This window comes from Oncorhynchus tshawytscha, linkage group LG04, assembly GCF_018296145.1.
Source record: "Oncorhynchus tshawytscha isolate Ot180627B linkage group LG04, Otsh_v2.0, whole genome shotgun sequence".
Classification (NCBI taxonomy): Eukaryota; Metazoa; Chordata; class Actinopteri; order Salmoniformes; family Salmonidae; genus Oncorhynchus; species Oncorhynchus tshawytscha.
In genome coordinates, this window is record NC_056432.1 from 73591796 (window position 1) to 73711795 (window position 120000).

At 42.7% G+C, this 120000-nt stretch overlaps 2 protein-coding genes across 3 annotated transcripts; both read left to right on the forward strand.

Annotated features, from left to right (window-relative positions):
* Positions 1-20855: 20855 nt before the first annotated feature.
* On the forward strand, positions 20856-55729 carry mmp2 (matrix metallopeptidase 2). The gene is made up of 13 exons (XM_042321208.1): positions 20856-21226; positions 21669-21895; positions 22742-22890; positions 23455-23583; positions 23815-23988; positions 25048-25221; positions 32141-32314; positions 33145-33300; positions 33523-33649; positions 43598-43734; positions 52766-52925; positions 53318-53427; positions 54697-55729. Exons 1-13 carry the CDS (start codon positions 21071-21073, stop codon positions 54801-54803), a joined length of 1980 nt encoding a protein of 659 aa, XP_042177142.1. The 5' UTR covers positions 20856-21070; the 3' UTR covers positions 54804-55729.
* A 1296-nt stretch (positions 55730-57025) lies between these two features.
* Positions 57026-71144, forward strand: LOC121846390 (lysophosphatidylcholine acyltransferase 2-like). 2 transcript variants are annotated; one of them, XM_042321210.1, is made up of 13 exons: positions 57026-57321; positions 57797-57939; positions 62293-62393; positions 63572-63684; positions 64451-64511; positions 65790-65883; positions 66172-66226; positions 66443-66525; positions 66622-66747; positions 67006-67159; positions 67576-67674; positions 67975-68116; positions 69637-71144. In XM_042321210.1, the coding sequence occupies exons 1-13, from the start codon at positions 57211-57213 to the stop codon at positions 69810-69812; spliced, it is 1458 nt and encodes a 485-aa protein (XP_042177144.1). In that variant the 5' UTR covers positions 57026-57210; the 3' UTR covers positions 69813-71144. The 2 variants fall into 2 exon arrangements, with proteins under 2 accessions (XP_042177144.1, XP_042177143.1); XM_042321209.1 differs by having other exon boundaries at positions 62309-62526.
* The last annotated feature ends 48856 nt before the right edge of the window (positions 71145-120000 follow it).

The following is a 120000-nucleotide window of genomic DNA, read 5'->3' on the forward strand; positions in this document are numbered from 1 at the left end:
ATGACGTACTGTAGACTAGATCAATATGGCATATAGGTGTGCCATTGCAAACAATAGCTAATCAAAACAATCTTGGAATTTGATTGAACTTATCTTGAACTTCATAGAGTTAAATTTGATCATTTATGTTGATGATATTCATTGCACTCAATTTTATTTGAATGAATGTAAGAGTCACAAATCGACATTCTGATAAGTCAAGATTCTGAACTTGTCTCTCTCATGCTCGTAGGAGGAACAGTCAAGATCCAGCAGGCCATCTTATCTCACCTGCCACATGTGACCCCAACACAATGCACATCTGGAGAAAGAACCTCCTTACAGTGTCACTACTCAACCTATGTTAAGATGCCAGAGGAAAATATGAGGACAGGTTTTGTTATTGAAGATGGTTGGGTATCTAGGTCTGTGTGTATTAGTGTATATGTGTGGGTGTGTGTGTGTGTGTGTGTTTGTGTGCGTGCGTGTGTGTGTGTAAGGATTAACCAGAGATCAGGAGTGTGTGTGTGTGAGTGGTGTGGGCATTAGCCACAGTATGGGTCTCTATAGGGGCCAGTCGCAGCCCCCCTGCACCCCCCCTGTGTCTGTTACCCCTGTGTCCTGTCCAGTGGCGAGGTGATTACCTCCGTGTGAAAAGGCCAGACTGAATTACCGGAGAGGTGGCTCAACGTGGCGTGCGTATCTCTGGAATTAAGCCATGCGTGACGTGACTGCACTCCCCTTTAAAACATGCAAGAGAGAGCTAGAGCCAGCGGGATCTCAAGGCGGCTTTGGAAATCGGTGAAAAGAATCAATTACTGTAAATACATCAGGAGCAGCCATGCATGAAACACATGACATATCTTAGCATTTCAGCCAGCCTGGGCCTCCTGGACTACCATCACGGGGGCTATTGCTATCTATCGTGTGATTGTGGAGGTGGTAGATGTGGAGGGTATCCATATTCTAAACTAATATCCCTAATATATAGGCAAGTGTATGTCATTAAATTACACTTTTTACGATGAATTGTCACTCCCCTTTTGTTGAACAACTAATATCAAAGAGTGTCAGATGAGATGTCTTGTATCTGGCACCAAATAGCACATTAGTTGTATGGTGGATCTTTTCAGGCTGTTTTTCAATCATAGGAGTAAAATGTTTGCCCCCCTTTTCAACACAAACCCATCTTTCTGAGAAATGGAAGTCGTTGAATGAGCCAATCACATTTTTCTTCTTGTAAAAAAAAAAAATCATGGTTTGCTTAACAATTTATGAGGTCATACAATGTTTGTATTAATAACATTGTTTAGTTTATTTTGTTTACAACAATATTTTGATGCCTGAACAATAGATTATAATTTGTCATTGATGCACTATAGTCTCAAAATGTATTCAAAAGACACAACATAACATTACTGAGCATAGGATTCAGTTGTCTTCTGAATACATTTCAGAACATTAGAGCCTAAAAAACATTAAGGAAAGAGCAAATGTTGTCATCTTTTAGCCTACCCCAAATCTCCCCAATATTGCCTGAATATAGCTGTTCAGTACATCACATAACCTGCCGTGACCCCAATCAGCCCAAAAGCCTTTCTTTAGCTTTATATCAAGAGTAACATCCCTAATCTGATGTCCACCAAAATAACACATCACAATAACATCATCCCATAACATCATCCCACCGCCTCTGCCTAAATCTTTTTCCCATGTTGCTCCTGAGTGGACAAGCAATGTTTATTACTGTCAAACAAGGCAGGGACAAGGTTTAGGATCCCCCTGTAGACACGGTCTGAAGACCAAACCACTGGTTTCACATCCATTCCCAATGTCTACACGCTGTAAACCCACGCTGGTATCAGACGGAAACCTTTGTTAACACTTGTTTACAGGTGGTTTCTCTTGATTAGATAGCTGGTCAAAATATTGATCGTTACACATTTTGGACATTGTCTGCATGTATACAGGGGACAGCAACCCTGAAAGTGGAGACGAGGATAGGATTCTCTCTCTGGATGGAAGAGAGGGAAGGGAACAGGCCCTGTCTAATACTGTATGTGCCCACAGAATTATGCCACCAAATACACACACACACACACACACACACACACACACACACACGCACACAGGCCTCTGTGTTCTCACTCCTCTGTTCAGTTTGAGGGGCATTAGCTGATCGTTCATTATTAGCTCCAGTCTGTCAAATGAAACAATGAATGGACTGCTCAGAATTGATGACTATATAGAAGTGCATATGAGCAAAAAGCCTTCCATTTAGTGCCCTACCTCTCTGTATAAGAGGTGACAGCCATGATGGATTTGACACTATACACCAGATTTATCTTGGAAATTGAATAATTACCCAGTGGATGCATGGCTGGTGGTCTGCATTTATACTGATAGCTAACAGGACACCCGCCCACCCCCCATGCTACAGCCAGGATATGCATAAAAGGGAGATGGGGGGTCAGATGGTGGGACGATGGTGATGGTTAAATCCCAAAGGCCTTATAGCAGTGCATTGGAAATCTTCACTAACTATGGGAAAATAGATTTTCCTGGTTCAAGGTTAAGACACTAGTCTAATGTTATGCAAAGTGGCACTCTGACTATGTCACCTCCATCGGGGATAAAGAAGCTCATAGCAAGGTGACCCCAGAGCACCTAATGGTGACTAATACACCTGTAGAGAGAAACCAGGGGTTACCAGGTGCCAGCCCATTTACACCCAGACCAACACGAGTTTACATCATGGATCAATAGGGGAAATTACACATCCCTCCACCTTTCTTCTTTGTCCCATTCCTTCAAACTCTAGTGAGGAAACACATCCGGGTAATGTCGAAATAATGTTGATGTTCTAATCGACTCCCTAGGTTTTACATAGTGAAGTCGATACATCAACGTAGAGCCATGTAAATGCTCCACTGTTTCAATAGAATGATTTTCCATTACAAGTTATCAGTTGAGTTGTTCTGCTCTGTCTGGAAACAGAACAAACAGCTCTACTATGCACTGAGCCTTTATAATTGACTGTGTGTTTCCCAGACATCAAAACAATCAGAATGTGTCGGCTTTGGGCCGCTCTGTCTCTCTCTCTTCATCATATCAGCCTAACTTCAGATAGGCGTTGTTTTCTCTCTCTTCTCTTCTCTTCCTCTCCCTCTCTCTCCTCAGGGATGCAATCCTTCAGTGGTGTCATGGAGGGTGTTTTGTAAAACACAAAGGAGAATCATCTCCTCTCTCAGAGGTATATTTTATTTTACAGGTATCAGTCATCCTGCTGTCAATCCTGCCCAACAGATTTCACACACCACTGCCACCTCTGCTCCGCAGTCGCACCTCACACTCACACTCACACACACACACACACACACACACACACACACACACACACACACACACACACACACACACTCACACACATACACACACACACACACACACACACACACACACACACACACACACACACACTTTGCATCTCACCTCCACTTCCTGATTGCATTTATATATACACCCGCCAGTCTGTTCCACAGTGGACTGACTGCATCCAATTCCACAGCAACTCAAACATTTCATGCAAGTACATGCACAGGCCATCAGAGGAAGGAAACCATCAACTAATAAACAGTAGGAAGCCATTTGAGGATGGTGGGGCTGTGGGATTGTGGAAGTGTGGTTGTTGTTCCAGCTCGCAAGACTACAGATCCACTCACATATCTGTAAGCAATTATTAGTTACTGTGTTGTGATGTGAAGCAGCACTGTGGATGAACTCACTCCACTACAGTGACGAAACAAGAGAGAGGGAGGGAATGAGAGGTATAACACTGAGTAATGCAAACAGTATGAGTGTAATCACACCTCGAAGAATGCCACTCCATGGTTAAACTAATTTCAGTCATTAGCTTCACTAATTCTTCATACATTTATGTTACCATTTGACTGGCAGTTGTTCAAAGATACATGAAAAAGCACAAATCCACCTTGCCTCCGGGAGACATGTTTGACAGATAGTACCCAACCAAATGATAGTCTCAAGACTGATGGAAAGAGGTTTCAACCACACGCCTGAACTGAACCCATCTGCCTGGTTGATGATGATTCCCATTCATTCCTGTTCTAGTGATACGGGTGCTGTGTCAGTGTCTTTGATCAGCTGGATGGAGACAATAGTAGCTGTCCCCAGCCTGTGGTACTGGGTTTACCTGCTGCTAAGCCAGGTATCACAGCCTGCTGGGGGACGACATAGCACCTTAAAGCAGCTTTAGCCCACCTCCCCTGGATCGGCATTCAGCTGACATGATTCATGTGGGCCGGGACGTGGATTGGAGAGAGTCCCTACTGTGGAGGAACGTCGTCTTTCATGTCTCTGAGGAGTGTTTATGAGGATATGGGACGTGAGGACGGTGTTCCATTCCTTTAAGCACTGATACTGAAACGACCTCAGGCTGGGTTAAGGCTTGATCCCTTCTCTGACGAGGAGGAGAAATCTACCTCTGGATGAATCCCCTTGTAGTACAGTTAATTCCCATAAGAACATGGCGCGTGAGGAAGCCTCATCTTGGTAAAAGAAAGGAATATGAGAGCAGATGAATATTACGAACAGTAATATTCCTGGCAGCAGCATCTGCATGCACCAGGGATTACAGGGCTCCCGGGTGATTACCGGCGGGGGAAGAGGGGTTACAAGTCCACACAACTTTTCATCTTCGTCCAGGGCATAGAGCACACACACATAGACATACAGACACACATGCACGCACGCATGCACACGCACACACACACGCACACACATTATATGCTCAGTATAGCAATGACATGACATACTTCCGTTACTGGATCACAGTACACAAATAGTCTTGACACAGGGTGGAACACAGTAGATACACTGTGTATCTACTGTCTGCTGATTGCATGTTCTAGCGATGTTATATGTTCCCATGATGAATAGGCCTAAAGTTGTTAGAGCACATTTTGTATGGATAGCAGACTGCATTAGCAGTAAATAAACAATGCAGTGTGTGAGCTTGCATCCAACAATAATCTAGCTAACTACATTAAAACATGATGTTTACATTTACATTCAGCACATTAATTTATATATTGTTTCTGTATTCTCCTGTAAGTGTGAGCACAGGAACTTTCAAAGGTACAAGGGTTAGCAAAGCCAAACTCCCATAGGACAGAGTGAGTGGAGCCCCTCAGGGCTGTGTGTCCGGCCCACTGATGATGTGGCGATCAGGTTCCAGTGAGGCTGAGGCCTGTGTGGTGTGTGAGGGGCCTGCCAGGGCCAGTCTGAGCCCCAGTTCTCTGTAAGCTCTCTTTATCCCCCTGCCATCGGGCAGGCAGACGCCGGCCACGCGTGCAAAGCAAGCCCAGGAAATCACAGCCAGGAGATGTCTTACGACCGATAGGACTCAGCAATTTCCTTGGCACCTTTCGCGTGAGGAATAACACACAAGTCTAGTCTGTGACCAATAAGCAGGCCTAATGAAGGCCAGGCGGGGGCAGACTAGGGGGCGACGCAGGGCTCAAACAGGCCTCTCATGTCTGAGAGGATCCTGAGGAAACTACCCTGACATTCTACTCTAGCTGCTGGCTGTAGTGTGAAAGAAAAGAAACAACACTGTTTCCATTTAGAGACTAAAGCCAAGAATCACAGGGTAGACATATTTGCTGGGAAAAAACAGTGGGACGTTTCCCGTCTTCAGACTCAACTGTTGGCTTTGTAGTATGCCGCGGGGTCCCTGGATTTTGGACCAGAGGAAGGAAGGAGAGGGGGTGCAGGGCGACACTGCTGTGCTCCCCCATGTGGCGTCTAAACGTGTGTCTGCACCTCCTAATCTGGAGGTTCAAAGAAACCTCTGACAGAAGGGGGTACCAACCTACCAGCGGATCTCTCCTCAGCTGCCAGCTGACTGCTTCCGATACTCACCCACCAGTCATCAATTAGGAACCTGACGGCCACCATCCATCCACACACACACACACACACACACACTACACGACTGACGGACCTAGCGTGTGGAAAATACATACCTTTACTGAAGCTGGAAATCTGATATAGAAGGCTATACACTGGGGCCCACTCACAGAGCTATAGCGGGAACAGACTTTCTACTTTGACATGTACAGTACTACTTTCACATGTTAGACCTACACTCAGCTACTTTTTTGCAGATGTGAAAACATATTGCAACAAAGTGTGACTGTTATAAGAATCAATGATTGATCACAGGATATATTGCAAAGAGAAAAACACATTTGTTAGTTAATACTTGAAAAAACAGAAGAGGAGAGGCTATACAATCATGCAGAAGCAGTTGGAAATGAATACGTTTCTCATTCTGCATACATTTCCAAAGGTAGCAATGAAGTGCAGTAATGTTCCATGAGAGGAACTCACATGAATAAAAATCATTCCGCTCTTTCATTTTTATTTTCTAATTCAACCAGTCTTAACGCACGACACATTCCCCCACAAAGGCACTAAACGCTCTGTTGAAGAATGTGATTGGAAGGCGGGTGGGCCAGGCCATTGGTGTAATGGTCGCCTAGGTGATTATACCCCACAAATTGCTCTATGCTATTAGAATAAGATTTCATGCAGATGGTGACAATGTGCTCCGTCTCTGAAATTAAAGGGCAGCAGTAATCTTAACGCCCCTCTCCTAAATATAATTTAAAGCGTTGTAGCGAGGAAACATCCCAATTCATAATCCCTGAAATATATCATTATTGGGATAATGCGAGTGGATGAATTACTTTGCATACACTAGCCGTCTGGAAGGCTGACCCTGGCTGGCAACAATTCCATACGACACTTCTCCAGAGCCATTTGAATTCATTTTCATTTTCCTGCAATGGCTGTCCTAATCAGCATGCCTTATTGTGACAGAGAGTTCATTGTTGGCTGTTCAGATTGCCTGGGCACTATAAGAGCCAATGGATGCTGTTCAGATCGCTGGGCCTGGGCACTAGAGGAGCCAATGGATGCTGTTCAGATCGCTGGGCCTGGGAGTTAGTGGAGCCTATGGGTGCTATTCAGATCGCTGGGCCTGGGAGTTAGGGGAGCCTATGGGTGCTGTTCAGATCGCTGGGCCTGGGAGTTGGGAGTTAGGGAGGGGGCCTATGGGTGCTGTTCAGATCGCTGGGCCTGGGAGTTAGAGGAGCCTATGGGTGCTGTTCAGATCGGGGCCTGGGAGTTAGAGGAGCCTATGGGTGCTGTTCAGATCGCTGGGCCTGGGAGTTAGAGGAGCCTATGGGTGCTGTTCAGATCGCTGGGCCTGGGAGTTAGAGGAGCCTATGGGTGCTGTTCAGATCGCTGGGCCTGGGAGTTAGAACTTTCCTGTAATGCAGGAAATGTCAAACGTGTAGTGTATTTCAGGTTTATAAAGGCTTCTGAAGGTTGTAATTTCCACTTTAAAATTTCAGTCTTGATATTCCCTTACCAAAAAATGTATCAACCCTTCCAAAAATGTTCATTAAATACAATCCACATAATAATTCATATTTCCTGTTGCTGCAGGATTATTTTCCTGCTATAGCAAACTGGCTCAAATGAAGACCCAACATGGGCACTTTACTGTATGTTGTAACACACCAGACAGAAAGTAGGGTACTAGTAAAGGTTGACAGGATGAGGAACTGGGGGATTATAGTCTGAATAGCATCCCATCTGTAACCCAAACCAAACATAAGGTCAAAATAATCATCTGCCTGTATCTAAATCCTCACTCATAACCTAATTGTGACAGGAACATGCGACCCATGGGGCCAGAGAATCACTGCTTTACGGAGACTGACATCTATGGGTTCCAGGCAGTTTTACAGGACTTTTAAAACACAGATGGGAACTGCAGATAGGTGACATAAATGCATAAACAGGCCTGGTGCCGTAAATCAATACAGGCTTCTATTTGCATCACTTTGATCATGTTAAGGCAGAAGCAGGAGATTAAGAAACACAAGCTCTGCCTGACAGGCCGATCGTTTACATTAACATTAACACCAGTAGCAATCTGTCTGTACCTCCATCTACACGTCCTGTCTAACACTAGGGGAGATGCCTTAGGGAAGACCAGACAAGTGTAGAACATCAGTGAATTGCAGAGTGCAAATGTACTGTAAGACTGCGGACATAGAGTAACAAACTGTACTGTACCTGCAGTAGTGTTGTTTGCTGTTAGGTGAGTGTGCACATTGTGCACAACCTGTGTCAAGTAAACCTCAAATCATACATAACCTGACCTGACCAATTTCATCATCTAGTCGTCTTGATTAGTACTATTATCAAACAGGTTATACATTTAACCAGAGAAAAGAGATCAGAATTAATACTTCCATTTCCTGGGAAATAATCAGGGTATTGTAGAATTTGGGTCAACAGAGGGGCAATGTAGAATGGTGACCTCTGCACTTTCCTCTCTCAAACCCAAAAGGCCTCAATATCCCCCCTCTCTCAGACCCCTCCTCACCCCTCCCTTCCCCATTCTCACCCCCTCCCTGTAATCCTTTCAAGGATTGGTCCTCTTAAATGATTAAGCACTCTGATCTGAGGAAACAGACTGCAATTTCATACGTCAGTGATATTCACAATGCTGTAGGAAATTTCAGGGCATATTGTCCACCCCCACCCATTCACCGTTGTTCAAAACACACACACACACACAACGGATGCACACTACACACACACACACACACACACACACACACAACGGATGCACACGTCACAGACACACACACAAACATAAACACACACCGCGTAATCACCAAAGCGTGTCTAACAATGTTGTTGGTGAGGGAAATCACTGTCCCTGATATATTACAGAGATATAAAAAATGATGTGTAGGATTACATCCTGATACCAGCTCTTACTTCCTCCTATTGGTATAATAAAAACACCTGCCTCCAGTCCTGACCCAATAGGATCAGAGGATTCATCTTGGTAAGACTAAATACATACAGATGGTCAGACAGGAGAAATTAGAAAAATATGCAATATGAATACATTTGCCTTGCGTAATATGAAATATGATTCATCTATGGGAGAGATTACAGCCTGATGTATTGGTGTACTTAGCAAAGAGACAAAGTTAATTTCTTTATAGGCCAAATGTTCCTGCCAAGACCTGGGAATAATAATGATTCTTCTGGGAATATCATATAAATGACAGTTAGGCCGTCTATCCGGGTTGCATATTAATGCTGCTGGGGTTAGCACAGAGCACTGATTCATTTCATTCCCTGTCACATTCCCATATTAAAGATAAAATACACTGTCTAACATGTGACTGCCTGGGTTGTGCCTTTAGTTATTTTACATAGAAATAAAATGTTCATACCCCAACTAAGAAACATGCACTGAAAAATAGAGGATAACAAACTTGCTACACAAACTTAATACACAAACCCTCTACACAACCTATCTTTATTATATAGATATAGAGTTCTTTCTTGACATCCTTATATTTGGGTATCTCAACACCAGTGGGGGCTGCTGAGGGGAGGACGGCTCATAATAATGGATGGAACGGAGCCAATGGAAAGGCATCAAGCCATGTGTTTGATACCATTTCACCAATCCCTCTCCAGCCATTACCACGAGCCCGTCCTCCCAATTAATGTGCTACCAACCTCCTGTGCTTAACACAAGGCTCTGATCCCAGTGCTTTACAAACCCTCAAACACACAAACCTGTCACCCATCAGACACAACTTCTGCTGTTACCTGGAGAGAGAGAGAGGGGTGATACAGTAATCTAGAGCAACACCACCTCCGCTCCCCAATGGCCTGTGGGCCTCCACTTCCTGACACAGGTCTTTTCCAATATCCTGTAAACTAACATCCCTGGCGGGCGGGCGAAGAAAGGAGAGAGAGGTGGCGTGCCATCCGGTGCTTAGTTAGAGAGGGGGCCTACGGGCCACAGACTGGCAGCCTATATACAACAGGACCCAGATCCTAGATCACAGGCTGCAGAAATAGGAGGAGGCATGGGCTTCCATGACCAGAACACTGGCTCATACATGGAACCACCTCCGGGCCGCCGCCTGCTAACACGCATCACAACACAATGCTGTTTTCATAACCTACCATGCAGGCCAGGCCAGGGTAGAGTCTCTGTGGTGACAACATACAGTAGCATGCCTCTGCAGTCTGAAGAGCTGCATGATGAGTATGTCTTCATATCTGGATCAAAAAAGCCACTAGTTTAAGGCTATGTCACTAAAAGTGAATCAGTGATATAAGGTGGTGCAGTGGTCTAAGGCACTGCACCTCAGTGCAAGAGGTATCACTGCAGTGCCTGGTTTGAATCCAGGCTGCATCACATCCAGCTGTGATTGGGAGTCCCATAGGGTGGCGCAAGGTCCAGTGTCATCGAGGTGGCGTCAGTAAATAAGGTTCTTAACTGACTTGCCTAGTAAAATACATTTAAAAAAAAATAAGTATTTCATGGAAATACAACCAGCTATCAAAGTCAATCTTAAATGAATCAGTCCTATCAGTGGTTTGAGAGGTTCCAGGTCAATGCATCACATCCAGCTGTGATTGGGAGTCCCAGCAGTTGTCTTATACTGTATGCTACACAGACAAGTTATATTTGCATGATTTAGCATAATTAATTCATCATTACCGTTTTGTTTCATTCTGTGGCAGACCAATATCATTGTTGAAATAAGATATCTTTTGTTCTCAAAACTCTGACTTGCCTAGTTAAATAAAGGTAAAATAAATAAATAAACATGAATAGAACACAGAAATTAGTTAATAGAAAAGCACAAACATTAAAAATGTCCAGCACAGGTGACTTCTTTAACAGTGTGTGATTCTGAGAGGGGCTTGAAAACAGCTGCACAATAACTGGGGTCTGTGGACAGTGTGGGCCAAAGAGGATACTGATATAGCCAGTCTGATGTGTTTCTTGGGAAGGCTATAAAGGTTACATACATGGTGGAAAAGCAACGGTAATCCAACTCCCCTGGACTAACAAGGGTAACACGGGGTCAAAGTGAAATAAATAAATGACAGGTTTATTGAATCATGCTTCCTCACTTTCAGAGGTGATACTCTGGGTGTTATTGACAGGGAATAGGAAATTCACTTCTGTCTGGAATTTGTGACAGAGGGTACGAAACCATAACAATGCCATATTGAGCTTTAAAGCTATTATGTTTTTCCAGGAAGCCGGACCAATAAGGTGACTGAGGGACATTTGTTTGAACCAGTTCTGATTGTGAGAGAGATTTAAGTTTAAAATAAAACATGTCAAAACATGTTAAAACTCATATCGAGGCCAGCTGTTGAAATGTGCTGTTTGATGTAAAGCGGTTAATACACATCAAATCAAATCAAATTCTGTCTGCTCTGTATGCAAGCCCAAAGCAGATTAAACCTGCTTACCTGGGTGTATTACACATTCTCTGAATTAAGAGCCGAGCCTGAGGGACAAGCTGCTGGAGACCTCACAGTAGACTAGAGAGAGGCAGACCGGCTATACTCAATGATGAGGTCATTTCAGCCACTAAGCACACACAGACACACACAGTGTCACACACATCACATTCACAGCACAATCACACATACACACACTGTGTCGCACACAGTGTCACACACACACACGTCATACTCCCAAAAAACACACAAAAAACAACACATTATTAAGACGACAGACTAGGGTTGGAATACATTAGTGCCAGCCAGGTGATGATACGAGCCCCCTGGAAAGAAGGAGAGAAGGGAGAATGGATTAGAGAGACGCTCCACCACCTCATGTTCAAAGAGGGATTTGTGTTCTCCTAGCCTGGGCCTTGGCATCTGCTCTCCCTCTCCCCAGAGACAAGGTAATGGGGCCTGGGAACATGTCCTTCTAAAGTGCCTATACATACCCTCCATTAAGAGTCAGTCATCAGGTAGTTACTATTCTACCATCATTTTCTTTTCTCATGAGATTTACTATAGGTCAAACCTAACAACTGGAGCGCATTTACTAAAATATGGAATCTCACATGTGTTCTTCTATCACAAAGCACTTATGACATATGTCAATCTTTTGAAGAAGGAAGGAAGCTAAATTACTAGCTTGGGATCAGAAATAGGACTCTGGAAAATACATTATAGCTCTTTAAAACAAAACGTGATATGCTCTTTAAATCATACACAAGCCATGGGTAAAGAAATTAAGACCATTGATTGACTACATGTAATTAATTTCTACTCATCATGCTAATTTCCTTAACAAACAGTAATCACTAGAAACACAATTGTCCCTGTCCCCACCTGACATGTACAAACAACACCAGGAGCTAGTCTGCAGCAGAGCTCTTAGAACTGTCAGACTGAATGCTTTCACTCACTTACATCATATTTCATTCACATCCCTCACCATCGGTGCAGGTACATCCAAACCTGAACATGACTTATCAAGGCTATTCATTTTCTTCTGTGACGGCCGAATCAGAACAACCACTGACAAAGTAATCCCCTACTGTCAGCCTGCCAGCTTGTGCATAGCAAGCAGGAGAGTGAGGCTTTCATTCCATAAATACCACTTTGAATATTTTACAATTACTAAAAGCAATTCAAGGTAACCATTCATATTTCATTTCCATGTCTGGGTATGTACCTCTCTGGGATATCTTTTGAGAGTAATTTGTCTTAGACGTGAAAAGGGCATCAATATTTGAATTTCTCTAAAACATATACATACAGGCCCAACGGTGCCATCATTACCTAGTGGTGCTGATTCTTTTACAAACTGATTGTTTAGCTGTCTTCTATTGAGATGACAAAATGATATATGTACTACTTCACATTAAAAACTCTGATGCCTAATCTAAATCCCTGTTGTCTGACAGTCATGGAGGTTAAGGAAGAAAACAAATAAATGAGAGAGAGAGAGAGAGAGAGAGAGAGAGAGAGAGAGAGAGAGAGAGAGAGAGAGAGAGAGAGATAAAGCCCAAAGACTGGGTTCTGATGCCTTGCTCTCTCTTGGTAATTTCTATGATGTGTATTTGCGAGGCCCCACCAAATCAAATCAAATCAAATTTTATTTGTCACATACACATGGTTAGCAGATGTTAATGCGAGTGTAGCGAAATGCTTCAGAGGGGAGCAGCAGGAGCATGAGGATCTCCGCCTTGTAGTGACGCAGGGCCGGGGTCGGCCCCATGTCCTATAAACACAATTCAAATCATTTAAATGCTGCACTCATCAAAGCAACCTATTCCTCCCTCATCTCCATAGAGATTCACTGCTGATCTAAGCTCCAATTGCATCTCGGAGCGCCGCCACCGCTGCTAACCTTTGCAACTGCCCAAAATGTTTTACATTGTTTAAATACAGCTGCTGACCTATTATTGAGATGGAGAGGAGCCACGGGAGACGAGACGCAAGTCTCTTCCTCTCAGCGCTATAATGGAATGCGTTATTGCATCAGTGTTTACACTGCAACACTAAAAGAGAAACAGAATGGAGGGGAAAAGCATTAAATAAAACAATTCTGTTCATGTTGTTCTCTGGGCCAGGCTCTCAGATTTCACATAACACATCAGTCAGTCAAAACTGAGCGAGTAAAGCTGTGATTCATTGCATTTCAACTAACTTTGGTAGTTTGCAAGCATCCAAGAGGAGCAGACCTGGGTTCAAATACTATTTGAAATATTTCAAACAAGTGAAATATTAATAAAAGTGTATTATATAAAAGTGCCAGATGGGAAGGGTTTACACTTTTGAGACTATTCTATTGGTTTATTACGACAGGCAAGTTCTACTAAATGTTTTTAAATAATATTTGAACCCAGGTGTGGAGAGGAGCAGTGACACAGTGACACAGTGACACAATATGGAACAATAATGACCCAGTAGTGCTGAAGTGTCTTAGCGTGCTTATAAATTAAATATGTCCAAGATAATGGATGTATGTTCTATAATTCATCATCACAATGTTTCAAACTGAGTGATATAATATGTATCATACTATTCGCTAACACAGTGCTTAGCCAAATTATCTTACCTAAAATAAATTAATTGGTCAGGGGGAAGATGTTGGGTTTTGTTTACTCAGCAACCATTGCTTAATCATTTCAAACAACCAATCCTACCAGACTGATTATCAACCTCTCTGCATCAGTCTTAATTGCTCTCAACATAACAACTACGATTCCATTCCACCACATCGACTCGAATACTAAGGCATGCAAGGAGGGACATGGCTTTTCCAGTTCCAGTCTGTTTCAAAGCTGTGTGTGCCACTCCATCCTCCTAAGTTCTACTACTACCAGAACCTCTCTACAACTTTGAGTGAGAGGAGAGGGTGGAAGTGTATGTAGAGGAACTGTGACTTTTACCAGGTTGGACATTTAGAGAATCATGAAGAGGTTTGGTGATTCATCAGGCTTCTAAGAAGAGCCAGAGGACCAAAGGAAGGGGTGTGTGTGTGTGTGTGTGTGTGTGTCTTCTGTTGGACTGGGGTCAATCAGTAGTACTTGAGCAGACCAAGGACCACTGGAGAGGCTTGATACAGTAGAAGAAACTCTTAATGTCCAGTCTGTCCCATTCCCATCCCTTGTCACATCCAGTGATTTATATACAGTGCCGTGCAAGAGTATTCACCCCCTTGGCATTTTTCCTATTTTGTTGCATTACAACCTGTAATTTAAATATATTTTTTTATTTGGATTTCATGTAATGGACATAAATAGTCCAAATGTGTGAAGTGAAATGAAAAAAACGTACTTGTTCAAAAAAAGTCTAAAAAAGAAAAAAGGGAAAAGTGGTGTGTGCATATATGTTCACCCCTTTACTATGAAGCCCCTAAATAAGATCTGGTGCAACCAATTACCTTCAGAAGTCACAGAATTAGTTCAATAAAGTCCATCTGTGTGCAATCTAAGTGTCACATGTTCTCAGTATACATACACCTGTTCTGAAAGGCCCCAGAGTCTGCAACACCACTAAGCAAGGGGCACCACCAAGCAAGCGGCACCATGAAGACCAAGTAGCTCTCCAAACAGGTCAGGGACAAAGTTGTGGTGAAGTACAGATCAGGGTTGGGTTATAAAAAAAATCTGAACCTTTGAACATCCCACGGAGCACCATTAAATCTATTATTATAAAATATAAAGAATATGGCACCACAACAAAACTGCCAAGAGAGGCCCGCCCACCAAAACTCACGGACCAGGCAAGGAGGGCATTAATCAGTGAGGCAACAAAGAGACCAAAGATAATCCTGAAGGCGCTGCAAAGCGCCCAAAATATAACTTGTTGGTAAAAACTCAACTTGTCGTGTTTGGAGGAAAAAGAATGCTGAGTTGCATCCAAAGAACACCATAACTACTGTGAAGCATGGGGGTGGAAACATCATGCTTTGGGGCTGTTTTTCTGCAAAGGAACCAGGACGACTGTAAAGGAATATAAAGGAAAGAATGAATGGGGCCATGTATCGTGAGATTTTGAGTGAAAACCTCCTTCCATCAGCAAGGGCATTGAAGATGAAACGTGGCTGGGTCTTTCAGCATGACAATGATCCCAAACACACCGCCCGGGCAACAAAGGAGTGGCTTCATAAGAAGCATTTCAAGGTCCTGGAATGGCCTAGCTAGTCTCCAGATCTCAACCCCATAGAAAATCTTTGGAGGGAGTTGAAAGTCTGTGTTGCCCAACAACAGCCCCAAAACATCACTGCTCTAGAGGAGATCTGCATGGAAGAATGGGCCAAAATACCAGCAACAGTGTGTGAAAACCTTGTGAAGACTTACAGAAAACGTTTGACCTCTGTCATTGCCAACAAAGGGTATATAACAAAGTATTGAGAAACTTTTGTTATTGACCAAATACTTATTTTCCACCATAATTTGCAAATAAATTCATTAAAAATCCTACAATGTGATTTTCTGGAGAAAAGAAATGCTCATTTTGTCTGTCATAGTTGAAGTGTACCTATGATGAAAATTACAGGCCTCTCATCTTTAAGTGGGAGAACTTGCACAATTGGTGGCTGACTAAATAATTTTTGCCCCATTTTTTGCCCCACTTTTAGCCCAACTGTATATACTAGGCTGTAATTCACCTAAGTCCTAGACTGTTCTCTCTGCTACCGCACGGCAAGCTGTACCGAAACACCAAGTCTAGGTCCAAAAGGCTTCTTAGAAGGTTCACACCCAAGCCATAAAATTGCTGAACAATAAATCACATGGCCACCCGGACTATTTACATTGACACTTCCCGTTTTACACTGCTACTACTCGCTGTTTATCTATGCATGGTCACTTTACCCCTACCTACTTGTACAATTTACCTTTACTAAGCTGTAACCCTGTATATAGCCTTGTTATTTATATTTGTCTTACTTACTTTCATTTAATTTTGTACTTTAGGTTTTTTTGTAAATATTTTCTTAACACTATTTCTTGAACTGCATTGTTGGTTAATGGCTTGTAAGTAAGCATTTCATGGTAAGGTGTTGTATTTGGCACATGTGACAAATACAATTTGATTTGAGTAAGCATATTGCACACAAACTGAACATCTTCCCTATGTAAAACAAACTGTCTGTTAGCCATTAAATCAAATATATGTGGGATGTTTATGATTATGTTTAGGCCCTGTGCTATGTATGAAGTTATATACTGTAAATTATAGAAGTACTATACGGCATATTCTATTAGAATCAGGTTTGTTTCCCTTTAAAAGTCAACCATCAGGACGACATAAAATACAAAGGAGGAGATCAACACATGCAGACATTTGTATTCAAAACAAGAAGAACACACACACACACACACACACACACACACACACGCACACGCACACACACACACACACGCACACGCACACGCACACACACACACACACACACGCGCACACACACACACACGGACACGCACACACACACACACACACACACACACACACACACACACACACACACACACACACACACACACACACACACACACACACACACACACACACACACACACACACACGGACGGAGGAGCGAGAACTTGAGTCGCTGCCTTCAATCTAAAGGAGCTGTGGCAGTAAACAGAGAATAAAAGAAACAATTTACATGCAAATCAAAGTTTATCATCTCAATCTCTTTATGCCCGTATCCCCCGCAAATGTGCATTCATATGCACAAAGGCATTCACTTAGCTGTTACCCAAGTTTACACGCCTCAGCATTTTCTATTTGGAAAAGGCAGGGTGCATGTACATTTAATGGGCATCCCTCTCTATTTGTCAGAGCTGTGAGAAATCTGTGAGTGAGTGTGTGTGTGTGTGTGTGTGTGTGTGTGTGTGTGTGTGTGTGTGTGTGTGTGTGTGTGTGTGTGTGTGTGTGTGTGTGTGTGTGTGTGTGTGTGTGTGTGTGTGTGTGTGTGTGTGTGTGTGCAGTGAGTGAGTGAGTGTGTGTGTGTGTGTGTTTGTGTGTGTGAGTGAGTGAGTGAGTCCCACTCCCTGCGTGTCAGTCTGTGCAGATGGCTGCATGTATCAGTGCATGAAATGAAGCCCTGCTCTGCAGTGACAGGCCCAGGATATTGTAGGCAAATGGATGTTACATTTACTCTGCTTCAGCCACAAACAGGCCTATGCTATGAAAAATTAACTGTACTCTTGGCTAAAAGCACAGGAAATTGGTTTATGAGATAAGCCACAGAAATCCTATTTGCTAGCTACAGTATATCCGTCTGTCTGTCTGTCAGATCTCTGGGTAAAGTCCTTTGGCTTCCTCTATTAAGGAGTCAGTCCACAGTCATACTGTCAGGGGTAATCCACGGTGATAGGAGAAACAAAGAGATGTCAAATGGAGTTAGGCTCAGGATCTCTAACTGATATCCTAAGCCTAGCATTGCTCTATGTGAGCTACTGATGAGAAAGAGATGCATGGCTTTGTTCAGCCACTAGAGGGAAATGATACAAATCCACAGCCCTTTCATGATGAAGCTGCCTCACCACAATCCTTCACATCAAGCTGCCTCATCAAACAGGACAGGCTCCTGCTACTATGAGCTGCTCTGGCTTGTGGAAGGCTACTTACTATATATCTGTTCTAGAGTATAACAACAGTTCATGGATATGATGTTAAAGGGACTGCATTCAGCTTGATGATATGGGCCAAGCCTGCCATTGGTTCAATACAACACAATGTACAGTAGCATACTGTATGGAAACAGAGGTAGCAAACATGAGTCAAGAAACACCTATGTCTTTAAACAAAACACATTTCTAAGTGAGATAATGACAGCTAGCCAAAGTCTATGTTGCTTTGTGTGGTGCCCAATTAATTAGTTCCCCATGATTTTCCTGACTTCACTTCTTTCAGTACATAATGTATTTACACCGCATGGCCACCAGATGTCAGCCTTTCACCTCATATTGCATCACTCTGAGAGTTTAGAGATGGAGCATAATCTGGCCCAGACTGAGAGGACCTCCATGTATGCAATGTTGAATGAGTTACATTTTATGACTTTCTTTGGTGGTTACCTTGGTCTACTACAATTTAAATAAATACAATAAATACAAATACAATTTAAGTAAAGTCCTAATGAAAGGAAAAGATCAAAGCAGAAGCTGCTCAATGTCTGTTGTTGAGCCATTCAACACATTCAACAAACCACCATTATGTTGTATAGGCTGCTATACTCTACCAACCCTGTCATACTGAGCAGCCTATGAACATAGGCCTATTATTGGGCCAATGGGTCCTAGTCCCATCTTCATTAGAATTCAACTGAAATTGGGTTTGTGGGTCAGATTGCGATTTTTGGGAGGACAAAATTGACCAATACCGATATATCTGCCAATTACAGCAGGAAATTAAAAAGTGCCGTTGTTCCACACTGAGTTCTCTTAAATTGCCATCCCAAAGCGCTATTGTCCAAGAAATTAGTTTAAAATGTTGATTTCTTACACAGTGACAATAATGACACATCATGAGAATGATAAGCATGAGACTAACATTTTTTGAATATCGGTTATCGGTGGGATTGTCACACGATGTTGATATATCAGCTCTAATCTCCATGACACCCCTAGAGATGATGTAATGTCACCATCGTGGTTGAATTATGAAATTGCCTTCGTTTTGCCATAGACTACTTATTTTCCAAGATGATCATCATTTTGGAATAGAAAGACAGTCCCACAAGATCAGCACAGAGGCTGTGTGAAGAGATTAAGGGATGATTTACTTTGCATCCATTGGTTGGCATTGGCACCACTGTTCACCATTGGCACCACTGTTCACCATTGGCACCACTGTTCACCATCGGAGTCCGAACAGCAAACGGTCCAATAGCAAACTCTCAGAAGCTGGGAAAAAAATACCACAATAAAGTGCATTCCATGACAAGTTCACATGGAACTAGTGCTTGATATAGCTGGTGATTGATGTAGCCTAGTCCATGAGAGCAACATTACTATTCTTATCATGATTTGGAGCTATACATAATTTTTTTAGTTAACATAACATTTTTTTTTAAATAGTATTTTGGGTTATGGTAAGATATAGTATTAGGAGACGGTCTAAATTCCTAAGGTACATTCTTAGAAAAAGGGTTCCAAAAGAGTTCTTCAGCTGACCCATAGGATAACCCTTTTTTTCAGGTAGGACCCTTTTTGGTTCCATGTAGAACTCTCTCTGGAAAGAGTTTTACATGGAACTCAAAAGGGTTCTACCTGGAACCAAAAAGGGTTCTTCAAAGGGTCCTGCTATGGGGACAGCCGAATAACTATTTTTCTTTCAAGATAGCATCGTTTCTTCTATGAATGAAGTAGTAAGCCACACCTAGGTCTGGGATACTAAATGTACTGTTCCTTGCAGCAACAGGTGTCAGGGAAACATTTTTGCTAACGCCTTTTGTAGGCATTTTGCTAACATAATCAGAAACGTCTTAAGAGGGGCGCTGTCCACCTTGTAGCCAGGACAGAACAGGTGAACTCTCAACTTCAGGGCCTGGTTAGAGAGCAACTTTGCTGAACTCATGTTCCATCTTTTTCAGTGGTTTTAACATTTTGTTAAATGTAACTATTTCTAGCATATTAGGCTACACACGTTACCATTTCGTTGTCACTGTTAAAGTGGTTGTTTTGATTCCTTGCCGCAACATTTGTCTCTTTCCTTAATTCATGTCATTATCTGGTGTTTGGTCCTCTGAGTGGATGAATGCGGTGTATAGGAGCTCATAAACATTTTCTAACACTTCCGCGTCGAACACACCGACATAGTCATTGCATTTTGGTACACCAGAATAAAGTTCATCTCCAATGAAAGCTGCGTTTGCCTTGCAGCGTGTTGGATTTATTGAACATATGCGGTCAAACTATATGTACTGGCTTCTACTGAACTATTTTGCGCATGCTAGCCGGTGTATTTGAAACCCTGTCGAACACACCTACAGTGTCATGGCATTTTGGTACACCAGAATTACATTAATTTCCAATTAAACACTGCGTTTAGCTTGCATTTTGCTGCAATCCCTGTCGGTGTGATCGAAGCGTCACAAGACATTCCCTGTAGTCCCGCGGCCGATGGCCTCTGTTCGCCCGTAGCCTAGAAAGGCGCGCTCTTTTTCCGCGTTGAGTTATTTTTATGCTATGACATAGACCTTGGTTACAACTGTGTTCATTGCAATTTATGCTGAATTTTCCCTATCTGTTTGGTTTCATTGTTAAAATATCTACTATTTATGCTGGATTCGTGCCATCATTGTACCCGCTTCAATGTATGCCTGAATACAACATTGTAGGCCTAGCCTACAATGCAAAGAAAACAGACCACAGAAGGGAGGCTAGGAAATACGCAGTAAACTCGTAATTGGAACAGGTATCCGGTTACATTTCTCCAACGTTCCACGATTTGGGGAGACTGCGCAGTCTGTAGCCTACACTTCCCGTGGAAAGCAGCATACAAAATTGCATGTGTAAGCACAACTGAGTTAGCAGACCTGGGTTGCAGTGCAGAATGTCCCGTTGAGGAGAAGATAAAGCAACAGAAGAGGCAAGAGGACATCCAACCCAGAAACGTTCTGTTTTTGTCCATCCTGATTACATACACAGCGATTCTCCACCGGGGAAAGATGGGGTGCCAGACGGCATTTAGCCCCCGACACCTTGTCCTCAAAGTGTTTTTGGTACAGTTAATCGCCTTTCTCCAGAAAACCTCTGCAGCCCCCTCGCCCATTATCAAGTTCCCAGGAGACGATAGTCCAAAAACAGACAAAGAAGTGGCTCTGGTAAGTGTTCCTTAAACAACTTTTCATAGTAGGAATGTAATGTGACTTTTTCTTCAAACTACTTTATCGGTTATTTTCAATAAATTCAGGAATAGCCAACTTAAATGCCATTCTACCATTTGTGAGTTACTTTAAAATGACAAATCATTCATGAAACTCATAATGTTTTGGCTTCAGATCTGATAGTTGGATACCCACCCACTGGGTGGTTGAATCAACACTGTTTCCACTCATTTCAATGAAATTACATTAAACCAAGTGGAACAGACATTGAACTGACATCTGTGCCCAGTGGGGATGTTTCATTGTGTAATGCACACAAATGTTCATGTATTCATTGATACAGTATGTCTACATGGATGAATGCACTATATAGAGTAGGAAAGGCATCAGAATAGATCCTATATCAACTCATAGGCTTGTCTTGTATTCTCTTCTGCAGCACTATCTGAACAAGTTCTATGGCTGCCCACAAGACAGATGTAATCTCATGGTGCTGAAAGACACCCTGAAGAAGATGCAGAAGTTCTTCTCTCTGCAAGAGACGGGCGAGATCGACCCCAAGACAGTGGAGATCATGAAGAAGCCCCGCTGTGGAGTTCCTGATGTTGCCCAATACAACTTCTTCCACAGGAAACCCAAGTGGCAGGAAAACGCCATCACCTACAGGTCAGTGGTCAAAACATGTTCCTTTGGCCCAAATAGTGTTTTGGTATAGGGAGTTGTGCAATAGGCTTTGAACCCCAATGTGCAGTAGGGTTGTACTCTATATAACTCCCTATGTCGCTGTGCAATGTGCTGACTGCTGAACTAAGGAAATGACTAAGGAAATGACTCCTCCAGCCCCTGTAGTTTGTTTTGGGGAGATGAAAACCTCAACTATGTGCTGCCCACTAACCCAACCACAATCTGCTAACTCCAAGATTCTTGTACAATGTGTGCTTGTTTGATATGTTTTATTTGAGGTTAAGAAGAGAGTAAAGTTCTGTTGTTTACATCAGCCCTTTCTGTGTCCTCATGACCACTCAGACTCGCTGTATGTACCATGGAGAAAAACAAAGATGGGGAGGAGTTAACCAAAACAACAAGAGACAGAGCGTTATCCTGCTCAGACAGGCTCACATAGCAGGGGTTAGTTTGCTGGACTCTCTCATGGAGCATTCTAACCACATGAGTCATCGGCAAGGCCTGAAGAATGATGGACTTTATGTCCAAAAGGGGAGTTTAGGAAAGCTCTGATCTATTGCTTTTGTCCTGTAAATAGAAGAGAGATGGGTGTACAAGCTTTTGTCTTCTGCATTTTGACATAGGTGAATCTCATGTTTGAGGGTTTTATATGCTGACGTTGGTCCCTCTTCTGCTTGTAGTACATGTATTTCCTCAAGCATACCTAGTCAATCACACAGTAATGTTCCATTATGTAAGATGTATCATGCAGCACATCTTCAGCCAGGGATGAGCTGTTTAATGAGTCTCCTCCTCAGTTTCTTCTCCTCTCTGTGTTCCACCTCTCAGGATTCTAGGCCACTCTCCTGACCTGGACGAGGAGACTATTGATGACGCCTTCTTAAGGGCCTTCAAAGTCTGGAGTGACGTCACCCCACTCAAGTTCACCCGCCTCATGGATGGAGAGGCTGACATCATGATTAACTTTGGCCGCAACGGTACGGTATTACAGAACAGTTTTGACTTTTATATTCTGCTGAATGTACTGTATGGAACGTCAGCAATGCCAGATGATGAGTAGCCTAGTTAAACCAGACTTAATTCTGCTCTCACCTTCGTTCAGACTAGTTTAACCAGGCTACTCATCATCCGGCTATTGCGCAAAAGGGTGGAAGTGGCTGGGAACTAGATTAGATGATGGGTGCTCAGTGCTGCTAAACGTATAGTGTAGTACCGTAGGCCTGCCTATGTGTGAGTTACTAGTTGCTCTTTCTCTGGGTTCCCTGTGTCTCACATAAAGTCAATATTCTCGTGGCGAGGCCAGACATCAAGTAAGAACATATGGAGGTCACTGTCTGTGGTCAAAACAAGCCCAGAATGACATGTTTTCATTACATGTCTTCATGGCACCATCCCATACGTGATCTACACTGTTGAAGTCTAACACTAGCTACTTCAGAAACAGTTCTATTCTGAGTTGAATCCATCCAGTAAGGCTGTAATTGTATACTGATCTGTGCCTTGAGTCCTTTTGTTTTAGCCTTTGTTATGTGAATCCACAGAGCATGGTGATGGCTACCCCTTCGATGGTAAAGATGGTCTGCTGGCTCATGCCTTTGCTCCTGGACCAGGCACCGGAGGAGACTCCCACTTTGATGACGACGAGCAGTGGACCCTGGGAGAAGGACAAGGTACTGGAGACTGTACTGTCTGAGTTGTAAATACGAGTTCATCCTGATCTAATATATAAACCTACTTGTTTTTCACTTATTTATTCATGGCACACATTTTTAAAGCAATCTGCGGTTAACATTTCACAAAAGAAATGGAGATAGCTGAACCACACGGTATCTGAAACAGCTCTGTTTGAGCTCTTTGGATCATCACCTCTCCCCTCACCCCCATCCCCCTCCTCTCCACAGTTGTGAAGGTGAAGTTTGGTAATGCAGAGGGGGAGTTCTGTAAGTTCCCCTTCATGTTTATGGGGAAGGAGTACAACAGCTGTACCAATCAGGGCCGTGATGATGGATTCCTCTGGTGCTCCACCACATACAACTTTGACGACGACGGCAAATACGGTTTCTGTCCCCATGAGTGTGAGTAGGAGCCAACATGGCTGTGTTTTTCTTTTTCCTCTAAAGACTTCCTGGGTTTCTGTCCCCATGAGTGTGAGTAGGAGCCAACATGGCTGTGTTTTTCTTTTTCCTCTAAAGACTTCCTGGGTTTCTGTCCCCATGAGTGTGAGTAGGAGCCAACATGGCTGTTCTTTTTCCTCTAAAGACTTCCTGGGTTTCTGTCCCCATGAGTGTGAGTAGGAGCCAACATGGCTGTTCTTTTTCCTCTAAAGACTTCCTGGGTTTCTGTCCCCATGAGTGTGAGTAGGAGCCAACATGGCTGTTCTTTTTCCTCTAAAGACTTCCTGTGAATGTATTGTACAAAACAGTTATAGTGTGCATTTTGATATCTACATGGACTGTATAAAGTTAAGAGTGTTGCATTCAGCACTCCCTCAAGGAACGTCTATTGTGGTGTGTTAGCTATAGTTTCTGACGAGGAGTTGGCCAGGAGTTACTCCAGATGAGAGGTTTGTGATTAGTTAGAAGAAGCTGTGTTGCTGTTGGACTGGGACCAAGTGGGTGGGAGTACATTCTGGGAAACTAGTGTTGTTGTCTGGGTCATAAAATACTCCCACTTCTCTGTGTTGCTGGGCAAGATTCATGAAGCTTTTCATCAATCCTTTTGTCTGCCTGTTTGTGCTGCTGTCCATGGTACTGACTTTAGGGTATAGACTCACCATAAATGAGCACAAAGACACATTGATACATATAGGCTTACAGTCGACTCATATGAGACCAACAGTCTTTTGAAACGTCCTAACTGGTTATCCTTTGATCTTGAGAAAATGGCGTACTCAGTGAAGTCTTGTGAAACATTTCTGTTGTTAGTTTTATATACTGTAGCAATAAACATTTTAGTCTGGACAGAGTGGATGTCTAACACCCTGACAAACAATGATTTTGCGGTTCAGTTAGCTTAAGATTGAGTCTGTGAAATCACTCAAACTCAGGCTCAACGTAACTGCCATGGCATTTGATTAAATTATGGAAACCTACTGTAAACTGTATAGATAATTCCTTCAACTTCCTGTGTTACAGTGCTGTTCACCCTGGGTGGAAACGCGGACGGAGCTCCCTGTAAGTTCCCCTTCACGTTCCAAGGGGAGAACTATGATGGTTGCACCACTCAGGGGCGTGACGACGGCTACCGCTGGTGTGCTACGACTGAGAACTATGACAATGACAAGTCCTACGGGTTCTGCCCTGAAACAGGTGGGTTCCCAGTTCATACTGCCAAAGCCCAAAGGTGTCTCTCCTTCCCTATAGCATACAAGCCTCATCAGCTGTGTTAACCCAAACAGCTAAGGACACTGATGCATCCAACAGACCTAACTGTTGCATGGAAACCATAATCTGAGGATTATATTGAAATATGTGTGTGCTTTCGATTATACTTGAGCCAGGTTGTGTGTGTGTGCTAGCGTATGTTAGTGGTGTGCGGGTCAGCTGTTTCTTCACCTGCCCACTATTGCTATTAACCCATCCCCAACCGCCCGACTATATGTGATAGTGAAAATCTGAGGCCCTCACCCATCCCTAACCCGTGAATGTAGAAAATGTGCTATAGGCTACAGTCAAAGACGGCAGAACAATCTTTTGACGGGAACAGGATATTTTTTTTGCCTGATTTAGATATGTGTCTGCTTATAATTTACAACATTTTGATGGGCTATTTGTTAGCCAACTTGTCTATAATTAGATACACGTAGCTGTCATTATACAGTGCACACATTTTGTAACATTACAGCCTTATTCAAAAACAAAATATATGTATATATATATATATATTATTTACCCCATAATGACAAAGTGAAAAAAGGTTTTTAGAATTTTGTGCAAATGTATTAAAAATACAAATCTGAAATACCTTATTTACGTACACTACCATTCAAAAGTTTGGGGTCATTTCATACATGAAATGAGTTGCAAAATTAATAGGAAATATAGTCAAGATGTTAACGAGGTTAAAAATAATGATTTTTAATTTAAATAATAATTGTTTCCTTCAAACATTGCTTTCGTCAAAGAATCCTCCATTTGCAGCAATTACAGCCTTGCAGACCTTTGGCATTCTAGTTGTCAATTTGTTGAGGTAATCTGAAGAGATTTCACCCCATGCTTCCTGAAGCACCTCCCACAAGTTGGATTGGCTTGATGGGCACTTCTTACTGTCAAGCTGCTCCCACAACAGCTCAATAGGGTTGAGATCCGGTGACTGTGCTGGCCACTCCATTATAGACATAATACCAGCTGACTGCTTCTTCCCTAAATAGTTTGTGCATAGTTTGGAGCTATGCTTTGGGTCATTGTCCTGTTGTAGGAGGAAATTGGCTCCAATTAAGAGCTGTCCACAGGGTAGGGCATTGCAAAATGATTAGCCTTCCTTCTTCAAGATCCCTTTTACCCTGTACAAATCTCCCACTTCACCACCACCAAAGCACCCCCAGACCATCACATTGCCTCCACCGTACTTGACAGATGGTGCCAAGCACTCCTCCAGCATCTTTTCATTTTTTCTGCGTCTCACGAATGTTCTTCTTTGTGATCCGAACACCTCAAACTTAGATTTGTCTGTCCATAACACTTTTTCTAAATCTTCCTCTGTCCAGTGTCTGTGTTCTTTTACCCATCTTAATCTTTTCTTTTTATTGGCCAGTCTGAGATATGTTTTTTTCTTTGCAACTCGGAGTCACCTCTTCACTGTTGACATTGAGACTGGTGTTTTGCAGGTACTATTTAATAAAGCTGCCAGTTAAGGACTTGTGAGGCATCTGTTTCTCAAACTAGACACTCAAATGTACTTGTCCTCTTGCTCAGTTGTGCACCGGGGCCTCTCTCTCCTCTTTGTATTCTGGTTAGGGCCAGTTTGCGCTGTTCTGTGAAGGGAGTAATACACAGCATTGTACGAGATCTTCAGTTTATTGCCAGTTTCTGAATAGCATTCATTTCTCAGAACAAGAATAGACTGACGAGTTTCAGAAGTAAGGTCTTTGTTTCTGGGAATTTTGAGCCTGTAATCGAACCCACAAATGCTTGGGAGTAAAACAGTTTTTACCCCCAAGCCATAAGATTCCTGAACAGGTAACCAAATGGCTACCCGGACTATTTGAAATCTGTGCCTCCCCCAAACCCCTATTTTACGCTGCTGCTACTCTCTGTTTATCATACAGTGCCTTGCGAAAGTATTCGGCCCCCTTGAACTTTGTGACCTTTTGCCACATTTCAGGCTTCAAACATAAAGATATAAAACTGTATTTTTTTGTGAAGAATCAACAACAAGTGGGACACAATCATGAAGTGGAACGACATTTATTTGATATTTCAAACTTTTTTAACAAATCAAAAACTGAAAAATTGGGCATGCAAAATTATTCAGCCCCTTTACTTTCAGTGCAGCAAACTCTCTCCAGAAGTTCAGTGAGGATCTCTGAATGATCCAATGTTGACCTAAATGACTAATGATGATAAATACAATCCACCTGTGTGTAATCAAGTCTCCGTATAAATGCACCTGCACTGTGATAGTCTCAGAGGTCCGTTAAAAGCGCAGAGAGCATCATGAAGAACAAGGAACACACCAGGCAGGTCCGAGATACTGTTGTGAAGAAGTTTAAAGCCGGATTTGGATACAAAAAGATTTCCCAAGCTTTAAACATCCCAAGGAGCACTGTGCAAGCGATAATATTGAAATGGAAGGAGTATCAGACCACTGCAAATCTACCAAGACCTGGCCGTCCCTCTAAACTTTCAGCTCATACAAGGAGAAGACTGATCAGAGATGCAGCCAAGAGGCCCATGATCACTCTGGATGAACTGCAGATATCTACAGCTGAGGTGGGAGACTCTGTCCATAGGACAACAATCAGTCGTATATTGCACAAATCTGGCCTTTATGGAAGAGTGGCAAGAAGAAAGCCATTTCTTAAAGATATCCATAAAAAGTGTTGTTTAAAGTTTGCCACACGCCACCTGGGAGACACACCAAACATGTGGAAGAAGATGCTCTGGTCAGATGAAACCAAAATTGAACTTTTTGGCAGTAATGCAAAACGTTATGTTTGGCGTAAAAGCAACACAGCTCATCACCCTGAACACACCATCCCCACTGTCAAACATGGTGGTGGCAGCATCATGGTTTGGGCCTGCTTTTCTTCAGCAGGGAAAGGGAAGATGGTTAAAATTGATGGGAAGATGGATGGAGCCAAATACAGGACCATTCTGGAAGAAAACCTGATGGAGTCTGCAAAAGACCTGAGACTGGGACGGAGATTTGTCTTCCAACAAGACAATGATCCAAAACATAAAGCAAAATCTACAATGGAATGGTTCAAAAATAAACATATCCAGGTGTTAGAATGGCCAAGTCAAAGTCGGGACCTGAATCCAATCGAGAATCTGTGGAAAGAACTGAAAACTGCTGTTCACAAATGCTCTCCATCCAACCTCACTGAGCTCGAGCTGTTTTGCAAGGAGGAATGGGAAAAATTTCAGTCTCTCGATGTGCAAAACTGATAGAGACATACCCCAAGCGACTTACAGCTGTAATCGCAGCAAAAGGTGGCGCTACAAAGTATTAACTTAAGGGGGCTGAATAATTTTGCACGCCCAATTTTTCAGTTTTTGATTTGTTAAAGTTTGAAATATCCAATAAATGTCATTCCACTTCATGATTGTGTCCCACTTGTTGTTGATTCTTCACAAAAAAATACAGTTTTATATCTTTATGTTTGAAGCCTGAAATGTGGCAAAAGGTCGCAAAGTTCAAGGGGGCCGAATACTTTCGCAAGGCACTGTATATGCATAGTCACTTTAACTATACATTCATGTACATACTACCTTAATTGGCCCGACCAACCAGTGCCCCCGCACATTGGCTAACCGGGCTATCTGCATTGTGTCCCGCCACCCCCAAACCGCCAACCCCTCTTTTACACTACTGCTACTCTCTGTTTATCATATATATATATATATAGTCACTTTAACCATATCTACATGTACATACTACCTCAATCGTCCCGACTAACCGGTGTCTGTATGTAGCCTCGCTACTGTATATGGCCTCGCGACTGTTATTTTTCACTGTCTTATTACTGTTGTTTTATTTCTTTACCTACCTATTGTTCACCTAATACCTTTTTTGTACTGTTGGTTAGAGCCTGTAATTAAGCATTTCACTGTAAGGTCTACTACACTTGTTGTAGACCTGACAAATAAACTTTGATTTGATGCTCCAGATACTCAACTAGTCTAAAGAAGGCCAGTTTTATTGATTCTTTAATCAGAACAACAGTTTTCAGCTGTGCTAACATAATTGCAAAAGGGTTTTCTAATGATCAGTTAGCCTTTTAAAATGATAAACTTGGATTAGCTCATTTCCAGCTACATTAGTCATTTACATGTCAACAATGTCTACACTGTATTTCTGACCAATTTGATGTTATTTTAATGGACAAAAAATGTTATTTTCTTTCAAAAACAAGGACATTTCTAAGTGACCCCAAACTTTTGAACGGTTGAAATTGAGTTTAGGTGCATCCTGTTTCAATTGACCATCCTTGAGATGTTTCTACAACTTTATTGGAGTCTACCTGTGGTAAATTCAGTTGATTGGACATTATTTGGAAAGGCACACACCTGTCTATATAACGTCCCACAGTTGACAGTACATGTCAGAGCAAAAACCAAGCCAAGAGGTAAAAGGAATTGCAAGAAATGCTTAATTCTGCAGGAGTTATTTTTAAGGCTATGTGAGAGGTTATAGACCTACAGTCAGTGTCCAGATTTCAGTTTCCATTAACCAACCTGAACAGTAGGCTACAGTTCCCTTGACATGCCATAGGCCATTTGAAGTCCCGTCTTGTGGCTGTGGAATTTGTGTACCACCTCACAATCATCACACATAACATAGCCGGTACTGCTATAATCCTCTTTTACCACTTCACCAAATATTTTCTGAACATGACTTTTCTGGCCCTCCCTCATATTTGTTTTCAGTTCTCCTTTCGCAGCTTTTGTCTTATTGAATTCAACTTCGACAATGTCCTTTTTGTCTCTGTGTATTGACGCAAACTTTTTCTGCCCATTAAGAAAAGCATTATTTGGCTTTGTGCCCATTCCCAAAAGCATTATTTGGCTTTCTGTCCATTCCCAAAAGCATTATTTGGCTTTCTGTCCATTCCCAAAAGCATTATTTGGCTTTGTGCCCATTCCCAAAAGCATTATTTGGCTTTCTGTCCATTCCCAAAAGCATTATTTGGCTTTGTTCCCATTCCCAAAAGCATTATTTGGCTTTCTGTCCATTCCCAAAAGCATTATTTGGCTTTCTGTCCATTCCCAAAAGCATTATTTGGCTTTCTGTCCATTCCCAAAAGCATTATTTGGCTTTCTGTCCATTCCCAAAAGCATTATTTGGCTTTCTGCCCATTCCCAAAAGCATTATTTGGCTTTCTGCCCATTCCCAAAAGCATTATTTGGCTTTCTGCTCATTCCCAAAAGCATTATTTGGCTTTCATTCCCAAAAGCATTATTTGGCTTTCTATTTCCCAAAAGCATTATTTGGCTTTCTGTCCATTCCAAAAGCATTCTTTGTTCCATTCCCAAAAGCATTATTTGGCTTTCTGTCCATTCCCAAAAGCATTATTTGGCTTTCTGCCCATTCCCAAAAGCATTATTTGGCTTTCTGCCATTCCCAAAAGCATTATTTGGCTTTCCCAAAAGCATTATTTGGCTTTCCCATTCCCAAAAGCATTATTTGGCTTTCTGCTCTTCCCATTATTTGGCTTTCTGTCCATTCCCAAAGCATTATTTGGCTTTCTGTCCATTCCATTCAAAAGCATTATTTGGCTTTCTGTCCATTCCCAAAAGCATTATTTGGCTTTCTGTCCATTCCCAAAAGCATTATTTGGCTTTCTGTCCATTCCCAAAAGCATTATTTGGCTTTCTGCTCATTCCCAAAAGCATTATTTGGCTTTCTGCTCATTCCCAAAAGCATTATTTGGCTTTCTGCCCATTCCCAAAAGCATTATTTGGCTTTCTGTCCATTCCCAAATGCATTATTTGGCTTTCTGCCCATTCCCAAAAGCATTATTTGGCTTTCGTCCATTCCCAAAAGCATTATTTGGCTTTCTGTCCATTCCCAAAAGCATTATTTGGCTTTCTGTCCATTCCCAAAAGCATTATTTGGCTTTCTGTCCATTCCCAAAAGCATTATTTGGTGATTGGCGGTGTAGGCTTTTTGGCACACGTACAGTTAAGCCCTGAAGTTTAGGCTCATGCACTAATACCAGATAGCCTAAAATAATCAAAGAAAAACCTCAGTGTAACCTATATATATATATATTGCACAAGAATTATACATTTATGGATTTTTTAAGGTATTGTTTCTCTTTATTCAAACCACCCGCCTACCCACCCACCCTTCAGCCACACAATATTTAATGACCCTAAACCCATCCTCCCAGGACTGCAGGTTATGAGTCAACCTGCGCATCACTAGTGTGGGTGCTTGCATTTATTAGTCAAGGTGTGCTGTGCTGATGCCATGTATTGGTGTAGGAGAATGTTATAATGTTCCAGACGTATGGTTTCCAATCTTGCAGAAGCTAGTCTCCTGAATGACTGTAAAAGTATTTTACTGAGTGGCTGCTGGCGGGGGTTATTTTCCATTGTGTCAGTGGGGCTGGTTCAGGGGTTTGGGGTAGAGTCGGGAGAGTGGGATATCGGGAGGGAGAGAGGGGGTGGTTTAAGGCTGAGGTTTTCATCTGGTTCTAATTGGTTGGGAATGCTGGTGTGCAGTGTAGCCTTGTGTGTAAGAAGCACTGAATAAGAAACAGCCTGCTTAAAAAACTACACAGGCCCAGTATTGTGCTGTACCAACCCAGATCCCAGATATAATATTATCATGCAGGAAAAGAAAAGCCCCTTTTTGGAGAGTGGTATTTGTTTTTGTTTTGGATATACCGTAGATACAAAATACATATGATGTCAATGTCATTACAGTCATGGTAGTTTCTCAAGCAAATCCATTTAGCAATTCAACCCAAATCAAGTTGATAATTTTAGCACGACCTCATCGGCACATTAACAAAAGTCCATTAGGTCCTGAAATATGTGTGTTTGTTCACCCATGCAGCCATGTCCACCGTTGGAGGAAACTCTGAGGGTTCCCCCTGTGTGTTCCCCTTCACGTTCCTTGGAGACACTTATGACAGTTGCACCGCCTCTGGACGTAGCGACGGTAAGATGTGGTGCGCCTCCACCAAGAGCTACGACGACGACCGCAAGTGGGGCTTCTGTCCTGATCAAGGTAAATATGTCATCGATGACCTTTGACATTATGCTTGTTTGTAGGTGGTTTTAGCAGTTTAGTGGACAATGACAATTCATGTTTATTTGAATCATTTGTATTATTATTCTGTTTTATTCATTATTTTATTCAGTCATTGTCTATGCAGAATGAAGGGAAAGTGGCCAACAGGAATTTCCCAACATGGAAACTATTTTCATTCATCTGAATATAACTTGACTTGTTATGCTTTTAATATATATTTTTTTAACCTTTATTTAACTAGGCAAGTCAGTTAAGAATGATGGCCTAGGAACAGTGGGTTAACTGCCTGTTCAGGGGTAGAATGACAGATTTGTACCTTGTCAGCTCAGGGATTTGAACTTGCAACCTTCTAATGCTTTAACCACTAGGCTACCCTGCCGCCCCAATATATGTGTTGCTGTATCTCTCACTCCTATTGGTGTTGTCCAGGCTACAGTCTGTTCCTGGTTGCTTTAACCACTAGGCTACCCTGCCGCCCCAATATATGTGTTGCTGTATCTCTCACTCCTATTGGTGTTGTCCAGGCTACAGTCTGTTCCTGGTTGCTTTAACCACTAGGCTACCCTGCCGCCCCAATATATGTGTTGCTGTATCTCTCACTCCTATTGGTGTTGTCCAGGCTACAGTCTGTTCCTGGTTGCTTTAACCACTGGTGCCCTGCCGCCCCCAATATATGTGTTGCTGTATCTCCACCCTATTGGTGTTGTCCAGGCTACAGTCTGTTCCTGGTTGCTTTAACCACTAGGCTACCCTGCCGCCCCAATATATGTGTTGCTGTATCTCTCACTCCTATTGGTGTTGTCCAGGCTACAGTCTGTTCCTGGTTGCGGCCCATGAGTTTGGCCACGCCCTGGGCTTGGAACACTCCCAGGACCCTGGTGCTCTGATGGCCCCCATGTATACCTTCACCAAGAACTTTAGACTGTCCAACGACGACATCAAGGGCATCCAGGAGCTATATGGTCAGTTTAAAATTCTTATGTACGGTTTATGGCTTATGAATGTGTTATGAAGTCATTATGTAGGTACCTTATAAAATAACGTGTAACCATGACTTCACCCGCTGTTCATAACCAGAGTACTTTGGTGAATGTCCTGCAGGTAACAAATGTATTTCTCCTTGTTGAAGGATATCAATCTCATCTACTCAATGCTCACCATGTTGCCTCTCCTTTTCCTCTCAGGTACTGGTACAGACAAGCCCGTGCCTCCCACCCAGGGCCCAGTCACTCCTATGGACATCTGCAATGAACCTGTGGTGTTTGATGCTGTGGCCCAGATCAGAGGAGAGACCTTCTTCTTCAAGGACAGGTAAATGATTTACTGGGGATTCTACAGTATTACTTCTGATCGCCAATGGTTAGAGCAACATTTGACCTTTAGGTAATCCACTTTTGTTTGGTCTTCTCAAAAAGCATGTTGCCAATCTGACCACTGATCTGTCTAAACAGGCAGAAAGAAACAGGCAGAAAGAACATTTAACCTGAAGACTCTTATTTTAGACTCTGTGGTTAGAGTCATTGGAGCAGACCAGTCCACAAGTTAGACCTAACAATCCACAACTAAATCATTTCACCACAAACAATGGGTAGTTTAATAGGGGCTTTTTTTGGTCTCACAATGCATTCTTTTCTCTTGGCAATCAGGTGTTTTCTTTGAATGAAGGGGGTGGTGTTCTCTGTTTGTCTGAGCTCTAATGCTTATCCCATGCTGTGAAAAGTATAAAGTTATGAAAGAACTGGTAATAATAACCACTCTCACAATCCTGTATCAACTATGGTAAACCAAAATGGCTGCCTGTTATTAAGATTGTAAACCATTGCCTACTGTACAGTACAGGGTACAGACTTCAACTGGGATTGTCCTATGTAAGTGTAGAAAAGAAGAAAAGGAATAGGCTTTCTGTATCTCTCCATCTTACATTATCTGTTGTGGTTCATTCTCAGCTTTCCATGACTCAGTGTACTTTCCCTTTGAAACATGAACTCTTCACCACAACAGATTAATCCTGTCTGGGACAAATTATGTTCGGAACACTTTCAACCCAAACAATAAGCTATTGCATGCCATCCAAATGACAAAATGTTGACTGAAAAGCAGGTTTAGATTAGGATTCATTGGACATTTATATGTTCCTTCTCAGACTTTGCTGCCACATCTTTTAGCCTTCAAGGTTTTAAGGTGAGCTTTACTATATAGCTGTCATTGCTGACTTGGAACGGTGTCCAAAGCAAACAAGTAGACTTTTTGGACTCAAAAGACTGCAGTCATTCGGCCTGCCTGGCTTTGCCCCCTGCACACCCTGGGTCTGGGGCTGGAGGGAAACCACCCTCAAATCTAGCTTACAAATACTGCTTTAGTTCATAGAATCCTGCTTTAGTTCATAGAATCCTGCTTTAGTTCATGGAATCCTGCTTTAGTTCATAGAATCCTGCTTTAGTTCAAGGAATCCTGCTTTAGTTAAGCGTTAAGTCTTTACTCGCTGTGGTTCACCATGCATTAACGCTGTTCAGGGAACAGGGACAAACATCATGCTGAAGGCTGTTCTGTGGACTATAAACTACTGTATAAACAGTGTCGTGTTTGACTTCACTTTTGTTTGGCAACATGCTTTTTGAGAAGATCAATCTGACCACTGATCTGTCTACAGGAAACAGGCAGAAATAACATATAACATGAAGACTCTTATTTTAGATTCCGTGGTTAGTCATTGGAGCAGACCAGTCCATGTGTCAAAGTAATATTAACTGTTAAAGGAGGGAGGACTGCCAATTAAAACCGGAGTATGGTTTTAATAGTAGAATTTCTCTCAATAGTTAGTTTAGAAATGATTTGACTATGCCTGTAAGTCATATCTTTGATTGGGTTAGTTTGGTTATTTTTTTAGGTATATCATCTGTTGTCTGCTGCTCAAACATCCTAGAGAATCCAAATCCACAAGATATCCAGCCACCATGATAAAAGCTGGCAGAATACCTATACAGTGATGTGTTGTGGCCAAGACACTGGACCTGGGGATTCCAGGAGAGATTCTCCATTTCCTCATCAGCAAGATCATTGTCTCATTCAAAATGATTTGCGGTGTTCTAGTTCCATGATATCATTAACAATGACACATATTCAATGATAGCTATTATTATGGGATGTATCTCTCAGATGGAGGGAAATGCCATTACGGAGGGAGTTACGGCTGAAGGATCTTAATTTGAGCCCGTTTGCTACAGTAGGGAAATAATCCTGAAGCAAAAGGAAATGTGAATATTTATGTGGATCATAATTCATGGAATTTTTTTGTGGGGGTTGATACATTTGAAGTTTGTCAAATTCGAGTCTGAAATGTTAAAGTGGAAATTACAAACTTTAGAAGCCTTTTTAAAACTTGAATAACCTGCTGTGCAGGACAATTCTCATCAACAAAAGAGTGGTCAAATTAAGATCCGACATCTCTATGGAGGAGTTACAATACCAAACCCATAGATGCAAGATATCTGGACTCAGAGGGCCAGTTAGGCTGTATCTCAGGTTTCAGTGGTGGGATGACTTTGGTCCCTAGTTATTCATTGTTGGCTCTAGGTCACCAGATGGTTTAGCTATCAGAGCCATGGAGCAGAGGAGTGAGAAGAGATGGAACAGAGACCTCGAGTGTGAGGAGAGATTCAATATAGAGAGAGAGTAGGGAGATATTCAATATAGAGACAAAGAGTGAGGAGAGATTCAATATAGAGTCTGGAGTCTGGAGGGCAGTCACCAGTCTAGTGGGCCAATGTAATGTCTGGAGGGCAGTCACCAGTCTAGTGGGCCAATGTAATGTCTGGAGGGCAGTCACCAGTCTAGTGGGCCAATGTAATGTCTGGAGGGCATTCACCAGTCTAGTGGGCCAATGTAATGTCTGGAGTCTGGAGGGCAGTCACCAGTCTAGTGTGTCAATGTAATGTCTGGAGGGCAGTCACCAGTCTAGTGGGCCAATGTAATGTCTGGAGGGCAGTCACCAGTCTAGTGGGCCAATGTAATGTCTGGAGGGCAGTCACCAGTCTAGTGGGCCAATGTAATGTCTGGAGGGCAGTCACCAGTCTAGTGGGCCAATGTAATGTCTGGAGTCTGGAGGGCAGTCACCATTCTAGTGGGTCAATGTAATGTCTGGAGGGCAGTCACCATTCTAGTGGGTCAATGTAATGTCTGGAGGGCAGTCACCAGTCTAGTGGGTCAATGTAATGTCTGGAGGGCAGTCACCAGTCTAGTGGGTCAATGTAATGTCTGGAGGGCAGTCACCAGTCTAGTGGGCCAATGTAATGTCTGGAGGGCAGTCACCAGTCTAGTGGGCCAATGTAATGTCTGGAGGGCAGTCACCAGTCTAGTGTGTCAATGTAATGTCTGGAGGGCAGTCACAAGTCTAGTGGGTCAATGTCTGGAGGGCAGTCACCATTCTAGTGTGTCAATGTAATGTCTGGAGGGCAGTCACCAGTCTAGTGGGCCAATGTAATGTCTGGAGGGCAGTCACCATTCTAGTGTGTCAATGTAATGTCTGGAGGGCAGTCACCAGTCTAGTGGGCCAATGTAATGTCTGGAGGGCAGTCACCAGTCTAGTGGGCCAATGTAATGTCTGGAGGGCAGTCACCAGTCTAGTGGGTCAATGTAATGTCTGGAGTCTGGCAGTCACCAGTCTAGTGGGCCAATGTAATGTCTGGAGGGCAGTCACCAGTCTAGTGGGCCAATGTAATGTTTGGAGGGCAGTCACCAGTCTAGTGGGCCAATGTAATGTCTGGAGTGCAGTCACCAGTCTAGTGGGCCAATGTAATGTTTGGAGGGCAGTCACCAGTCTAGTGGGCCAATGTAATGTCTGGAGGGCTACTAGACTGGACACAGTGCTTCAGTTTAAAAGTGTTGTCACCCAGCTAACACTTTTGAGAGCAGATCCCTCTGTTGTAGGTATAATCCTCTCTCTAATCTCTCTGGTGTGGGTAGAATCCTCTCTCTAATCTCTCTGGTGTAGGTAGAATCCTCTCTCTAATCTCTCTGGTGTAGGTAGAATCCTCTCTAATATCTCTGGTGTAGGTAGAATCCTCTCTAATATCTCTGGTGTAGGTAGAATCTCTCTCTCTAATATCTCTGGTGTGGGTAGAATCCTCTCTCTAATATCTCTGGTGTGGGTAGAATCCTCTCTAATATCTCTGGTGTGGGTAGAATCCTCTCTCTAATCTCTCTGGTGTAGGTAGAATCCTCTCTCTAATATCTCTGGTGTAGGTAGAATCCTCTCTCTAATCTCTCTGGTGTAGGTAGAATCCTCTCTCTAATCTCTCTGGTGTAGGTAGAATCCTCTCTCTAATATCTCTGGTGTGGGTAGAATCCTCTCTCTAATATCTCTGGTGTAGGTAGAATCCTCTCTCTAATCTCTGGTGTAGGTAGAATCCTCTCTAATCTCTGGTGTAGGTAAAATCCTCTCTAATCTCTCTGGTGTAGGTAGAATCCTCTAATCTCTCTGGTGTAGGTAGAATCCTCTCTAATATCTCTGGTGTGGGTAGAATCCTCTCTCTAATATATCTGGTGTGGGTAGAATCCTCTCTAATATCTCTGGTGTAGGTAGAATCATCTCTCTAATGTCTCTGGTGTCTCTGTAGAATCTCTGGTCTCTAATATCTCTGGTGTGGGTAGAATCCTCTCTCCTCTGGTGTAGGTAGAATAATCTCTCTGGTGTAGGTAGAATCCTCTCTCTCTGGTGTAATCTCTCTGGTGTAGGTAGAATCCTCTCTCTAATCTCTCTGGTGTAGGTAGAATCCTCTCTAATCTCTCTGGTGTAGGTAGAATCCTCTCTAATCTCTCTGGTGTAGGTAGAATCCTCTCTCTAATCTCTCTGGTGTGGGTAGAATCCTCTCTCTAATCTCTCTGGTGTAGGTAGAATCCTCTCTCTAATCTCTCTGGTGTAGGTAGAATCCTCTCTAATATCTCTGGTGTAGGTAGAATCCTCTCTAATATCTCTGGTGTAGGTAGAATACTCTCTAATATCTCTGGTGTAGGTAGAATACTCTCTAATCTCTGTGGTGTAGCTAGAATCCTCTCTAATCTCACTGGTGTAGGTAGAATCCTCTCTAATATCTCTGGTGTAGGTAGAATCCTCTCTAATCTCTCTGGTGTGGGTAGAATCCTCTCTCTCTGGTGTAGGTAGATCCTCTCTCTGGTGTAGGTAGAATCCTCTCTAATCTCTCTGGTGTAGGTAGAATCCTCTCTAATCTCTCTGGTGTAGGTAGAATCCTCTCTCTAATCTCTCTGGTGTAGGTAGAATCCTCTCTCTAATATCTCTGGTGTAGGTAGAATCCTCTCTAATCTCTCTGGTGTAGGTAGAATCCTCTCTAATATCTCTGGTGTAGGTAGAATCCTCTCTCTAATCTCTCTGGTGTAGGTAGAATCCTCTCTCTAATCTCTCTGGTGTAGGTAGAATCCTCTCTCTAATCTCTCTGGTGTAGGTAGAATCCTCTCTGGTGTATATTCTCTCTCTCTGGTGTAGGTAGAATCCTCTCTCTCTGGTGTAGGTAGAAATCTCTCTGGTGTAGGTAGAATCCTCTCTCTAATATCTCTGGTGTAGGTAGAATCCTCTCTATATTCTCTCTGGTGTGGGTAGAATCCTCTCTAATCTCTCTGGTGTAGGTAGAATCCTCTCTCTAATCTCTCTGGTGTGGGTAGAATCCTCTCTCTAATATCTCTGGTGTGGGTAGAATCCTCTCTCTAATCTCTCTGGTGTAGGTAGAATCCTCTCTCTAATATCTCTGGTGTAGGTAGAATCCTCTCTCTAATCTCTCTGGTGTAGGTAGAATCCTCTCTAATATCTCTGGTGTAGGTAGAATCCTCTCTAATATCTCTGGTGTAGGTAGAATCCTCTCTCTAATCTCTCTGGTGTAGGTAGAATCCTCTCTCTAATCTCTCTGGTGTAGGTAGAATCCTCTCTCTAATCTCTCTGGTGTAGGTAGAATCCTCTCTAATCTCTCTGGTGTAGGTAGAATCCTCTCTCTAATCTCTCTGGTGTAGGTAGAATCCTCTCTCTAATATCTCTGGTGTAGGTAGAATCCTCTCTCTAATCTCTCTGGTGTAGGTAGAATAGAATCTCTGGTGTAGGTAGAATCTCTCTAATCTCTCTGGTGTAGGTAGAATCCTCTCTCTAATCTCTCTGGTGTAGGTAGAATCCTCTCTCTAATCTCTCTGGTGTAGGTAGAATCCTCTCTCTAATCTCTCTGGTGTAGGTAGAATCCTCTCTCTAATATCTCTGGTGTAGGTAGAATCCTCTCTAATATCTCTGGTGTAGGTAGAATCCTCTCTGGTGTAGGTAGAATCCTCTCTCTCTAATCTCTCTGGTGTAGGTAGAATCCTCTCTAATCTCTCTGGTGTAGGTAGAATCCTCTCTCTAATCTCTCTGGTGTAGGTAGAATCCTCTCTCTCTGGTGTAATCCTCTCTGGTGTGTAGGTAGAATCCTCTCTCTAATCTCTCTGGTGTAGGTAGAATCCTCTCTCTAATCTCTCTGGTGTAGGTAGAATCCTCTCTCTAATCTCTCTGGTGTAGGTAGAATCCTCTCTCTAATATCTCTGGTGTAGGTAGAATCCTCTCTCTAATCTCTCTGGTGTAGGTAGAATCCTCTCTAATCTCTCTGGTGTAGGTAGAATCCTCTCTCTAATCTCTCTGGTGTAGGTAGAATCCTCTCTAATCTCTGGTGTAGGTAGAATCCTCTCTAATATCTCTGGTGTAGGTAGAATCCTCTCTCTAATCTCTCTGGTGTAGGTGTAGGTAGAATCCTCTCTAATCTCTCTGGTGTAGGTAGAATCCTCTCTCTAATATCTCTGGTGTAGGTAGAATAGGTGTAGGTAGAATCCTCTCTCTAATATCTCTGGTGTAGGTAGAATCCTCTCTATCTCTGGTGTAGGTAGAATCTCTGGTGTGGTAGAATCTCTAATATCTCTGGTGTAGGTAGAATCCTCTCTCTGGTGTGGGTAATCTCTCTGGTGTAGGTAGAATCCTCTGGTGTAGGTAGAATCTCTAATATCTCTGGTGTAGGTAGAATCCTCTCTAATATCTCTGGTGTGGGTAGAATCCTCTCTCTAATATCTCTGGTGTAGGTAGAATCCTCTCTCTAATATCTCTGGTGTAGGTAGAATACTCTCTAATATCTCTGGTGTGGGTAGAATCCTCTCTCTAATATCTCTGGTGTGGGTAGAATCCTCTCTCTAATCTCTCTGGTGTAGGTAGAATCCTCTCTCTAATATCTCTGGTGTAATATCTCTCTCAGCATGTAGATGGAAAGCAGATCTGGACATGAAGGATGAGTAAGACATGCTGGTGGTCTAACTTCACTGTGTTCTCAGCACCTTATTTACAGTCAATGGCTCAGCACAGGGCTGGGTGGGAAGTCTGCAGAATAATCCACTGAACTGAACCCACTGTTCACTGTCACTGTTCACTGGCCTAGTGATTTAAAACATATATTTAACCTTTATTTAACTAGGCAAATCAGTTAAGAACAAATGTTTATTTACAATGACGGCCTACACTGGCCAAACCCAGACGACGCTGGGGCAATTGTGCACCGCCCTACGGAACTCCCAATCATGGCAGGTTTGGCCGGTGATGAGGTGGACCTGTATGGGATCGAGACACTGAACACAGAAAGCCCTGCTAGCCAGGTTTCTCTAACCTCTCTGGCTGCATCTTATGCAGGAAGTGTATTACATATGCATCCAGAATGTGACAAGAATGAGTGAAATTATGAAATCACTGTGACCCAGATATACAATTTCCTGTTATCTCACAATCAGAGGTGGACATGAATTGTCTTCCTATCTGATTTAGGGTCATGTTGGCTTGTTTTGTAGGACTAATTCAACATACCTCAACCTTGAATAGATTGCTATAGCAGATCATCATATGACTACTTTGTCCATATCTGCATAGCATTTTATAACCATTAACAGGCTTTATCTATTTGAGAAATATATGTCTCTTTGAAAAATAGGTCAATGGAAAAGACTTGGGGAGCTGCTGCTGTTGTTGCTCATGCAGCTGCCTGTTGGAAATCTGTGCAAGATGGGTCTTGTTCCCCTGGCTTCTATAAACCCCGGTCCTAACGAGAACCAGATGCTGAATGAATCAGGCTATTGTGGCTTCACTGCCTGGGCTGCTGAAACTCTCCCTCTCTCTCTTTCCCCCTTACTTTCCCCTCTCACATCTCTTACTGTACTTCACTTTCCCCTCTCCCCTCTCTCTTTCCCCCTTCCCTTCCCTCCTCTCCTCTCTCTTTCCCCTCTCCCCTCTCTCTTTCCCTCTTCCCTCCTCTCCCCTCTCTCTTTCCCTCTTTCCCCTCTCCCCTCTCTCTTTCCCTCTTCCCTCCTCTCCCCCTCTCTCTTTCCCTCTCCCCTCTCTCTTTCCCTCTTCCCTCTCTTCTCTCTCTTTCCCCTCTCCCCTCTCTCTTTCCCTCTTCCCTCCTCTCCCTCTCTCTTTCCCTCTTTCCCCTCTCCCCTCTTTCCCCCTTCTCTCCTCTCTCTTTCCCCTCTCCTCTCTCTCTTTCCCTCTTCCCTCCTCCCCCATCTCTCTTTCCCTCTTCCCTCCTCCCCCTCTCTCTTTCCCTCTTTCCCCTCTCTCTTTCCCCCTCCTCTCCTCTCTCCCCTCTCTCTTTCCCTCTTCCCTCCTTTCCCTCTCTCTTTCCCTCTTTCCCCTCTCTCTTTCCCTCTTTCCCCTCTCTCTTTCCCTCTTTCCCCTCTCCCTCTCTCTTTCCCTCTTTCCCCTCTCCCCTCTCTCTTTCCCCTCTCCCTCTCTCTTTCCCTCTTCCCTCCTCTCCCATCTCTCTTTCCCTCTTCCCTCCTCTCCCCTCTCTCTTTCTCTCTTTCCCCTCTCCCCTCTCTTTCCCCCTTCCCTCCTCTCCTCTCTCTCCCCTCTCTCTTTCCCTCTCTCCCCTCTCTCTTTCCCTCTCCCCCTCGCTCTTTCCCCTCCCCTCCCCTCTCTCTTTCCCCCTTCCCTCCTCTCCTCTCTCTCCCCTCTCTCTTTCCCCTCCCCCTCTCTCTTTCCCTCTTTCCCCTCTCTCTTTCCCCCTCCTCCCTCTTCTCCTCCTCTCTCTCTCCCTCTCTCTCTTCTCCCCTCCCCTCTCTCTTTCCCTCCTCTCCCATCTCTCTTTCCCCCTTCCCTCCTCTCCTCTTTCCCTCCTCTCCCCTCTCTTTCCCCCTTCCCCTCTCTCTCCTCTCTCTTTCCTCTCTCCCCCCTCTCTCTTTTCCCCCTTCCCTCCTCTCTCTCTTTCCCCTCTTCCCTCTTCTTTCCTCTCTCTTTCCCTCTTCCCTCCCTCTTTTCCTCTTCCCTCCTCTCCTCTCTCTTTCCCCTCTCTCTTTCTCCCTCTCCCTCTCTCTCTTTTTCCCCTCTCCCTTTCTCTCTCTTTCCCCTTCCCCTCCTCTCTTCTCTCTTTCCCTCTTTCCCTCTTTTTTTCCCTCTTCCCTCTTTTCCTCTCTCCTCTCTTCCCTCCTCTCCTCTTTCTTTCCCCTCTCCTCTCTCCTTCCCCTCTCCCCTCTCTCTTTCCCTCTTCCCTCCTCTCCCCTCTCTTTTCCCTCTCTCTTTCCCTCTTCCCTCCTCTCCTCTCTCTTTCCCTCTCTCTTTCCCTCTTCCCTCCTCTCCTCTCCCCCTCTCTTTCCCCCTCTCCTCTCTCTTTTCCTCTTCCCTCCTCTCTCTTTCCCCTTCCCCTCCCTCCCCTCTCTTTCCCCTTTCCCTCCCCTCTCTTTCCCCTCTCTCTTTCCCTCCTCTCCCCTCTCTTTCCCCTTTCCCTCCTCTCTCTTTCCCCTCTCTTTTCCCTCTCTCTTTCCCTCTTCCCTCCCTCCCTCCCTTTCCCCTCCTCTCCTCCCTCTTTCCCCTCCTCTCCTCTCTCTTTCCCCTCTCCCCTTTCTCTTTCCCTCTTCCCTCCTCTCTCCTCTCTCTTTCCCCTCTCCCCTCTCTCTTTTCTCTTCCCTCCTCTCCCTCTCTCTTTCCCCTCTCCCCTCTCTCTTTCCCTCTTCCCTCTCTCTCCCTCTCTTTCCCCTCTCTCCCTCTCTTTCCCTCTTCCCTCTCTCTCCCTCTCCCCTCTCTTTCCCCTCTCCGCTCTCTCTTTCCCTCTTCCCTCCTCTCCCTCTCTCTTTCCCCTCTCTCCCCTCTCCTACTCTCCCTTCAACTGCCCCCCCTTTTCTCCCCTCCCTCCTCTCCTCTACTCTCTGCACCCTCTTACATGATTTGAACCAGTAGGTAACTCCTCTCTCTGCTCTCTCTATCAGGTTCATATTCAGGTCAACCAACTTCCGGGGCAAGCCTTCAGGTCCCATGCTGGTAGCCACCTACTGGCCTGAGCTCCCAGTCACCATCGACGCTGCCTATGAGAACCCACTGGAGGAGAAGACTGTGTTCTTTGCAGGTAATGTATGTATGGGAGACTGAGTTGTGTCATCCACCGTTAAGATACAGTGCTTTGGGAAAGTATTCAGACCCCTTGACTTTTTCCACATTTTGTAATGTTACAACTTTATTCCAAAATTGCTTCTTTTTTTTAAACACACAATATCACAATAATGACAAAGCAAAAACAGGTTTTTAGATTTTTGGGGGAAATTTATTAAAAATAAAAAACAGAAATACCTTATTTACATAAGTATTCAGACCCTTTCTATGATACTCTAAATTAAGCTCAGGTGCATCCTGTTTATATTGATCATCTTTGAGATGTTTCTACAACTTGATTGAAGTCCACCTGTGGTAAATTCAATTGATTGAAAAACATGAGCTGGCGCACACCCAGAAAAAATATTTTGCGTGGAGGTGCTGACTAACGGCGAATAAACTATAAAAATACTCCCAAGAATTTATTGGGTAAATCACCAATGTTTCGGCATCACTGTGCCGTTTCGGACATGATTTGGAAAGGCACAAACCTGTCTATATAAGGTCCCACAGTGGACAGTGCATGTCAGAGCAAAAACCAAGCCATGATGTCGAAGGAATTGTCCATAGAGCTCCAAGACAGGATTGTGTCGAGGCACAGATCTGATGAAGGGTACCAAAAAAATTCTGCATTATTGCAGGTCCCCAAGAACACAGTGGCCTCCATAATTCTTAAATGGAAGAAGTTTGGAACCACCAAGACTCTTCCTAGAGCTGGCCGCCTGGCCAAACTGAGCAATCGGGGGAGAAGGGCCTTGGTCAGGGAGGTGACTAGAGCTTTTAGAGTTCCTCTGTGGAGATGGGAGAACCTTCCAGAAGGACAACCATCTCTGCAGCACTCCACCAATCAGGCCTTTATGGTAGAGTTGCCAGACGGAAGTCACTCCTCAGTAAAAGCCACATGATACCCTGCTTGGAGTGTGCCAAAAGGCACCTAATGACTCTCAGATCATGAGAAACAAGACCTCAGACTGGGGCGAAGGTACCCCTTCAAACAGTACAACGACCCTTAGCACACAGCCAAGACAACGAAGGAGTGGCTTCAGGACAACTCTCTTAATGTCCCCTTTTTACTTTGTCATTATGGGGTATTGTGTGTAGATTGTTGAGGAAAAAACACAATTAATCCATAATCCATTTTAGAATAAGGCTGTAACATAACAAAATGTATAAAAAGTCAAGGGGTCTGAATACTTTCCGAATGCACTGTACATGCATACATGCATGCATGCATACATACATACATACATACATACATACATACATGTATTGTCTAGGGGTTTTGTATGTCTAGGATTTTGTAGGTCTAGGGGTTTTTGTAATTCTATGTTGGCCTGATATGGTTCCCAATCAGAGACAGCTGTTTATCGTTGTCTCTGATTGGGGATCATATTTAGGTAGCCATTTCCCTTTGGTGTTTGTGGGATCTTGTCTATGTGTAGTTGCCTGTCAGCACTCGTTTGTATAGCTTCACGTTTTGTTTTGTTATTTTGTTAGTTTGTTCAGTGTTCATTCTTTAAATAAATAAGAATGTACGCATGACACGCTACACCTTGGTCCGATCCTTATAACGAACGTGACAGAAGATCCCACCACAAAAATACCAAGCAGCGTGTTCAAGAGGAATGGACATCCTGGGCCCGGGAGAAAGAGGAGTGAAGGACATCCTGGACCTGGGAGGAGGTAATGGCAGGGGACAAGACCCTGCCATGGAAGCAGGTGGAGATAGCGCAGGAGGAACGGCGACGATACGAGGGGACACGGCTAGCATGGAAGCCCGAGAGGCAGCTCCAAAACATTTGGGAGGAGGCACACAAGGAGATTGGCAGAGTCAGGGGTTAGACCTGAGCCAACTCTTCGTGCTTACCGTGGGGAGCGTGTGACTGGGCAGACACCATGTTACGCGCACGATGTCTCCAGTTCGCATTCATAGCCCGGTGTGCTCTATTCCAGCTCCTCGCATTTGCCGGGCGGATGGTGCCATCCAGGACGGATGGTGCCGGCTCAGCGCTCCTGGTCTCCAGTATACCTCCTTGGACCAGGATATCCTGCGCCGGCTCTGCGCACTGTGTCTCCGGTGCGTCTGCACAGCCCAGTGCGTCCTGTGCCAGCGCCCCGCACTTGCCGGGCTCAAGTGAGCATCCAGCCAGGACGCATTGTGCCAGCTCTACGCTCCAGATCTCCAGTGCGCCTCCACAGTCCAGTACGTCCTGTGCCTGCTCCCTGCACTCGCCCTGAGGTGCGTGTCACCAGCCCGGTACCACCTGTACCGGTCCCACGCACCAGGCCTCCAGTGCGCCTCCAGAGTCCAGTACGTCCTGTGCCTGCTCCCCGCACTCGCCCTGAGATGCATGTCTTCATCCTGGTACCACCAGTGCCGGCACCACGCATCAGGTCTCCAGTGCGGCTCCACAGTCCAGAGCTTCCGGCGACAGTTCCTAGTCCGGAGCTTCCGGCGACAGTTCCCAGTCCGGAGCTTCCGGCGACAGTTCCCAGTCCGGAGCTTCCGGCGACAGTTCCCAGTCCGGAGCTTCCGGCGACAGTTCCCAGTCCGGAGCTTCCGGCGACTGTTCCCAGTCCGGAGCTTCCGGCGACAGTTCCCAGTCCGGAGCTTCCGACTGTTCCCAGTCCGGGGCTTCCGGCGACTGTTCCCAGTCCGGGCTTCCGGCGACTGTTCCCAGTCCGGGGCTTCCGGCGACTGTTCCCAGTCCGGAGCTTCCGGCGACTGTTCCCAGTCCGGGCTTCCGGCGACTGTTCCCAGTCCGGAGCTTCCGGCGACTGTTCCCAGTCCGGGGCTTCTGTTCCCAGTCCGGGGCTTCCGGCGACTGTTCCCAGTCCGGGGCTTCCGGCCCCAGTCCGGGGCTTCCGGCGACTGTTCCCAGTCCGGGGCTTCCGGCGACTGTTCCCAGTCCGGGGCCTCCGGCGACTGTTCCCAGTCCGGGGCCTCCGGCGACTGTTCCCAGTCCGGGGCCTCCGGCGACTGTTCCCAGTCCGGGGCCTCCGGCGACTGTTCCCAGTCCGGGGCCTCCGGCGACTGTTCCCAGTCCGGGGCCTCCGGCGACTGTTCCCAGTCCGGGGCCTCCGGCGACTGTTCCCAGTCCGGGGCCTCCGGCGACTGTTCCCAGTCCGGGGCCTCCGGCGACTGTTCCCAGTCCGGGGCCTCCGGCGACTGTTCCCAGTCCGGGGCCTCCGGCGACTGTTCCGCAGTCCGGGGCCTCCGGCGACTGTTCCGCAGTCCGGGGCCTCCGGCAATGATCCACGGTCCGGTTCTACAAAGGCAGAGGGATCAGCATAAAGAGGGGTGGCTACGTCCAGAAACAGAACCGCCACCGAGGGTAGATGCCCACCCGGCCCTCCCGTATAGGTTCAGGTTTGCGGCCGGGAGTCCGCACCTTTGGGGGGGGGGGGTGTATTGTCATGCCCTGACCTGAGATATCTCTGTTTTCTTTTATATTTTGGTTAGGTCAGGGTATGACTAGGGTGGGTACGCTAGTTTTGTATTGTCTAGGGTTTTTGTATGTCTAGGGTTTTGTAGGTCTAGGGGTTTTTGTAATTCTATGTTGGCCCGATATGGTTCCCAATCAGAGACAGCTGTTTATCGTTGTCTCTGATTGGGGATCATATTTAGGTAGCCATTTCCCTTTGGTGTTTGTGGGATCTTGTCTATGTGTAGTTGCCTGTCAGCACTCGTTTGTATAGCTTCACGTTTTGTTTTGTTATTTTGTTAGTTTGTTCAGTGTTCATTCTTTAAATAAATAAGAATGTATGCATGCCACGCTACACCTTGGTCCGATCCTTATAACGAACGTGACAATAAAGAATATAAATATGTCTGGATTTGATTAGAGCTTTGATCAGCATGAAGATTAAAACCTGATGCTACCTGAGCCTGACGAGCCATATATTAAATACATTTAATGAGCCCTACATTAACCACATTTAATGAACCCAAACCCAAAAACACCCAAATAGTTGTAGCTAGCAATATGCTCTCTTTGGTAGATAAATGAAACTATCTCCCGTAGGCTAGTCTTTTTGAGTGTGAACAGTATTACTGTACTATATTGTATTATACTGTATTATATGGGCTGGAATTACACACATCATTCAAACCATGATAAAGCAGAATAGAACATGCAATTCTGAAGCAGCACATGTGGCCTACAAAGTTACAATTATAGCCTAGAAATGTGATTTTAATTTTGGAATTTGTACAATTAGTAGGCTGACGCTTCATTTCTTCCTCGCTTTCAACAGTTAAATTAAATAAGTGTTGTCCTTATCTTCATCACTCTAATGACATCCTTGAGTAATAGGACCAGGATTAGATGTTTGTTGTCCTTATCTTCATCACTCTAAAGACATCCTTGAATAATATAGGATCAGGATTAGGATCAGGATTAGATGTTTTGTTGTCCTTATCTTCATCACTCTAAAGACATCCTTGAATAATATAGGACCAGGGTTAGATGTTTTGTTGTCCTTATCTTCATCACTCTAAAGACATCCTTGAATAATATAGGACCAGGGTTAGATGTTTTGTTGTCCTTATCTTCATCACTCTAATGACATCATTGAATAATATAGGACCAGGGTTAGATGTTTTGTTGTCCTTATCTTCATCACTCTAAAGACATCATTGAGTAATATAGGACCAGAATTAGATGTTTTGTTGTCCTTATCTTCATCACTCTAAAGACATCGTTGAGTAATATAGGACCAGGATTAGATGCAGAAGGCTTTCACTTATCTTCACGAAGATTGAATGGTTATGGGTCTTTTTTTATTTTTTTATTTTACCTTTATTTAACCAGATAGGCAAGTTGAGAACAAGTTCTCATTTACAATTGCGACCTGGCCAAGATAAAGCAAAGCAGTTCGACAGATACAACGACACAGAGTTACACATGGATTAAAACAAACGTACAGTCAATAATACAGTATAAACAAGTCTATATACAATGTGAGCAAATGAGGTGAGATAAGGGAGGTAAAGGCAAAAAAAAGGCCATGGTGGCAAAGTAAATACAATATAGCAAGTAAAACACTGGAATGGTAGTTTTGCAATGGGAGAATGTGCAAAGTAGAAATAAAAAATAATGGGGTGCAAAGGAGCAAAATAAATGAATTAATTAAATACAGTTGGGAAAGAGGTAGTTGTTTGGGCTAAATTATAGGTGGGCTATGTACAGGTGCAGTAATCTGTGAGCTGCTCTGACAGTTGGTGCTTAAAGCTAGTGAGGGAGATGAGTGTTTCCAGTTTCAGAGATTTTTGTAGTTCGTTCCAGTCATTGGCAGCAGAGAACTGGAAGGAGAGGCGGCCAAAGAAAGAATTGGTTTTGGGGGTGACTAGAGAGATATACCTGCTGGAGCGTGTGCTACAGGTGGGAGATGCTATGGTGACCAGCGAGCTGAGATAAGGGGGGACTTTACCTAGCAGGGTCTTGTAGATGACATGGAGCCAGTGGGTTTGGCGATGAGTATGAAGCGAGGGCCAGCCATCGAGAGCGTACAGGTCGCAATGGTGGGTAGTATATGGGGCTTTGGTGACAAAACGGATTGCACTGTGATAGACTGCATCCAATTTGTTGAGTAGGGTATTGGAGGCTATTTTGTAAATGACATCGCCAAAGTCGAGGATTGGTAGGATGGTCAGTTTTACAAGGGTATGTTTGGCAGCATGAGTGAAGGATGCTTTGTTGCGAAATAGGAAGCCAATTCTAGATTTAACTTTGGATTGGAGATGTTTGATATGGGTCTGGAAGGAGAGTTTACAGTCTAACCAGACACCTAAGTATTTGTAGTTGTCCACGTATTCTAAGTCAGAGCCGTCCAGAGTAGTGATGTTGGACAGGCGGGTAGGTGCAGGTAGCGATCGGTTGAAGAGCATGCATTTAGTTTTACTTGTATTTAAGAACAATTGGCGGCCACGGAAGGAGAGTTGTATGGCATTGAAGCTTGCCTGGAGGGTTGTTAACACAGTGTCCAAAGAAGGGCCGGAAATATACAGAATGGTGTCGTCTGCGTAGAGGTGGATCAGAGACTCACCAGCAGCAAGAGCGACCTCATTGATGTACACAGAGAAGAGAGTCGGTCCAAGAATTGAACCCTGTGGCACCCCCATAGAGACTGCCAGAGGTCCGGACAGCAGACCCTCCGATTTGACACACTGAACTCTATCAGAGAAGTAGTCTGGATAAATAACTGTTATAACCTACCACCATCGTGAGTTCACTCTTCTTTCAAACTACCTGTGAGTTCTATTGGCTGCTGTATTTAACATTCAGCAAAAAAAAGAGCTTGCGTCCCTCTTCGAATAGTCTACTGGTAATAATTGTCTATTGTCCAGCAAGCTATTCTAGTCTGGCTTTTCCTGCATGGGACTCCAAGAGCTAAGGGGCGTTTTTTAAGGAGGCCAGGGGAGCAGAGGTGCTTGGGTATTGCACAAGAGACAGAGGCTATAAGTTATAAGCTTATTATGCATAACCCATCATTAATTGGCTAAATATAAGGTTAATACCTCATTGAATGTATTACCTGATAGCGGTAGGCAAGGACATCTATATATTGGGCTGTATATCAATCTAGAACAGGATGATCTATTTTGAATGGAGTTGATGGAGAGAGAGAAAGACTGCGATTTGGGCACTGATTTAAAGCAACGACAGGCTGTTGTAAAACTCTGCAGCTGCAATACAAAACATGTTCTATCTTTACAGTTAAAACAAGGCGACCCCTGGAAGCCAGATGGAGATGGGTAAATTAGAGTTGCATTCAGTCTTTCTATTACTGAGCATAGACTATGCTGTAGCAAATGTAGACCCACCTGTCACAAGAAGAAAAGTTACCATGATGAGATGATAGGTCTATATGCACAGTGAACTACGCTCCATACTGAGATGGGCTGTCTGTCCCCACTCTGAGATGGGCTGTCTGTCCCCACTCTGAGATGGGCTGTCTGTCCCCACTCTGAGATGGGCTGTCTGTCCCCACTCTGAGATGGGCTGTCTGTCCCCACCCTGAGATGGGCTGTCTGTCCCCACCCTGAGATGGGCTGTCTGTCCCCACCCTGAGATGGGCTGTCTGTCCCCACCCTGAGATGGGCTGTCTGTCCCCACCCTGAGATGGGCTGTCTGTCCCCACCCTGAGATGGGCTGTCTGTCCCCACCCTGAGATGGGCTGTCTGTCCCCACCCTGAGCGTTGATTCATCATGCAGAGGCCGTAGAAATGTAAGATTTAGAAATTGCAAATAATTTAACAATTCCATTTCACGCCATGCTGTTCATATAAATCATTTATTATAATTTACCGGTTTCTCACAGTTACTGTATTTATCCCGGGAAAGGGGAGTGGTAAATCTCGGTAACCGGTTTCTCACAGTTATTGTATTTATCCCGGGAAAGGGGAGTGGTAAATCTCGGTAACTGGTTTCTCACAGTTACTGTATTTAACCCGGGAAAGGGGAGTGGTAAATCTCAGTAACCGGTTTCTCACAGTTACTGTATTTATCCAGAGAAAGGGGAGTGGTAAATCTCAGTAACCGGTTTCTCACAGTTACTGTATTTATCCTGAGAAAGGGGAGTGGTAAATCTCAGTAACCGGTTTCTCACAGTTACTGTATTTATCCTGGGAAAGGGGAGTGGTAAATCTCGGTAACCGGTTTCTCACAGTTACTGTATTTATCCTGGGAAAGGGGAGTGGTAAATCTCGGTAACCGGTTTCTCACAGTTACTGTATTTATCCTGGGAAAGGGGAGTGGTAAATCTCGGTAACCGGTTTCTCACAGTTACTGTATTTATCCTGGGAAAGGGAGTGGTAAATCTCAGTAACCGGTTTCTCACAGTTACTGTATTTATCCTGGGAAAGGGAGTGGTAAATCTCAGTAACCGGTTTCTCACAGTTACTGTATTTATCCTGGGAAAGGGGAGTGGTAAATCTCGTAACCGGTTTCTCACAGTTACTGTATTTATCCTGGGAAAGGGGAGTGGTAAATCTCGGTAACCGGTTTCTCACAGTTACTGTATTTATCCTGGGAAAGGGGAGTGGTAAATCTCAGTAACCGGTTTCTCACAGTTACTGTATTTATCCTGGGAAAGGGGAGTGGTAAATCTCGGTAACCGGTTTCTCACAGTTACTGTATTTATCCTGGGAAAGGGGAGTGGTAAATCTCAGTAACTGGTTTCTCACAGTTACTGTATTTATCCTGGGAAAGGGGAGTGGTAAATCTCGGTAACCGGTTTCCCGCCATTCAACCCTAATACATACATACAGTTTTTTTGGTATGTATGAATGGGATAGTATGTAGATGAGTTGTCATTGATGTTGATACCCAGGAGAACAATCCAGGATTGCACACTTGCATATATGCATTTCATTTTTGTGCTTATTGACTTGATAAGAAAAACACACAATGACATTTTCATGGCTGTTTCCTCTCTCTATCACCGTTAAACGGCTGTGACAATTTCCAGTCAATAACATCCTATTTCTAAGAAGTTCACCATTAGGAGAATCATAAGTGTGTCTTTTAGTATTTCAGTCAAGTATACTGCTAGTATGTGTTTTGGACATTAGTACTGTAAGTAGTTATTAGTGGTTTATAATACATGCCATGCATTGTAGAAGCATGCCCTTCTCCTTTAGAAAAGCTCCATGAAAAGACCATGAAATCAGAGCCCTTCCAAAACATTGTGTCTCTATTTAAGAAGATGAATGCTTGGCCTTGTAGAACAGAACCATTTATTTTCCATCCAGCCCTTCAATTGTAAAGCTATGAGTCACATTTCCTCAATCATTTATCCAGTCCTCCCTAACCACAAGATATGATCAAATGTTAGCCTGGCCCCAGATCTGTTTGTACTGTCTTGCCAACTCCTATGATCATTGTCTCTCTGTGGCTAATGATAAGGTAAGAGTTTAGAGAAACTCTATCCTCACAAACCCTTCCCTGTGAGCATCTTGACCTGTGCTCATTTGCCATCTCTCCCCTCCTCTCTCTCTCATATAGGCAATGAGATGTGGATCTTCAATGCAGACCAGATAGAGAAAGGCTACCCCAAGAGGATCTCCTCTATAGGCCTGCCCACAGACCTGAAAGGCATTGACGCAGCCTTCTCCTTTGGAAAGAGCCAGAAGACCTACCTGTTCGCTGGAGACCAGTTCTGGAGGTGAGTCACCACAACACAACCCCTACCAAAGCCTGTGTCTGATCCACTCAGGATTGTAACGATGACATCGCTATAGAATTAGAATTACTTTAAAATCTAATTCTATTGACGTTACTGTGTGTTGATGTGTTGGTGTGCTGCTGTGCTGAGCCATGTCTGCTTTTAATTAGAGACCTTAGCTTCCAATGGACTGTTAAAACAGCTCACTCTGCTCTTACCTAATACAGGGATAATGTAAGATACTGTTGCTGTATGTACTTAACTCTTGCATGACTGCTGTGATTTGTCAACCAAAACGGCCCAATTTTCTCGTACCTAACAGACTAACATAGTATCATGTACTCATGACTAAACATTGATATCATGGCCTCTGTGTTATCATGCCCCTCCAGGTACAATGAAGCCAAGAAAAAGATGGACCCTGGCTTCCCCAAGCTCATCGCTGACTCCTGGAACGGAATCCCAGACGGCATTGACTCTGCCTTTAGTCTGAATGGCATCGGTAAGCATAGTAGAATACGATACTGTATAATAGATACTTTATTGAACATCACTTAGAGTGACATCACCACACACACAGAGCAGGGGGTAGAGAGGTAGAGAGAGGAGGGAGGGGTATAGAGAGAGAGACCCACTGGACACAGACGTCAATTCAATGTCTATTCCACTTTGGTTCAATGTAATTTCATTGAACTCATGTGGAAACAATGTTGCTTCAACCAGTGTGTGCCCATTGGGATTTCTACTGAAGAGAGAAATAGAGAGAGAAAGAGATGTCAACTGGAAGAGAGAGAGGTAGCTGGGGCCTGTGTGAACATGGAGGGAGCACTGCTTCCTGCTTCAGTCTGAGCTGTACTGACACACCATTGGCTGCAGGCTTACATTCCTGGTAGTTAGAACCCAACCTGACGCCGCCAGTCCTCTCATTATGAACTGGCACTTGGCCTTAAAGCTGGAATCCTTAGTGGTGAAACTGCCACGTCTGTTTAGATATTACAACAACAAAGACGTTACTTAAAACAACCAAAATTGTTTTATCCCCCCCCATCATTGCATGCCCGATAGGCAGGAGGAGAGAGAGCAAGGAGAGGGAGTAGAGGCAGGAGGAGAGAGAGTAGAGGCAGGAGGAGAGAGAGTAGAGGCAGGAGGAGAGAGAGTAGAGGCAGGAGGAGAGAGAGTAGAGGCAGGAGGAGAGAGAGTAGAGGCAGGAGGAGAGAGAGAGAGGAAGGACTGAGTAGAGGCAAGAGGAAAGCGAGAAAGCAAGGAGAGAGAGCAGAGGCAGGAGGAGAAAGTAGAGAGAGGAGGAAGTAGAGAGCAAGCAGCGAGAGTAGTATAACACAGGAGGTAAATCTTAAGTCTATGGCAGTTAACCGTGTTTTTTTTATACCCTTGCTTCTGACACACTTATACTATACATCACACACCGCGCTTCCCAACTAAGAAACAGTGTTTGATAAAGCCAGCCTGTGCTGCTTCACAGAGGTACCTCTGTCTTCATTCTAATTAGCCTGAGCTCCTCCACTGCTGATTCCTGATTGGGTGTTTTTACTGAGGAGACGAGTGACATCATCATGTCCTCTTCCTCTGGCTGAGATGATAGTGTGTTACTAAGTTATAAGCTTCTAGGGGACATATTTTACATTAGCTCAAATTTCCCTTCTAGTGTGTAAGGCCTTGTGGCTTGCTCAAGGTGAAATTAGATGTATATTTGATGCACTGAATGTGATGATTTTGATGTACCTTGTCTCTCATCATAATGTTTGTTTTCCAGATTACACCTACTTCTTCAAAGGTGCCCACTACTTCAAAATGGATGACAGTAGCCTGAAGATCGTCAAACTGGGCGAGATTACAAAGGACTGGCTGGGTTGTCACTAAGCAACAGTGAGAAGCATAGACGTTGGCTAAGCTCTCAGCGGACTGATTCCCCCATCCCTATCCAACCAGCCTATCCTGCACCCTAGCCTAGAAACTAAAGACACCCTCTAACACACCGTGGGACCATCTACACAGGCTGAACGTAGGCATCAGGATTTTGTATTATATTACTGTGTGATATTATCAGTTTCTATGTTATGATGATGCAGATTTACTTTGATCTCTCTACCCCCTTGTTTGTTATTAGAAACTCAGACATCCGGTATGTCCACACTACATAGAGACAGGCAGTGTTGTACTGGAAGATATTCTCCTATATAAATGGAGCTTCACCTGAGCAGTATTGCATCATCTGGAGAATGAATGCTGTCTATATTTACTGCTATGTCTGCAATCTAGAGACTACATGATACCGCAATAGAATGAGAAATAGTCAATAGCAATTTCAGTGTTGTGGAATACATTTGAAAATATGAATTTGCACAATATGTCTGGACAGATAATGGTGCTTATAGAAAATGTTTATTTGCATGATCCTATATTTGATATGCAGTTTTTCTACATTCTGTTCAGACTATTTTCAGAAGTAAGTACTTATAGACACACCTTATTCTTTAAATAGGGCTAGCACTTTGTATTAGACTATACAGGGGTACTGCACAAATATGGAGACCAAATTCTCCATTTTGTAGGATCTGTCTATTGTTTCACTGATGGTACAGGGAGATGAAAGGCACGGACTGCCTAGAGACTGTATCTGGTTTGTTGTTGCATGATGGAGTCATGACAAGAGAAGTACCACAGAAGTATTGTGTAATAATCTTTTTGTTTTGTTGTTTTGATACTAGTCATTTTGTTTTGATTCGTATGCTTTTTTATAATGTGTCATTCTCTGTCTGTAAAATAATAAAGATGGATGGTCAATATATATATATGTGTGTGTGTGTGTATGTGTGTGTGTGTGTGTGTGTGTGTGTGTGTGTGTGTGTTAGAGAGAGAAAAAAACGCCCTTAACGTTTCTTACTAGATAGGACTATGCCTTTCTGTAGCCTACTAGCACACAATTTGTAATCAGTAAATTAATAGTTTATAAATAGGTGTAGTTCTAAAACGTTTTTTCTCAAGTACACTTCATACTGTACATTTGTATTCAGGTCCTTGTTGAGCCGTTCTGAGGGCCCTTACATACAGTACCTCTGTGGTCAATGTAAATGCCATATTTGACTAACAGGTGACATCTTGTGGATGGATGAAGGTCTGAAAAACGCTTCGTTGTGGTTTTTATTATGGAGCAGAGCACATCATCACGCCAGCCATAGTATGCCTTTGCACTTGAGATATGACTTAGTTCATTTCATACAAATGAACACAACAATTTGACCCCAATTGCTAAGCTGTGAAACGAAACCTCAATGACTATTCTTATTCTTCTATGGGTATTTCTGTGTTTTCTTTTCTTTAGGCCCTATATCTAGTCTATTGAATGCCACCCTGATGTACATTAACTAATCTTGTAAAGTTGCTTCAAAATTATACATTTTGTAATTCAACATGAATATTTGACTTGTTCACTGTGTTTATTTCAGCCAATCAATTTCAATTTAAGGGGCTTTATTGGCATGGTGTGCAAATAGTTAAAGTACAAAAGGGAAAATAAATTAACATAAATATAGGTTTATTTACAGTGGTGTTTGTTCTTCACTGGTTGCCCTTTTCTTGTGGCAACAGGTCACACATCTTGCTGTTGTGATTGCACACTGTGGTATTTCACCCAATAGATATGAGAGTTTATCAAAATTGGATTTGTTTTTAAATTCTTTGTGGATCTGTGTAATCTGAGGGAAATATGTCTCTCTAATATGGTCATACATTGGGCAGGAGGTTAGGAAGTGCAGCTCAGTTTCCACCTCATTTTGTGTGCAGTGTGCACATAGCCAGTCTTCTCTTGAGAGCCATGTCTGCCTACGGCGGCCTTTCTCAATAGCAAGGCTATGCTAACTGAGTCTGTACAGCATACATATTCAAATATTTTAGGTCAGTCAAAGTGGTCAGGTATTCTGCCACGGTGTACTCTGTTTAGGGTCAAATAGCATGCTAGTTTGCGCTGGTTTTTTTGTAAATTCTTTCCAATGTGTCAAGTAATTAAATGTGTGTTTTCACCCCACCACTGCTCACCAAGGCAAAAGGTTACAATCCCACGTAAACCCAGTGCAGTAGGTGGGGCCTAAAAGTAATCGGAGGCAGAGTGCCAGATTACTCTTGTCCTTGCTCTACGGTTGTTGTGAACGATGTTATCGCAACATTCGGAGAGCGAACAGAATTCGCAAGATTCGAATCGAGGAAGTGGGGTGATTGCAGAACTACTGTGCAATTCTAAAGCTTATTGACCGCGACCCGAGCGAGAAAAATGACTCCCCGGAGAGTGTTCGCGTTACCCAGGCAGCAATCCCTGTTTCTTCCGGCCGTCCTTAATCCTTTTGTGCAGGAGGTGAAATTGGCCAAGGCTGACATTATCAAAGTGAGTATAAAATGTTAAATAAATCGATTAACTCATTAATTTATCCGTCACAGAACTGGGGTTGTTATTCAAACGTAAACAGTTGAGCGCAGCGGGGTGGTTGTCCTCTATATCTCCTCGGCTGTGTGTGTGTCTGGTGGTGCGTGACTATAGCATACAGTACAGGTACATAGCTAATCTAAGCCTATGAAATCCTGACAATCCTTTTGTAATGCCTTGTTATTGTGTAACACAAACAATGGAGGCATTTATGTACCCTCTAGAAATTCCTCCAACCATGTGAATTTCTAGAATGAAAAGTCTAAAACATGCGTATCCCTTGGTCAATGGTTGTATCGTTGCGCATTATATATGTTGGTTAGGAAATGTGTGTTTTAAAATGCCTCTTTAAAGTCCTTTCAGTGGCATGAAGTCAGTAACCTTAACACGTTGTAAAAAAAAAATGGTGTGTGGTTTTTTTTCTCTCTCTATGCAGTGTGTATTCCGGGGAATCTTCCTGGTACCTATCCGTGCTATCTTCCTGACTCTGGTTCTCATGGTAACATGGCCTGTTGCTGTCATAACAACATTCTTGCACCCTCTCAAAGGAGCAGTGACACCCATGACCGGATGGAGACGGTAAATATACTGCAAAACACCATCCTGTGCCACTACTGGTCTGTATGTATAACTATATTTCAACTATGCTTCCACTATGAGTACTTTAGTCATTAGTTCCAGAGGATGTACAGAGCATTGTTGTTTATGACTTAAGTAGTTAGGCCTATGGGCAGTTCCATGGTAACAGAGTTTTGAGAAAGGAAAGAAGATGAGCTAGCTGGTGTTTTGGACAATACAGACAAATATCTAATGAAGACAGCTTCAGCTACACAGAACGAGCTGATGTAGGCTACATTCCTTAACAGCTTGACAGTTGAGGATGAACAAGAATTAAACTAGTGTGGAATTACATAGTTGTTACTCCTCCCTCCTTCCTGCGTTTCTCAATCCCACAGCTCTTGATGCGTAGAGGTATTTCCACATTAACAGAACTGCACAAACAGCACAAACCATCATTCTTTTACCAAATGTTGCATGTGCACTGTGTGTTTTTGGAACATTTTCTGTGGAAATTGTTCAAAGTAGTCATTGTGCATATAGTTGTATGGTTTGTTTAAAGTGAAAAGATGTAAATGTTTGGGCGACGGACCAAATTCACATAGAAATATGAGTTATAGATCGATCATTCTGCTTGAAAGCAAGTATAGGAATTGGTAGATCTGTGCACTATTTCTATGCTTTCCGTCAAGTTTTGTTTCAAACAGCTGAAAAAAATATTATTTTGATTATGGAAACTATATGTCACAGGGGTTTTGATGGTACAATGATTCTCTACACTATACTAGCTTATTTTGTCATATAAACTGAAATTAGGCTAACTATTAGAGTTTTAGCAACCAGGAAATTGCGTAGAGATTCCTGCATAGTGCAACTTTAACTTTGCAGTTATTGTTCTTGTTTGACCTAGATTTTAAAGTGAAAAATCTGTCTCAGCATCACTCTGTTACCATGGAATTGCCCCTATACATCAAGAGCTGTGGGATTTTCACACATTGAGAAATGCAGGAAGGACAAAGGAGTAACAACTATGCAATTTCACACTAGTTCTTGTTCATCCTCACCTAAAAATGAACTGTCAAGCTGTTAAAACCTCTTAAGGATCCACCACTTTTTTCCAATTGTCGCCTAAACTGACATACCCAAATCTAACTGCCTGTAGCTCAGGACCTGAAGCAAGGATATGCATATTATTGATACCATTTGAAAGGAAACACTTTGAAGTTTGTAGAAATGTGAAATTAATGTAGGAGAATATAACACATTCAATATGGTAAAAGATAATACAAAGGGAAAAAACAAGCGTTTTTTTGTACCATCATCTTTCAAATGCAAGAGAAAGGCCATAATATACTGTTTTGTACAAAGCCGTGTATGTACAAAGTTTTGGATTGATCCATTAAATATCACCATAATTTGCAAATAAATTCATTAAAAATCCTACAATGTGATTTTCTGGATTTTTTTTCCTCATTTTGTCTGTTATAGTTGTAGTGTACCTATGATGAAAATTACAGGCCTCTCATCTTTTTAAGTGGGAGAACTTGCACAATTGGTGGCTGACCTAAATACTTTTTTGCCCCACTGTATATTAACAAGAATTTAAGCTTTGAAACCTTAAATGCTAATCACCTCATGCTAATCACATTAACCGTCCTGTGGGGGATACCGATCCTGTAGAGGTTTTAAGGAATGTTGCCTACATCAGCCCTTTCTGTGTATTTATGTAACCTTTATTTAACAAATCAAGTCAGCTAAGAGCAAATTGTTCTTTAAAATGATGGCCTACCAAGAGGCAAAATGCTTCTTGCAGGGACAGGGGCTGGGATAATAAAAAAAAGAAAGTAGGACAAAACACATCAAGACAAGAGAGACACCACAACACTACATAAAGAGAGACCTAAGACAACAACACAGCATGGCCGCGACTCATGACAACGCAGCATGGTAGTAATTAGAGGTCGACTGATTAATGGCTGATTAATTAGAGCCGATTTCACCCCAAAAAAAATGGACGCCGATTTGGCCGATTTAAAAATATATATATATTTTTACACCTTTATTTAACTAGGCAAGTCAGTTAAGAACACATTCTTATTTTCAATGACGGCCTAGGAACGGTGGTTTAACTGCCTTGTTCAGGGGTAGAACAACAGATTTTTACCTTGTCAGCTTGGGGATTCGTTTTTGCAACCTTCCAGTTACTAGTCCAACGCTCGAACCACCTACCTTACATTGCACTCCACGAGGAGCCTGCGTGGCAGGCTGACTACCTGTTACGCGAGGGCAGCAAGAAGCCAAGGTAAGTTGCTAGCTAGCATTAAACTTATAAAAAACAATCAATCTTTACATAATCACTAGTTAACTACACATGGTTGATGATATTACTAGTTTATCTAGCGTGTCCTGCGTTGCATATAATCGATGCGGTGCCCATTAATTTCTCATCGAATCACAGCCTACTTCGCCAAACAGGTGATGATTTAGCACTGTCGTTGCACCAAACCTAACCATAAATATCAATGCCTTTCTTTAAAATCAATACACAAGTATATATGTTTTAACCTGCATATTTAGTTAAGATTGCCTGCTAACATGAATTTCTCATAATTAGGGGAAATTGTGTCACTTCTCTTGCGTTCCGTGCAAGCAGTCTGGGCCGCCTGGCTCATTGCGAACTGTGTGAAGTCCATTTATTCCTAACAAAGACCGTAATTCATTTGCCAGGATTGTACATAATTATGACATAACATTGAAGGTTTTACAATGTAACAGCAATATTTAAACTTAGGGATGCCACCCGTTAGATACAATACGTAACGGTTCTGTATTTCACTGAAATAATAAACGTTTTGTTTTCGAAATTAGTTTCCGGATTCGACCATATTAATGACCAAAGACTCGTATTTCTGTGTGTTATTATGTTATAATTAAGTCTATGATTTGATAGAGCAGTCTGACTGAGCGATGGTAGGCAGCAGCAGGCTCGTAAGCATTCATTCAAACAGCACTTTCGTGCGTTTTGCCAGCAGCTCTTCGCAATGCTTCAAGCATTGAACTGTTTATGACTTCAAGCCTATCAACTCCCGCCCGAGATTAGGCTGGCGTAACCGATGTGAAATGGCCAGCTAGTTAGCGGGGTGCGCGCTAATAGCGTTTCAATCGGTGACGTCACTCGCTCTGAGACTTGGAGTAGTTGTACCCCTTTTCTTTTGTGGAGCGATGGGTAACCATGCTTCGAGGGTGGCTGTTGTCGATGTGTTCCTGGTTCGAGCCCAGGTAGGGGCGAGAAGAGGGACGGAAGCTATACTGTAACAGTGGCAATACTAAAGTGCCTATAAGAACATCTAATAGTCAAAGGTATATGAAATGCAAATGGTATAGAGAGAAATAGTCCGATAATTCCTATAATAACTACAACCTAAAACTTCTTACCTGGGAATATTGAAGACTCATGTTAAAAGGAACCACCAGCTTTCATATGTTCTCATGTTCTGAGCAAGGAACTTAAACGTTAGCTTTTTTACATGGCACATATTGCACTTTTACTTTCTTCTCCAACACTTTGTTTTTGCATTTTTTAAACCAAATTGAACATGTTGCATTATTTATTTGAGGCTAAATTGATTTTATTGATGTATCATATTAAGTTAAAATAAGTGTTCATTCAGTATTGTTGTAATTGTCATTATTACAAATAAATAAATAAAATTGGCTGATTAATCAGTATCGGCCTTTTTTGGTTCTCCAATAATCGGTATCGGCGTTGAAAAATCATAATCGGTCGACCTCTAATAGTAACACAACATAACAACAACCTGATAGCGACACAACATGGCAGCAACACGACCTGGTAGCAGCACAAATGTGGCACGAACATTATTAGGCGCATAAAACAGCACAAAGGGCAAAAAGGTGGAGACAACAATACATGATGCAAAGCAGCCACAAGTGTCAGTAAGTGTAAATGATTGAGTCTTTGAATGCAGAGATGGAGATAAAACTGTCCAGTTTGTGTGTAGCTGAAGCAGTCTTCATTAGATCTTGTCTGTATCGAACGAAACACTATCTACCTCTTCTTCTTTATTTCCTCAGAATTGAGGGGGTCATAGAGATATGAGGCCTGATGCAACACATGATAAATAAACCAAATGTGTTCTTCTGTGACTCAAAAGCAGCCCACTTCCCTCTCTCTTTGATTGTATGTGTTGATATGACCACTGCTACATGCAGCTGCTGGTTGTTTATCGCTCGTGTTCAGGTCTGTTTTATTTGATAGTTGATAACGCTAACTAGCTGATGAACATGGAGCACCAACTTAGTACAGTACTACTGACCATCTAAAGGCTAAGTTGAGGTCCTGACAACACACAGATCTCTGGTTCCCCAGGTTCATGTGTCGGCATGTGATGGCGTTCCTGGGGAGGTCCTACTACTTCTTCATGGGCTTCAGGGTGGTGGTGAAGGGCCAGCAGGTGAGCAGTACAGAGGCCCCCATTCTGGCTGTGGCCCCACACTCCACCTTCTTTGATGGCATTGTGTGCATCGTAGCAGGCCTGCCCTCCACTGTGTCCCGCACTGAGAACCTCGCCACTCCTATATTTGGCAGTGAGTGTTGTTTCTGTCTGGGGTTTTTTAGTAGAGGGTTAGGGTTTTTTAGTAGAGGGTTAGGGTTAGGGTTTTTTAGTAGAGGGTTAGGGTTAGGGTTTTTTTTTTAGAGTGTGTGTTTGTGAGTCAGTGTGTGTGGGTCTGTCAATGATAAGTGTGGGTATTTATGCTGATTCTGTTTGCATATTTAATATCCGTTAGTGTTTATCTGATGTGTGTGTTTCCTCTCCAGGGTTTGTGCGGTGCCTCCAGCCTGTAATGGTGTGCGTTAGTGCTGAGCGATTAACTGACATTTTTAACAACTAATTGACCAACAGCGGTTCAATTATTTCATTTCCATTTAGTTCGTTTTTTTTCTTCCTGTGAGCTCAATGCGTACATTCTCGTACATTCTCTGGAGATAAATCAGATCCAGCCTGAAGTGTGTGATGTAGTAGGGGGTTGTAGTTTCCAACAGGCCAATATTATGTGTAGTTTAGTGCATAAAACGTGGTAATTAACTACAATGACCATAATCTATTTGGGCATCTGCTTGTCCGGTCTGTGTTTCTTTTACGCCTGCAATGGAAGACAGAAGAATGCGAGATCGTGAGGTGATATAGAGAGCATATGTTGCTTCTCTAACTAAAAATACATGATCTTAGTGATTGATAGTTGGTATTCAGCAGTCATAAAGAATGTCTTATTTACTTTGAGGAACTACAAAATAGTCGTTTTGTCAGACAGCATAGGTATAGAGATGAGATGATGACTTGGAATGAAATAATGAATCCATCAAATTAAACAAATGTAATATACACAGCAACTGAAATATTTTATTAAAGAAAAGTGATGTGAATAAATGATGGTTAATAAGTGATAAGCAGTAATGGACAGTCACTACCATCATGGGACTTTTATTAATTGTTTTATTCTGTGTTACAGCATTCAACCCACATAATGCATAGTGCATTTCATCTTTAAAAAAATAATTGTAATCGAAACACTAAAAAACTCTAATTGCTCAGCACTCGTGTGTGAGTTTATCTTTCCTTTCTCCATCCAGGGTTTGTGCGGTGTCTCCAGCCGGTGCTGGTCTCCAGACAAGACCCAGACTCCCGTAAGAACACCATTATGGAGATAGACAGCAGAGCCAAGTCTGGAGGCAGCTGGCCACAGGTCTGTCGCAGGCACACACACACACACAGTTTTGAATAACTAACCTTGTGGGGACACACAATTCAGTCCCATTCAAAATCCTATTTTCCCTAACCCTCAACCTAATTCTAACCCTAACACTAATTCTGACCTTAACCCTAAACCCCCCATAAATACCATTTGATCTTGTGGGGACTAACAAAAATGTCCCTAGTTGGTCAATTTATTTTCTTAATTTACTATTCATGTGGGGACTTCTGTTCCCCACAAGTATAGTTAGACACATCCACAAACACACAGCCAGTATTTTTTTTAAATCATAATTGATCATGTCTTGTCTAGCTTGTAGTCTGACAAGGAGTTTGGGAATGAAACATCACGCCTTTTCACACCAAGTATTTGCCTTGTAAACTTCCTCTCGCCTGACATATCCTTCAAACACAATTGCTGTTCCTTCTTCTTTGTGACAGAAAGTCTACTTCATTCAGCATAGAATGAAACACTGGAATAGATCCATCTACATTGTCAGTGGTGGTAGCCTAGTGGTTAGAGCATTGGGCCAGTAACCGAAAGGTTGATGGAGCGAATCCCCGAGCTGACAAGGTAAAAATCTGTCGTTCTGCCACTGAGCAAGGCAGTTTAACCCACTGTTCCCTGGGCACCGATGATGTGGATGCCAATAAAGGCAGCCCCCTGCACCTCTCTGATTCAGAGGGGTTAGGTTAAATGCAGAAGACACATTTCAGTTGTACAACTGAAAATAAACATTTAGTTATTTATGTTCCAGATCCTGGTCTTCCCTGAGGGGACTTGTACAAATCGCTCATGTCTCATCACTTTCAAACAAGGTAGGTTGAACTTCACTACCATGTTTGTTTTTAAATAGGAGTAGAAACACCTTTGTATGGATCCAAGGTATCAATATTATACCAAACAGTGTACTGTTGATAGGGTATGAAAATCATGTGGGACCCTACAATGTCCATGTTGTATTCCCACTTAACAGGCTGGTTGTCATTTGTTTATAGTGGAGACAGACCGTCTGCTGGCAGAGACACACAGTACTATCCACACTATAGTGGTGTCATTTACTTAATGCAAATTCACTTGTAAATTAATGGCAGAGATAGGGCCATCATACGGTTGCAGAATGGTGTTCGTTTAGCTTCTTTCTGGGGTGCTTGTGTTACCGGTGTGAAATGACTAGCTAGTTAGCTGTGCACGCCAGTAGAGTTTCAATCACTGACGTCACCCACTCTGAGACCTTAAAGTAGTTGTTTCCATTGCTCTGCAAGGGCTGTGGCTTTTGTGGAGCGATGGGTAACGATGCTTCGAGGGTGACTGTTGTCGACGTGTGCAGAGGGTTCCTGGTTCAAGCCCAGGCTGGGGTGAGGAGCGGGACGGAAGTAACACTGTTACAATTATTTTGACACAACACCTCTTCATTTACTCCCAGTATGCTACATGTTATGTGCCTCATTGTGTGGTCAGTCACCTGATGCACACACAATGGGCTTCTCCAGAGTGAAGGGGCCTGAGTGAATCCATTACTTCCTGAAACAGTAGCCATAGCGAAATGGAATAGATTGCACAATGAGATAATGAACTTCAGAAGGAAATTACTGACTGATTATCTCCACTCAATACCAAGAACTAGGCTATTAGGATCTGAGTGAATTATACAGTAGCCATTTCTATGGTTCAATCCTAAAGCTGTAAACCTGAGAATGCATCTAATAATCAATGCAAATAACAGCATATAAGACCATCAATTACACTCTATGGCATGTTACAGTTTTTGCATAGACATTTGCATCTAACTGAATTACTTTGTTCTACTACAGTGCCAATAGCCAAACCAACTTACCTAATACTAGTGGCTTCCTTACAGTACTGATTGATATATTGATCAGGGTTAGATGAATCCAGCTTCAGGTCTTGTTATTGGTTGGACGTGTACTGTGGGTAAATGAGTTGTCATCGGCTACACTCTGTCCAATTAGTAGGCTGTCTGTGCTCCTGTGTTTGCACATATAGGTCATGTGTGTGTGTGTGCTCATTAAGTTAGAATAGTAGTCAGTGCTGGAGGTCAGTAGGGTCTCACTCTGTCCCTCTCTCCCCGTCAGGTGCCTTCATCCCTGGGGTCCCGGTGCAGCCTGTGGTCATGCGATATCCCAACAGACTGGACACTGTGACTTGGACTTGGCAAGGCTTCAGCTCGTAAGTCTGCAGTGCACTCAGTGGATTACAATCATCAGTGTTGCCTCAACGCTTCGACACTACATTTCCCCTGTTGTTTTCTGTACCGTGTCTCACATTGCAACTATGTTCCTGTGACTTCTCCTCATGGGCCATAGTTAGGCCTCAAACTCTGGGAATAGAGATTTTCACTGTTGAGCGATGAATTGTTTTTCAGTTTAGTGGGCTTACATTTCAATCTTGTTGTATGGGATTACCGTTATGCCCTTTGAATAGAGGTGATGATGATTTGTGGTGATGTTCTTTCAGGAGAACCCTGCTGCTTCTCACTCTGTCTCAGCTCTACACCAATGTAGAGATAGAGGTTAGTATTAACACAGTACACAGGAATACTTACTTAGAAAGCCAAGAGATCATGACTTCATAACACATTCATTAACAGTACCTATGGGTTATGTATGGTTTATAAAGGTGTTATGTATGGCTTATGAATGTGTTATAAAGACCTTATCTAGGTAGCCCTCTAGTTAGCCTGTACTTCCTGGTTAGTCCCTGTTTTGACCTTTGCCCTCTCCTCCAGTTTCTTCCTCCAGTTACCCCTACTGAGGAGGAAAAGAAAAGACCTGTGCTGTTCGCCAGGACAGTACGAAATGTTATGGCCCAGTAAGTGTGTGTGTGAATGGTATTACAGCATTTAATAATAGCTTCCTTATGTATATTCTTACCCATCTCTTCAATGCTATCCCTATGTGTGTGCAGGGCCCTGGGTGTGCCAGTGACGGACCACACATATGAGGACTGTAGACTGATGAGCTCGGCTGGGGAGCTCACCCTGCCAATGGAGGCTGGTCTAGTGGAGTTCACTAAGATCAGCCAAAAACTTGAGTAAGACTGGCTCCTCTACCGCTCTAATACTGTGCTATTGCCACTGTGGCAACACACTATGTTCTGTTATGTACTGTTGTGTCACCCACTGGCAAGCTCCACACTGAAGTAACACTGCCTTAGACAATACTGCTTTATTTGGCCAACTGCTACATCGGCAATTGGTAATAGTTGGACACACACAGACCTACACCCTCTTCCGCCCGTGAGTAAGTCCTTGTGTCCTGCCCTCCTCCTTTCCTCCCCGGTCCCCCTCAGCCTGAAGTGGGACAACGTGAAGAAGGAGCTGGAGGGCTTTGCAGCTGTGGCCTGCTCCTGTAAAGGACGCCGCATCAGCATCCAGGAGTTCGCCAGCTTCCTCAAGCTTCCCATCAGCCCCGCCCTGCAGGAGCTGTTTGCTCTATTTGACAGGGTGAGGCAGTCACATCTAGTTCGGTTCAATCTCTCTTCTAGGCTTTCCTAGGTTGTGTTGGACTGGTGCAAGCTTCGCTGGAGGAAGTCTGCACCATATTTCTTGCAACATTCCTCTGAAATCCACAAAGGGAAGTGTATGACTACACTATTCTTTCGAAGCGTAGAGAATCAGACCACAGCCATTCTGTCTGTTCTCTCCAACCTGTGACTGGATGGGCTAAGTAACCGAGGATTTAGTATGCTGTCCCCCACTGCTTTGTTCATAGAGAGGGTAAACAAACTGTCTGAAGAAATAAAGGAACCATTGTTCATCTTGGAAAAACATACTGTATTTGTATTGTATTGTCGTCCCCCGAATGCAATGTGTAGTCTGGCTTTGTTAACTGATACTTATCTGTCACTCTGTCTCTCTAGGATGGAGATGGCACCATTGACTTCAGAGAGTATGTCATCGGTGTAACCATCTTATGTCGGCCAGCTAACACCGAAGAGGTCCTCCGCACAGCTTTCCAGGTTCGGCCAATAAAAACCCTGCTTGTTGCGAATGTTACTGTGTCACATTTAGCTGTCCAACACATGACATTGGGGCCTAGGTATGTAGCTGACACAGACTGTGTCTGTGAGGTCTACCCATGGTTTGGAAGCAATAGACAAGCACTCAGTGGCTATGATAAAGTTAAATACGTGTGTGTGGTTGTCTAAGGGGAACATGAAGTAGGTTTGAAAGCCACATGGTCATAAAAGCAATCTCGATTTCAATTAGCAATCCTATGTGTTGTCATTACTTAACTAATTGTCTCCCTCTCCTCTCAGCTGTTTGACACTGACGAGGACCAAAGAATCACTCATGAAGAGTTCTCCTCCATGCTTCGCTCTGCTCTAGGCGTGTGTGACATCAACGTCTCCAAACTCTTTAAGGAGATAGATACAGACAGCTCTGAATTCATCACTTTCTGTAAGTAGACCCTTGTGAAGGTCAAAGGTTATCTGAAGTGGAGGACTCCAGATTGAACTAAAGGAAGCTGACTGCTTGCCTTGACGGAACACCATAGAAAAGGCCGGGTTGAGCCTTGGATCTCACCATTCTAGAAATATAGAAAGAGAAATACTATATGGATTTGAAAGTGGGATATTAATATTTGTATAGTTTTTGTTATCCTTTAGTTTTAATATCCATAGGAAATTAACATAACTTTCACCTAAAGTATCCCATTTTAAACAACAACTTTGTGGAATTTTAGTTGAATTTTTATGATGGAACAAATCAAATCAAAGTTTGTCACGTGCGCCGAATACAACAGGTGTGGACCTTACAGTGAAATGCTTACTTACAGGCTCTAACCAATGGTGCGGGGAAAAAAGTGTGTGTGTGTGTGTGTGTGTGTGTGTGTGTGTGTAGGTAAGTAAAGAAATAAAACAACAGTAAAAAGACATTTGAAAAAAAGAGTAGCAAGGCTCTATACAGACACCTGTTAGTCAGGCTGATTGAGGTAGTATGTGCATGTAGGTATCGTTAAAGTGCCTATGCATATATGATGAACAGAGAGTAGCAGAAGTGTAAAAAGAGGGGTTGGCGGGTGGTGGGACACAATGCAGATAGCCCAGTTGGCCAATGTGCGGGAGCACTGGTTGGTCGGGCCAATTTAGGTAGTATGTACATGAATGTATAGTTAAAGTGACTATGCATATAAGATAAACAGAGAGTAGCAGCAGCGTAAAAGAGGGGTTGGGGAGGCACACAATTCAAATAGTCCGGGTAACCATTTGGTTACCTGTTCAAGAGTCTTATGGCTTGGGGGTAAAAACTGTTGAGAATCTTTTTTGTCCTAGACTTGGCACTCCGGTACCGCTTGCCATGCGGTAGTAGAGAGAACAGTCTATGACTGGGGTGGCTGGGGTCTTTGACCATTTTTAGGGCCTTCCTCTGACACCGCCTGGTGTAGAGGTCCTGGATGGCAGGCAGCTTTGCCCCAGTGATGTACTGGGCCGTACGCACTACCCTCTGAAGTGCCTTGCGGTCGGAGGCGGAGCAATTGCCGTACCAGGCAGTGATGCAACCGGTCAGTATGCTCTCGATGTTGCAGCTGTAGAACCTTTTGAGGATAGGTTGTTATTCTGGCACCACCTGGCCAGGTCTCTGACCTCCTCCCTATAGGCTGTCTCGTCGTTGTCGGTGATCAGGCCTACCACTGTTGTGTCGTCAGCAAACTTAATGATGGTGTTGGAGTCGTGCCTGGCCAAGCAGTCGTGGGTAAACAGGGAGTACAGGAGGGGACTGAGCACGCACCTCTGAGGAGCTCCAGTGTTGAGGATCAGCGTGGCAGATGTAGCTTCTTTAGTCACTGACAATTTGAATATAGTTCTGATTTGATCCTCTCTGAAACTGAATTCCAGGTATTGTGAGCATTGATAATATACCAGATATACTACTGTAAGTTTTGATTTGACCCTCTGTCTCTCCATTTCCCTCTCCAGCCAAGTTCCAGGCGTTTGTCCTGAACCACCCAGAGTATGCCAAGCTGTTCACCACCTATCTGGAGCTCCAGCGGTACCAGGCCCTCCAGGGGGTGGAGTCAGAACTCTCCTCCACCAATCACGTCTCCTCTGAGGACAACCAGGAAGAGAGCATCTCTGACAAGAAGGACGACTAAGTCTGAGGCAGAGACTGTCGATGTGTTTGAGAGCATTACCATACATTTTGTTCAGTAGCTGATCACGGACTGAGCAAACTGACCGATCTACTGTTAATTATACAGTTATTTAAGATCCAAGGTGATTTGTTGATCAGTAAGTCTGCAGTTGCCGACTGCAATGTTGTCGATCTAGATCATGTACAGAGACGGAACTCTTTTTGAGCTCTCAGTTGAATACACAGAGAGACGAACTACTGAGTCTGATGAACCACAACAGGATCTTTTCTATTGTACCGATTTTAGAGAACTGGAACCTCATTTTGACCTCATAGGAAATAAGATGATGTATGTTTAAATTAATGTTGCTATTCTGCAAAAGTAAATAATATTTTTGCTTAAATTCTTTCTATGATTTTTTAGTGCCTTAAAAAGATTTGTAAGCGAGGTTTGTAAGAGCTATTGGTTGTGTTTCTGTACAGATGGGGTGGAATCAGACCTCCAAGTATATTTTTTCAGATCCTTGTTTCTGGCAGTAATGTGGTCATAGGAAGGTTGAACAATATACGGATATCCACTTAATCCTAACGCTTTTAGGAATTTACTCATAGCAGTGTTGAACTTTTTTATAGATTCCCCTGCTGATTTTGATTTAAGGCATCCCATTGTTTTGTCATAGTTTTGCCTCTTCAGATGAAAACGACCTAGTGCCAGCCCATAATGTATGTAAATGACCTGGATACCCTTCTGATATGACTGTGTCCTGTACTCTTTAATGTGTCTACCTGTTCACCTCTGTTTTCTACAGATTGTCCTTGAAGATAACAGGAAAGGCTGCCAAACGTTGCTTTTGTATGAGTTGAAAGTCTTTAATGTATGACTGGATTGCAGAAAATTGTCATTAATACATTTTTCTAACAATATCAACCCAATCTGGCAACCCAGCAAAGGAGCAATAATACAAGCTATAAGGATACATGCTGTGCTTTACAGTTTTTCCACTGCTCAGGGACACACACTGTAAGCAGTGCTGCTGTATAATTAGCTAAAGGTTTTGCTCTGCATCTGTTTCTATTTGCATTTCCATTGAAGAGTGATGTTGCTGAGGCAGCAGTGGAACCTTATGGCTTTAGCCAAACTAAAGCCCAAGCATCTACTGAAAAATAAGGCAATTTGTGAGCAAAAAGGCAAGTCTGCCTAGTAATACATACCCTCTGGAATACACTGTTGTATGGTTTCAAGTTAACTAGCGTGCATTGTTATTTATTTAGCAGAGCGTGTTGTTGCAATTCTGTTAATTTTTGTGAACACAGCAAACTTTCTGTTTTGCAATAAAATCCAGTACAATTTTAACTCTTCGATGACTTGTATTTTATAGCTTTTAAACTTCTGTAATTAGTCTTTTTGCCTTCAACTTTCTTGTTCTAATTATGTGTATTCTCCCTGTTAGTGTACTTACTTGTGTGTATGTAAATGTATGGTTGTTTGACTCAGTTGATTCGAGCTTGGCATGAGAAACTCCAAGGTTGGGGGTTCAATTCCTGTAGGGATCACATACACATACTATACCTGTGTGCACGCACTTTACTGTAAATCCCTTTGTATAAAAAGTGTCTGCTGGATGGCATATATACTAAACAAAAATATAAACACAACATGCAACAATTTTAAAGATTTTACTGAGTTACAGTTCATATAAGGAAATCAGTCAATTGAAATAAATTCATTAGGCCCTAATCTGTGGATTCCACATGACTGAGTAGGGGTGCAGCCATGGGTGGGCCTCTGAGGGCATAGGCCCACCCACTGGGGAGCCAGTGTTTTTCCCCGCAAAAGGGCTCTATTTCAAACAGAAATACTCCAAAGCATCCCCTGTCCCCCTCAGACGATCCCACAGGCGAAGAAGCCAGGATTAAAGGTCCTGAGCTGGCGTGGTTACACGTGGTCAGTCTGCAGTGAGGCCAGTTGGACATACTACCAAATTATCTAAAACGACATTGGAGGCAGCCTTTGGTAGCGAAATTAACATTCAATTATCTGACCACAGCTCTGATGGACATTTCTGCAGTCAGCATGCCAATTGAACTCTCCCTCAAAACTTGAGACATCTGTGGCATTGTGTTATGTGACAAAACTACACATTTTAAAGTGGCCTTTTATTGTCCCCAGCACAAGGTGCACCTGTGTAATCATCATGCTCTTTAATCAGTTTATTGATATGCCACATCTGTCAGGTGGATGGATTATCTTGTCAAAGGAAAAAAATGCTCAGTAACAGGCATGTAAACAAATTTGTGCACAAAATTTGAGAATAATATGCTTTCTGTGCATATTTATTTTTTCACCCTTTATTTAACTAGGCAAGTCAGTTATGAACAAATTCTTATTTTCACTGACGGCCTAGGAACAGTGGGTTAACTGCCTGTTTAGGGGCAGAACGGCAGATTTGTACCTTGTCAGCTCGGGCGTTTGAACTTGCAACCTTCTGGTTACTAGTGCAATGCTCTACCCACTAGGCTACCCTGCCGCCCCATATGGAACATTCCTGGGATTTTTTTATTTCAACTTATTGAACATGGGACCAACACTTTACATGTTGCGTTCATATTTTTGTTCAGTGGTTTATCTGCATGTTCTGTTCTGCAACCCACCACCAGGTGACAGCAGTCATCCACTTGACCAGCATCATCCCTCTCTCCAAGGGAAGAGGATAGGAGTTGAACAAGCCAATTGTAAACTGGGGATGATTACATTTCTTATTGTATGATGGCCACGGGATGATTGTGGCTATAATTTAGATTCATGTCAGCAGAGGTGGTGCAGTGCACATCTACAAAATGCTTGCTTTTAGCTTTTGTTACTTGATTCTTACAACATTCATTGTAAACGGAGACAAATGCAACATTTTAACCCCATGGTGGAGATAGTGATGTATGTATCAGCCCAGCTAATATTTTTTCACTAATTGTTATTTTGAGCAATCAGATCAGCTCTGGACATGTATTTATTTAACCTTTATTTAACTAGGCAAGTCAGTTAATAACAAATTATTATTTTACAATGACGGCCTAACCTTGCCAAACCCTCCCCTAATCCGGACGACGCCGGCCAATTGTGCGCCCGCCTATGGGACTCCCGATAACGGCCGGTTGTGATACAGCCCCGGAAAGAACCAGAGTCTGTAGTGACGCCTCCAGCACTGAGATGCAATGCCTTAGACCGCTACGCCACTCAGGAGCCCAAAGGGGATCTGATGTGATTGGTCAACAGATCAATTGGTAAAAAAAGTTATCTGAATTGGGCTGGCTGTGTAGACGCAGCCAAACTGGCCCAACATCTTTTCACTGGCATCTATTTACCAACATGCATTTTAGTTAACTATTTCAATTTAATTTTTACTGGTGTCCAGATTACCACAATTTATATATATATATATAATAGAGAGTTTTCTTTCAATTGTAAATTAAAATTGGCCTATTTCTTCACATTATGCTGGATAGCTATGATGTTGATACCGTTGATACCTTATTAATTGCTCTTCTTTTCCCACAGTCAGGGGTATTAGTTAGTTCTGTGTAGTTTGTTTTTTACTCTCTTCTTTCTGTGTAAGTCTCTTGGACCAAAAAACTATGGACCAAACAATTATTTTCTGAAGAATTTTCCCTCAGAAAAGAAGGGGATTTAAATGAATGGGATTTAAACCTAAGTGCAGAAGAAAATCTAATAGTTTATCAAAGAAAAGTATAGCATTGATTACCATTCTCTAATATCTGGCCGAAGGAGGATAAAGTCTATCCAATTACCTTTGGCTGCCACCATCGTTAGCTTGACGGGCCCTCCAGCCAGTCGGCCCCTATTGTCTGTCTTACTGAGATGCCAAACACAGGGACAATGGCTGCCATGCAGTGAGACGGTCCTAATTAGAGGCTGCTGGCTGGGTATGGTAATTCCTCCAATGTAAAACCTCTACTAGGGTAATACCTCTCCTCTCAACTAAAGCTGTTTTACCAATCTCTTCTGTGGGCTGTGGGATGTTTTTATTTATTTCACCTTTATTTAACCAGGTAGGCCAGTTGCGAACAAGTCATAATTTACAACTGCGACCTGGCCAAGATAAAGCAAAGCAGTGCGACAAAAACAACAACACAGAGTTACACATAAACACATGTACAGTCAATAACACAACAGAAAAATCTATGTACAGTGTGTGTAAATGTAGAAGAGTAGGGAGGTAAGGCAATAAAAAGGCCAAATAATACAAATGTAGCATTAACACTGGAGTGATAGATGTGTAGATGATGATGTGGAAGTAGAGATACTGGGGTGCAAAAGAGCAAGAAGATAAATAACAATATGGGGATGAGGTAGTTGGGTGTGCGATTTACAGATTGGCTGTGTACAGGTGCAGTGATCGGTAAGCTGCTCTGACAGCTGATGCTTAAAGTTAGAGAGGGAGATATGTCTCCAGCTTCAGTGATTTTTGCAATTCGTTCAGTCATCAGCAGCAGAGAACTGGAAGGAAAGGCGGCGAAAGTAAGTGTTGGCTTTGGGGATGACCAGTGAAATATACCTGCTGGAGAGCATGCTACGGATGGGTGTTGCTATGGTGACCAGTGAGCTGAGATAAGTTGGAGCTTTACCTAGCAAAGATTTATAGATGACCTGGAGCCAGTGGGTTTGGCGATGAATATGTAGCGAGGGCCAGCCAACGAGAGCACACAGGTCGCAGTGGTGGGTAGTAAATGGGGCTTTGGTGGCAAAATGGATGGCACTGTGATAGACTACATCCAGTGTGCTGAGTAGAGTGTTGGAGGCTATTTTGTAAATGGCATCACCGAAGTCAAAGATCGGTAGGATAGTCAGTTTTACGAGGATATGTTTGGCAGTGTCGTGTCTTTACTATCATTAAATTGAAGACTTCGTTTTTATCAAAAATTCTCTGTAATTAGTATTACACAATCATGTAATCATGTAGCTGTAATTAACTAGGAAGTCGGGGCACCAAGGAAAATATTCAGATTACAAAGTTATCATTTCCTAAAATAACTTTTCAGATATTTTCATATCTGATCCATAGTCTTCTGATTAATGAATTATTTACTTTACCTCACGTTAGTCTCATTCCAAACGTTGTAAATTGTCGGTTATCTGCACGAACCCAGACTATGAGTCATCCATACATCAATTGTCTTAAATCATTTATTTATTACTAACTAAGTTATTCACAGAAATGCATAAACAAACAAACAAGGTAAATATGGTTACAAGAAAGGACAGGGGAATGTGCCCTAGTGGGCTAAACCGGCATCGCGGCTTGGTGGACAAAAGGGAGAGTCAGCTGAGAAGTCACTACAGAGTGATAATTATAACAATTGAAATGCTAATCCTTTGCACATGACCGCTCACTCATTTGGGAACAATTGCAATCAATATATATATTTACGCTCAGTGTGTCGTCTTGATCGCTGTTGAAAAGTTTGTTTCTGTTGGAGAGTTTCGTCCTCTCTCTCTCTCTCTCTCTCTCTCTCTCTCTCTCTCTCTCTCTCTCTCGCTCTCTCTGTTTGGTTAGAGGGGATAGTTCAGAGTGACATTCATTCATTTGGATGTTTTGGCGGTTGTCGTTCTTCGCGTTCATTGATACCGAATTCCTAGCTGCAGACTGCCGTAATAATTAATATCAAAGACTTGTTCTTATTCTGTCTGTATCAATAGTCTAAGAGTTTAACCACGTGGTATGGTTAAAAGATTCAGCAATGGTCTGCAACCTTCGTCCCCTCCTAATGGAGAAAAACATTGTCTGATGATAATTTCTCAAAGTTGGGTTTTATTCGGAATTGCAGAAAAGGGGCTGTCCCAGGATGCCTGACCCTAACTGGGCTCAGGGGCGATCCTCTGATTTAGTTCAACTCAAAAGGGAATTGGGAGTTTCCTTCATTAAACAGTCCAAAATCACATTGTAAAATTGTGTAAACAGTATCATACTCATTCATCTTATACAACAATTAGATGTAAACCTCATATCTGACGCTATTATATAAACAGCGTTATGGTAATGTGGCCACACCGTCTCCCATGAGCTTCTCCAAGTTGTAACAAACAGACCAGTTCGTAGCTGGATTCTTCACCGATCTTTTATACTTTCTCCGGAACATGAAATTTGTTTGGACCTCAAGTTCTGTGAGGTGGAAGAAATTCCTTTGTTCTCTATGAAAATTCACTCTGTCTCTTATACTGTGTGGCCATGAGGCAGGTCTTCTCCTCAGGAATTTACGACCTCTCTCTGACCACAGCAGCCTAGTTGAAGGTGGCAGTGGGAGGCAGGGAAAGGGGGATGGGGCTTGCTGTACCCAAAGAGGGCAACGTCATGACAGCAGCATGAGTGAAGGAGGCTTTGTTGCGAAATAGGAAGCCGATTATAGATTTAATTTTGGATTGGAGATGCTTAATGTGAGTCTGGAAGGAGAGGGGTATGTGGAGAGTGACTGAGTGTCTCTTTTTTTCTTCTTAAACAAACTGAGTGTTTCTCCATCTCCAGCCTGTCTCAGTTTCAGGCTGTCTCCCAAATGACACCCTATTACCTATGTAGTGCACTACTCTTGACCAGAGCCTTATGGGCCCTGATCAAAAGTAGTGCACTTTATAGAATATGGTACCATTTGTGTCAGGCAGCCACATTCTGCTGCCAGTACAGTGAAGGCCAAGGGAGGCTCCCAGCCTAGAAAAGGCTGCTGTAAAACGTGTCATGTATATTCTCTGTTTGGACCATAGATTGTGGGTTTGGACCAGCCAGAGACAGATAGAGTAGGTTTTCTTCCATTCAAAGTTTGTCTCTATCTGGAATAGTTATTGCCAACCAGAATGACGACAGTCAGAGACAAAAGCAATCCACTTTATCCTAGTTAAGTATTACAGTATTGTCTCCTGTTGCTGTTATAGCTTCATGTAGTCTCTTCCAACAGCTGTGTGCCTGGCACACAAGGCTGGCCTTTTTGTCTCTCTAGGCTAAACATACTGCCTCCTTTTCACATCTAAATCCCAGAGTTTGAGTACGGTAAACTAAGGTGATCAGGGACGGACAGGTTAATACCCGATCCATCAAAGAGCCAACACATACCCTAACTGACTGACTCTGCACCTGTTGGATGGACAGGGCAAGCTCCAACTGGGCTCTGGCCAATCTTTCTATTGACCCATTCAAAGACTCTTGTCTCCCCTGCAATTCTCCAGGTCGTTGCTGTATAAGAGAATGTTCTCAGCTCAAATGACCATTTAAAATAAGGGTTAAATAAGACAGAACAGGTGAGAATATGCAAAATTGCTTGAATTTCAGTAGAATTGCTTGAATTGGCTGACAGGTGTTTAGGGTTAGAATCATATATTGTATGAGGGGTGTTTAGGTAGTTTATACAGGGTGTGCAGGTAGTTAATGCAGGGTGTGCAGGTAGTTTATGCAGGGTGTGCAGGTAGTTTATGCAGGGTGTGCAGGTAGTTAATGCAGGGTGTTTAGGTAGTTTGTGCAGGGTGTTTAGGTAGTTTGTGCAGGGTGTGCAAGTAGATTATGCAGGGTATTTAGGTAGTTTATGCAGGGTGTGCAGGTAGTTTATGCAGGGTATGTGTCACGCCCTGGTCTTAGTATTTTGTGTTTTCTATATTTATTTGGTCAGGCCAGGGTGTGACATGGGTGTATTTTGTGTAGTGTTTATTTATTGGGGTTTTAGTAGGTATTGGGATTGTGGCTGAGTAGGGTTGTCTAGGAAAGTCTATGGCTGCCTGAGGCGTTTCTCAATCAGAGTCAGGTGATTATCGTTGTCTCTGATTGGGAACCATATTTAGGTAGCCCGGGTTTCACTGTGTGTTTGTGGGTGATTGTTCCTGTCTCTGTGTTTAGTTTGCACCAGTTTAGGCTGTTTCGGTTTCCACGTTACGTTTATTGTTTTTGTATTGTTCGTTTCATCATTCATTAAAGATGTATCGAATTAACCACGCTGCATTTTGGTCCGACTCTCTTTCAACGGAGGAAAACCGTAACAGTATGCAGGTAGTTTATGCAGGGTGTGCAGGTAGATTATGCAGGGTGTGCAGGTAGATTGTGCAGGTAGTTTATGCAGGGTGTGCAGGTAGTTTATGCAGGGTGTGCAGGTAGTTTATGCAGGGTGTGCAGGTAGATTGTGCAGGTAGTTTATGCAGGGTGTGCAGGTAGTTTATGCAGGGTGTGCAGGTAGTTTATGCAGGGTGAGCAGGTAGTTTATGCCGGGTGTGCAGGTAGTTTATGCAGGTTGTGCAGGTAGTTTATGGAGGGTGTGCAGGTAGTTTATGCCGGGTGTGCAGGTAGTTTATGCCGGGTGTGCATGTAGTTTATACCTGGGTGTGCAGGTAGTTTATGCCGGGTATGCAGGTAGTTTATGCAGGGTGTGCAGGTTGTAAGCCTATGATACTGTAAGTGTGTGGGGGGACTGACAGCTGGAATGTAGTGAATATAGTAGTTACTGTAAGGACCAAGGGTCTACTGCTTTTCTAATTGTATTCTCTGTGCCACTCCATCTACTGTATGGCCACTGTAGAACAGCAGCAGAGAGCTCAGAGCTACCCGAACCAGATGCCCTGACATGGATAGAAATCTACCAGATAAGGAATATGGATATCTTACTCAAGTCCTGGCTCAAACACCTATTGTACTTTTTCCTCAGATCACGAAAACACTCTGCCACAGGATAACACACTTAGGGACTTTACAGAGTATGTAACTAATTGTAACATGAAGAGACCTCTCTGTAAACACAGGATAAAACAGTACTTATAGATGGATTGTTTCCTTCTTTGACAGAAGCATCCTACTGTACTCCCATCCCTGCAGAGGGTTTTTGTAACTCTTTCAGAGAACAAACACATATTTTACAGTATCTAATAGCTACTTTAAGTCTTCTTATTGTTTCTCCCTTGATTCATATAGTAGTAGGACTATAATAGTACTGCATGTGTTTCACAAATACTTGATATGAAAACATGCATATAAACTCCTCTATGTTTTGTCTATGTACTTTTATTTTGCAATATTGTATTGTCTGCCTGCAGGTGTAAGTGTCAAGGACAGACTGATGCCTAACCTAACACACACACACACACACACACACACACACACACACACACACACACACACACACACACACACACACACACACACACACACACACACACACACACACACACACAGACAGCCTGGTCTGACAATGCTCCAGGGGCCTCACACACACACACATCGCCGGTCCTCGCCTCGGCCTCCCAGGAAATCCGCTGCAGATGGACAGGATAACATCAAGTCCACTTCCCCAAGCCCGTGGTATGACTGTAACAGATCCCAGAGAGAGACGCTGCTGAGCAGAGGACGAGAACTAGAGAGGATTATAGAAGAGGGAGAGATAAGATCTACAGTATACTCCATAACTCTGAGTCAGGGAGACAAACACTACAGAGCTCTCTCTCTCTCTCTCTCTCTCTCTCTCTCTCTCTCTGTCGCTCTCTCTCTCTCTCTCTCTCCCTCTCTCTCTCTGTCTCTCTGTGTGTGTGTGTGCGTGCGGTAGCCAAATATCCCCTCTGCCCACGTCTCTGCCTTTTCCCCCTTCCCTGTCTCTCTCCACCTCCCTCCTCTTATTTGTGTTGTGTGTTGGCAGCGATATCACGGATGTTGTTGCAGTGTTGCACATGGTGGGAACTAGCACCGGTGTTGTGACCACCACCACTCTGACTGGGTTCAAAGTGTTCAAACAGTCTGTGTCCCAAATGGCCCTGGTCAGAAGTAGTGCACTATAAATGGAATAGGTTGTAATTTGGGACACAACCAATGTGTTACGTAACTATAACCTTCTGTGGTGATAATGTGTTCTTCTGGTTCCTGAATATACATTGCGTCTTTTTGGGCAGAAGCTTTTCTAGTCATACTGTACCCTGAGGTCAACATTTTTAGCAAATTGCTGAAGCGCCACTTCTCCTTGATCATGACTTCATTGGATTTCAAAGGGCTTCCTCATAGTGCAAGTGCAATGATATTATGCAAGGCCATAGGGGAGATGATGCTGTAATTGTATAAGTACAAGATGTGCTGAGTAGGGTTTAAGGGGGACAGCTACAAAAATGGTATACTGTACTTATCATATTCCTAGAACTGACTTACCAGGCATTGGTCATGGATTTACTTGTCATTGTTTTGGAGGTTAAGTCCATAAGTCCTTTGTTCAGAGGTCTTCAAATGTTCCACAGATGTCTCATATAGCCTACAGACATAGATTATATACTGTTGTAGACGCTGATGAAATAAACTCCTAGAACTGTTTAGGAAACAGCTTCTCATTGTTATTATGTGCATGATGTCAAGATTGAGTAAAGATAGTCTTGTATATTGGTTCTTGACGACAATAGGCTACAACACATTAATCTACCATGTGAATGTAGGACACACGAGGCTCTGAGGGCCGACTGTATCTTAATTTCTAATACATAAAAAGCTAGGGTTTGTTATCATAGCAGGGATAAATAGCCAGATAACTAGAGTTCATTGTGGGTTCAGTTTCAGTGACGCACTGTAACTCACTCATCATAATAAACAACAATAATTGGGATACAGTAGCTTTTAGACTGAACAGCCTGCTTTTCTTACCTGGACATTGGAGTACGTGCATTATAATGCCGTGTCACGTAAGACTTCATTGTATTCTGATTTGATATGTTTCAATGGAAGTTAAACAGCAAAGACATATGCCTACAAACTTACACAACCACCCTGACTCAGGACTCTATTTTTTGATCATCACAGTTGGTATACGTCAATGAGAAATCAAGAGAAAATCAAGCCAGAGTTGGGAGACATTTCCTGTTGATACTTATCTTTACCTGACAGCAGAACGGGTTGGAAGATAGCAACCCACTGTCTTCTTATCTTGTTGCACAGTCATCATGCCTTTATGTTGCATTTCCTGGGCCCACCTTGGCCCATGTGGTCACTTCACCTCTATTCTTTCTCCACAGAGGGCTCTATGGCTGGCAAGAGAATCTACTTCAACTCAATGTCTCACGACCGTGACACTTCCAGTACAGTAGTACTGTACCAGCACAGGAAACGAATGGCCAAATCTGCAAGAGTTGAATCACTGCTCACACACACGTAACCCCATATGGCAAGGTCAAGCAGATACCCGCTTGACCTCTGAAAGACATCAACGCACCCTGGCAACAGACAAGACAAGACACAGTACTGCAAAACAAAAACAGCTGTGGAGGAAACATATGTGATGTGAACTGTTAACAAACTCTTAGAAGAGCTGAGGAGTGACTGAGTGAGGACTGCCCACGGCCTGCTGGCTGGCTACACAGTGCAGAGCAGCAGCAATTGTGTATCCAAGCTGTGATCTCACTCTGTTTATGCATATCATCTCATAGGCATTCTCATCTAAAAGAATATATCTATTTTTTAAGAATCCTCTTTGCATTCTTGCAGCTCTATCAAATTCAGTTTTTCCTACTAGAGATATATTTTAGGGCTCTATTCCATCCATAGCGCTGAATATCCACTTTATAGCACGATTGACAAATAAAGGCAATGTTGCCACGGTCTCTTGGACTTCATTCACATTCACAACCAATCGCATTTTAACGCGAATTAAATCCAGCCCTTAGTTATGAAATGAAGGTGTAACCTTTTATCTAGATAATGTTCACCATATACTTTTCTCAGCATAATGAAACAGCACTAGTCAATATTGTTGTGCTTCATGTCATGTTATACTTTATATGTAATGTCTGACAGGAGTTTCTGTCTGTCATGTTTGTTAAAGTCCAGAGCCCAATACTAATATTCCAGTAAATTGATACGGTTGTTGTAACGGTTGTCGGTGGAAGAAGGTGAGGACCAAAGTGCAGCGTGGTACTTGTTCATGTTATTTATTTAAACTGAACACTATTAAACAAAGAACACAACCGAAACAGCTCCGTCAGGTGCAAACCACACTAAACAGAAAGTATACTCACCCACAACTCAAGGTGGAAAACAGGCTCCCTAAATATGGTTCTCAATCAGGGACAACGGTTGACAGCTGCCTCTGATTGAGAACCATACCAGGCCAAACACAGAAATAGCAAATCATAGAAAAACTAACAACCCACCCAACTCACGCCCTGACCATACTAAAACAGACACATAACAAAAGAACTAAGGTCAGAATGTGTATGTGGATCAAATAATCTCTAAATGAACATAATTTATGCTTGAACTCCGTCTATAATATGCCAAAAGTCAAACCTCTCTGGAGGTTTAGTCTAATAAATCGATGAATAAATCTAATGAATCTAATAAATCTATTATATGCTAAATCATATCAGAGTTTGTTTTCTGCCGTGAGACTCTCTCAAGCTCAGAGTTCAAGCTCAGGTCCACAAGATTTAGGAGCCGTTGCCAATTCATTTTCTCCTGGATCTGTCTTCTGTGAAAATCCTACAATGTTATTCCAAACAGTGACATCATGTGTTATAGTCGTCTGATGGTGAAAAAAGACATTGTTCTGGCAGGGGGACATTAACTGAGCAGTTAAGCAGAACAGTTGTAATGTTATTAGAAGCCATTGTCATTGCAAACCCAAATGTTAGGGAGAGGGCCAAGAGTTCATTCTTAAGTATCTTATAGAATCACAACAGGGATGTCTATATTTATCTAACTTTGGTGTTGTAGACAGACATGTCTGGCTATGTCAGAGAGCATTGCTTAACTTCTACGACTAAAAAGATTGCAGTAATGAAATAATAACAATATGGATGTTGAATGTCTATTCCATTATATGTCTCAAAATGATAGTACCTGTAGGTTGGCTTAGATAGTTGATAACATGTAGACTATATTTTGTCTCCAATGTTTATGGAAAACATACATTAAGTTGCACTATGAGCACTTGTCTCTTAAATACATTGTTACAGTTGTTGGTTAGCTAGTTAGCAAATTTGAGCCATATTAGCATAGATGTGACATCAGCCAAAACACCTCAAAAACAAGATATGGTATCAATAACAAGACTAAACTAGCTGCAACGATCCACTTACAATTCACTACATGGCAGTTTATTGTCATTGTTGCTAGTTATCTGGCCATCCACAATCACAACAATACACAGCCTCCTGTTCCTTTGAAGTACACACATTGGGAATAACAAAAATCAATGGAACAGATTTTGTCATGCATGTGTCCCACTATCTAATGGAAAGAGTTACTTCTCTTAGTTGGAAAGACATCTCCCTCAACCATTTGCCAGTTCATTCTATAAAACATGTCAATAGATTTGTATTTTTTTATTTAACCTTTATTTAACTAGAATGAGTACCAATCTCTGTCCTGTCGATTTTTAAGGCTGGCCTGCTCTTAGCAACCCAACAAAGAAAATTATAGCAGATTTTTTTTTTTGGCAGCTTCATTAAACAGTACCCGCAAAACATCAGTCTCAACATCAACAGTGAAGAGGCGACTCCAGGTTGCTGGCCTTCTAGGCAGAATTGCAAAGAAAAAGCCATATCTCAGACTGACCAATAAAAAGACTAAGATGGGCAAAAGAACACAGAAGGCCAGCATCCCGTAGTCGGCTCTTCACTGTTGACGTTGAGATTGTTTTTTTTTTAGGGTACTATTTAATGAAGCTGCCAGTTGAGAATTTGTAAGGCGTCTGCTTCTCAAACTAGACACTCTAATGTGCTTGTCCTCTTGCTCAGTTGTGCACCAGGGCCTCCCACTTCTCTTTCTATTCTGGTTAGAGCCAGTTTGCACTGTTCTGTGAAGGGAGTTGTACACAGCTTTGTATGAGATCTTCAGTTTCTTGGCAATTTCTCACATGGAATAGCTTTCATTTCTCAGAACGCGAATAGACTGATGAGTTTCAGAAGAAAGTTCTTTGTTTCTGGTCATTTTGAGCCTGTTATCGAACCCACAAATGCTGATGCTCCAGATACTCAACTAGCCAGTTTTATTGCTTCTTTACTGAGAACAACAGTTTTCAGCTGTGTTAACATATTTGAAAAAGGTTTTCTAATGATCAATTAGCCTTTTAAAATTTATAGACTTGGATTAGCTAACACAACGTGCCATTGGAACACAGGAGTGATGGTTGCTGATAATGGGCCTTGGTACGCCTATGTAGATGTTCCATAAAAAGTCTGCCGTTTCCAGCTACAATAGTCATTTACAACATTAACAATGTCGACACTGTATTTCTGATCAATTTGATGTTATTTAAATGGACAAAAAATAGCTTTTCTTTCAAAAACAAGGACATTTCTAAGTGACCCCAAACTTTTGAACGGTCGTGTAGATACGTGGTTGCAAAGGGCATCCGTGTTCTAAGTCAGGATACTATGAGCGAAGCTCAATCCAGAAATCTGGCAGTGGCTTCTGATTAAATTACATTTTCACAAAACCGCTTGTTGCCATTTCGATGAGGCTCTCTTGTTCAGATATCGGTAAGTGGACTGGAGGCAGAGCATGAAAGGGATAACGAATCCAGTTGTTTGTTTCATCCGTTTCGGGAAAGTACCTGCGTAATTGAGCACCCAACTCATTCAGGTGCTTCGCTATATCACATTTGACATTGTCCGTAAGCTTGAGTTCATTTGCACACAAAAAACCATGCAATGATGGAATGACCTGTGTGTTGTCCTTGTTAATGCAGACAGAGAGGATCTCCAACTTCTTAATCATACCCTCAATGTTGTCCCGCACATTGACTATAGTTGCAGAGAGTCCCTGTAATCCTAGATACAGATCATTCAGGCAAGAAAAAACATCACCCAGATAGGCCAGTCGTGTGAGAAACTCGTCATCATGCAAGTGGTCAGACAAGTGAAAATGAAGGTCTGTAAAGAAAACTTTAAGCTTGTCTCTCAATTCCAAAAACGTGTCAATACTTTGCCCCTTGATAACCAGAGCACTTCTGTATGTTGTAAAAGTGTTACATGGTTGCTGCCCATATCATTGCATAGTGCAGAAAATACACAAGAGTGCAGGGACCTTGATTTAACAAAGTTAACCATTTTCACTGTAGTGTCCAAAACGTCTTTCAAGCCTTCAGACATTCCCTTGGCAGCAAGAGCCTCTCGGTGGATGCTGCAATGTACCCAAGTGGCGTCGGGAGCAACTGCTTGCACACGCATTACCACTCCACTATGTCTCCCTGTCATGGCTTTTGCTCCATCAGTACAGATACCAACACATCTTGACCACCAAAGTCCATTTGATGTCACAAATCTGTCCAGTACTTAAAAAATATCCTCTCCTGTTGTCCTGGTTTCCAGTGGTTTGCAGAAGAGGATGTCTTCCTTAATTGACCCCCCATAAATGTAAAGGTCATATACCAGGAGCTGTGCCAGGCCCACCACGTCTGTAATGCACAGCTGTAATGCATAAAATTCACTGGCTTATATGTGAAGCAGTAATTGTTTCAACACATCTCCTGCCATGTCAGTGATGCGTGAAACAGTGTTGTTTGATGAAGTCATTGTCTGTATAGTTTTTTTGGACTTTTGCCCCAGCATTGTCTCAGCCATATCCACGGCAGCAGGAAGAATTAAGTCCTCCACAATAGTATGGAGCTTGCCTGTCCTAGCCACTTGGTAGTTCACCATATAAGATGCTTCTCACAACTGTCAGTGTCCATGCTAGCTGGGCTAACAACAAATGTAGAATTACTGATGTTAGCGTTGGATGTGCTCATGGAAGCAGAACAACTTGTGTCGTTGACAGGTGCAGGTGTAGTACTGCTGGTAGTAGCAGTACTATCAGTAGAGCTGGTATGTGTCTGGGTGTATGGGTCTTACTTTACTGAACCATTTATCAATTTTCGAGCAAACGGAATGAGCAGCAGCTATGTTTGGCTACATACAGACCGTTAGTAGAATTCCCATGAGAGAGTAACGGTTAATGTGATTGGATATTAATTATTTGACTAGGCTACCTGTATTTGTTTTGTTACGTCACTGAACACTAGATGGTTTAATTTTATTTTTGGCAGTGAAACGAGGCTACTCAGGCGAGAATAAAACCTCACCCAAATGTATAGCCCCATTGGAAAATATAAATGGACTGTTTGAAAATGTGAAAAAAAAAGAATGTTTATTTTTTATTTTTTATGTGAATCACATTTTTATTTGGCGTACCCCCGACGGCATTGTGCGTACCCCAGTTTGGGAATACTTGAACTACAGTATACTGTCATTCACACTGTGCCACAGAAAGAGAAAGGGACCTAGAGTCCTAGACCGTGTCAATGTGGTAAAGTCTGATAACAGATTAATCCAGGCCTGATCATTAAAGAGGCTGGCCAACCTTGGAGAGCATCTGGTGTCCTCTGAGAGGAGGAGAAGATACATCTGCACTTTCTTTCTCTCTCTCTCTCTCCTTCTTCCTCTCTCTCTCTCTCTCTCTCACACTCTCCTTCCTCTTTCTCCTTCTCTCTCCTTCTCTCTCTCTCTCTCTCACTCTCCTTCCTCTTTCTCCTTCTCTCTATCTCTCTCTCTCCTTCTTCCTCTCTCTCTCTCTCTCACACTCTCCTTCCTCTTCCTCTCCTTCTCTCTCTCTCTCTCTCTCTCACTCTCCTTCCTCTTTCTCCTTCTCTCTCTCTCTCTCTCTCTTCTCTCTCTTCCTCTCCTTCTCTCCTCTCTCTCTCTCTCTCCTCCTCTTTCTCTTCTCTCTCTCTCTCTCTCCTTCTCTCTCTCTCTCTCTCTCACACTCTCCTTCCTCTTTCTCCTTCTCTCTCTCTCTCTCTCTCTCTCACTCTCCTTCCTCTTTCTCCTTCTCTCTATCTCTCTCTCTCCTTCTTCCTCTCTCTCTCTCTCTCTCTCTCTCTCTCTCTCCTTCCTCTTTCTCCTTCTCTCTCTCTCTCTCACTCTCTCCCTCTTTCTCCTCTCTCTTTCTCTCTCTCTCTCTCTCCTTCTTCTCTCTCTCTCTCTCTCACACTCTCCTTCCTCTTTCTCCTTCTCTCTCCTTCTCTCTCTCTCACTCTCCTTCCTCTTTCTCCTTCTCTCTCTCTCTCTCTCTCTTCCTCTCTCTCTCTCTCTCTCTCTTCCTCTCTCTCCTTCTCCTTCCTCTTTCTCCTTCTCTCTCCTTCTCTCTCTCTCTCACTCTCCTTCCTCTTTCTCCTTCTCTCTCTCTCTCTCTCCTTCCTTCCTCTTTCTCCTTCTCTCTCTCTCTCTTCCTCTTTCTCTATCTCTCTCTCCTTCTTCCTCTCTCTCTCTCCTTCTTCCTCTCTCTCTCTCTCCTCCTTCCTCTTTCTCTATCTCTCTCTCTCTTCTTCACTCTCTCCCTCTTTCTCTCTCTCTTTCTCTCTCTCTCTCTCTCCTTCCTCTTTCTCCTTCTCTCTTTCTCACTCTCTCCCTCTTTCTCTCTTTCTCTCTCTCTCCCTCTCTCTATCTCTCTCTTTCTTTCTCTCTCTTTCTCTCTTTTTCGCTCTCTCTCAGTCTCACTCTCTTCATTTCTATATTTCTCTCTGTCTTGCTGTCTCTCTCTCTCTATTTTGCTCTCTCTCTCACTCTCATTTGCTCTCGCTCTCTCTCTGTCTCTGTCTCTCTCTGCTAATTACACTGTTCTTATTATCAGCCTCTGTATAGAGATAAGGGGAGGACTCTATTGTATCAGAGACAACGGACACCTGGCTTTGACAAAGTGCTCAATCAAATCACAGAAGAAGCAGAACTGCATGGGAAATTGTGCATCTTGCTCATTTATTTTCATATAACCAAACTTCAATTTGCAGGAAATGTCTATTAAATCCTTGCAAGATATTGAATAAAGAGATGTCTGGTTAAAATGTCTGTGGTTACTATGATCTTTTTATGTTTAACCTCAGGTCATGGAAATACATGACTGATGGAAACAACATTTCCAGCAAATTAAAGTTTACATATTTGAAAATAAAGTTTAGTCTTGTGTTCAGCTTAAGCAAGAAGATTGCTAAATTACTGCTATAATGGAGTCTCCCAGTGGGCTTAATTAGACACGTGTGTGACCCACTACACTAGCTTTGGGGACAGGACAAAACAATCCATGACAATCCCTGTCAATATGGCCAACACAGCCACTGTGGACACCATATCCATCCTTTGGACACCTCATCTTCAAAGCCTGCATCTATGTGTTTGCTTGTGGGGCAGGTCAGGGTCCAGTGTAGGTCTGCTGCTGGTGGTGGTTATGATGGTTGTAATGGGGGTGGGGGGAGAGGTTATGGCGTGGTCCAGGGAGAAAACAGGAAACATGTGCACTGAGGCAGGCACATCCTCCCTGGAGTGTGCCCATGTGATGATAAATGTTTTGTAGCAGAAAGGAATGCTGGTCTAGCTGTTAACTGAACCCCCGGTGCCCACAAGCTGCTCTCATTGGTTCCTCTGAGTCTAATGGTCATATTGGTCATGTGGTCATGTTTATCCTTGGTTAGACCCACAACGTTGTCATCATGACTTGCCTTTTGCCTGGAGTCCAGGTGAGTCTGATGATGCGCAGGTGCGTGTAACGATGGTGACAGGTGTGCGCCATAACGAGCAGCCTGGTGACCTAGAGGCCAGAGAGGGAGCACACGTGACACAAGGAGAGTGCATAGGGCTCAAACAGAAAACAGACTCTCTGCTTCCTATACAAACAACTGTACACTTAGCATACCAGTAGTTTAATATGTCAGAGCTTCAAAAGAATGTCAATCTTCAATAAAGCATAAATCATGGTTCTGAGATGCAATAGTCTGGCCAGAGTCCAGTGGGAGAACACGCACTTCCCCACAGTTCACAACTAACGCGACTCCGGTTCCTCTATTCATTTCAATGTGTTGACAGCTGGAGAAGTTGCTTGAGCTGCGCTGAGAGTTGGAAAAGTGTGAAAGCCAACGGTACAATATTCTAGAACACTGCTGTGTGTACGAGTACATGTTTTCTAGACCCTTACGTCCAACACTTGGAAGGACACATTTGCTTCACAGCAGCATACAGAATACCCTGTATCCTGGTGGGCTTTTGACTTAGAAGTCATTTCCTGGCACAGCCACATCTCAGTTCTGGGTGCTACAAGTTCAGGCATGGGCTGATTTAACATTCTTTCTAAGTAGTTGAAATAAACACCTGTAAATAGCAGGTAAAATACAAAAAAATCAACCATTATTATAATGACTGCCTTTGTGTCATTTTCTGATTCTTTTCTAAGAAGACAAAAACATGTAAAAGAAGATCTATTGGCATCATATGGTCATTGAGCCACTACTGATGTTTTATATAACACTATGAGGACAATGATCAAGTGTGTTGCTAATGGCAAACTATGTTTAAACAAGCACTTCTATTGAATTGAACATCATGCTGGTTACTACTTAGTTTCCTAATACCTAGAACCATCTCAGGCGTGAACATACACTGGGGAGAGATATCATTGCGTAACACAGGGAAATAGAACAACATAAACACAATTAAAGTCCAGGGATGCTTGTTATTGTGGTCATCCTAGTGAAATGTGCAATAACTCATGTTAACCTTGGCATTCGTTTGTGAGCTCATGGAATCTGATATTTGTTTTACTATCTCCATTCAGTTGCTCAATTCCTTCAATTTACAACATTGTGTACCTACTGTGGTCGTGGGTGCCAATAGTACTTGGGTAAAGGGTAAAGCCTCAACAAAGATTTGGCTGAATAATGTTCTCCTCTATGCCAACCACACTTCTGACTTCCACCAAGCAAACCTCTGGATTTATCTATTTATTTTATTAACTGTTTTTTTACCCCCTTTTTTGTGGTATCCAATTGTTAGTCGTTACTGTCTTGTCTCATCGCTACAACTCCTGTACGGCCTCAGGAGAGACGAAGGTCGAGAGCCATGCGTCCTCCAAAACACAACCAAGCCACACTGCTTCTTAACACAGCACGCATCCAACCCGGAAGCCAGCTGCACCAATGTGTCGGAGGAAACACTGTGCACCTGGCAACCTGGTCAGCGTGCACTGCGCCCGGCCCGCCACAGGAGTCGGCCAAACCCTAACCCGGACGACGCTAGGCCAATTGTGCGTCGCCCCATGGACCTCCCGGTTGCGGCCACCCGGGAGGCCCCTCATTTATCTATTTTTAACAACACCTTCTCTGTTCTCTCAAAGGCTACATCCATCAAGGAGACTTTAGCTGCCTGCCATCAACAGGAGGAAAGATCTGTCGGTCACATGGATTAATCTCCGCCAATTGGATTATAAGTAGAAAACAAGGCTTGGATATTAAGAGGAGGTAAACCTAAAAAAAAGTCGTTATTTTCTCCCCAATCGCATTAGCTCTGCACAGAGCCAGTAATTAGGAGGCTGTCTGTGGAAGGCCAGCTCCAGCTTGACTTTTATTGGCTAAAAAAATTTGATGAAAGTTTTGTGGTTTTGACCTTTTTGCTGTGTTGCGTTAAGACCCAACGGGAGGTTCAGAGGCAGGCAGAGATAAGACTGAACGAAATGGAATGGCAGACGATGTCAGGGCCTTATCAGAACAGATCACCAGAAAGAGAGAGAAGGAGAGAGAAAGAGAGAGTGAGGGATAGAGAGAGAGAAGAAGGGAGAGAGCGAGAGGCAGAGCATGATAGAGAAAGAGAGAGAGAGAGAGAGAGAGAGAGAGAGAGAGAGGGGGAGAGAGAAAGAGAGAGAGAGAGAGCGAAAGAGAGAGGGGGAGGGAGAGAGGGAGGGAGAGGGAGGGAGGGAGGGAGGGAGGGAGGGAGGGAGGGAGGGAGGGAGGGAGGGAGGGAGGGAGGGAGGGAGGGAGGGAGGGAGGGAGGGAGGGAGGGAGGGATGGAGGGAGGGATAAAGGGAGGGAGAGAGGAGGGAGATGGAGGGAGGGATAAAGAGAAGAGAGAGAGAGAGAAAGAGAGAGAGAGAGAGAGAGAAAGATGGAGGGAGGGATAAAGAGAAGAGAGGAGAGAGAGAGAGAGAGGGAGAAAGATGGAGGGAGGGAGGGATAAAGAGAAGAGAGAGAGAGAGAGAAAAGATGGAGAGATGGATAGAGAGAGAGAGAGAGAGAGAGAGAGAAGATGGAGGGAGGGAGGGATAAAGAGGGAAGAGAGGAGGGAGAGAGAGAGAGAGGGAGAGAGAGAGAGAGAGAGAAAAAGATGGAGGGAGGAGAGAGAGAGAGAGAGAGAGAGAGAGAGAAAGATGGAGGGAGGGAGGGAGGGATAAAGAGAAGAGAGAGAGAGAGAGAGAGAGAGAGAGAGAGATGGAGGAGGGAGGGAGGGAGGGATAAAGAGAAGAGAGGAGAGAGAGAGAGAGAGAGAGATGGAGGGAGGGAGGGAGGGATAAAGAGAAGAGAGAGAGAGAGAGAGAGAGAGAGAGAGAGAGAGAGAGAGAAAGATGGAGGGAGGGAGGGAGAGAGAGAGAGAGAAGATGGAGGGAGAGAGCGAGAGAGAGAGAGATGATAGAGAAAGAGAGAGAGAGAGAGAGAGAGAGAGAGAGAGAGAGAGAGAGAGAAAGAAGGAGAGAGAGGGAGAAAGAGAAGAGAGAGAGAGAGAGAGCGAGAGAGAGAGAGAGGAGGGAGGGAGGGAGGGAGGGAGGGAGGGAGGGAGAGAGAGGGAGGGAGGGAGGGAGGGAGGGAGGGAGGGAGGATGGAGGGAGGGAGGGAGGGAGGGAGGGAGGGAGGGAGGGGAGGGAGGGAGGGGAGGGAGGGAGGGAGGGAGGGGAGGGAGGGATAAAGAGAAGAGAGAGAGAGAGAGAGAGAGAGAGAGAGAAAGATGGAGGGAGGGATAAAGAGAAGAGAGAGAGAGAGAGAGAGAGAGAGAGAAGATGGAGGGAGGGAGGGATAAAGAGAAGAGAGAGAGAGAGAGAAGTGAGAGAGTAGAGAGAGAGAGAGAGAGAGAGAGAAAGATGGAGGGAGGGAGGGATAAAGAGAAGAGAGGAGAGAGAGAGAGAGAGAGAGAGAGAGAGAGAGAGAGAGAAAGATGGAGGGAGAGAGAGAGAGAGAGAGAGAGAAAGATGGAGGGAGGGAGGGAGGGATAAAGAGAAGAGAGAGAGAGAGAGAGAGAGAGAGAGAGAGAGAAAGATGGAGGCAGGGAGGGAGGGAGGGATAAAGAGAAGAGAGGAGAGAGAGAGAGAGAGAAAGATGGAGGGAGGGAGGGAGGGATAAAGAGAAGAGAGAGAGAGAGAGAGAGAGAGAGAGAGAGATGGAGGGAGGGAGGGAGGGGGGAGGGAGGGAGGGAGGGAGGGAGGGAGGGAGGGAGGGAGGGAGGGAGGGAGGGAGGGAGGGAGGGAGGGAGGGAGGGAGGGAGGGATAAAGAGAAGAGAGGAGAGAGGAGGGAGAGAGAGAGAGAGAGAAAGATGGAGAGAGAGAGAGAGAGAGAGAGAGAGAGAGAGAGAGCGAGAGAGAGAGAGAGAGAGAAAGATGGAGGGAGAGAGAGAGGCGGGCATCTCCTGTAAATAATGTCCAATAATGAACTTCTAAATAAAATGAAAGACATCCTGCTTTTTGAAACGGTGTTATCTTCCACTCACAGCACTTTTCCCCCATTAGGTACCCAGCGGTACAGGTAATAACCATGTCACCTGTGTTGATAACAGTCTACTTCATGGCTGACAAAACCCCTTTGATATGACAATTGCCTACACATTGTGTTTGGTTCTTATCGTTGTCATAATGGAGAAAAGGCCCAACCTAAGACTGAGGCAACTGAGAGGCAGCATAGAAGGGCACATGAGAAGAGCATGTAAGTCCCTCATTGTCTACACGGGGAATGAGTTACAGTATATTTCTATGTTGTTGCCAATAGAAACCATGCAGTGCTGTTAATAAAGAATTTTCTCAGTTTCAGCTTAGGTCTTAATCCTTTGGCTTCAAAGTCTCCTGCTACTTAAAGGAACCCCCTTTCAAAGAAAGACTGTTCACTCAAAAACTGACTGTTCTATCAAAGACTGACTGTTCCTTCAAAGACTGACTGTTCTATCAAAGACTGACTGTTCTATCAAAGACTGACTGTTCTCTCAAAGAAATACTGTTCTCTCAAAGACTGACTGTGTCAGTCATAACTACTGTACTGTGTTAGATATAACTACTGTACTGTGTTAGATATAACTACTGTACTGTGTTAGATATAACTACTGTACTGTGTCAGTCATAACTACTGTAATGTGTTAGATATAACTACTGTACTGTGTTAGATATAACTACTGTACTGTGTCAGACATAACTACTGTACTGTGTTAGATATAACTACTGTACTGTGTTAGATATAACTACTGTACTGTGTTAGATATAACTACTGTACTGTTTTAGATATAACTACTGTACTGTGTTAGACATAACTACTGTACTGTGTTAGATATAACTACTGTACTGTGTTAGATATAACTACTGTACTGTGTCAGTCATAACTACTGTAATGTGTTAGATATAACTACTGTACTGTGTTAGATATAACTACTGTACTGTGTCAGTCATAACTACTGTACTGTGTTATATATAACTACTGTACTGTGTCAGTCATAACTACTGTACTGTGTTAGATATAACTACTGTACTGTGTCAGTCATAACTACTGTACTGTGTTAGATATAACTACTGTCTGTGTTAGATATAACTACTGTAATGTGTTAGATATAACTACTGTATTGTGTTAGATATAACTACTGTACTGTGTTAGATATAACTACTGTACTGTGTTAGATATAACTACTGTACTGTGTTAGATATAACTACTGTACTGTGTTAGATATAACTACTGTACTGTGTTAGATATAACTACTGTACTGTGTTAGATATAACTACTGTACTGTGTTAACTAGTATAGATATAACTACTGTACTGTGTTAGATATAACTACTGTAGATATGTACTGTTTAGATATAACTACTGTACTGTGTTAGATATAACTACTGTACTGTGTTAGATATAACTACTGTACTAGATATAACTACTGTACTGTGTCAGTCATAACTACTGTACTGTGTCAGATATAACTACTGTACTGTGTTAACTAGATATAACTACTGTACTGTGTTAGATATAACTACTGTACTGTGTTAGATATAACTACTGTACTGTGTTAGATATAACTACTGTACTGTGTTAGATATAACTACTGTACTGTGTCAGTATAACTACTGTACTGTGTCAGACATAACTACTGTACTGTTTTAGATATAACTACTGTATGTGTTAGATATAACTACTGTACTGTGTTATAACTACTGTACTGATATAACTACTGTACTGTGTTAGTATAACTACTGTACTGTGTTATGTGTTATATAACTACTGTACTGTGTTAGATATAACTACTGTACTGTGTTAGATATAACTACTGTACTGTGTTAGATATAACTACTGTACTGTGTTAGATATAACTACTGTACTGTGTTAGATATAACTACTGTACTGTGTTAGATATAACTACTGTACTGTGTTAGATATAACTACTGTACTGTGTTAGATATAACTACTGTACTGTGTTAGATATAACTACTGTACTGTGTTAGATATAACTACTGTACTGTGTTAGATATAACTACTGTACTGTGTTAGATATAACTACTGTACTGTGTTAGATATAACTACTGTACTGTGTTAGATATAACTACTGTACTGTGTTAGATATAACTACTGTAGATATAACTACTGTACTGTGTTAGATATAACTACTGTACTGTGTTAGATATAACTACTGTACTGTGTTAGATATAACTACTGTACTGTGTCAGTCATAACTACTGTACTGTGTCAGTCATAACTACTGTACTGTGTCAGACATAACTACTGTACTGTGTCAGACATAACTACTGTACTGTGTTAGATATAACTACTGTACTGTGTTAGATATGACTACTGTACTGTGTTATATATAACTACTGTACAGTTTTAGATATAACTACTGTACTGTGTCAGTCATAACTACTGTACTGTGTCAGACATAACTACTGTACTGTTTTAGATATAACTACTGTACTGTGTCAGTCATAACTACTGTACTGTGTCAGACATAACTACTGTACTGTGTCAGTCATAACTACTGTACTGTGTTAGATATAACTACTGTACTGTGTCAGACATAACTACTGTAATGTGTTAGATATAACTACTGTACTGTGTCAGTCATATAACTACTGTATAACTACTGTACTGTGTCAGACATAACTACTGTACTGTTTTAGATATAACTACTGTACTGTGTCAGTCATAACTACTGTACTGTGTTAGATATAACTACTGTACTGTGTCAGTCATAACTACTGTACTGTGTTAGATATAACTACTGTACTGTGTTAGATATAACTACTGTACTGTTTAGATATAACTACTGTACTGTAGATATAACTACTGTACTGTTTTAGATATAACTACTGTACTGTGTTAGATAACTATAACTACTGTACTGTGTAACTAGATATAACTAACTACTGTACTGTGTTAGAGATATAACTACTGTACTGTGTTAGATATAACTACTGTACTGTGTTAGATATAACTACTGTACTGTGTTAGATATAACTACTGTACTGTGTTAATAACTACTGTACTGTGTTAGATATAACTACTGTACTGTGTTAGATATAACTACTGTATATAACTACTGTACTGTGTTAGATATAACTACTGTACTGTGTTAGATATAACTACTGTACTGTGTTAGATATAACTACTGTATATAACTACTGTACTGTGTTAGATATAACTACTGTACTGTGTTAGATATAACTACTGTACTGTGTTAGATATAACTACTGTACTGTGTTAGATATAACTACTGTACTGTGTCAGTCATAACTACTGTACTGTGTCAGTATAACTACTGTACTGTGATATAACTACAGTCATAACTACTGTACTGTGTTAGATATAACTACTGTACTGTGTTAGATATAACTACTGTACTGTTTTAGTATAACTACTACTGTACTGTTCAGACTTAACTACTGTACTGTGTCAGTCATAACTACTGTACTGTGTCAGACATAACTACTGTACTGTGTCAGTCATAACTACTGTACTGTGTTAGATATAACTACTGTACTGTGTTAGATATAACTGCTGTACTGTGTCAGTCATAACTACTGTACTGTGTTAGATATAACTACTGTACTGTGTTAGATATAACTACTGTACTGTGTTAGATATAACAACTGTACTGTGCTAGATATAACTACTGTAATGTGTCAGACATAACTACTGTACTGTGTTAGATATAACTACTGTACTGTGTTAGATATAACTACTGTACTGTGTTAGATATAACTACTGTACTGTGTTAGATATAACTACTGTACTGTGTTAGATATAACACTGTACTGTATAACTGTACTGTGTTAGATATAACTACTGTACTGTGTCAGATAACTACTGTACTACTGTACTGTGTTAGATATAACTACTGTACTGTGTCAGACATAACTACTGTACTGTGTTAGATATAACTACTGTACTGTGTTAGATATAACTACTGTACTGTGTTAGATATAACTACTACTGTACTGTGTTAGATATAATAACTACTGTACTGTGTCAGACATAAACTACTGTACTGTGTTAGACTACTGTACTGTGTTATAAACTACTGTACTGTGTTAGATATAACTACTGTACTGTGTTAGATATAACTACTGTACTGTGTTAGATATAACTACTGTACTGTGTTAGATATAACTACTGTACTGTGTTAGATATAACTACTGTACTGTGTTAGATATAACTACTGTACTGTGTTAACTACTGTAGATATAACTACTGTACTGTGTTAGATATAACTACTGTACTGTGTTAGATATAACTACTGTACTGTGTTAGATATAACTACTGTACTGTGTCTGTTAGATATAACTACTGTACTGTGTTAGATATAACTACTGTACTGTGTTAGATATAACTACTGTACTGTGTTAGATATAACTACTGTACTGTGTTAGATATAACTACTGTACTGTGTGTACTGTGTTAGATATAACTACTGTACTGTGTCAGTCATAACTACTGTACTGTGTTAGATATAACTACTGTACTGTGTTAGATATAACTACTGTACTGTGTTAGATATAACTACTGTATTGTGATTAACTACTGTATATAACTACTGTACTGTGTTAGATATAACTCATGTATTGTGTTAGATATAACTACTGTACTTTGTTAGATATAACTACTGTACTGTGTCAGTCATAACTACTGTACTGTGTTAGATATAACTACTGTACTGTGTTAGATATAACTACTGTACTGTGTTAGATATAACTACTGTACTGTGTTAGATATAACTACTGTACTGTGTCAGTCATAACTACTGTACTGTGTCAGACATAACTACTGTACTGTTTTAGATATAACTACTGTACTGTGTCAGTCATAACTACTGTACTGTGTTAGATATAACTACTGTACTGTGTTAGATATAACTACTGTACTGTGTTAGATATAACTACTGTACTGTGTTAGATATAACTACTGTACTGTGTTAGATATAACTACTGTACTGTGTTAGATATAACTACTGTACTGTGTCAGTCATAACTACTGTATTGTGTTAGATATAACTACTGTACTGTGTCAGACATAACTACTGTACTGTGTTAGATATAACTACTGTACTGTTTTAGATATAACTACTGTACTGTGTCAGACATAACTACTGTACTGTGTTAGATATAACTACTGTACTGTGTCAGACATAACTACTGTACTGTGTTAGATATAACTACTGTACTGTGTTAGATATAACTACTGTACTGTGTCAGTCATAACTACTGTAATGTGTTAGATATAACTACTGTACTGTGTTAGTGTCACGCCCTGGTCAAAGTATTTTGTGTTTATCTTTATGTATTTGGTCAGGCCAGGGTGTGGCATGGGGTTTTTGTAATTGTGGTGTGTTTGTCTTGGGGTTTTGGTGGTGGTATTGGGATTGTAGCTTAGTGGGTTGTCTAGCAAGGTCTATGGCTGTCTGGAGTGGTTCTCAATCAGAGGCAGGTGCTTATCGTTGTCTCTGATTGGGAACCATATTTAGGCAGCCATATTCTTTGAGTTTGTCGTGGGTGATTGTCCTTAGTGTCCTATGTGTACTCTCTGTTAGTTTGCACCAGATAGGCTGTTTCGGTTTCGTTTATTGTTTTTTTGTAAGTTCGTGTTTCTTTGTTATATTAAACATGGATCGCAATCGACACGCTGCAGTTTGGTCCGACTCTCCTTCATCACCACTATATGAAAACCGTTACAGAATCACCCACCACCAACGGACCAAGCGGCGTGTCAACAGGCAGGAGCAGCCGAAAAAGGAGATGCTCAACAAGGATTTCTGGTCATGGGAGGAGATCTTCGACGGGAGAGGACCCTGGGCTAAACCAGGGGAGTGTAGCCGCCCAAAGGAGCAACAGTAGAAGAGGCAACAGAGGCAGCAGCAGCAGGAGCAGCAGCAGCTACAGTGGGAGAGGTTGCACCACCTGGAGAAATGGACATGGGAGGAGGAATTGGACGGTAAAGGACCCTGGAATCAGCCTGGAGATTATTGTCGCCCCAAAGCCGAGCTGGAGGCAGCAAAAGTAGAGAGGCGGCATTATGAGGAGCTAGCACGGCAGAGCGGATGGAAGCCCGGGAGTCAGCCCCAAAAATTTCTTGGGGGGGGGCTTACAGGGAGTATGGCTATGCCAGGTAGGAGACCTGCGCAAACTCCCTGTGCTTACCGGGGGGCTGGAGAGACCGGGCAGGCACCGTGTTATGCTGTGGAGCGCACGGTGTCTCCAGTGCGGGTGCACAGCCCGGTTCGGTATATTCCAGCTCCTCGTATCGGCCGGGCTAGAGTGGGCATCGAGCCAGGTAAGGTTGGGCAGGCTCGGTGCTCAAGAGCTCCAGTGCGCCTGCACGGTCCGGTCTATCCAGTACCACCTCCACACCCCAGCCCTCCGGTAGCAGCTCCCCGCACCAGGCTTCCTGTGCGTGTCCTCGGTCCAGTACCACCAGCACCACGCATCAGGCCTACAGTGCGCCTCGCCTCTCCAGCGCTGTCGGAGCCTTTCTCCTCTCCTGCGCTGCCGGAGTCTCCCGCCTATCTAGCGCTGTTAGAGCTTTCCTCATCTCCAGCGCTGCCGGAGTCTCCCGCCTGTTCAGCGCAGCCAGAGCCTTCCTCCGACACAGCGCTGCAGGAGTCTCCCGCCTGTTCAGCGCAGCCAGAGCTGCCAGTCTGCATGAAGCAGCCAGAGCTGTCAGTCTGCATGGAGCAGTCAGAGCTGTCAGTCTGCATGGAGCAGCCAGAGCTGTCAGTCTACATGAAGCAGCCCGAGCTGCCAGTCTGCATGAAGCAGCCAGTCTACATGGAGCAGCCAGAGCTGTCAGTCCGCATGGAGCAGCCAGAGCTGTCAGTCTACATGAAGCAGCCCGAGCTGCCAGTCTGCATGAAGCAGCCAGTCTACATGGAGCAGCCAGAGCTGTCAGTCTGCATGAAGCAGCCAGAGCTGTCAGTCTGCATAGAGCAGCCAGTCTGCATGGAGCAGCCAGTCTGCATGGAGCTGCCAGTCTGCATGGAGCTGCCAGTCTGCAAGGAGCTGCCAGTCTGCAAGGAGCTGCCAGTCTGCAAGGAGCTGTCAGTCTGCCCAGCATCGTCAGTCTGCTCAGCGCCACCAGTCTGCCCAGCACCGCCAGTCTGCCCAGCACCGCCAGTCTGCCCAGCACCGCCAGTCTGCCCAGCGTCGTCAGTCTGCCCAGCGTCGTCAGTCTGCCCAGCGCCACCAGTCTGCCCAGCACCGCCAGTCTGCCCAGCACCGCCAGTCTGCCCAGCGCCGCCAGTCTGCCCAGCATCGCCAGTCTGCCCAGCGCCGCCAGTCTGCCCAGCGCCGCCAGTCTGCCCAGCGCCGCCAGTCTGCCCATCGCCGCCAGATCTGCCAGTCAGCCAGACTCTTCCAGATCTGCCAGTCAGCCAGACTCTTCCAGATCTGCCAGTCAACCAGACTCTTCCAGATCTGCCAGTCAACCAGACTCTTCCAGATCTGCCAGTCAACCAGACTCTTCCAGATCTGCCAGTCAACCAGACTCTTCCAGATCTGCCAGTCAACCAGACTCTTCCAGATCTGCCAGTCAACCTGACTCTTCCAGATCTGCCAGTCAGCCAGACTCTTCCAGATCTGCTGAAACCACCAGCCAGCCAGGAGCTGGTAGATCTATCTACCTGCCTGAGCTTCCTCTCACTCCTGAGCTTCCTCTGAGCTTCCTCTCACTCCTGAGCTTTCTCACTCCTGAGCTTTCTCTCACTCCTGAGCTTCCCCTCACTCCTGAGCTGCCTCTCACTCCCGAGCTTTCCTTCAGTCCCGATCTGCTGCCTCAGTCCAGTGGGTCCCGTCTGCTGGGTGAGGACTACTAGGCCATGGTCGGCGGCGAGGGTGGACTATCCAGGGACGAAGGGAGAGTGGACTAAGACATTAAAGGAGTGGGGTCCACGTCCCGCGCCGGAGCCGCCACCATGGACAGACGCCCACCCGGACCCTCCCTATTGTTTTGAGGTGCGTTCGGGAGTCCGCACCTTAGGGGGGGGGGTTCTGTCACGCCCTGGTCAAAGTATTTTGTGTTTATCTTTATGTTTTTGGTCAGGCCAGGGTGTGGCATGGGGTTTTTGTAATTGTGGTGTGTTTGTCTTGGGGTTTTGGTTGTGGTATTGGGATTGTAGCTTAGTGGGTTGTCTAGCAAGGTCTATGGCTGTCTGGAGTGGTTCTCAATCAGAGGCAGGTGCTTATCGTTGTCTCTGATTGGGAACCATATTTAGGCAGCCATATTCTTTGAGTTTGTCGTGGGTGATTGTCCTTAGTGTCCTATGTGTACTCTCTGTTAGTTTGCACCAGATAGGCTGTTTCGGTTTCGTTTATTGTTTTTTGTAAGTTCGTGTTTCTTTGTTATATTAAACATGGATCGCAATCGACACGCTGCAGTTTGGTCCGACTCTCCTTCATCACCACTAGAAAACCGTTACAGTTAGATATAACGACTGTACTGTGTTAGATATAACTACTGTACTGTTTTAGATATAACTGCTGTACTGTGTTAGTCAGAACTACTGTACTGTGTTATATATAACTACTGTACTGTGTCAGTCATAACTACTGTACTGTGTCAGTCATAACTACTGTACTGTGTTAGATATAACTACTGTACTGTGTTAGATATATCTACTGTACTATGTCAGATATAACTACTGTACTGTGTTAGATATAACTACTGTACTGTGTTAGATATAACTACTGTACTGTGTCAGTCATAACTACTGTACTGTGTTAGATATAACTACTGTACTGTGTCAGATATAACTACTGTACTGTGTTAGATATAACTACTGTACTGTGTTAGTACTGTGTTAGATATAACTACTGTACTGTGTTAGATATAACTACTGTACTGTGTTAGATATAACTACTGTACTGTGTTAGATATAACTACTGTACTGTGTTAGATATAACTACTGTACTGTGTCAGATATAACTACTGTACTGTGTTAGATATAACTACTGTACTGTGTTAGATATAACTACTGTACTGTGTCAGTCATAACTACTGTACTGTGTTAGATATAACTACTGTACTGTGTCAGTCATAACTACTGTACTGTGTTAGATATAACTACTGTACTGTGTCAGACATAACTACTGTACTGTTTTAGATATAACTACTGTACTGTGTCAGACATAACTACTGTACTGTTTTAGATATAACTACTGTACTGTGTCAGTCATAACTACTGTAATGTGTTAGATATAACTACTGTACTGTGTCAGTCATAACTACTGTACTGTGTTAGATATAACTACTGTACTGTGTTAGATATAACTACTGTACTGTGTTTAGATATAACTACTGTACTGTGTTAGATATAACTACTGTACTGTTTTAGATATAACTACTGTACTGTGTTAGATATAACTACTGTACTGTGTTAGATATAACTACTGTACTGTTTTAGATATAACTACTGTACTGTGTCAGACATAACTACTGTACTGTGTCAGTCATAACTACTGTACTGTGTTAAATATAACTACTGTACTGTGTCAGTCATAACTACTGTACTGTGTTAGATATAACTACTGTACTGTGTCAGTCATAACTACTGTACTGTGTCAGTCATAACTACTGTACTGTGTTAGATATAACTACTGTACTGTTTTAGATATAACTACTGTACTGTGTCAGACATAACTACTGTACTGTGTCAGTCATAACTACTGTACTGTGTTAGATATAACTACTGTACTGTGTCAGTCATAACTACTGTAATGTGTTAGATATAACTACTGTACTGTGTCAGTCATAACTACTGTACTGTGTTAGATATAACTACTGTACTGTGTCAGACATAACTACTGTACTGTTTTAGATATAACTACTGTACTGTGTCAGTCTGTACTGTGTTAGATATAACTACTGTACTGTGTTAGATATAACTACTGTACTGTGTCAGATATAACTACTGTACTGTGTTAGATATAACTACTGTACTGTGTTAGATATAACTACTGTACTGTGTCAGTCATAACTACTGTACTGTGTTAGATATAACTACTGTACTGTGTCAGATATAACTACTGTACTGTGTCAGTCATAACTACTGTACTGTGTTAGATATAACTACTGTACTGTGTCAGTCATAACTACTGTACTGTGTTAGATATAACTACTGTACTGTGTCAGTCATAACTACTGTACTGTGTTATATATGACTACTGTACTGTGTTAGATATAACTACTGTACTGTGTCAGTCATAACTACTGTACTGTGTTAGATATAACTACTGTACTGTGTCAGACATAACTACTGTACTGTTTTAGAAATAACTACTGTACTGTGTCAGACATAACTACTGTACTGTTTTAGATATAACTACTGTACTGTGTCAGTCATAACTACTGTAATGTGTTAGATATAACTACTGTACTGTTTTAGATATAACTACTGTACTGTGTCAGACATAACTACTGTACTGTGTCAGTCATAACTACTGTACTGTGTTAAATATAACTACTGTACTGTGTCAGTCATAACTACTGTACTGTGTTAGATATAACTACTGTACTGTGTCAGATCATAACTACTGTACTGTGTTAGTCATAACTACTGTACTGTTTTAGATATAACTACTGTACTGTTTTAGATATAACTACTGTACTGTGTCAGACATAACTACTGTACTGTTTCAGTCATAACTACTGTACTGTGTTAGATATAACTACTGTACTGTGTCAGTCATAACTACTGTAATGTGTTAGATATAACTACTGTACTGTGTCAGTCATAACTACTGTACTGTGTTAGATATAACTACTGTACTGTGTTAGATATAACTACTGTACTGTGTTAGATATAACTACTGTACTGTGTCAGTCAAAACTACTGTAATGTGTTAGATATAACTACTGTACTATTTTAGATATAACTGCTGTACTGTGTTAGTCAGAACTACTGTACTGTGTTATATATAACTACTGTACTGTGTCAGTCATAACTACTGTACTGTGTTAGATATAACTACTTTACTGTGTTAGATATAACTACTGTACTGTGTTAGATATAACTACTGTACTGTGTTAGATATAACTACTGTACTGTGTCAGATCATAACTACTGTACTGTGTTAGATATAACTACTGTACTGTGTTAGATATAACTACTGTACTGTGTTAGATATAACTACTGTACTGTGTTAGATATAACTACTGTACTGTGTTAGATATAACTACTGTACTGTGTTAGATATAACTACTGTACTGTGTCAGACATAACTACTGTACTGTGTTAGATATAACTACTGTACTGTGTTAGATATAACTACTGTACTGTGTTAGATATAACTACTGTACTGTGTCAGTCATAACTACTGTAATGTGTTAGATATAACTACTGTACTGTGTCAGTCATAACTACTGTACTGTGTTAGATATAACTACTGTACTGTGTCAGACATAACTACTGTACTGTTTTAGATATAACTACTGTACTGTGTCAGTCATAACTACTGTACTGTGTCAGTCATAACTACTGTACTGTGCCAGTCATAACTACTGTACTGTGTTAGATATAACTACTGTACTGTTTTAGATATAACTACTGTACTGTGTCAGACATAACTACTGTACTGTGTCAGTCATAACTACTGTACTGTGTTAGATATAACTACTGTACTGTGTCAGTCATAACTACTGTAATGTGTTAGATATAACTACTGTACTGTGTCAGTCATAACTACTGTACTGTGTTAGATATAACTACTGTACTGTGTTAGATATAACTACTGTACTGTGTTAGATATAACTACTGTACTGTGTCAGTCATAACTACTGTAATGTGTTAGATATAACTACTGTACTGTTTTAGATATAACTGCTGTACTGTGTTAGTCAGAACTACTGTACTGTGTTATATATAACTACTGTACTGTGTCAGTCATAACTACTGTACTGTGTTAGATATAACTACTTTACTGTGTTAGATATAACTACTGTACTGTGTCAGTCATAACTACTGTATTGTGTTAGATATAACTACTGTACTGTGTTAGATATAACTACTGTACTGTGTTAGATATAACTACTGTACTGTGTTAGATATAACTACTGTACTGTTTTAGATATAACTACTGTACTGTGTCAGACATAACTACTGTACTGTGTCAGTCATAACTACTGTACTGTGTCAGACATAACTACTGTACTGTTTTAGATATAACTACTGTACTGTGTTAGATATAACTACTGTACTGTTTTAGATATAACTACTGTACTGTGTCAGACATAACTACTGTACTGTGTCAGTCATAACTACTGTACTGTGTTAGATATAACTACTGTACTGTGTCAGTCATAACTACTGTACTGTGTTAGATATAACTACTGTACTGTGTCAGTCATAACTACTGTACTGTGTTAGATATAACTACTGTACTGTGTTAGATATAACTACTGTACTGTGTCAGACATAACTACTGTACTGTGTTAGATATAACTACTGTACTGTGTTAGATATAACTACTGTACTGTGTTAGATATAACTACTGTACTGTGTTAGATATAACTACTGTACTGTGTTAGATATAACTACTGTACTGTGTCAGTCATAACTACTGTACTGTGTTAGATATAACTACTGTACTGTGTTAGATATAACTACTGTACTGTGTCAGTCATAACTACTGTACTGTGTTAGATATAACTACTGTACTGTGTTAGATATAACTACTGTACTGTGTTAGATATAACTACTGTATTGTGTTAGATATAACTACTGTACTGTGTTAGATATAACTACTGTATTGTGTCAGTCATAACTACTGTAATGTGTTAGATATAACTACTGTACTGTGTTATATATAACTACTGTACTGTGCCAGTCATAACTACTGTACTGTGTTAGATATAACTACTGTACTGTGTTATATATAACTACTGTACTGTGTTATATATAACTACTGTACTGTGTTAGATATAACTACTGTACTGTGTTAGATATAACTACTGTACTTTGTTAGATATAACTACTGTACTGTGTTAGATATAACTACTGTACTGTGTTAGATATAACTACTGTACTGTGTTAGATATAACTACTGTACTGTGTTAGATATAACTACTGTACTGTGTTAGATATAACTACTGTACTGTGTTAGTCATAACTACTGTACTGTGTTAGATATAACTACTGTACTGTGTTAGATATAACTACTGTACTGTGTCAGTCATAACTACTGTACTGTGTCAGACATAACTACTGTACTGTTTTAGATATAACTACTGTACTGTGTTAGATATAACTACTGTACTGTGTTAGATATGACTACTGTACTGTGTTAGATATAACTACTGTACTGTGTTATATATAACTACTGTACTGTTGTCACGCCTTGGTCTTAGTATTTTGTGTTTTCTATATTTATTTGGTCAGGCCAGGGTGTGACATGGGTTTATTTTGTGTTGTGTTTATGTATGGGTGTTTTTCGTAGGTTTTGGGATTGTGGCTTAGTGGGGTTTTCTAGCAAAGTCTATGGTTGCCTGAGGCGGTTCTCAATCAGAGGCAGGTGATTCTCGTTGTCTCTGATTGGGAACCATATTTAGGCAGCCATATTCTTTGAGTGTTTTGTGGGTGATTGTTCCTGTCTCTGTGTTTGTTGTCACTAAATAGGCTGTATAGGTTTTCACGTTCCGTTTGTTGTTTTGTTATTTAAGTTATTTCATGTTTGTTCATTTTCATTAAAGAACATGAGTAACCACCACGCTGCATTTTGGTCCGCTTCTCTTTCAACGGAAGAAAGCCGTAACAGAATCACCCACCACAACTGGACCAAGCAGCGTGGTGACAGGCAGCGACAGCAACAGCAGCGAAAAGAGGAATGGACATGGGAGGACGTTATGGACAGCAGGAGTATGGACTATACTACTTGGGAGGAAATAGACAGGTGGGCGGTCGACCCAGAGAGAGTGCCGGAGCCCGCCTGGGATTCGCTGGAGCAGTGCGAGGAGGGCTATAGGAGAATGGAGTTGAAGAGAAAAGCACGACGGCGCAGAAGGAAGCCCGAGAGTCAGCCCCAAAAGTTTCTTGGGGGGGGGGGCTCAGGGAGAGTGTGGCAGAGTCAGGGTTCAGACCTGAGCCAACTCCCCCTGTTTATCGTGAGGAGCAGCGATCACAGGACTTCTGGACTTGGGAGGAGATATTGGACGGAAAAGGACCCTGGGCACAGCCTGGAGAATATCGCCGCCCCAAAGAAGAACTGGAGGCGGCGAAAGCGGAGAGGCGCTGGTATGAAGAGGCAGCACGGCGACGCGGATGGAAGCCCGAGAGTCAGCCCCAAAAATGTATTGGGGGCTCACAGGGAGTATGGCTACGCCAGGTAGGAGACCTGCGCTAACTTCCTGTGCTTACCGGGGGGCTAAAGAGACCGGGCAGGCACCGTGTTATGCTGTGGAGCGCACGGTGTCTCCAGTGCGGGTGCATAGCCCGGTGCGGTACATACCAGCTCTTCGTATTGGCCGGGCTAGAGTGGGCATCGAGCCAGGTAAGGTTGGGCAGGCTCGGTGCTCAAGAGCTCCAGTGCGCCTGCACGGTCCGGTCTATCCAGTGCCACCTCCACACACCAGTCCTCCGGTGGCAGCTGCCCGCAACAGGCTTCCTGTGCATGTCCTCTACCCAGTGCCAGCACCACGCACCAGGCCTTCTGTGCGCCTCGCCTGTTTAGCGCTGCCGGAGCCTCCCGCCTGTTCAGCGCAGCCAGAGCTTTCCTCCTCTCCTGCGCTGCCGGAGTCTCCCACCTGTTCAGCGCAGCCAGAGCCTTCTTCCTCTACAGCGCTGCTGGAGTCTCCTGCCTGTTCAGCGCAGCCAGAGCTGCCAGCCTGCATGGAGCAGCCTGAGCTGCCAGCCTGCATGGAGCAGCCTGAACTGCCAGCCTGCATGGAGCAGCCTGAGCTGCCAGCCTGCATGGAGCAGCCAGAGGTGTCAGTCTGCATGGAGCAGCCAAGGCTGTCAGTCTGCATGGAGCAGCCAGAGCTGTCAGTCTGCATGGAGCAGCCAGAGCTGCCAGTCTACATGGAGCAGCCAGATCCGTCAGTCTGCCAGGATCCGCCAGTCAGCCAGACTCTTCCAGATCTGCCAGTCAGCCAGACTCTTCCAGATCTGCCAGTCAGCCAGACTCTTCCAGATCTGCCAGTCAGCCAGACTCTTCCAGACCTGCCAGTCAACCAGACTCTTCCAGATCTGCCAGTCAGCCAGACTCTTCCAGATCCGCCAGTCAGCCAGGATCTGCCGGATCCAACTACCTGCCTGAGCTTCCTCTCAGTGCTGAGCTTCCTCTCAGTGCTGGGCTTCCTCTCAGTGCTGAGCTTCCCCTCAGTGCTGAGCTTCCCCTCAGTCCCGAGCTTCCCCTCAGTCCCGAGCTTCCCCTCAGTCCCGAGCTTCCCCTCAGTCCCGAGCTTCCCCTCAGTCCCGAGCTTCCACCTCAGTCCCGAGCTGCCCCTCAGTCCAGTGGGGTCCTTGGTGAGGGTTATTAGGCCAAGGTCGGCGGCGAGGGTCACCAATCAAAGGACGCGTTACAGGGGGACTAAGACTTGGTTGGAGTGGGGTTCATGTCCCGAGCCGGAGCCGCCACCGTGGACAGACGCCCACCCGGACCCTCCCCTATGGGTTTTAGTGTGCGGCCGGGAGTCCGCACCTTGGGGGGGGTTCTGTCACGCCCTGGTCTTAGTATTTTGTGTTTTCCATATTTATTTGGTCAGGCCAGGGTGTGACATGGGTTTATTTTGTGTTGTGTTTATGTATGGGGTTTTTTCGTAGGTTTTGGGATTGTGGCTTAGTGGGGTTTTCTAGCAAAGTCTATGGTTGCCTGAGGCGGTTCTCAATCAGAGGCAGGTGATTCTCGTTGTCTCTGATTGGGAACCATATTTAGGCAGCCATATTCTTTGAGTGTTTCGTGGGTGATTGTTCCTGTCTCTGTGTTTGTTGTCACTAAATAGGCTGTATAGGTTTTCACGTTCCGTTTGTTGTTTTGTTATTTAAGTTATTTCATGTTTGTTCATTTTCATTAAAGAACATGAGTAACCACCACGCTGCATTTTGGTCCGCTTCTCTTTCAACGGAAGAAAGCCGTTACACCTGTGTCGGACATAACTACTGTATTGTGTCAGATATGACTACTGTACTGTGTTAGATATAACTACTGTACTGTGTTAGATATAACTACTGTACTGTGTTAGATATAACTACTGTACTGTGTTAGATATAACTACTGTACTGTGTTAGATATAACTACTGTACTGTATTAGATATAACTACTGTACTGTGTTAGATATAACTACTGTACTGTGTTAGATATAACTACTGTACTGTGTTAGATATGACTACTGTACTGTATTAGATATAACTACTGTACTGTGTTAGATATAACTACTGTACTGTGTTAGATATAACTACTGTACTGTGTTAGATATAACTACTGTACTGTGTTAGATATGACTACTGTACTGTGTTAGATATAACTACTGTACTGTGTTAGATATAACTACTGTACTGTGTTAGATATAACTACTGTACTTTGTTAGATATAACTACTGTACTGTGTCAGTCACAACTACTGTAATGGGTTAGATATAACTACTGTACTGTGTCAGTCATAACTACTGTAATGGGTTAGATATAACTACTGTACTGTGTCAGTCATAACTACTGTACTGTGTTAGATATAACTACTGTACTGTGTTAGATATAACTACTGTACTGTGTCAGTCATAACTACTGTACTGTGTCAGTCATAACTACTGTACTGTGTCAGTCATAACTACTGTACTGTGTCAGACATAACTACTGTACTGTGTCAGACATAACTACTGTACTGTGTCAGACATAACTACTGTACTGTGTTAGATATAACTACTGTACTGTGTCAGTCATAACTACTGTACTGTGTTAGATATAACTACTGTACTGTGTCAGTCACAACTGATGTACTGTGTTAGATATAACTACTGTACTGTGTCAGTCATAACTACTGTACTGTGTCAGACATAACTACTGTACTGTGTTAGATATAACTACTGTACTGTGTCAGTCATAACTACTGTACTGTGTTAGATATAACTACTGTACTGTGTCAGTCACAACTGATGTACTGTGTTAGATATAACTACTGTACTGTGTCAGTCATAACTACTGTACTGTGTCAGACATAACTACTGTACTGTGTTAGATATAACTACTGTACTGTGTCAGACATAACTACTGTAATGGGTTAGATATAACTACTGTACTGTGTCAGACATAACTACTGTACTGTGTCAGACATAACTACTGTAATGGGTTAGATATAACTACTGTACTGTGTCAGACATAACTACTGTACTGTGTCAGACATAACTACTGTACTGTGTTAGATATAACTACTGTACTGTGTCAGACATAAACTACTGTAATGGGTTAGATATAACTACTGTACTGTGTCAGACATAACTACTGTACTGTGTCAGACATAACTACTGTAATGGGTTAGATATAACTACTGTACTGTGTCAGACATAACTACTGTACTGTATTAGATATAACTACTGTACTGTGTTAGATATAATTACTGTACTGTGTTAGATATAACTACTGTACTGTGTCAGTCATAACTACTGTATTGTGTTAGATATAACTACTGTACTGTGTTAGATATAACTACTGTACTGTGTCAGACATAACTACTGTACTGTGTTAGATATAACTACTGTACTGTGTCAGTCATAACTACTGTACTGTGTTAGATATAACTACTGTACTGTGTTAGATATAACTACTGTACTGTGTCAGACATAACTACTGTACTGTGTCAGTCATAACTACTGTACTGTGCCAGTCATAACTACTGTACTGTGTCAGACATAACTACTGTACTGTGTCAGTCATAACTACTGTACTGTGTTAGATATAACTACTGTACTGTGTTAGATATAACTACTGTACTGTGTTAGATATAACTACTGTACTGTGTCAGTCATAACTACTGTACTGTGTTAGATATAACTACTGTACTGTGTCAGACATAACTACTGTACTGTGTTAGATATAACTACTGTACTGTGTTAGATATAACTACTGTACTGTGTCAGTCATAACTACTGTACTGTGTTAGATATAACTACTGTACTGTGTCAGTCATAACTACTGTACTGTGTCAGTCATAACTACTGTACTGTTTTAGATATAACTACTGTACTGTGTCAGACATAACTACTGTACTGTGTTAGATATAACTACTGTACTGTGTTAGATATAACTACTGTACTGTTTTAGATATAACTACTGTACTGTGTTAGATATAACTACTGTACTGTGTCAGTCACAACTGATGTACTGTGTTAGATATAACTACTGTACTGTGTCAGTCATAACTACTGTACTGTGTCAGACATAACTACTGTACTGTGTTAGATATAACTACTGTACTGTGTCAGTCATAACTACTGTACTGTGTTAGATATAACTACTGTACTGTGTCAGTCATAACTGATGTACTGTGTTAGATATAACTACTGTACTGTGTCAGTCATAACTACTGTACTGTGTCAGACATAACTACTGTACTGTGTTAGATATAACTACTGTACTGTGTCAGACATAACTACTGTACTGGGTTAGATATAACTACTGTACTGTGTTAGATATAACTACTGTACTGTGTCAGACATAACTACTGTAATGGGTTAGATATAACTACTGTACTGTGTCAGACATAACTACTGTACTGTGTCAGACATAACTACTGTACTGTGTTAGATATAACTACTGTACTGTGTCAGACATAACTACTGTAATGGGTTAGATATAACTACTGTACTGTGTCAGACATAACTACTGTACTGTGTCAGACATAACTACTGTAATGGGTTAGATATAACTACTGTACTGTGTCAGACATAACTACTGTACTGTATTAGATATAACTACTGTACTGTGTTAGATATAATTACTGTACTGTGTTAGATATAACTACTGTACTGTGTTAGTCATAACTACTGTACTGTGTTAGATATAACTACTGTACTGTGTTAGATATAACTACTGTACTGTGCCAGTCATAACTACTGTACTGTGTTAGATATAACTACTGTACTGTGCCAGTCATAACTACTGTACTGTGTTAGATATAACTACTGTACTGTGTTAGATATAACTACTGTACTGTGCCAGTCATAACTACTGTACTGTGTTAGATATAACTACTGTACTGTGCCAGTCATAACTACTGTACTGTGTTAGATATAACTACTGTACTGTGCCAGTCATAACTACTGTACTGTGTTAGATATAACTGTGTTTAGATATAACTACTGTACTGTGTTAGATATAACTACTGTACTGTGTTAGATATAACTACTGTACTGTGTCAGTCATAACTACTGTACTGTGTTAGATATAACTACTGTACTGTGTCAGTCATAACTACTGTACTGTGTTAGATATAACTACTGTACTGTGTTAGATATAACTACTGTACTGTGTCAGTCATAACTACTGTACTGTGTTATATATAACTACTGTACTGTGTCAGTCATAACTACTGTACTGTGTCAGTCATAACTACTGTACTGTGTTATATATGACTACTGTACTGTGTTAGATATAACTACTGTACTGTGTTAGATATAACTACTGTACTGTGTTAGATATAACTACTGTACTTTGTTAGATATAACTACTGTACTGTGTTAGATATAACTACTGTACTGTGTTATATATAACTACTGTACTGTGTCAGTCATAACTACTGTACTGTGTTATATATAACTACTGTACTGTGTCAGTCATAACTACTGTACTGTGTTATATATAACTACTGTACTGTGTTAGATATAACTACTGTACTGTTTTAGATATAACTACTGTATTGTGTTAGATATGACTACTGTACTGTGTTAGATATAACTACTGTACTGTGTCAGTCATAACTACTGTACTGTGTTATATATAACTACTGTACTGTGTTAGATATAACTACTGTACTGTTTTAGATATAACTACTGTATTGTGTTAGATATGACTGCTGTACTGTGTTAGATATAACTACTGTACTGTGTCAGTCATAACTACTGTACTGTGTTATATATAACTACTGTACTGTGTTAGATATAACTACTGTACTGTGTTAGACAGAAGTACTCTACTGGCATTCAGATATTCATTGAGCTTTGATGCAGAGGGAGACCCCCTAGGCTAAGACTCTAGATGGTGATATCTAGGTAGCTACGTATGGAATTGTTTTGACTTGGTCATAAGATGGACCATTTAGCTATTTCATTAGTAATTGTTTGACTATTTTAGCTATTCAAAATATATTACAAAGTTATTTAATGAAATCTGGCTTTACTGCCATTAGCACCGAGAAACGCATTGAATAACACATTCATACATCCAATAATGAATCAGAGACAGGAAAACAATTAATGATATTAGTAACCCTGGTTCTCTGTGCAAAAAAAATAACTATTCACTTCCATACATTTTTATGGCAGAGTCACAAGATTACCTTCTAACGAGTGCTGTGAAGCTCATAGGCGCCGAACTGGGTCCAAATAGAGAAGACCTGTTTTCGGCATGGTTCTTAGTCTCACAAACATCGCTGTAGCTCAGGCGCCTTCCACCGCAGAGGTTGAATGCCTCTACTTTGAACCACTTATTTTAGTTAAGTTGTGCAAGTCATAACTACTGTCCTGGCAGGCTGTCCTGGCACGCTGTCCTGGCAGGCTGTCCTGGCACGCTGTCCTGGCAGGCTGTCCTGGCACGCTGTCCTGTCAGGCTGTCCTGGCACTGCTGTCCTGGCACGCTGTCCTGGCAGGCTGTCCTGGCACGCTGTCCTGGCAGGCTGTCCTGGCACGCTGTCCTGTCAGGCTGTCCTGGCAGGCTGTCCTGGCACGCTGTCCTGGCAGGCTGTCCTGGCACGCTGTCCTGGCAGGCTGTCCTGGCACGCTGTCCTGGCAGGCTGTCCTGGCACGCTGTCCTGGCAGGCTGTCCTGGCACGCAATACATCACTGTGTTATGGGTGTTTCCAGGTGGAGAGGGGTTACATATACTGGCTAGAAAACAAAAAATACATGAACAAAGACCGATTGCTCTCTATGTCACGGCTCTATGAGGTGTCTGGATGGGAGACTACTTCAAGGGTCTCCTGGCATGAAGAAAGGCTGTAGTTCTGTAGAGCAATTTAAAACCCTGCTCTGTCAGATATAACAACTGTCTGACTTATTTATCTGTTTTATCTCTCTCTCTCTCCTTATACTGAGCACCTCTATCTTACTCTTGCTCTAGCTCACCCTCCACCCCCCTCTCCCTCTCTCTAAACTGACCACGTCTCCATCTCTTTGACTCCCTCATTCCTAAGAGTCATAGCAAAAACAGATTGACCAGCCCCTAGTCTCTGTAGGTGTGAGCTTTTCAGAAAGCTCATTGACAACCAAACAAACCAAAACAAAGGCAAAGTCTTCTCATGCTCTCATTGATTTCAAAAAAGCCTTCGACTCAATTTGACATGAGGGTCTGCTATACAAACTGATGGAAAGTGGTGTTGGGGGTAAAACATACGACATTATAAAATCCATGTACACAAACAACAAGTGTGCGGTTAAAATTGGCAAAAAACACACACATTTCTTCACACAGGGTCGTGGGGTTAGACAGGGATGCAGCTTAAGCCCCACCCTCTTCAACATATATATGAACGAATTGGCGTGGGCACTAGAAAAGTCTGCAGCACCCGGCCTCACCCTACTAGAATCCGAAGTCAAATGTCTGCTGTTTGCTGATGATCTGGTGCTTCTGTCACCAACCAAGGAGGGCCTACAGCAGCACCTAGATCTTATGCACAGATTCTGTCAGACCTGGGCCATGACAGTAAATCTCAGTAAGACCAAAATAATGGTGTTCCAAAAAAGGTCCAGTCACCAGGACCACAAATACAAATTTCATCTAGACACTGTTGCCCTAGAGCACACAAAAAACTATACATACCTTGGCCTAAACATCAGCGCCACAGGTAACTTCCACAAAGCTGTGAACAATCTGAGAGACAAGGCAAGAAGGGCATTCTATGCCATCAAAAGGAACATACATTTCAACATACCAATTAGGATCTGGCTAAAAATACTTGAATCAGTCATAGAGCCCATTGCCCTTTATGGTTGTGAGGTCTGGGGTCTGCTCACCAACCAAGAATTAACAAAAAAACAGAGCAAACTAGAATGCTATTTGGCCCTACACAGAGAGTACACAGCGGCAGAATACCTGACCACTGTGACTGACCCAAAATTAAGGAAAGCTTTGACTATGTACAGACTCAGTGAGCATAGCCTTGCTATTGAGAAAGGCCGCCGTTGGCAGACATGGCTCCCAAGAGAAGACAGGCTATGTGCTCACTGCCCACAAAATGTGGTGGAAACTGAGCTGCACTTCCTAACCTCCTGCCCAATGTATGACCATATTAGAGAGACAAATTTCCCTCAGATTACACAGATCCACAAAGAATTCAAAAACAAATCCAATTTTGAAAAACTCCCATATCTACTGGGTGAAATTCCACCGTGTGCCATCACAGCAGCAAGATTTGTGACCTGTTGCCACGAGAAAAGGGCAACCAGTGAAGAACACAACCATTGTAAATACAACCCATATTTATGCTTATTTATTTTATCTTGTGTCCTTTACCATTTGTACATTGTTAAAACACTGTATATATAATATATCATTTGTAATGTCTTTATTGTTTTGAAACTTCTGTATGTGTAATGTTTACTGTTAATTTTTATTGTTTATTTCACTTTATATATTCACTTTATATATTATCTACATCACTTGCTTTGGCAATGTTAACACATGTTTCCCATGCCAATAAAGCCCTTGAATTGAATTGAATTGAAAGGGGATAGGGAGAGAGAGAAAGAGAGAGAGAGAGGGGGGGGCAGGTACTGAGAGACAGAGAGAGAGAAAGAGAGAGAGAGAGAGAGAGAGGGGGGGGGGCAGGTACAGAGAGACAGAGAGAGAGAGAGAGAGAGAGAGAGAAAGAGAAAGAGAGAGAGAGAGAGAGAGCGAGAGAAAGAAAGAGAGAGAGAGAGGAGGGAGAGAGATAAAAAGAGAGAGGGGAGAGCGAGAGAAAGAGAGAGTCTTAAAAAGCACTGCACAGTCACACGTGATAGTTTTTGGGGATCCCTCCAGAAATGTGTGCATTAAAACCATAGAGCAGTTTGGCAATAGGCATGCAGCAGAAACAGACAGGGATTATGTACTGTTCTGGATCCCACACCTGCTGCTGATTAAAAACAATAGCAGCATAGCCGGCCACTCAGCCGACAGCAGAGCGAAGCTCAGGGACAGTGGCACAAAGCTTTGGTCATTGTGTGGTGTGGGGTATGACATGGGCACAGAGCAGCCACACATGAAGAGAAAAGAGACACGACAGCAGAACACCACAGTTAGCTACCGTACTGCAATGAGAAATCCCCGCTCAGTAGAAACAGAGGAGAACACTGTCAAAATACTGTCAAAGAGCAGCATCAACCGTGTTGTTCAATTTACACACTAAGCATCTGTTGACTTCATATTATATGTGGAGAGTACTAAAACTCTGTATCGTGTTAACTTCATATTATATGTGGAGAGTTGTGTGAGATGTGAGATTTGTTTGACAAACTTGTTATTGTTATTTTTATTGTATTACTATTTTTCCTTTAGTTTATTTAGCAAATGTTGTCATACTTTTTTTTGTTTTACTCTGCATTGTTGGTTAAGTTAAGCGTTTCACGGTATACAACATGTCACGAATATTACCGAAGGTGACTCCCCTTCTTGTTCGGGTGGCGCTCGGCGGTCGTCGTCACCGGTCTACTAGCTATCGCCGATCCATTGTTCTGTGTTCCTTTGGTTTTGTCTGATTGGTATCACCTGTTTCTTGTTTGGTTGTTAGGGTAGGGTTATATATAGTTTGTTCAGCCCGCTTCTGTTTCGTGCGGGCTTGTTAGTCTGTTTTGTTGTTTGAGTGTATTTTGTTTGTATTTGGGTTTCACGCTGTCCGTTTATATTTCTGATCATTTGTTTTTCTACTTTTGGTTCATGTTATGTTTCCGGGACATTAAAGCATGTTTTTTCCCACATCTTTGCTCTCTGCGCCTGACTCCACACCTCCTCACTCATTTATCGTAACACAACACATTCGACATTTGATTTGATTTGCATCAGTCTGTGTAAGGTGAGAGAAATGAATAGGCTTTGTTGTTGTTATAAATGATTCACCTCTGTATAAAGCTAGTGCCATTAGCTTCTCTTTGTACTGTATATCCTTCACTTGTTGCTGAGAGAAAAATTGAAAAATACATTTAAGGAACCTGCATTCCTCTCTACTCTTGAGAATATGCTATGTTTTTGCACCGGCAGAGACGCTTCGCTGTATCGGTGTCAGTCAACGCTGCACAATATATATCCCGCCGAAACATAAATAATACAATTCCCACATAGCTTTACTTCAAAGAAGAACTCTGAGAATAAACGCATGATGCAGGGAGCTGGAGCCTCCAGCAGTAAAAATTGAAGTTTATTTTTTTCTTCTGTTGAAGTACAATAATGCAATACTTGCTGAATTAATGGAGAGAGAGAGAGAGACAGAGGGAGAGAGAGAGAGAGAGACAGAGGGAGAGAGAGTGAGAGAGAGAGACAGAGGGAGAGAGAGTGAGAGAGAGACCAGAGGGAGAGAGAGTGAGGGGAGAGAGAGAGCAAGAGAGACAGAGGGAGAGAGAGAGAGAGGGAGAGACAGAGGGGAGAGAGGGAGAGAGAGGGGGAGAGACAGAGGGGAGAGAGAGAGAAAGAGAGAGACAGAGGGAGAGAGAGAGACAGAGGGGGAGAGAGGGAGAGAGAGACAGGGGGAGAGAGAGAAAGAGAGAGACAGAGGGAGAGAGAGAGCGAGAGAGACTGTAATATTGAAGGTGTAAACTTAGCAGTAGAAAATCTTAACAGTATATTTGACCTCTCAGCCTCCCTATCAAATCTAAAAATCTCAAATAGAAAACCGAAGAAAATTAACAACAATGACAAATGGTTTGATGAAGAATGCAAAAATCTAAGAAAGAAATTGAGAAACCTGTCCAACCAAAAACATAGAGACCCGGAAAACCTGAGTCTACGCCTTCACTATGGTGAATCACTAAAACAATACAGAAATACACTACGGAAAAAGAAGGAACAGCATGTCAGAAATCAGCTCAATGTAATTGAAGAATCCATAGACTCTAACCACTTCTGGGAAAATTGGAAAACACTAAACAAACAACAACACGAAGAATTATCTATCCAAAATGGAGATGTATGGGTAAACCACTTCTACACTTCTCTATTTGGCTCTATAACAAAGAATAAAGAGCAAAAACATATACATGATCAAATACAGATCTTAGAATCAACTATTAAAGACTACCAGAACCCACTGGATTCTCCAATTACATTGAATGAGTTACAGGACAAAATAAAAACCCTCCAACCCAAAAAGGCCTGTGGTGTTGATGGTATCCTCAATGAAATGATCAAATATACAGACAACAAATTCCAATTGGCTATACTAAAACTCTTTAACATCATCCTTAGCTCTGGCATCTTCCCCAGTATTTGGAACCAAGGACTGATCACCCCAATCCACAAAAGTGGAGACAAATTTGACCCCAATAACTACTGTGGAATATGCGTCAACAGTAACCTTGGGAAAATCCTCTGCATTATCATTAACAGCAGACTCGTACATTTCCTCAATGAAAACAATGTACTGAGCAAATGTCAAATTGGCTTTTTACCAAATTACCGTACAACAGACCATGTATTCACCCTGCACACCCTAATTGACAACCAAACAAACCAAAACAAAGGCAAAGTCTTCTCATGCTTTGTTGATTTCAAAAAAGCCTTTGACTCAATTTGGCATGAGGGTCTGCTATACAAACTGATGGAAAGTGGTGTTGGGGGTAAAACATACGACATCATAAAATCCATGTACACAAACAACAAGTGTGCGGTTAAAATTGGCAAAAACACACAAATTTCTTCACACAGGGTCGTGGGTTAGACAGGGATGCAGCTTAAGCCCCACCCTCTTCAACATATATATCAACGAACTGGTGCGGGCACTAGAGAAGTCTGCAGCACCCGGCCTCACCCTACTAGAATCCGAAGTCAAATGTCTGTTGTTTGCTGATGATCTGGTACTTCTGTCACCAACCAAGGAGGGCCTACAGCAGCACCTAGATCTTATGCACAGATTCTGTCAGACCTGGGCCCTGACAGTAAATCTCAGTAAGACCAAAATAATGGTGTTCCAAAAAAAGGTCCACTCACCAGGACCACAAATACAAATTTCATCTAGACACTGTTGCCCTAGAGCACACAAAAAACTATACATACCTTGGCCTAAACATCAGCGCCACAGGTAACTTCCACAAAGCTGTGAACGATCTGAGAGACAAGGCAAGAAGGGCATTCTATGCCATCAAAAGTAACATAAATTTCAACATACCAATTAGGATCTGGCTAAAAATACTTGAATCAGTCATAGAGCCCATTGCCCTTTATGGTTGTGAGGTCTGGGGCTCTGTTCACAAACACACCCTACAGAGTCCCAGGACAGCAGCACAATTAGACCCAACCAAATCATGAGAAAACAAAAAGATAACTACTTGACACATTGGAAAGAATTAACAAAAAAACAGAGCAAACTAGAATGCTATTTGGCCCTACACAGAGAGTACACAGCGGCAGAATACCTGACCACTGTGACTGACCCAAAATTAAGGAAAGCTTTGACTATGTACAGACTCAGCGAGCATAGCCTTGCTATTGAGAAAGGCCGCCGTAGGCAGACATGTCTCTCAAGAGAAGACAGGCTATGTGCTCACTGCCCACAAAATGAGGTGGAAACTGAGCTGCACTTCCTAACCTCCTGCCCAATGTATGACCATATTAGAGAGACATATTTCCCTCAGATTACACAGAACCACAAAGAATTCGAAAACAAATCCAATTTTGAAAAACTCCCATATCTACTGGGTGAAATTCCACAGTGTGCCATCAAAGCAGCAAGATTTGTGACCTGTTGCCACGAGAAAAGGGCAACCAGTGAAGAACACGCACCATTGTAAATACAACCCATATCTATGCTTATTTATTTTATCTTGTGTCCTTTACCATTTGTACATTGTTAAAACACTGTATATATATATATAATATGACATTTGTAATGTCTCTATTGTTTTGAAACTTCTGTATGTGTGATGTCTACTGTTAATTTTTATTGTTTATTTCACTTTATATATTATCTACCTCACTTGCTTTGGCAATGTTAACACATGTTTCCCATGCCAATAAAGCCCTTGAATTGAATTGAATTGAATTGAGAGACAGAGGGAGAGAGAGAGGGAGAGAGAGAGAGACAGAGGGATAGAGAGAGAGCGAGAGAGACAGAGAGAGAGAAAGAGAGAGAGAGACAGAGGGAGAGAGACAGAGGGAGAGAGAGAGAGACAGAGAGAGAGAGTGAGAGACAGAGGGAGAGAGAGAGAGAGAGACAGAGGGAGAGAGAGTGAGAGACAGAGGGAGAGAGAGAGAGAGAAATCAAAAGGAACATAAATTTCAACATACCAATTAGGATTTGGCTAAAAATACTTGAATCAGTCATAGAGCCCATTGCCCTTTATGTTTGTGAGGTCTGGGGTCCGCTCACCAA

Coding starts and splice junctions, on each gene's coding strand:
- mmp2 (XM_042321208.1), top strand. CDS start 21,071: ATGGGGTGCCAGACGGCATTTAGCCCCCGACACCTTGTCCTCAAAGTG. Junction 21,896..22,741: donor GAAAACGCCATCACCTACAG/GTCAGTGGTCAA, acceptor TCCACCTCTCAG/GATTCTAGGCCACTCTCCTG. Junction 33,650..43,597: donor ACCTTCTTCTTCAAGGACAG/GTAAATGATTTA, acceptor TCTCTCTATCAG/GTTCATATTCAGGTCAACCA.
- LOC121846390 (XM_042321209.1), top strand. CDS start 57,211: ATGACTCCCCGGAGAGTGTTCGCGTTACCCAGGCAGCAATCCCTGTTT. Junction 66,227..66,442: donor ACACCAATGTAGAGATAGAG/GTTAGTATTAAC, acceptor CCTCTCCTCCAG/TTTCTTCCTCCAGTTACCCC. Junction 68,117..69,636: donor CTCTGAATTCATCACTTTCT/GTAAGTAGACCC, acceptor TTCCCTCTCCAG/CCAAGTTCCAGGCGTTTGTC.